Source organism: Amphiura filiformis, chromosome 5 (assembly GCF_039555335.1).
Source record: "Amphiura filiformis chromosome 5, Afil_fr2py, whole genome shotgun sequence".
Classification (NCBI taxonomy): Eukaryota; Metazoa; Echinodermata; class Ophiuroidea; order Amphilepidida; family Amphiuridae; genus Amphiura; species Amphiura filiformis.
The window spans coordinates 44,098,562-44,242,740 of record NC_092632.1 but is presented as its reverse complement, the minus strand read 5'-3'; the positions used below and the strand labels follow the sequence as shown (position 1 = coordinate 44,242,740).

General features: G+C 35.7%; 7 protein-coding genes across 8 annotated transcripts in view; all 7 read right to left on the bottom strand.

Moving 5' to 3' along the window:
* Nucleotides 1–30,070: 30,070 nt before the first annotated feature.
* LOC140153193 (short transient receptor potential channel 4-like) lies at nt 30,071–47,660 on the bottom strand. The gene is made up of 15 exons (XM_072175873.1): nt 47,352–47,660; nt 46,401–46,566; nt 45,689–45,807; nt 44,148–44,255; nt 40,430–40,867; nt 38,348–38,547; nt 37,881–38,086; nt 37,528–37,667; nt 35,409–35,500; nt 34,812–35,159; nt 33,526–33,721; nt 32,509–32,661; nt 31,974–32,081; nt 31,061–31,176; nt 30,071–30,856 (listed from the first exon to the last, which is right to left on the bottom strand). The coding sequence occupies exons 1-15, from the start codon at nt 47,358–47,360 to the stop codon at nt 30,706–30,708; spliced, it is 2,550 nt and encodes an 849-aa protein (XP_072031974.1). The 5' UTR covers nt 47,361–47,660; the 3' UTR covers nt 30,071–30,705.
* Nucleotides 47,661–50,269: 2,609 nt separating this feature from the next.
* Nucleotides 50,270–67,869, bottom strand: LOC140153192 (short transient receptor potential channel 3-like). 2 transcript variants are annotated; one of them, XM_072175871.1, is made up of 13 exons: nt 67,446–67,869; nt 65,042–65,160; nt 63,919–64,026; nt 61,867–62,280; nt 60,914–61,101; nt 60,383–60,588; nt 58,081–58,220; nt 56,802–57,073; nt 55,488–55,934; nt 54,783–54,981; nt 52,905–53,045; nt 52,709–52,762; nt 50,270–52,516 (listed from the first exon to the last, which is right to left on the bottom strand). In XM_072175871.1, exons 1-13 carry the CDS (start codon nt 67,612–67,614, stop codon nt 52,427–52,429), a joined length of 2,547 nt encoding a protein of 848 aa, XP_072031972.1. In that variant the 5' UTR covers nt 67,615–67,869; the 3' UTR covers nt 50,270–52,426. The 2 variants fall into 2 exon arrangements, with proteins under 2 accessions (XP_072031972.1, XP_072031973.1); XM_072175872.1 differs by having other exon boundaries at nt 65,095–65,160; nt 67,446–67,494.
* A 3,819-nt stretch (nt 67,870–71,688) lies between these two features.
* LOC140151877 (short transient receptor potential channel 4-like) lies at nt 71,689–80,606 on the bottom strand. Its single transcript, XM_072174193.1, has 9 exons — nt 80,424–80,606; nt 79,487–79,692; nt 77,004–77,143; nt 76,158–76,350; nt 75,268–75,701; nt 74,488–74,689; nt 73,504–73,644; nt 73,110–73,163; nt 71,689–72,299 (listed from the first exon to the last, which is right to left on the bottom strand). Exons 5-9 carry the CDS (start codon nt 75,474–75,476, stop codon nt 72,213–72,215), a joined length of 693 nt encoding a protein of 230 aa, XP_072030294.1. The 5' UTR covers nt 75,477–75,701; nt 76,158–76,350; nt 77,004–77,143; nt 79,487–79,692; nt 80,424–80,606; the 3' UTR covers nt 71,689–72,212.
* Nucleotides 75,681–89,430, bottom strand: LOC140152222 (transient receptor potential protein-like). Its single transcript, XM_072174524.1, has 7 exons — nt 89,270–89,430; nt 86,254–86,372; nt 83,966–84,073; nt 82,504–82,937; nt 79,487–79,692; nt 77,004–77,143; nt 75,681–75,701 (listed from the first exon to the last, which is right to left on the bottom strand). Exons 1-7 carry the CDS (start codon nt 89,427–89,429, stop codon nt 75,681–75,683), a joined length of 1,188 nt encoding a protein of 395 aa, XP_072030625.1. The 5' UTR covers nt 89,430.
* Nucleotides 89,431–96,438: 7,008 nt separating this feature from the next.
* LOC140152221 (uncharacterized) lies at nt 96,439–97,713 on the bottom strand. The gene has a single exon (XM_072174521.1). It carries the CDS (start codon nt 97,711–97,713, stop codon nt 96,439–96,441), a length of 1,275 nt encoding a protein of 424 aa, XP_072030622.1.
* Nucleotides 97,714–108,763: 11,050 nt separating this feature from the next.
* On the bottom strand, nt 108,764–113,719 carry LOC140151876 (short transient receptor potential channel 3-like). The gene is made up of 4 exons (XM_072174192.1): nt 113,529–113,719; nt 111,034–111,177; nt 110,421–110,474; nt 108,764–108,908 (listed from the first exon to the last, which is right to left on the bottom strand). Exons 1-4 carry the CDS (start codon nt 113,712–113,714, stop codon nt 108,801–108,803), a joined length of 492 nt encoding a protein of 163 aa, XP_072030293.1. The 5' UTR covers nt 113,715–113,719; the 3' UTR covers nt 108,764–108,800.
* Nucleotides 113,720–142,368: 28,649 nt separating this feature from the next.
* LOC140151875 (short transient receptor potential channel 3-like) overlaps nt 142,369–144,179 on the bottom strand; it is a 3,269-nt gene continuing 1,458 nt past the window's right edge. Inside the window, exons 2-4 of the mRNA XM_072174191.1 lie at nt 143,726–143,869; nt 143,112–143,165; nt 142,369–142,917 (exon numbers count right to left, since the gene is read on the bottom strand). Of these exons, the coding sequence (XP_072030292.1) occupies nt 142,810–142,917; nt 143,112–143,165; nt 143,726–143,869 (306 nt within the window). The 3' untranslated portion in view covers nt 142,369–142,809. The remainder of the gene's footprint in view (nt 142,918–143,111; nt 143,166–143,725; nt 143,870–144,179) is intronic.

Genomic DNA, 144,179 nt, shown 5'->3' with positions numbered 1-144,179 from the left:
AAACAAAAAACTCGCGTTGATTTAAAATGGACAAATGATTTTGTAATATTTCCCCAGCCTCTATAAGAGTGGGTCGCTTTCTTTTACGTCAAATGTTTTTTAAACATTAACTAAAACGTCTATGTTAAAATAGACGCTGCAGTGTTATATTAACTTTGTAGATATAAAGTAGTATCTTGATTACACAATAAAACTATTTGCGTTTGCCTCCTCGAAACTTTATTCTGTAGTAGTGCAAATTGTGCATGAGTCATCGTATAATTGCCACCCCACAAAGACTCATCAAATCTGTACTTTCTTTCAAAACTATTTATACAAAAGCATCGGTGTGGTCAATTCTTTCGGTGAGCCGTTATGTACTAAGGTTTCAAAAACATACATTTAGGTCTTACTAAATGAATTGTATCATTGTTTATATCCACGCGTGGTTCTTTAAAATGTACATGTTGATCCGCAAAGAAAACCAAAGAAACCTAAAAATGGCTGTCACAAGACTAAAAAAACCAAAAAAACAATAATTCATCATTTCACTGAAACGTGAAACAGTGTGTTATTGTTGTTGTTGCTATGGCAATCTGATACGTAATAGACAAGATACAATGTGTAGTCATCTTCATCTTCCTAACGTTTCATTAGGATGCATGCACTGTTTTATTTCATAGGGATTCACATGTACACCAGATGCATGCCATAATGTACCCGGTTTGCAGAAAACAAGAAGTCTTATGGCTTCTTACCACTATTTTTTGTATGGTTATGTTATGGGGTCACTTGTTTTTTTTAAACATATGTCAATTTCGTTTCTAGGGGATGTTATCTTCTGGTGGTACACCCCTTGCGTAGCTTATGTAAGGTTTCACTTAAATTTGTTGGTAATATTCATTTAACTATATATAATTAAGGGCAGAGAAATAAGTTGAATTATTACGACATCAGTAATCGTCATCGTTGTTCATCCACATATGTGTGTATTTTTATCTAAAGTCTGCACAAAAAGTAACTCAGCTGTTATAAATACGCCTATAGATTTAGAACAAATAATTGTTTTCACAATATTTCAACATAGAGAGAAGGATGATTTATTTACAACACAGTAGTGCCTTTACAGAAAAATACCCGAATTTAAAAGTTGCAGTTTTATACAGCGATCAATTGTTATAATACCAGCACTGTAAACACGCAAAGCCTGCAATTATCTTCGTGCTTACTTCTGCACCTTTACATTTGAAATTCAGAATTTCACTTCAGAAGAAAATTGACAATATTATACGTAAGAGAGGATTTGCTTTTGTATAATGCACATTATTGTCCAAGAGGCAACAACCTCATTCAAATTCAAAACGCATTAAGAATATTTAAAAAATCATCTCAAGATGACCTGAGAGAATATATATTTTGACGTTTATTTCAATATTTTACAGTAATTTACCTTTTCGCCAGCTAAGAGCTGGCTATCTAATTCGGAGATCGTCTTTGTTTGCTAAAGAGATTACGGGGTACTAGCATTGGTTTGAATTACTTTGCGGAACTTTTTATGGTGAAAATATATGTAAGACCTGTTATTCGATTTGTAAGAAAAAGAAAGTATGTTTTGCCGTTTCAACGAATGAAAACGAGTGAGAATTTCAAAAGTTATGGTTTGAAGGAAATATGACATTAAAAGTTATATGCCAGGCCTATAATAGTTTCCACAGCATATCAACGAAAGGCAATTATAGTATCCTTGTTATCAGGCGTTCTTAGATTTACATTTGCAGACCTCCTGGAGATCAGCAAAGCATGAGATGTGAGTGTATCGATAACATGATTAAAACCTTTATGGACGTAAAAGTCAAGTAAAAATATCCTATATCCTGTATCGTTTTATGGATAAAAATGACTCAAAATGTCATTTATGAAATATAATTGATATCTTAAACATCAGTGTTGTCTTTTCAACGGGAAAAATTCGATGCAATTTCAGGGCCTATTTTTGATATGGTATAATTTATATACATGTAGGCCTAATAATTGAGCAATATCAGTCTTTATACATTTTATAATGTGCTATATTAAGTATAAATTGCGAATTAATATAAAATTAATGTCATGTATAAGGCAAGTAGGGTTGCAGTTTTTAGCCAATTAACTAACTGCAGTGTATTTCTTTATATTAATAATGAGCTAAGGGTAGCCTAAAAGGCAGAAAAGACAAAAAGACAGAACAAGTTGGAGTAATTAATTAAAGAGTTGACAGGAAGTTATAGGAGTTAATGTTTGGTTTGCTGTTTCTGTGTGCATGTTATCATCATTGATGGTTTGGTGGACTGTCATCATGATGGATCATAAAAAAGAGTGATCCTAAAAATGCCACCACCCAAACTAATTACAAGGCCTCTTCTGCATTGAAGCTGGCTTTCCCTTTTAAAGGGAATTTTTATTTTTTTATTTTTGTGAGATTTAGTTGGCAAATTGTGGCAATTCTGCATCTAACATCCTATTCTCTAAATCCGGTCTCAATAATTATGTCAATACTCCCTAAACTAAATCTACCTTCATCAGTGGCGCTTAGCGTAATTCCAGCTTCGATGCCCTTAAGGTTATACAGGATTTTGAACTTTTGTGTAGGCAAATTGGCTGCACGTAGCCACCTAAAATATTTTGTTTTTCACAAAATAAACATGGCAGGCCTAAAAATCATACTTCATCTTAAAGTTGACACTCTAATGATTATTATTGTAATACTTTTAACGTCATAGCTCATACACAAATGTACTTTGTAAGTGTTTCAATTTGTGTTCAATTTCATGAGCATGAGGTTTTTTGGGAAAGAGGCCAGGAAAATATGGGGAGAGGGTCCGATTTCATTGCGATTTCGCATATGTGTTACAAACAAACCAATGAAATAATGTACCTATTTATTCTTTCGATAGGTCCTCCTGATTTAAAACAGTAAGCTTACATGTTCACAGAATGTCAATGAAAATGATGGGGGTAAATGTCGTCTTTTTTGCAACAACAATATTAATTTAGTGTGCCAATATATTGACACAATTATTCCCTACATTATTTCTTTGAAGTATCAGCTAACACATGCATATCAAAATTTTATGAATCAGCTACGGGAAACATTAAAAATAATTTATTTCATCTCAGCATATCAGGCCAAATGGTCCAAAATGGAGTTCTGAGATATCCACACATTTAGTTTCAAGTACTCACATTTTCTGCTATTTCAAAGTATCAATTCACAATCCCATAATATTCCAGGTGCAGTGCTCCTGTATTACTACTGATAATCCTTACTGCATGGGAAGTATCAATTGATTTTCACAAAACTTGCAGAAATTGACAAATTTCTGCCAAAACTTCCACACTATCTATTATCATGTTCAAACCATGTGCTAACTTGTTTACAATGCTAGTTAGTGTTGCCAGGGCCAAGGGGATAGTACTTATTTTATTGATTTTGTCTAGTATAGTGCTGGTTGAATACTCATGCTCCACTGTGCATATGCTTCAGTGATTTTAGCAATCAAATGAAAATGATAGGGTTGCCAGTTCATGCACTGGAATAATAATCACTGTAAGGGGGCACATCACTAAATAAATGTCCCATTGAAATACATGTGAAAATACAATAAAGTAACTAGGTGCATAATAATTATGAGTCCTGGGGGAGGGTAGAATGGGGGAGGGGGGGGGGGCAGTTTTTGGCAAACATTTACAGTGCATCTTTATAAGGCTTAGGAAACACTACAGAAACATTCAAATCTGCATCATAATATCTAGGCCATTTAAAGTTTCCACATTGGCAAAGTTAGGCTGGCTGAGAGCAGGGCCAGGGGAGGATGACAGGAAATGTTGGCATACCTTTTAAAATCTAACCCACGGGGCCCCCCATGTATATTTGGGATTCCCCTTCCAAAGAAAATGATAGCCCTCACACCTTCTCTTTCTTCCATGAGTTACACCAAATTCGGAAGGATTTAGTGTAGTGTCCCTTAAAACAAGAACTGTCTTTAAAAAGAATTAGTGCTGTGGGATATCTAGAGCAAATATTGATACACAAAAATAATTTAAAAAATACTTTGTTGATACAATTTTTTCAATCTACATCTCTGAGATGTTTAATATATACATATACTTCATAAATAAAAATTAAAAAACAAAAGACAAGTTGAGTGGAATTTTCACCCTCCGTAACCTTAAGGACTTCTCAAAACAAAATTTATTAACCCTTGATGATAATCAGCCACAGTATAAATGCCGAATAGAAAGATACGGTACTAATATAAACTTTCCAAATACCGGATGTCCACGTTCTCATGCTCCGGTAAATTCAACTTTATTAAGGAATCGGATAGCAACGTTTGCACAGTATTTTTGTGGGACCTGAGAGCACATCAAACATAATAGAAATGCATTCTGAATACCAGGAATGTCCTGATGATATCAAATAATTTAGATTTTTTGAAATTCGCGTTACAATACAAATTTTATGGCAAATTATTAAAATTTGATATTTTTTAGATTTTTGATATTTAGCAATAGTCGAAGTAAACTTTATAAATCTTATTTAGCAACCCTCGAAGTAAACTTTATAAATCTAATTATATGTCCTTAAAGTGTATGTAGCTGGGATGAAAAGTCGACCATCAATTGAAAAATTTGACCTTCCATGCTGAAGATATACATTTGTTCGGAAAAAGACCTACTTTTATTGGTGTTTTGCTGTTTCGCAAAAAGACCTACTTTTTTGGTGTTTGGAGAAAAAAATCTACATTTGAAAGGTCAAAATTTTCATTATGATGGACGGTTTTTCATCCCAGCTACATACACTTTAAGTACATATCATTAGATTTATACAATTTACTTCGAATTCCAAAAATAACAATTTGCCATAAAATGTGTGTTATATCGCGAATTCCATAAAATCTAAATTATTTGATATCAGAAGGACATTCTTCGTATTCAAAATGCAATTCCATATGAGTAATATAACACGACCGGCCGCGTAGAGACATGATGGTATCGAATGTCTCACGAATATTTATTGAGGACGTTCAACGTCCGAATTTCCGACGTTGAGCGCCCAAATTTGGGGCGCTCAGTTCGAAATGTTCGACTTTGGGACATTCGACTCGTCACGTTCAGTTTCTGGGACGTTCGATCGTTTCATCGATACTAACGACGCCGCAATGTTTTTAGCGTTATTTTATCGGTTATAGTAAAGGACCATGCAGCCTGTAGACCCCGTGACCAAATCATAAAACAAAGGATTGAAAGTCATTTTGGGTTCTTTAATTGATTCTGGATAAATTTAGCTTGGGCTCACCTCCTGAAACTTCCGGGCATTCCGGGGAGGGGTCAATCAAGGTCACATGGGGGTCAAATATTCAGAATGCTCCAATTATGTCAAGTAATATATCAAAATACTCGTATGGTTTCAATATGTATGAATCAATACTATACATTTGTGGAATTCTCATGTCCATACGAGTAATTTGATATATTACTTGACATAATTGGAGCATTCTGAAAATTTGACCCCCATGTGACCTTGATTAACCCCTCCCCGGAATGACCGGAAGTTTCAGGAGGTGAGCCCAAGCTAAATTTATTCAGAATCAATCAAAGATCCCAAAATGACTCTCAAACTTTTGTTCTATGATTTGGTCATGGAGTCTACAGGCTGGTCCTTTACTATTAATGAAATGTTTGAAACATGATTAACATGCTAGGTCAACTGGATCACGCTTTCTTTGTTACGAACCACTGATCGAAATAATCACAACACAAAGCCTATGGCATATCAAAATTCGGAACATGTGTATGAGCCCAGGCTTGGAGCAGTAACCAATGGTTACTAAGGTGCACTACGACAGCGAATTCCCAGCGCATGGTTAGGTCATCTTAGTTAAATCCTGAGTCTCAAAGCTGCCGTGCGCGTTAGTAAAATCGTGCGCGAAGTCCTCTTTGAAATCAAGATTTTTTTGCCTTTTAAAAAACAACAAATAGGCGAAAATAAACTCAAAATTCCTATTTGATTTCAAGTTTTTAACACAGAGAAGCTTGTACTGACACATAATAATAAAATAAATTTAAAAAAAACCGCATTTCGAATTAGGTTTTCAATTTCTCACAAGCTTTGAGACTCAGGATTTAATTAAGGTGACCTTACAGAATGTATGAATACAGTCTCAAATTTAATAGTAAACATGACAATAATAATGGATTTTTGAAAGGTTTACTTTATTAGAAGAATCGGTAATTTTATTGTTCGGGAAGAAATTCATTATTGCTATTATCGTATTCACTGCTTCTACTTTATAGCCGGGTTTATAACACAATGGTTCTATGGAACTCGCATGTCGTTTGACACGAATTTGCAGAAATCAAAGCTCATTAATTTTCAGATTGACATTGGATTCACAGATGTAATACATTCTCAAGGGACAATTTTTTTAACTTTTTTGAAAAGTCGTCATTATTTTTCTAATAAAAATATCTGTTGTTGGGCAGAATTTCCGATTCAGATCAAAATTCAGAAGTGTGAAACCCAGTGGCGTAGCCAGCTTTTTTGGTCGGGGGGGATAAAATTTCGGGGGCACAGACGAAGTTGGTATTTTACACTATTTTTGGAAAAGGGGCTTCTTGTCCCTTTTCTTTTCCTTTGCCCTCCTGATTTTCTCTTTCATTTTTTGTCAGAGGGCACTTTTTTCTTTCATTCTCCCTCTCCCCCCCATCCGTTGGCTACGCTACTGGTGAAACCCATTTTAAATAGCTCTCTACGATTTAAAGTTATGGCTTAAATATTGACATAGTTTCCTAGTCTAAACATGGTAAATAAGGTGGGCAATTTAATTTCTTATAGCCCAAAAATTATGGGAAATTATTGATTGGGAGGGCAGATATAATTTTAATGGCATTCACCTGCCCGTAGTTAGTGTATCAATAATGGGGTGTGTAGGAGCCGGGGTTTTCCAAATGTAGGCTTTTTGCGACAATTCAGCTTCGATTTAAGAAGAGGACATCACCTCTATAATTGACTTTTGATGGCATTTTTTTTATCATTTCTCCTCCAGAAAATGGATCTATATGATTTTCTAGCACTTTTTTCACTCATAAAACACGATTTTCATTTACGCTTGCAAACTCCATTTTCACTTTGTAAGGGATTATACACCCCCCCCAATTTGGAAAAGTATTCAAAAAGTCCCAAAATTTCAGAAATTGCGAGCGTATCGAGCAAAAAAAATTTTACGATTTTTTTTGGACAAAAAATGTCCAAATTTGAAAAAGTCCACTTTTTGAAAATCAGCACCCCCCAAATGAAATCCTGCGTACGGGCCTGATTATACCTCTTGCATTGATTTTCATTGTTTAAGAAATGACATCTTTTAATTGCACGTTTAAAGTCGATATCTGTCACTCATCTTACAAGTGCCACGTGCGGCGTATTCAGATGGATGGATCATGTGCGTGAAAATTAGTCTCGTACAAATAGGCCTACTAGGAATTGGCTGGCCCACACACGCATTGCGTTATGACACTGACCATAGATTTTAAATGCACTGACCCATACAAAAGTATTATTGTAGGCTAATATTAGCTAATATTGAAAGATAACACTAATGTTTTGCAAAAGTTCATTCTACAAATCATATTGGTCTATTATTGTTAATGAGGTATGTACGTTTTCGAAAAGTGTTGTTGTTTCAGCCCTCTTTACACAACATAACTAAAGAACCATAGAACCTTAGACTATGCCATAGTCGAATTTTATTAAAAATATGTTATTATTAGTCATAATGAACCCATTTCGTTGAACTCAAAATTATACTGATGTTTATTAAAATTAAAGTATTCAATAGTAAAATGGTCATAAAGAATTAAGAATATCATATGATTAGTGACAATAAAAGTAATTGAATGCAACATTATCTTGCATAATTATAATGGCTCACTTTAATACTGAACAATTCTGATTTTGGAATCTTCCAGTTTATTCGCTACTTGCACGGTTCCGCCATTATGCACTATGTGCGGGGAGAGCCTCGAACTGGCAGCATACATGAAAGGAAGAATTATGTAACCTTACACAGAACGTTATGACTAGTTCAATTCCCATTCATGTATGCTGCCAGTTCGAGGCTCTCCCCGCACATAGTGCATAATGGCGGAACCGTGCAAGTAGCGAATTGATAGCGAACCACGAAAATCCAACTATGGACTTTGAATTTTAAGCAGAACTTTGCCCCCCCGGGACTTTGCTCTCTAAAAACACACTGTCAAGCATACTTGTTTATCAGTCCATTAACCACAAGTACTAAGCATGGTATAGTACAAGACGCGCTAGATGTTTGATGAGAGATTAACTTTCGCGTCAACACAAAAGCGCCGCAAATACCACAGATAGTTGTGTACGGTGTAGTTAATGGTAATACGCTGGCGAAGTTACGTAATTAATCGGATTAATTACCATAGAAATAGGTGAAAACAATTTTGAACATATCGCGCTGCACTACAAGCAGGTTACACTCATCACCTGTCTATGTCTGCAATCATAGATTGAATACAATACTAGTCTTTTCAAAGATACTAATCTTACAGGTGCAAGTAATCAGCATGATATGGTTCAATGAAGAGGTACCGCGTGAACGTATCAGTGCAGCGCGGTATATTCAAAAATTGTTTTCACCTATTGCTATGGTAGTTAATCCGATTATTACGTAACTTCGCCAGCGTATGGCGCGGGCCCGGAAGATTTAAACCATAGCGAGATATGGGCGACCAATCACAAGGCAGCTCCATTTAAAGATGCATTACATCATGGCCAATTTTAGTTAGGCCAGAAATTGGCCTAACTCTCTATAGAGTCCCGTGTTAAAAATCTTAACCACAAGGCAAAGTCAGTAGTCCACTTGGGAAGCTAACAAACAGAGGGAGTGCGGTGACTGAAAAGATCAGATACAGATGTGAAAATCTATCAGTTGCACACAAATCAATATAAATCATAGTTTTATGCTTAAATGTAATAGCCAGAGTATGCAAAATGGGCAAGTGGACTACGGAGAAGTCTAATAGAACCTAAAAAGTATATCTGTGACATTTGAATTCTTCTACACACTCGCTACGAAATGATCAATGCAATTTTTGCCAAAGCTCACTACCATTCGCAAGATGCTCTGAACTACCAAATCGAAACAGTTTAAAATAGTTGCTAACCTTAAGTGCGGCAATCTATACGCTGGCGAAGTTACGTAATAATCGGATTAACTACCATAGCAATAGGTACAAACAATTTTTGATTATATCGCGCTGCACTATACTACGTTCATGCAGTACCTCTGTATTGAACCATAGATGTCAAAGAAACTTGCACCTGTAAGATTAGTTTCTTTGAAAAGAGCGGTATTGTATTCAATCTATTATATGATTGACGACAGGTGATGAGTGCAACCTGCTTGTAGTGCAGTGCAGTGCGGTATATTCAAAATTGTTTGTACCTATTGCTATGGTAGTTAATCCGATTAATTACGTAACTTCGCCAGCGTATACCGTCATTGAAAATAACACCATTGATGGCGGTACAATACCGCCCAACATAATTGCCACGTCCCCAAAATCAATATCTTTGAATTGTCGGTTCCATTTGAGCCAAATAGTAGGTCATGTAAAGCTCGTTGTATTAAAACGATCGGTACTCTTTTCCTTGTTTCCGACATTGCCGACGCTGGGTACGATTGCTCGATGATTGTCGTCGAAGTCGGCTCTAGAGGTTTGATCGACACTGACAACAAATATAGGCTGACCCGTTTGTCAAAACAACTAAACACCCACAACAAGTTCAAGGAATTGAAAGATAAAAATATCCAAATCTATGCTCATGTCATCCTAATCAATCTTTAACTACAGACATGAGCCAAAATGAAATGTCCAAGAAGACATTTAAATGTTTTCCCGCCTTGGTGTATTTCCTCAGTGTTCTATGTATGATGTGCCCCTATGTTATTTAATTTGATTATTTATTTTTGTTTACAATAATGGAAATCCCCTTGTCATGTAATAACAGTAAACAAAGTCTGAAATATTGGGTAAAAGGTGTTCTTGGCCTTCAGTCATTGACGACTCGTAACAGTATGTAATTGTGTTTTTCCTTGCCTGAGATCAGTATGGATATTGTATGTTTTTCTTAGTTTGTTAGATGATTGAATAAAACAAATGTATCGAATTAAAAAGTACTAAAACTTGAATGTAAATTGGATTAATTCTTTTGGTTTCACAACGAGCGATATATAGTTGTCATGACGAGTGGAAAATCGCTCACTAGAAACCGAGTTTGGGCGAGCGGTGACGAGCAAGAGCGAACGCTCGCCTCAAACGAAAAGGCCCGTAAAAAGTTACGTTTGAATGGGTGTATGGAACCTTAAGGTTAACAATTATTTTAAACTGTTGCGATTTGGTAGTTCTCAGCATCTTGCGAAGTGTAGTGAGCATTGGCAAAAATTGCATTGATTATTTCATAGCGAGTGTGTAGATTAAATCAAATGTCACAGATATACTTTTTAGGTCCTATGGTTCTTAAGTTATGTTGTAAAGAGGGCTGAAACAACAACACTTTTGTAAAACGTACATAACTCATTAACAACAATAAATCAAAGTATATGATTTGTAGAATGAACTATTGCAAAACATCAAGTGTTATCTTTCAATAATTTATTGATTTAGATAATGAAAATCGATTTCTTTGGCCGCTTCGACCAACAATACCTAGTCTACCTTAATATTTTTTGTGTCAGTTCCTGCACAACTGACACCTTCTCCTACAGGTTTGACGATCACGTGACAATTCGAATCATCATATCGAAATATCACGTGGGTAAAAATATCAATATCGATATCAATACTATTCGTCAATTCAGCCCCAAACCAATTCGCCCACATGCTTATTCGAACCCTGTATATTGATGTACAAAAAAAGTTGGCCAAATTTAACTATTTCGTGATTTTCTCCATAACCGTTGTTTTTACACCAAATCTGTATATTTAGATGCCTTGATGTCTTGCATTCGGTCACAAACCAATTCGTTGTACTTTGTGCACTTAACCCTCTATCTTTTAAACCAAATATCCTAAAGAGTCGTGTGATATGTCGAACTTTTCCTCTGGTCATAAAGAACAAAAAAAGACAGCGTTCGCGTATCTGTACGTAGCCGCAGTTTGTGGCCCTCACAACACGGGCTTCCGGTGAGCTGCCGGTCCTACAGTCCTAGGAAATGGAATATTACTGATAAATATATAAAGATGGCAAAATCAGTAAACCAGTTTAAGTTACAAATAAAGAAAAGTCTAATAAAAAATTACATTTAATATTTAGGCATTATTTAATGACCTCACCCATCCCCACCCCAACTATCAATTTCTTCTGTGAACTGTGGAATGTCTTTATGAAATGTCATAAATATTTATATTGGTTCTTTCTTTGCATGTTCTTCTCCTCTTTCTTTTTTCTTTTATTTGTTAGCTTTGTGTAATTGTATGTTGTAACTTAAGGCAGAGTAAGGGGGTGCTCGCTTCAGGCCTTCTGAGCATCTCCTCATTCAAATGTTGTGTCTTTTATATATATTTTGTATGTCGATTTGAATGAAAATAAAATGATGATGTATGATGTATGATGATGATGATGTACATCATTTCCTACAGAGTCGTGAGATATGTCAAACTTTTCCCTTGGTCATAAGGAACAAAAAAAAGTCAGTGGTCGCATATCTGTAGGATCATTGGTTAATAAGATATAGCCACTTTTTTTTTTCAATTTTTAACCAAATATCTTAGAGAGTCGTGCCATATGTCAAAAAGGAACAGAAAAGTCAGTGCTCGCATATCTGTAGGATCATCGGTTAATGAGATATAGTCACTGTTTTGTACGTTGTGCACTTAACCCCCTTGTTTTTTACTTCTGGATATCGTTTGGAGTCAAATGATTTTTCATTTTAAAGCTTATGATATATTTTCTAAACACGAAATAAAACAAAATTGACCGTCAGCCGACTTTACAGCTGTTTCGTGATGGACGCTCACATATATTCATTAACATATTACATCGTTTATCCCTTTTGGTCAATATCGAATTGGTTTGTGGCTGACTTAGCTTGGGCCAATGCATGAATTGGCATATGGCCAAGTCAACTGTGGACGAATTGGTTTGGGCCGAATCGACCTGCTTCCATGCTGATACCAGGAAATGGCAAAAATTACGTACTTTTACAAGGCAAAAAGCAACTTTTCTAGGCATTGTTGACATGGTGCCTTCGCTAAAGAAAGTTTCCTACTATAAAGACCTAACTTTTGAGATGGTTTGTACGGTTTGAAGGTGCAAAATTAACAATAAGCTTAAAATAAAGCGCCCGGTTTACCGCCGGGTTTAGCAAGTCATCATCAACGACTTTGACAGATGACGTCAGACGCAATCTCTGTCTTGATAATATCGACATGGCATGGACTAATATATAGAGCACGTAGTGTGATGGACTGGAAACTTGACTCATCGATCTGAGACAGCTTTCAAACATAAGTCTTGATAGTAATACGCTCTTTTACTTAGCCTATATCGGGTGGCAGCAGCATTTTTCTACAGTCACGTGATAATGGCACCGGCGGATAATACACGGGGGAAGCCGACGGTGTCCACATCTTTTTCCCCTTTTTCAGCTTTTTGTATTTTATCTGTACTTGGAGCTGGTGGGGGAGAGAAAGCATAAAATACATTCAGGAAAAAATACAACTCGAACCAAAGATCAAGGCTCCATTTCAAATTTTACCCTAAATATCACTCATTTTTGAAACCGGCCGTTGTTCGAATTCGCACCAAAACTTCACCTCTGAAATAAAATATTGGGATTTTTTCTCAGATTCCTTCATGTAGGCCTAGACACTTGCCAGAAGCAAATGAGCTGAAAACGGGCGAATTTTGACAATTATCTTTAGAAAATAAAGCCGCAACAAGCTCAAATAAGCGGTGGACTATTTTAACCGAATTTCACTGGTACATAAATCGTGGAGTGATTTGGTGGTGCGCCCTCTGAAAAGATTTGAAGAATAGAGGGTTGACGTTGCGCCAAAACATGTGGGCCTATTTAATGATATATGAACTACCACTAAATGTTCTTGTCGGTGCTACCATGGCTACAGTGCAAAACTTCTCTTTAACATTACATTCAAATAATAATTACATTGTAAATTGGAACTGACACCAATTTTTTTCAGAAATTCTTGTTTAATTGAAAAAAGACATGCTCAAGCCGGGGTCCAGGCGGCGGATGACATGATCGAGCTGGCAACTTGTGAAACCGCCCAGCCGTATGGCATTTTCCAATATACTCAGTTAGTTTTGTGGGGTTCATTATCGAACCCCAACGGTTTTAGCTTGTATTTATATTATTTATCAACATAGGCCTATTTGTTTGTGATATTTCAAGCGTTTTAAAATTTCAAAATAATCCCATTCAATTACACGGTTGACGATGAACATTTACTGAATTTAGAGAATGCAATGCGGCCACCACCTGCCGGGGTCTTATCTATCGATGACGCACGCTGACAACCGCTCACTTCAGATGCGTGGAATATGTTAATCTATGCAATTTTGAACAACGTAATCTGTTTGAATTTACAACTTTTCAATTGCACCAAATTGAAAAAATATCGATCATTCCGATTTGTTGTTATCACTGCAGCTAAGAAAATACTCTACAAGTTCATATCGAACTTATTGTTTTTAATTATCTTTGCTTAAAATTATCACCAAATAGTGGGAACTTTCTTTTCTATTGTTCAACCAAAGTATTTTGGCTTGTATCTAATATCGATGACAAAATGTCGCTGATCATTGTGAATTGATTTACAATAACTGATATTCTTGGGCCTTTTTTTGCTATGACTTGAGATTTCAATTTGACTGGTTCATCGTGAATGAAATGCACATGCAGACATGAAATTGATAGGATAAATTCATGAAACTCAATTAAGAATAGATAGACTTAAGCTTTTGATAACTCACAATTGTTGGCGTTGATGTTCACAATTTAAAAGAAATGTGACAATATCCCAATTTGTTGTCGTATCGTCAGGATAAAGTGAAAAATCAAAGTCCAATCCCCGGGTCGTCGCACTGTGATTGGTCAAATCTTTCTTCACCGTGTCGTCACAATTCATTGTCCCGCCCACATGTACACACTCGTCAAGGCCACATTCACTACGTATCTTGTATTCAATAAAGCACAATTTGCCATTCTTCTCTTTGTATTAAAGCTGGAAATCTCAGCCGGAACCCCTTACATCTTCAATGAAATACAATATTATATCTTTCATCATTTCGCGCGATAAATACTTCGAATATAGAAAAGCTCACTCTCCGAAATAAAAGTAATTATTAAGGATTCTAGAATCGGATGTCAAAGACATAACAATTAGTTATTGCTTGTTTCCAGCAATTGAAATTGAGTTGAAATCTGTTGCCGATTTTTTGTTTGTATTCTTTATCCGGTGTTTTCTTCAGCTAATGATGTCTTCTAACACGTCTATCGCACAAACTATTTGGGACGATCTTCCACCCATCTGTAATGAAGATAATAGGCCTACTGAATTTCTTCAAAATGCCACAGAAGAGGAAATTGGACCGTGGTTGCAAACCAGAACAAATCGTCTTATTGTATTCAGCATCTTTCCTATTATTCTTGCTTTTGGTGTTATGACAAATATATTGTTTTTACTTGTCCTACTACGAATAAGACACATGCGAACAGTGACCAACTATTACCTGGCGCATCTGGCATGTTGTGATATTGCCTTCATTTGCTTGTTAACGGGAGAAACTATTTATGATTATGCTTATTCTCCGATCAAACCTGTTATCTTCTACAGAACACGCGAGGCCTGTGCATTTGTAACATTACTACAGCATGTGACACTCTTCGCTTCCATCAACCTGGTTACATTAGTCGGCTTTGAACGATTCATGGCTATCTGCTACCCCATTCACCATCGCCTTGTCAGCGGCATGCAACGCACTAAATACTTTGTAATGACGGCGTGGGCAGTTTCAACTATCCTGGGTGCTGTGTCAGCTCCTTTATACGGTACAGTGCGGCAATATTGCGTGTTATGGCCGGAGAAAGATCCTTACCGCACGTTTCCGCTTATCATACATCGATGCGAGCCGGTCCATCCCATTTTTCAAGGATTCACTCGCGGTCTGCGGCTCTGCTACTTTCTTCTAGCGGTTGTAGTCAGCACGTACATGTACCATAAGATAATAGCAAAATTAAACAATCGTGTGCATCCCGGAAATGAAATCGCCGAAAACAACCAACAGAAAAATTCCAGTAACCGGATCGCGGCAATGCTTATCGCCAATGGAGTTGTATTTTTTGTTTGTCTCGCGCCTTACAGAGTGGTAGAAATCTACGTGTTGCTGCTCATACGCGGTAGGGTTGGCCATCTTGATTGGATCGATCCTTTGGCGGCTGTAGGAATCTGGTCATGGTGTGCCAACAGTGCAGTTAATCCAATCATATATGGATTAACTAATCCGAGATATCGTAAAGCGTTTTGGAAAGTGATGACATGCAGCAGTAAAGCTGAGATTGATATGAGTGTGTAACAGCAGAGAAGATGAGGTCACAGGCAACACAATCAGTTAGGCTCCATTCTGTGGTAGGATGACAAAGTTTCAGTCTTTTGTGTAAAGACTTTTATAGGCTCTTGGTATAATGTCGATTGACTTTTATCGTTTTCATATTCGTGGGTCTATTGCTGAGTCAAATAAAGATTGCCAGTACTAAAGAGCTAGAGAAAGTTACCATGTGCAACGCTCGGAATAGAGAGTAGGCTTATGGTTGGACATGAGATTTCATACTAAGTGGAAGGCAGGGGGTATGTTTTCAACTTAAATGTAAATAGATAGCAAATGATCACTTCAGGATTAATGGTGCACTTCTTTTACATACCTTTAACTTTGTTAAATTTTCAATTTCTTATGTGTTCTATTAAATTTTCTATTTAATATTTATTCTATCAAATTGTCCATTTCTTATTTGTTGTATTTAAAATTAAGAAATTAATGAGAATCGTTTTCATCACTTTGCTAAATTTTCAATTTGTTATCTATTCTATTGAATTACCTATTTTTTATGTATTCTATTGAATGACCATTTTCTTGTGTATTCCATTAAAAAATTAAGAAATTTAATAATGAGGATCGTTTTCATCACTTTGCTAAATTTTCAATTTCTTATGTATTCTATTGAATTACTTATTTCTTATGTATTCTATTGAATGACCTATTTCTTATGTATTCCAATAAAAATTAGTAAATTTATGAGTATCGTTTTTATCACTTTGGTAAATGTTAAATTTCTTATGTATTCTATTGAATTACTCATTTCTTATATTTCTATTGAATTACCTATTTTTTATGTATTATATTAAGGGCTGGGGTATGAACGTTTGGACAGTATTTATTGTGGGACATTAGAGCACATCAGACATATCGAATTGCATTCTGAATACGAAGAATGTCATTCTGATATCAAATAATTTTGATTTTTTGAAATTCGCAATTTAATACACATTTTATGGCAAATCATTAAAAATTGATATTTTTGATATTTAACAGTACTTGAAGTAAACTTTATAAATCTGATGATTTATACTTAAAGTGTATGTAGGTGGGATGAAAAGCCGACGATCAATTGAAAATTTTGACCTTTCGTATTGAAGATATGGATTTTTTCCCAAAACACCAAAAAAAATTAGGTCTTTTTGGGAAAAAATCCATATCTTCAATATGAAAGGTCAAAATTTTCAATTGACCGTCGGCTTTTCCTCCTGCTACATACACTTTAAGAATATATCATTAGATTTATATAATTTACTTCGAGGACTGTTATATATCAAAATTTGAAAAATATCAAATTTTTAAAATTTGTCATAAAATTTGTATTATATTGTGATTTTTAAAAATGAAAATTATTTGATATCAGAAAGACATGCTTCGTATTCAGAATGCAAATTCGATAGGTCTGAGGTGCTCTCATGTCCCACAAAAAATACTGTCGAAACGCAATAAACGCTCATTTTGGATCCCTTAAACATTTTGGGAATTTTATTTCATTTTGATTGATAAAACTCCTCCAACAAAAGCTCAGCAATTTTGGGAAGATCTTTTCAAAAGTGAGAGGGATAATGGAGAAATTGAGTGGAAGCAAATTCAACTTCACAAGCACGATTGAGACTCAACTCAACAGTTTCTTTTCAGAATTGGAAGAAAAGATTCCCCACTCTTTTCTTTTTTGTAATCAGAATTCAGAGAACTTTCTTCATGTTTTTTGTGAATGTTCAAAGATGAAACCAGAATTTTATTAATTCTAAACTCCACACTGGTGATAATGTTAGTAATTTTGAAATTATGTTTGGAGTGCATAATGATGATTTTCTTGGTATCATGACAAATAGGCTACACTGTTTTTGCTTGTCGTACTACGAATAAGACACATGCGGACAGTACGGTGACCAACTATTACCGGGCGCATCTCGCATGTTTCGTAGCAACGGGTGAAACTATTTATGATCATGCTTATTCCCCGGGTGCTTATTCTCCGATCAAACATATCTACTACAGAACAGGCGAGGCCTGTGCATTTATGTGACACTCTTCGCTTCCATTAACCTGGTTATATTAGTCACTTTTGAAGGATTCATGGCTATCTTCCACCCCATTCACCATCGCCTTGTCAGCGGCATGAGCTGGCATGCAACGCACTTAATACTTTGTAATGACGGCATGGGCAGTTTCAGCTATCCTGTGTGTTTCAGCTCCATTAGGCGGTACAGTGAGGCAATATTGTAATGAAATCGCGGAAAACAACCAACAGAAAAAGTCCAGTAACCGGATCGCTGCAATGCTTATCGTCAATGGAGTTGTACTCTTTGTTTGTCTCGCGCCTTACAGAGTGGTAGAAATCTACGTGTTGCTGCTCATACGCGGTAGGGTTGGCCATCTTGATTGGATCGATCCTTTGGCGGCTGTAGGAATCTGGTCATGGTGTGCCAACAGTGCAGTTAATCCAATCATATAATGATTAAATAATCCGAGATATCGTAAAGCGTTTTTGCAGCAGTAAAGCTGAGATTAATATGAGTGTGTCACAGGCAACATAATCGGTTAGGCTCCAATCTGTGGTAGGATAACGAAGTATCAGTCTTTTGTGTAAAGAATTTTATAGGCTCTTGGTATAGAAATGCTTATTAGAGCCATTCTTACGGTCACTTTCAGGTAAAACTGTCAAAAGAAATGAGAACAATGAGGAGAAAATGGGATAGGAGAAAAACAGGAAAAGACGCGTGTAATTACACGTACGTCAGTCTAATTGAGTAAGCCTATTCCTGTAAACAGGCGAGAGCTATGTGGCATTAAATTTAAGGCCAAACGGCCGGGCTAATGGACGCGTCCGTTAGGGCAAAAAAGGCCAAACGGCCGTAGGGAAATGGCCTAACGGACGCGGTAATGACCGTGGCGCTATAACCCTATTGTGACAACGGCCATCGTAATGGACGCGTCCGTTAATTCGAAAATGGCCAAACAGCCGTGCAAAAATGGTCAAACGGCCGGGCAAAATTCAAAATCCAGTCAATTGGGCCACACGCCAATTCGGCCCCTGTATAAAACCTCATTATACTCATAGGGTTTCAATGAGAAGATGTTATGTTTTATTAAAGGGCGAAATGAAAGAGGATAATATAAAAAGGGGGATATGCCATAATTGAAGGGACAATAATAGTCACATGTTTAATGTAATTTAAAGCATTTAAAGTATAATAATTTGTGGAATATATTTTCATGTTTTGTTTGTTGTTGTGAAAATCTGATTTGGCATCACCCAGCTACAGATGTGATCCACTCTGGCTTTCATGCATGTGCATAATAATAAATGGAGTATAAAAATATAATAATAATAATAATTGATAATAATAATTATTATTATCATTATTAGGCCAAGTTTTATTATTATAGAGCACTATAGCAATATTTTTATATGCCTACTGTCCACTTGATAAGATGAATAGCACATTGTCACTTTATATAAAAGCAGAATGTCGCAGTAGGTTAAATATATATATTTATAGTATATTTATTAAAAACACATTGCAGCCAAGTGGCTGAATTACATGAATTTTACTATTTGAAAAAACATCAAATAACATTAAAAAAAAAACATCAACCTAATGCACATTGGTGGGCAACGGAACCCATGCATGCATACATGTAGTCTATAAGGCACGCTGGTGGGCGCGTTCGGGGGGCCGCAGAGTACGGGATTTGTGTTTTATTTGATATCACTTCAATACGTTTGACATATGAACGGGAATAGATGATGTTTCATGCATGTATTTTCGCTATCTACTGAAAATATTATTTAAGGTCCAATAACAACAGATATTAATGCACACATTTGACAGAATGTGTGATAGGAAAAACTTGGTATTATTGTGATATTTCGTGTTTGTTTTGTTTTGTTTTTTCGTTATCTACTGAAGATAGCGTTTTGCGGCGCGGCGGCCCTATATGAACTTAATATAGAACATTGAAAAAAGTTGAAAAAGCCTACCTTTAATATTTGGCAAATTTGAAAAGTTGAAAAAGCCGAATTTTGGATTTGAAAAAGATTGATAAGACCACAAAGGTTGAACAAGCCGACTTTCAAAGATTGAAACATTCTTTTGAATCTATAACTTGGGTCTTTTGGTTGCACATGTAGAAACTTTACAACGTTCAGTTTTGAATGAAATAAAGATATGATTTAGTCTACATCATGCCTGCAGGAAAGGAAGACGAATGAATTCGATGGTGTTGCATGTGGTCATGTTTTTTGAGGTGGGCACCCAAAAAAGGTGGAGCTGTCACATTTTCCAAAATATTTTCTCTTCTTATTCGTATATTTTTGCTAAAATTCATCATGAAGAAATGGTTTTGGTCTTATTTTGAAGATAAATTATTAATTAAATGAAATAATAACAAATACAGTTGAACAAATCAATTAATTAATTTCAACAGCTTAATTAAGTTAATTAGTCAGGGGTGGAGCCGGAAGCGGAGGAGCTCTGTGTAATTCCAATGGGAAGTTGGTGTTCATTTTAAAATTTATGCACTTTGTTGCCTCAGTAGGAGTAAAAATGCATTTGCATGATGTTAATTTAACTTTCTATAACTATAATTAGCTAGTTAATCTTAATAAATTTAATAATTAAGGATTTAACAAGCTTTTAATTAATGCAGTGGAATGTGTGTCATGCAATATAATGGGCTTTAAATTTTGCATGCATTTCATCTGTCATAAATAGATCTTTTAAATTGTTTTATCTTTGAAATATCTATAAAATAAATCTTCTCAAAGGAGATTATTACAGTCAAGGATTTAATCTGATGACATATTGATCTCTGGCTATTGTTAAATAGTTTATTGATGTAGGCTAATTGTGCATGTATATGACTATTGTACATGTACCATTGTTACAAATTATTAGTCACTGTATATTGATTTTTGGAACACCCTATATGGGATTTGGATATTTATGTGATATTATAGCAATTCTTTAAACTATTTTGAATATATTTTCCAAATTAATGGCACTTAGTGAAATTTTTCATTAAATTAAACAATTTAAAATTTAACTTTTTCACACCCTGTATTACACAATGGGCTTAACAAATATAGTGCAAACTTTATATTTAATGAAAACACTAATTGTGTTCATTCCAAATATCAAGTTTATTTTCAAATTTAATATACCATGTAGAAATATTGGAGTGGTAAAGAAATGTAATTTTTTATGTATTTTTCAGTGGAATCACCCTGTATATTTTTTGGCACACCCTGTATATCCATTCAAACTTTACAGATTTGCAATCCTGACAATATACGCTTTCTAAAAATGTATAATTTTACATAGTTTGGGTGAAAACTTTTTGAAATATAATCAGAAATACAAAAAAGGAGTTGATTTTTGGCAAATTGCAAGATGTGACGCAATTGGGTCCCACCTCAAAAAACATGACCATGTATTATCTACAACAGTGCGTTGTACTGCGCAGGTGCTCCTTTGCTAGAAGGAAAATCCCTGATTGGGGAACTTCCGAAAAATATCATTTGCACGAATGTAACAAAGTATTTATATCAGTTAATACAAAATATGATGATGTAGTTTTTGAACCAATCATTATCGATCGAATTTTCACCAAAAGACTCATTATGAACATAACCATGTACATGTACATCCATAACATTTTCCTTTATTTATTTCTTGAATGCTTTACCACGCCCCCTGGGGAGTTGGAAAGTGATATTCACGTTCTAATGAAGTCATGGGGATGTCATACAAGTCACTGTCACTTGTCAAAAATAATTCCATCCTCAGTTGTTTCTATTACATGTATTATGTTTCTTTCATTTATCATGCTATGCCATGCTTTTCTGCCCATAACATCCCGGCATGCACATTGCACATCATATTTTTTTTTACTGATTTCTAGCACACACCACACCAATATTAGCTTATATTAATGTATTAATCATACGTAATGAAAAAAGGGTGTACCGTAATATGACTATTCTGTTTGTAAATGATTGACATTTATTTGATCATGCCGATGAGTATATGCTATACATGCTGCAGTGCATTGTACTGCGCTGGTGCTCCTTTGTTGAAAGGGAAATCCTAGATCGGAGACAGTCAAAGAGCTTACTTTTTTGGGGTGATTAATAGCATTTTCATGAATGAAACAGAGCACTAGCCTATACATAATAACTTTAGAATGTAATGACTATTATCATTACATGTAAAATGATTAGGGGGGCTTAAAATGTGACATGCATAATTATATGCATGTCTTCCCAATCTAGGTATATCAAACACCCAGATTTGGAAGTTTTACGAAGTGGTCCTTTACTGTTACCAAAAATAGGTAAGTGTTGTTTGAATTGGCGAAATTAAAAATACCATTGCTGTGTCCGTGTCATCATGTCAGTTGTTATTTTAACAACTTTGGATGAAACTGAGTTTCTCTTATTTTTCAGAAAATTAATTTAGAGGATGTCGTTTGCATGTATGATCAGGCTGGCCTACACATAATTAACACTTGTCTAAATTAATAATTCAATTGTTATTATTATTATTGTTATGTTTCTTTCTTTCATCTATCATGTGTATGACTATACCTTCCTGCACAGTGCACATCATATTTCTTTACTGATTTCTAACAAACGTACACCACCGTCAAATACCGAGAAAGAAAACTCACCTTCGGATTTATGCGCGCAAAAGTAACATTTTCCATTTCCGCGCTCGATTCTTCGAGGGGGTGTGTTCGTGAAGGTGTGTGTTGTGTATGGGGTGAGGTGGGTGCGTTTGGGGTGTGTTTGCGGGAGTGGATGTAGAGAGAACAAATAAACAACCCAAGGTCAATGAGAACGATTATAGAACTACAGGAGAAAGAAAACAAAACACGCGCGCAAAAGTAACATTTTCCATTTCTGCGCTCAATTCTTCGAATACAGGGTATAACAATAAAATTTATACAATTGAATTTCGACTTTTCAGGAAAAAACTAAAAGAGTTATGCCACAAATGTTATATGCAATATAATTAGTAATATCTCAGCTAAAAGAAGACGTTTAGTTGGTCTCTCTACCGGCATTGGTTCAAAAGCTATGTCCGATAAACTAAACCGTCCAGAAAACGTGTTGGGCCACTTTTGCCATATCAAGTTTGCACCGCGTAATGCTAATTGTGCATTAAACATCAAGAGCTGACACAAAAGAATCATAAGTAGTTTTTTCTTCTTATAATTAACATTAACTAAATAAAAACATGATATTTCTTTAAATGAAGTCATGATATTTCTTTCAAAATATCTTATAAATAACGTAATTTCTCACATCCCTGAGATATCATCATGGGTAAAACTAAGAACAGTTTTTGCATCCATAAGTACAAAACAAACGGTAAAAATGTTTTGAAATGAAATTCAGCTGGGCTTCTAGCTGTTCTGGGGCGACCACTATTGCTAGCATTTCTGTTGGTACTCTTACTGAATTCTACATACTTCTCATATTTAAACGTAATTGTAGGCCTATGACTTGATGGAAGATGTGATTAAACCTATACACGTGAAAATGGATGAAAACCATGATGCAATAATGATAATAGTAACAGGCACGAAAGAAACATAGGCCTAAGTATTTTATGTCAGTTATTATACTAATATTTTAGTGAATAAGCCTATATTGGCCTTAACATGCAAACGACTTAACGCCGACCCACTTGCTTCCAAATCTGGGTGTTTGATATACCTAGATATAAAAGACCTGTATAATGTGTGCTCGTTAACAGAAACGTGTTTTCAATCATTTTAAATTTAATTTACCGGGCGCAAATCATTGAGCAGAAACTATATAGGAAAATAATGAGAGACACAAAAGGCACGAAAGAAACATAGGGCTAAGTATTTTATGTCAATCATAATAAGTATTTTAGTGTCATAGGCCTAAGCCTATAGGCCTATGGCTAGCCTGAGCTGAACATGCAAACGACATAAAGCCGACCCACTTTCTACGCTTCCAAATCTGGGTGTTTGATATACCTAGATGGAAGACCTGTATGTGTGCTTGTTAACAGAAAAGTGTTTTCAATAATTTAATTTATCATGTTTGGAGGAGGCACAAATGTGATACCAGCAGAAACTATAGAAGGAAATAATGAGAGACACAAAAAGCACGAAAGAAAAAAAACACGTAATAAATATTTTTGACAAGTGCCAATTATGTAGGCCTATAGGCCTAGCCTATATCTGAACATGCAAACGACATAAAGCCGACCTACTTTCTATGCTTCCAAATCTGGGTTAATATACCTAGATATGGATGTGTGCTCGTGTATATGAAAAATAACGAACTCAGAAAAAACTAGAAGTGTTTTTAATAATTTAATTTATCATGTTTATATGAGGCACAAATGTGATATCACCAGAAACTAGAAGATAATAATGAGAGAAACAATAGGCACGAATGAAAAATGCCTATATGAAACAAGTAGTATAGGGTTAAGATGACTATTATATTGACCCGTTTAAGGTCCAAGAACAGAGAAAATGTAGAAAATTAAAACCCGATCTTAAATCAAGGTGTATGAAATAGATTTGGAAGGCTATGTCTACTAGGCCTATACATAATTATTATCATGATTTATAATAATTATTATCTATGCATGTAGCTCACTGGTTTATATGGATGAAAGAAAAACAAAAATGTGCACGAATTGAGAAAAAAACAAAGCAAAGAATGAATAGTAAGACTGATAGAATGGATGAATGAAATAATTAAATAGGCAAAATTATGGTAAGGCCTATAATACGGTAATCGTTAACTTTGCATACATGTAGTCCTACGTGAATGAAAGAAAACTAAACAAGAATGTGCACGACTATAAGAAAAAAAAACAAGCAATACTAAAGACTTATTGAATGGGTGAAATATTCCCCGTTACCCATCAACGTGCCTGCGGCCGGGATTATAATAATTATAGCTAAACTATAGGCAAATTCATCGAATGGGTAACACCGCGCCGTGCATCATGATATATAATTTTTTTTTATACGCCTGTCTTTTCTGTGCAGTTGGCACCACTAATCGTTTTTCTGTTACTAGCAAAGTAGAAAATTACGTATCTCAACTAAACAGACACAATCTTGTCAAATTTCGTTTCGGCCCAAGTCAATATAAAAATGTTAGTATGAAATAATAACTAAACTGTAAACGACTGCAAAAAAAGACTAACATGTTATAGCGCCACGGTCATTACCGCGTCCGTTAGGCCATTTCCCTACGGCCGTTTGGCCTTTTTTGCACTAACGGACGCGTCCATTACAACGTCCGTTACGGGGTTTTGAATAACTTAGATACCTCCAGGCGCGGATCCAGGTTTTTGATATTTACGACAAAGCATCAAAACAATGTGCTTTTTTATAGGAGGGCCGCCCACCTCCTCGGATTCGCTCTTGATTGCGTAAACAAACAAACAAAAACCTTATGTTAGACTTCCCTATTTTGCTCAGTAGTTTTGACGAAAATAAATCATGAACATCATGAACCGTAAAGTACAAGCCCAATTTAATAGACTACAGTAATTATTTTGCTCAATAATTGAGTGATTAAATGAATGAAAGTGAACATAATCATGATCTTGAAATGCCTTGTCAAAAGCGAAAATGGATCTCATCTATTTTCCCTAATGAAACTGCACTGCTCCTATATACATGATTATAAACATCTACCAAAAAGTAATTACCCCACTTTAATGAATGACCATTATTCCAAAACGGTTTATCGTATGCCAAATGTGGGATATGCATTCGAAGCAGAATTTCTTTCTGTGCATTATGACATATTGCAATGGTCCCAATATTGATGTCGCAGCGTACATTTAAATGAAAGTAACCCAAGTTTTGAAAGTTGCAGCAAAATCCTATTGCCTTGTATTCAGTGGAAGGAAATGTTTTCAGCTCTCATTGGATTAGTCAATATTAGTTTATAATCAATAAAAAGAAATCATTATTTACACCAGTGGTCATTGTTTACTTAATCCCATATTAAAATATGACAAGTTCAATGTTTTTGGGGACCAAGAAGACAAAAAAGAATACCACAAAAAGCAGAAGACCAAGGATTACATATATAAAAATATTGAAATCTTCATGTTACAATTCGACATTACGTGAATTATGATCACTGATATGAATAATGACCAATGTTATTGATTATCACATGTTTTGATCCATGAAAGAAAAATGATAATCCAATAGGAGCTAAACAGATTTTCTTGAATGGATACTGAATACAAGGCAATAGGATTTTACTGCAACTTTCAAATCTTGGGTTACGTTCATTTAAATGTACGTCACAACATCAATATTGGGACCATTGCAAAAAATGAGGTGTCATAATGCCCAGAAATAAATTCTGCATATCCCAAATTTGGCATACGATCAACCGTACTGGAAAAATGGTCATTCATTAAAGGGGGTAATTACTTTTTGGTAGATGTTTATAATCATGATTTAACAACATTTTACTCAAGTTAGACTATCTTTTGAACAAAGTGCTCAATCCTTTTTTTTTAAAATCATGATTTATACTTTAATTACGGGATCTCAAAGCGACCTTTATCAGTTTAGCCCCTGTTGAAAAATAAACATGACCTAAAACAACTATCATTATAGGAGTAATGCCATAGGTCAGTGTATGTCATATATATATATATTATTTGTTTACGAACATTTAAGATATCTTGGACAAATTAGGGAAATATCTGCATTTTGTATAATTATATTTCATTAAAGAGAAATGTCAAAAACAATAGATGTTGGACATTTGTTATACATACATCATTACTTTTCCATATTGTTTTAGTTCCACAGCGAGAATCACTATTTACTGTTACATTATCATTTGGTCATTTTTTTTACAATGGCATGACCAAACTTTATGTTTCATTGTCGGTCATTCTTCCAAATAATATGCTTATTAGATCTGCATTTCGTCCAAGTCACTCCTCCTGTGTATTTTTGTTGATACCAAAGTTTGCATTCAATAAGGTGTAACAATTAAAGCAAAACATCAGTTTCCGTAGCAGGTCATGTTTTCTTTTCAACAGGGGCCCATACGACATGTACGAGTATAGCGTCGACACACACGCGCTAAAGTGTGTGATATCGTGTCATATCACACGGGTAAGAACCAATAAGATTGTCGGAATGGGGGTCCTCTCGCTATTCCGAAGGTCTGCCATTCCGAAGGTCCGCTATTCCGAAGGTTCGCTTTTCCGAACGTGTAATTTTACCATTCGCTTTTCCGAATGTAATTAAAGGTTCGCTATTCCGAAAAAACGGTTCTCTATTCCGAAGGTTCTCAATTCCGAAAATTCCCAAAACACAAACAGGTTCTTTATTCAGAAATGTTCTCTATTCCGAATATGAAAAAAGGTTCTCTATTCCGAATATTCAAATATGGGTTCTCTATTCCGAAAACGAATAAAGGTTCTTTATTCCGAAACAAGTCACCGTGTTCTCTACTCCGAATATGAAAAAGGTTCTCTATTCCGAATATGTTATATGCAGTGGAATTCGTAACATCATGGCTAACCAAAAAACTTTACTTGATTCCTTTTCCTCCGTCATCAAACGCATCATTCTGTCATTTTTTCTTGAAACCTTCTATGTCAACAAAATGGAAGTCTTCCGATAGTTCCTTGAGCCACTCTTCAGTGAAGGCTCACCAGCATTGATCACCAGCAAACCTGATATTATGAAGGTAGGACTTAAAATTCTAAAATAGGTTTCACTAACTGGAGGCCATGCCTGAACCACAATGTGGTTACTTTAGTTAACTGACCCCTCTGTCGTGAATAGCAGCTTGACAAACTAAGAATAGCGTAAAGGACACAATCCGAGAACAGTCACATTCCTACCATCAACCTTCTTCACATGATGGCTTGCCTCAATTTTGCTATCAAAATTGTATGATATATGCATATGATTGTACTTTCATTTGGCAAATGATCTGTCATCAGGATCTCAGAAACAGCGATGAAGACCTTGCACTATGGTGACCGAGTGATGACCAGGTGCTTCCACTAAATGCACTCGTAATTCCAGTGAATAATGTATGTCTTATCACCTTTAGCCACATATAGATTAAACTTGCATCAGTCCTCATTCTAAGTGTATAGAAGGTGTGGACCTGAATATGTCAAATGGTATCAATTTTGTATATTAAGATTCTGGGACCCCATCTAGAAGACACTCTGGAATACCCAGTGTTAATGGATTAATGTTGAAAACACATTCATCAGAGTTGTCATATTTTGTGGCTATTTCATCTTTCTTATTTCGCTCTTTATTCATTATCAATGCCACTGTACCAGCACGTATATCATTAGTGGTGACGTCAGCAAGTATTTTGGACCTTGGATGATCTTCAAGGACGCTCGTTCCATTCTTGAACTCTAAGAACCATTTCGTTGCTGTTGAATACAAAGGACTTCATTACCATTTACAGCAACTGTACATTGTTAAATTTCATTTGAGTTATCACTGCCGTCCGGAGAAATTTCCATAATGACCCTGTATTCACTTCTGGTAGTACCTGTGAATTCATGCATGAGGTAGGCTTCCTCAAAAGAGTGTCCTGTCCACATACAGTGATGCAAAAATCTAATATCTTTGCAGTAATGTTTTGAAGGAACAAGCTTTCAAATGAGACCAAATTCAATTCTGTGCGACAAAGTAGCATACCGAGTTCTACGAACTTTTTGACCGCCCCTCGTATGTGTGTATTTTTATAGCATATAGGGTCGCATGTCGTGAACTGGGCTATCAAATATGGGGGATTTGTTACATGTGAATAGGTTTTTTATTGTTCAGTCTCAATTAATTTCAGAATTACATCCCCTAAAGAATTAAATTTGGTGTCATTTTGTTGCTATTTATCTCCCCCTTCATTTAAGACCATTTATAGCTCATTTGGATTAGTAACAAGCGAGTTGGGGGTCAAAATGTCCGAGTGGGTTGCGGGGGATCGGAGGACGTCGCATGGGAGGACGTCGCACACCATAGGAATTACACACAAAAAGCAAAAAAGGAAGCAACTTTGAAATGCTGTATTTAGAAAAGTACAAGTAGCATGAACCACACATTTCATACATAGTATTCTTGATACTAGATCTATTTCATGATATAAACAGTTTTGAATGTTATGCAACCTATTAATTAATTAATTGACTGTTAATTAACTGAATTTTGACCCATTTTCTGTGGGGGTTTTGTGTACGTTGTTCATACTTCCTTTCTAGGTTTTGGAACATTGATAACCAAATAGAGCAGAAATGATTAATATAAAACAAGATTAATATGTGTTGTTTATCACCACACAACAAAATCCAATGTATTATGAAGAAGATGGATTTTTTGGTCATTTGTTTGTTTGTTTGTTTGTTTGTTTACCCAGGTTGGTCCGTGAGGAACACATGCTAATCCATGGAAAACCATGGACCGTTCGCACAACAAAAATCATCTCCGCTTAATGGATCACCCTGTATTCTCAATACTAGCTCTACAAAGTAGAAGGAAACTTAAGCAAATGTGATTTTCTAAACTTATCTAGATGGTAAATAATCACACATCAGATAAACAGGTCTTTCAAGGGACTATATAGCTTGAAAACTTGTTTTTACCTGGTAAAAATACACAATTTTGACCACCCTGTATGTTCTAACCACAATGAAATCAGCCCTCAGATTTTTTTTTTAAAAATGAAAGGCCATGGTTACATCCTTCTAGATCAATATCTGTTTTACTTATTCATCAATGGGGAAAAAATTACCAGGGTGTAACAAATTGCATTTATTTTAAAATTATTATTATGTTACACCCTATATAAATTTTACCCACCCTGAATATTGACTTTGTTTTTGCCACATATGAGATCCTTGTAATGTAGACTTCCTAAAAATGTATACTTTCCTATACATGATATGTACAAAATAAAAAGTTATGTTCAGTTGAATACAAATCGGTGTGATTTTTGCCATTTTAGTGTGTGTAACACTTTTTATGCCCAGTTCATGACATGCGACCATAGGACAAGCAAGATCCGGTATAATATCCGAAGATTCCATCCGAAAAACTGCATGTCCTTGAACAATGTTGAACGTTGCATTTGAAATTCAGAATCTCACTAGCTTCAGAAGACAATTGACCATAAACGCACTTGTAAGAGCTGATTTGCTTTTGTATAATACACATTGTCGTCCAAGAGGCAACAACCTCATTCACATTTAAAACGCGTTGGGAATAATAATAATAAAAAAAAACCTATACTCAAGACGACCTATGTTTATTTCAATTATTACACCAATTTACTTTTTTTTATTGGTTTTTCCCATTTATTTATTCTTTGGACAACCCAACATCTTATTCTCTAAATCTGGTCTCAATATTTATGGCAACACTCCTTAAACCGGGTCCTTAACTATTCGTCAGTGGCGAATAGCCTGAATGTTGTAATTACAGCATCGATGCCCTTGAGGTGGATTTCTCAAAACCAAATTTATTGACCCTTGATGATAAGTAGCCACAACATAGAAAGATACGGTACTAATGTACACTTTCCAAATACCGGATGTCCACGTTCTCATGCTCGGTAAATTCAATTTTATTAAACAACCTGGTAATAAATTACTACATCTAAAGTTAATTTAAAAAAACTATAATTTGATCAGCTCGTAATGGGTGGGCCTTATAACATCGCGGATTTAATATATGTATATTTTAATTCGAGAATTGTCTTGAGACATCTCGCTAGAAGCATCATAAATTATCTATTATGTCCTATTATGTTGTCCCATGTTGTCTATTTTCTTTAACAAGCACAATATACATAGACCAGATAGGTCAACTGTCTCATTCTTTAACGTGGGTCTACTTTTCGGCGTAGTGGCAAAAACCTAACAATTCCCGCCGATTATGAGCTGATCAAACTTTAAGTTTCAATATGCAAACTGGTCATATGCACTGCACAAATCAGTCTAGCTAATCAACCACATAAAATATTAGGTAGATTCATCCGCGGCTGTGCGTGGGTCTTGCAGAGTTTTCACAAGTGTATCTATAGTTTGTTGTAAGTCCTTCAAATCAGAGGCCAGAGAATCGCAGGTCTTCTGTATACGGCGTATGTCCTCAGACGAATCGGGCGTTCCAGATCTGTGCAAAATACATGTAATATACAGCTTTTGAGTTGTTAGTAAATTATAATTATATCATAAGAGTAAGTTATTTATATTTTGAAGAAAAAAAACACCAACTTACCAAAAACTTAACTCATTGCATGTAAGTAAATGAATCGTAACCACATGACGTGTTTGGTTTTGCTTTTGTTTACAACGTAGTCTTTATCTGCCGTCTTACCCTGTTTCTTGTTGTTGTGCTTTAAATCGTTGAGTTTTTTCTCGAGGTGGGGCTATTTTGTGTTGGCTTTTCATTACGCTGCGTGCGTAGCGGCGCCTCACTATTCCAGAAATCATCTATATGCAGAGAAAAACAACACACAAATAAGTATATAAAGTAGACCATTATTCATTCATCCATTTCAGGTTTGTTTTAGTTTGTCAACACTTAAAAAACAATATTCCAGTAACCAGGGTGTTAAAACTAAGCTACATAAAGTGAGCTGTCGCCCTGCCCTTGTGGACGCTGGCTCCACGAATGTATCTAGCAAACACAAGAAAACGGTTAAATGTCGGGCTTTCTAAAGGCTATAAGGTTTTAATAGAATTAAATCTTTTTTTTAAATGGCTGCAAAACATTCCAATTTATTAATGTTATTTAATATAAGTGTTGACAAACTATTTTGCAAAAATGTTTGCCAGAAGCATTTTGACAATTTGTAAAATGTTAAAGTGTTTTTCGTATAAAATATTTAAAAAACGTTTTCATGACCTTCATATATATAACTCGACATTTAAATTTATTAAAACGTTTTGCCCAAAACTAAAACATGTTTATAACATTTTAAAAACATTTTTGTGTTTGCTGGGTACTCATTTCAAGTTTTTATATGAGCTGTGCCGCTGATGTTCTATATTCAATTTCAATATAGCAGGTATGTCCGGAGATGATATCCCAGGGCTCAGTTCCTTAGTCTGTACTGTCTCGTCTATTCCTTCAGCTGACTCTACTGACTGTTTGCTATTATAAGTGTATGATATAGAAGTTTTAAGCAATCAAATGAGATTATTGAAAAGAACACGGCGTACGCTTTTTTTAATATTTGCTTGAATATTTTGGTTTTATTATAATCTGGTGATTTATGAAAATTTACCTTATAGTTGTGCGTTAGTCTTATTGCTTTCTTTTGTTGTCGTTCTTCTAGCCGTATGGTTTTAGTACGTCTTCTTTCTAATTCGACTTCATCCGTCACAGTACGTCCCTTAAAAAGAAAGACTGGATGATAAATTCTGATTAAAATCTTAAAAGGCCTTTATTACATAGATTTACACCCTACCCCGATTATATTGTGTGCGGTGGCAGTATATTCTCGATTTGGTGTGAAGGGATGTGCGAGGGGTGGTTTACTTTATGACTGGGTTACTTTATGTCGGGGTGTTCATCTGTCCGTGTTTTTCTTACTATACTGTCTGTCATTAGCAGTCTGTGTTTATGAAAAATGCAGCCATAAAGATGTATGTTGTGAAATGAAAAGCATGCAATAATTTAGTCGGAGGAGGAAGCCAATATAGACACCTGTTCATGTGTTATACACTATATAATATTATCCACATTTTTTCCCTGAAAATAACAACCCAAAGAAACTTCCAAAATGGACCGATCGCTTTTTTCATAGTTACAAAAAATACCTGATCAATTGCATTTAAAATTGTTTTACAACATCTGACTATCGATGCCGTCGAAGGAACGATATTGAACGGTGGCGGGACTACGGCTGTATCCATCATGTATTCGCTGACCATCTTGGTACGGGCAAACTTCCATTCCATATCAGCATTTCGCTAAAATATAACACAAAAGAAGAAAAAAAATAATTAGTGAAGAAGGCGGCGAAGATGATGTAATTCTGAAGAAGGTTACATGATATCCGAAAGCTTTCAAATACGTAAACAAAAGTGTGGTTACCTGTAACATCATTTATTTTCTACCAATTGCATCTGCATATGCCTACAAAAAAAATCAAAATTATTTGATATCAGAAGGACATTCTTCGTATTCAGAATGCAAATCGATATGTCTGATGTGCTATCATGTCCCACAAAAAATACTGTCCAAACGTTCATACCCCACCCCTCGATAATATATTTAAACTATATATATGTGAAAGTTTTATGAATGTATGTCTTTTAGTTTGCATCATTTGAAAAAAGCACCCTGAAAACCAAGTTACATACGGATGTTCAATAGAATCATACACATTGTCTTTTCATTATGACTTTGTACAAAATTTAACTTATTCATAGGGTACTTGAATGCGATTTGTTGTTCTTTGAATAAATCAATCTTGTGGGGTCTGAGAGCAACGCAGACATATCGAACTGCATTCTGAATACAAAGAATGTCCTTCTGATATCAAATAATTTTGATTTTTTGAAATTCGCGATATAATACAAATTTTATGGCAAATTATTAAAAATTGATATTTTTGATATTTAACAGTCTGCGAAGTAAAATTCATAAATCTAATGATATTTACTTAAAGTGTATGTAGCTGGGAGGAAAAGCCGACGATAATGTGAAAATTTGGACTTTTGTATTAAAGAATTAAGGAAAAATGTGAGGGGCGCCATTATTTATCCTTAGCCCTGGGTGCCACAACCCTTAGCAACGTCACTGAGTATGATGGCAATGTGGGTTCCGTGTACCTCTATCTTGGCATAGACAGAACTCGTCAAGCCGATAAGAATCTTCATCAAGAACATGACTACAGCAATATGCCAAAGTGCATAGATCAACCATCCTATATCCTCCGTAAAACGCAAATTATGTGGTAAAGAAAAGTAATTCAAACCACCCTGACCAAACAGCATCCAGAAATAAGACGTCAAAGATATCCACAATCTGCGAAGAGAGAAAACAAACGACATTATATTGAGTAAGTGTTTGATTTAGTTTTTGGTTTTTGTAATTCCATTGAATGCAGTATACGTAAGAACTTATCGACCCTTTTCCGATTCAGAATTACAAACATTTATACGAAAGTTCCGTAATTTATGTCCTTCTTGATATCGATTTACTAATCTAGTAAAAGAGTTTTATTCGCTGATGCTAACTTTCACATAACCTCCAAAACCTTGTACGGCCATTGTACAGAAAAGTAGGCACACATTATTCTAGTTGATAGACAATGATCATATCACTACATACAAAACAATAAGTAGTGACGAAATGATTAACAGCTTACAAACACAATACGAAAAGGGTCAATTGTTCTTTGTCGGCACAAGTTGTAGATCACACATTTTAATCAAACCTCTTATATTGCACAACAATATTGTGACGTGTCATGTCAAAAGACACTTTTGGGCAGGTTATCAATTTGGAGGTTTTTACATATCTTTTAAGACATGTGTGCGTTGTGGAGCAAAATAGCTCTAGATATTGAGTTTGTAAGTTAAGGTATTATAAAATTAGAAATTGAGATATCGGCCTTTAAAAATATTATTGACAATGTTGAGAGTAGGAATTACCTTGAAAAATGTCTCAAAAAATACAAGATGCCAATTATACATGTATTCCGGTCTGAAACTATCAGACAATATTTTTAATATCAATAACAACACAAATTCGCAACAAACCCAAATTGTGAAAAAATCACCCCGGGTAGATTTGTGGCTATATCTCCATTTACGACCCTGCCCAAAGGTGTCTCCTTTTGACATGACACGTCACAATGTCTGTACATTATTATATTTTTTTATAACTCCTGTGTACTGTTTAGTTTGAGATTTGATAGACAGATCCTATAGATGAGCCCGAATGTAATTGACAGCCCAGTTTTTAAATACGAAATAGATTATCCCTGGACGTAAGTCACCAAGTGCTAAATGTGATTAATAAGCCCTATTCATGAGCCAAAATATTGTATTGAAAGCACTAATGTGGGGCCAAAAATATTTCATCAGCAAATGTATGAAAGTATTTCACCTACGTGGTAAAGTGTGGCTCGTTATCTGGACAGTCGTGAGTCTCGTCTATACGATGGTTATGTTCGCATAATTCCAACATTGCGTCTTCAAAAGATCGGTAAAGTTGCGTCGTCCCCAGAGAAAATGACAGCCAGACAAAGGAAAACAGTGCCAGAAACTTGAAAATAGGCCGAAACATCTTCTTAAAGCTGACTTGTAGGGCTCCTAAACCCGCTATGAGGACGGTAATATCGAGTAAACGGACGAAGGTAAAGACATTGGCAACTGCAAATGCGGCTTCAGCTATTAGGATGGGTTCGTGAGAATGCCAGTCAAAACGAGATTCTTCATATATGGATGTACAGTTGGAGCTGGGAAAAGGAACACGGATTGCTTTTGGTAAGTATATCTTACTCTTTCTGCTGTTGACAGGCATATGTGTTATCTTTAAAGTGATACCTTTGTTCATGTTGTTAGAATATTACTATTTGACGTTAGTGTTGTTGTTGTCGTCTTTGTTGTTAATGATGACGATGATGCATGGTAAGTGATGATGCTGATGATGGTGATGATGATGATGATAATGATAATGGCGTGGGTATAATTTAGCGTTTACTCACCTTGTCGACGGCTCCGAATCACATATCATTGTTACAGACATAGCGCTGGTCACCTTCTTGAGCCAACCTGCTTGACTTACAACTCTACCTGCCTATATTGATTAGAAAAAGGTAAGCTACAGAAATCTACAGCCATTTCTCATTACACAATGAAAGTAAATGAACGTATTCTGTATGTATGTTCCCCGCTTACGCCCAAAATGCCCAAATGAAAAATTTATACATGTCTTCATAAATGCTAGCACTAATACTAATACTACTAATGATATATAATACTAACACGACTAATAGTAATAATAATAATAATAAAATAAACAACTGCTGAAACTATAGATAATCAACAAAGCCTCCGGTCCAAATGGTCCTCAGCAATGCTACTCCTGAACTGTCTATTTCAACTCTACCTTGATAAAGAACAACATGGCAGCGACGTGGAAAGTAGTTCATTTCATCCATTGCTATATAACAAGTTAACCTTAGAACTACGAATGTTTTTCATCCGTTATAAAAAAAACACGCGTCTTTACGCCCAAACGACTTAAGCTAATCGTAGATCCATCCTTTGCGCTCACATAAGTCTGTAAGGCACACCATAGGTTTCTACTTCTATTGCAAAATCCATGATTTTCATTTCGCTCTTGTAAAATCCAAGGGATATTGACCTTTTACTTGTTTGTTAGTTTGAAATTGTCATTTTCCTTTTCTATTTAGGAGAAAACTTGAGGTGAAAATCGCATGTTCGTAGAATTTTAAGCCGAAAATCAATTTTGCCTATATACTGTACACTTTTGTACATGGCCAAAATTTCCCAAATTTGTAAGAGTACGCTCACAATATGACGTCACAGCGACATTATGTAGGGAATGTTTGTACTTATTTTGGTATTACCGAATAGAGGAGATTTCGTAGTTTGTGTTACAAAATTTGGCTCAGTAGTTTTAGGGTTAACATTCTCCTAGCATCTCTTTTCTGTTCATGCCGTCAAAGATAATGGAGCGACTCATCTATGAAGCTATGTGGCACCATCTGGACACATATGCAGCCCAAAGCCTCACTATAAACTTCAACAATAATTGAGAAGGATCAAGAATATATTATGTCCCAAATTTGTAAGAGTACGCTCACAATATGACGTCACAGCGACATTATGTAGGGAATGTTTGTACTTATTTTGGTATTACCGAATAGAGGAGACTTCGTAGTTTGTGTAACAAAATTGGGCTCAGTAGTTTTAGGGTTAACATTCTCCCAGCATCTCCTTTCTGTCCATGCCGTCAAAGATCATGGAGCGACTCATCTATGAAGCTATGTGGCACCATCTGGACACATACGCAGCCCAAAGCCTCACCAACTTCAACAATAATAGAGAAGGATCAATAATATATGTCTCGATATAAGCAAAGCGTATTAAGCTTTCTGCCATATGTTTCTCGGGCAAGCTGATGGACTGGCTACAGGACAACTTGTTGGACCGTTCCCTAAGAGTCATGCTAAATAGGAAGGCATTTAGCGAGGAATGGATAAACGCAGGAGTTGCACAGGGATATTGGCCCTATTCTGTTGATCATCTTTATAAAAGACATCACACATAGACTTCTGAATACATCCATCATCTTTGCTAATGTTACACCTGACCTCCACTAAATCAGGAGAAGATAGAGAAGCAGCTACTGCTTCTCAACATTAATATACAGGAGGGTGGTATCATGGAATGACGTTCCCAGAGCTTAACACAGTTTACGCCCGCCTTAGGCGCTTTATCAGATCTCTCACGACCTTGCCGTGAAAAATCGAAGATGCAACTTTCAGCTTTCAGGCATTATAAATGCCCTACCAGCACATGTATATAGCTTCAAGTCAGGATTTGCAGAGCTTCAAGCGGGAGATTAATAGCTATTTTGGCGTCAACCTGTCAGCATTACCTTAATCGATTTTTGCTATAAAGCCTATATATTAGCCTTGACACACTTTTTTGAATTTTATTTGTGCATGGTTTTAATCCATTAACTCATATATGTTTATTGAAACAGATACATAAAAATCTTTTTGGACCTTTGCGTACTGTCAGAGAAAACGATATGGACAAGCCCATAAGTATTTCACTAATTACAAAACTTACCTGTGTATGAGCTATCGATGCGAATATCAGATATATCCAGTACAAAAATATTTGTGGTACATCTACAAGACTGCTTCCAACATCCATGTACATCTTCGCGCCTTGATCTCGCAATCTTGTTAGTTCCCGCCAAGTCATACCTGCAAGAAATTGTTAATAGTAACCTGTGTCATATCTTGCAATGTAGTTTTTATTGGACAGAATGATCATTTACATGTAGAAAGGTAATTTGCATCAATCAACAAGGTAAAGAGTAAAACAATATTTAAAACAAATGCATTAATGATATAACAATTTTTCATACAATGTTTAAAATCATCCATGGGTAAGTATATATATACTGGTAGGCGTACCTGCTATCCAGAGAAATATCAACCCAGGAATTGTATAGGCGTGTGATTTGTAAGCTATGTAGTCTTGCCGTATAGTATCTGTTTCAGCTAAAGTATCATTCGAAATATTCAAAACAAATACTGCTGGTTGTTTCACGAAGCCTCTCAGTATGAGTATGAAAAGAAACGAGACGCGAGACGATGCGTGTAGGATGAATTTGACGTATCTGTATAAAAATATAATGGAAGATTGTCTTAGCAATTGCGGTTTAAATATTGCTTGTATTTTACTTATTAACCATGTAAAATGACAGATTATAATTTTTTGCACAAGGGGTTATCTGTGACTCGTGGGTGGTGTGCCTTATTGTAATATATACCTAGAAACAAATCGTCAAACTAAACCCATCAACAATCAACGCTTCGAGGGCCCATAAAAGTGCACAAACGAGTTTGACCTTATTTTGGAGCAAAATTGCAAAACTTACGGTGTTTTCAGTATTCGTACAAATGGTTCAAAGAATGTAAAACCAGACAGGAGAAGGTAGAGAACGCTGAAAATTGGCCAAAAAATAAAAAATAAAGTTGTCACTAAAATGCGTCGAACATGCGACCTGTCAATGTGTTGACTGAATCCATATCTCCACTGGCGCCACAACCACTCTTGTAACTTCTTATGTGCAATAAGCTGGAAAGAAATATAGCGAATTGTGTTAATTGAATAATGTAAACGATTAACTACATCATCAGTCCAGGAGAATGTCAAAATATGAAATATGAGTATTGCATAATAATACCTGGCCCTCCAAATACAATAGCTAATTTGAGTTATCTCATTATATCCCCATGTGGTCAGTTTGGCTGGACTGGAAAATCCACCGGTTCAGCCAAGGTATGAATATGTATCTAGTACATGCATCCTATCATTTACTGTGGGAGATAACTTTCTGGTTTGTTTAATATCAAGGTCAAAATGATAAAGCCGTTACCAAAAACTAACTCTAGTCATTCATGTAGATCCAACACGGTTGTTTGATGGGATAATTTATTAGTTTTTCAAACAAAACATCACGTACAACCAAATTTGAGGCTGTTTAAAAACAGCTAAAAGTGATATCATGCTATATGAATACAGATGCTTTTGAGTCATTCTCAACTTTAGTTTCCCCTCTTTTACAAAATTATTCACTTTTATAGCATGTTTTAAAGCTTTTTCGGACATAAAATGTATCTATTAATAACAAAATTGGCGGCGCTATTTATTACTGAAAATTACTCTTTCAAGCTTTTAATACAAATAATTCCATTTATTGTTTCATGAAATATGTTTATAAAATTGCTTGTTGCTTGTTTCACCTCTTCCAGCTGTTTTAATGGCAGTATTAATCATCTACCTCTTGCAAATAAAGAAATATGATATAGGATAAATAGCGCCATCTATAGTTTGCATTTAGTTCACAATGAAGCCAATTCTATGTACATCAAACAACCGTGCCAAATTATATCTACCGTTGCCTTTTTGATAGACATGCGTGATTTCTTGATGTGTACACTTTCTAACCAGAACAAAGGTCTTACTTTCCACACTTGACGTTGTTCTTAGACTGATCATAACAGCTGAGTTTGATATTGTTTGCGATATACATGTATAGTATAGAAACTTCGCCCGCATATTTCATGTAAATCCATTTGTTACGATTATTGTTAGGTACCTTTTCACCAATCGTAAGGCGTGGACAATGACTAAAGTGTGTTCCATTGGTTTAAGTTGAAAGTATAAGCCTCTATAATAGTGTATTCGACATAATTAATTAATAATGATCTTGGACACAAGGAGATATCTCTAATTCGCTCCCAGAAGTTATCACTATTAAAGCCATATTATAACATTTCTTTAAAAACAGATTAGTATTTATTTTCCATAAAATGTTAGCTTTTACTGTCAGATATGTCCCCTTTTAATTTTGAGCCGAACAAGTGAGGCAAAGCAAAGAAAATTTTTGGAATTTACTAATAGCGCCAATGCATGTTACTCCGGTGGTTGTAATACAGTACGATCCTCTGGTGTGTGTGTGTCCCACACGCCGTGTACGTAGTACTGTGTTATGAACAACACATACGCGTTCGACTAATATTTCTATCGTAATAATAAAACGACTGTTCCATCGGTTTATTCAAAATCACGGATTTTGACAAAACTACAGCACCTAAAGTCTTGATTTTTGCAGAGAATCTTTGTTTACTAAAGTACATTACAATCGGGTAAAAACCTGAAAAAAATTTGAGGGCGTTCTTCTCAGCAAATGTTATAATATGGCTTTAAAAGAAGATTGTGATAACCGATGAATCGCTTGCATGTATTTACAATCTAGAATAGAATTATAGTTATGAACAACATGACTTCTACATGTTCTCTAATCTTGAGGAAGGGAAAACTCTCACCATAAAGCGTGCTTGCGAAGGGAAACCCTTATTATGAAGCATGTCTACGCTATTGTACGTCTAAATATGCATCATTATACATCGTACCCTGGGCTTTTAAAGATTTATTTCCATAAGCCTATACCCACCTCTTTAAATCGTAATTGCAATGCTTGTGCTATTCTAATGGGCAGCTTTTGTGATTGGCCTTTTCCGCAGAACGCGGCCACCTGTGGTGCCGATCTCTCAGCATCAGTTCCTTTAAGAAGAGTCTCTAACTCTTCTGCATTCGTATAATCAACAACTTTCTCTGCCATTATGCGCAGCCTTTCTTCTAAATCAGTGTACTCATCCCTGCAGCCAAGTTTCTCCAAACTGTTCTTTTCTTCTCGTCGAATATCTTGTAACTCTTGTGTAAGACGAAAGATGTTGCTGAGAATGTCCTGGCTAGTTTGTAATAGATAGGCCTCAGATGCACGGGCTTCACATAGCTGTAATATAGCCCGTTCTCTTCCTGGACGCTTGTTAGAGAATTGACGCCGGACTTCATCCAGTGTCGGCATTATGGCGCCGTATTGCATTAGAATCTGACAATGTCAAAATAAAAGAAAGAAAGAAACCAATTAGAAATTTTAATTTGATCTTTAATTTAATCCACGACCCTCACGACTATTTTAAGAAATGTTCGTCGTGATAATGTATCGTTCAACTGAGCCATATTTTGTAACACGCACTGCGAAGGTATCTGACGGGGTATCTGATCCAGAATGTTCACTAAATTGTGTACGTTTCAACCACACCTATTGCATATTAACACTTAATGGGGAGTGACTGTTATTGATCCCTGTTTCAGATTGTTGGTTGCCAATAGAAATCACTTCCCATCAAGTGTTGATAAAGACAACAGGTGCTGTTGAAACGTGCACATATATTAATAATTATTATAAATAGCTGAACAGTATCAGTTTAGATGATGTTTTACCGCTTTCTGCACTACCTTTCTTTACAAAATATTTATAGTCATACAATTAGATCCAACATCTTGCAAAACGAACACCAACACAACAACTGTGAAAATGGTTAATGATCATAGTGGTAGCTGATATTGAATAGAGCAGCTATGAAAGTTGATTTTTCCCACTTTCCCTTATTTACAAATTCAATCATTCAAAAATATCAATATTTTTCTAATCGTTAGCACAGACACCCCACCCCGCACACACGCTCACCTCACAGTGCCAAATATTCATGGCGTTAACTGACATTAACTGTGTACAAGTTGACAAAAACACCCCCGCTCCCACACACATTGCTACATTATTTACACTGTGCTAGCTGTCTTTGTAGCATAGCACCAAACAAGTACTGTTCAGTACAAAGTAGACAACAGTGCAGGTTTTCCATCTGCTGCGCTACCTTTGCTGTCAAATTTACTCGTTCACTAACATTCAATATGGTTTACAAAAAATCCCCATAAAACCCATCCAATACAAACACAGACCAAACAAACATGCCTCAACAAACATCCCATACACCCTCACCCCAAACACACCCCTAACTCACCCCCAACACGTACCCTAATACACCCCAACGCGACAAGAAAACAAGTGTGTATCACTATTGAGGTCAATGACATGCATCAGTGCAGCAGACTATGTTGCAAAGTGACACATTGCAAAGTATCAAGGTAAGTGACATTGTAACACATCTACATGACTTTGCAATGTCATGTTGTAAACAAGTATGTATCACCGAGGTAACTGACATAAGCGTGCAGTAGGTATGCTATATTGCAAAGATGTGCGTTTGAATCTATCAAGGTCAGTGACATTGTAAAACCTGTAGATATCTTTCGAATGTTAAGTTGTAAAAATGGATGTATCACACAACCGAGGTCAATGACATCAGTGCAGTAGACTTTATGTTGCAACATGGTTGCAAACATGGTTGCAAAGCGGCGCATTATAATTGATCAAGGTCGGTGACATTATAACACCTGTTCGTGTACTTGGAATGTCAAGTTGTAAACAAGTATGTATCATTACTGAGGTCATTGACATTAGTGCAGTAGATAGACAATGTTGCAAAGTCACACAATTGCATCTGAGTGAGTGACATTGTAGTCTATATAATATTTGGAATGTCAAGTTGTAAACAGGTATGTATCACTGCCTAGCTCAATGACATCATTAAGTAGACTATTTTGCAAAGTGAGGCATTATACATCAATGTCACTGGCATTGTAACACTTGTTCATGTCTTTGGAATGTCAAAGTTGTAAACAAGAATGTATCACTACCGAGGTCGTTGACTCTAGTGCAGTAGACGATGTTGCAAAGTTACTCAATTAAATATGTGACGTGTCATGTCAAAAGGAGACACTTTTGGGCAGGTTATGAATTTTGAGGTTTTTACATATCTTAAATATAGAGATATTTTGCTCCACAACGCCGTTTTCCCAAATGAAGTTGGACATTCCTAAGCAAAGATATTGAGTTCGGAAGTTATGGTATTATAAAATTGGAAATTGAGATATCGGCCTTTAAAAATATTATTGACAATGTTGAGAGTGGGAATTAACTTGAAAAATGTCTCAAAAAATACAAGATGCCAGTTACATTCCGGTCTGAAACTATCAGACAATATTTTTAACATTAATAACATCACAAATTAGCAACAAAACCTAATTGTGAAAAAATCACCCACCAGCAGATTTTTGGCTATTTTTCCATTTACGATCCTGCCCAAAAGTGTCTCCTTTTGACATGACACGTCACATATATCAAGGTCAGTGACATTGTAACACATGTTCATGTCTTTGGATTGGAATGTCAAGTTATAAACAAGTATGTATCACTACCGAGGTCAATGACATCAGTGTAAAGTTATACATTGGTATGTATCAAAGTCGGTGACATTTTAGTACCTATACCTGTCACGGTCTCTGCGGAATGTTGTAATAGGCCAACGGTAAGCTGCTGTGCAAAATGCCTATACCGATTTGGAAGTAGTCTGGCAACAAGGTCGAAAAAACAATCGTTAATTGGTTTATGAATTTCCATATAAATGTGTTTTCAATTGACTATGGAATCACGTGACAGCAGAATTAGGACGTGAGTTGCGTTGAAGTCAGACTCAGAACAATATACCGCTCAGTTTTGTAGCTAACTTGAAAACCGCAATTCGATCACAGACACGTAATTGTGTGATATCACCATTCATACCAGAGAAACTGCAGCGCGTACTCATCGCATGGATGTCAATCAATTACGAGTGGTTGATTGACAGCCGACTAACCCACCCCATGGGTTCACTGCAGGCCAATCAGAAATGACGAACAGTCCTGTGTCTTTTGTTTTCATTTAATGTTTTTAGAACATGTTGAATTGATGTTCCTTTGTAACAGCTTGTAATAGATGTAAGTTAAAGCCATATTATAACATTTCTTTAAAAATAGATTACTATTTATTTTCCATAAAATGTTAGCTTTTACTTTTAGATATGTCCCCTTTTAATTTTGAGCCGAACAAGTGAGGTAAAGCAAAGAAAATTGGAATTTACTACTAGTGCCAATGCATGTTACTCTATTATTTCTATCGTAATAATAAAACGACGGTTCCGGCGGTTTATTCAAAATCACGGATTTTGATAAAACTACAGCACCTAAAGTCTTGATTTTTGCAGAGAATCTTTGTTTACTAAAGTACATTACAATCGTGTAAAAACCTGAATTTAAATTTTTTTTGAGGGCGTTCTTCTCAGTAAATGTTATAATAATATGGCTTTAATCGAACAAGTCACGCTTTTGATGTATTCTTACGAAATTGTAATAAATAAGAATATTCGTCAGAACAACAAAATGCCTACCTTTAGTATCTCATATCGATTCAATCTTGCAGCTAAAGTGACGGGAGTTGTTTCTGGTGGGAACTCATCATCAGAGGTACGGGAGCTGAAGATATCTTCCCGGTTACTCTATAAACATGATAAAAATACCAATATAAGAATGGGTATAGTTACTGTACCCATTAGAAAGATGAAAGGTGCCTTAAATTTTCTTTTCTGTTGCTCAGGCAGCTATATGTTTTTCACTACCAGTATGCTTCGACTATATTTATAAATACGTATTTATAAATACGCAAGTGACCACCTCCGCGCTGCCATAACAACTTTTAGATAGGAAGTCTGGAAGTAACCTTCGACACAGCGGGTGGTCTTCCTGTACATTTGAATGCAAAGGTGGTAAACAACTCCAGACTGGGCAGCAAAATTGTTTGTTTTTTTGTTTAACTTTGTGGTATTTTTTCCGTCGGCAGATACTTTCAAAATGTTGTTATTGATAACATATTACAAATTCGGAATGTGTAACAATTTTGCAATTTAATTGATAATTTTATGATATTTATTTATCTAAGGGTTCCTATCCATGTCAACGGCATGAGGATTTGGTCACGCTTGCTGGTCTTGGTATGTCGTGCCCATGGCTCACGTGCGTATTTATAAATATGTATTTATAAATATGTATTTATAAATAATAGGTACCTGACTACATATACAAGCTACATGAATTTCAAACTTGAGACGGGTCAGAGGGAGCACGATCCACATAACAACCGTATGACAAAACAGGCGAAAATAGTAACTTTTGGCACAAGATTTGCAATTTAAAGAGAATTGGCCATTGCTCATTCTAGTGACGCTAGTGTATGGACAATATAAGTGTGCTTTTTCATTTAATGACATAAAATTAGACAAATATTGTAAGGAACACTTGAGGTTTTGACTTTTAAAACCTACATTTTGGTCAAAAAATGTGCTTGGATTCAACAGATTTACCACATTCGCCTTGCTATAACATTGAATTGCGTTATCTGTTGACCTAGTGACGAAAAGTGTTTTAGGGGGAAGTGTTAGCTTTCGTTTGATATAAAAAAAATTCTGATTGGATGAAGGGAACACTTGAGGTTTCGACAAAAACCAATCAAAGAGGTCCATTTTTCAGCTAGAAGCTCCACAGCTCTCACATTGCTATGTACTCAATTGTGTAGTGTAATCAAAGACTGTGGTGGAGACATTCACTGCTTGTTGTTCTCTCCTTGGAAGCTCTTGGGCGAAAATGTGTGCTCAGGTGTATCGAGGTGGAAACTGTGCGCATGATGGTTTATAAGAGAATCGTTTTTGTATAGAAACCTTTTCATATGGTGCGTTTGCACTCAGACAAATAAAGCCGACACAAAAGAGGAATGGTATGGTTTCTATATGATAGGTAATATCTGAGACAATTTTTTGTTTTTATCAAAATCAAAGAATTTTCACATTTTTGTCCCTTGTGAAATCCAATTATTTTGAAATTTTTTTTTGGTTTTTGTGTGTGTATAATTGAAGAGCGAAAATAAAAAATTAGTCACCTTAAAGTCTTTATGTTTTTTGCATAGGTATTCCACGGCCTTAGGGTTGTCCACCTCTATCATACGGAGCAATGTTAAACCACCCTTGATTCGACGGTTGATCAGCTTGTCACCAAGTTCTACATATTGATAACAGTGAGAAAGTACAAAATGTATTTAATAAACATAAAATGGTATAAAATTACACATCGTCGCTACGCAGGAAAACCTATAATAGTATTCATTTCATATCTGTATAACATTAACACTATGCCCATAATGAATATTTTAATTATAACAGGCCAAGTGATTTATTAGTGACCATCGTTAGCATGATGAATTAATAAAGATAACTTATGTATCTGTAATAATGCAGCACCTGTGATAACATATCTAATTAAATTAAATAAGCATTCATAATTCAACATGATTAACAAGATAGTAGGCTATAAGCATGGCCTCATTGGTCTCGCGTCAAATCTCCTCCCATTGACTTCAAGACAAACTTAAAAAACAAACAAAACGGGCAAATTGTACTATTTTCGTTTAGTTGGTGACAGCTACGTCAGATTTAAAGAAAGAATACGTTTCCTGTACAGCGATTATCCACTACTGAAGCGCTGGTAGCATTTTACAATATTTTTCTGTGACTTGCTGTAACTGCTGGTATGGTACAATGTATGGACATAAATTATACCACGATATAAAAAAAAGCGATAAAGTGAGCACCTACCGTAATATTTGTGTTCCAATGCGACTTGAAGAGCTGTGCTACCGTCAGAAGCTACAGCATCGATGTCCACGGCATTCTCCCCGTCACACCCGTCCAACAATTCTTGCACTATTTCGATATCATTTTCAACGATAGCCGAAAAATATTCAGTAACCAATGTAGGTGGCTATGGAAAAATATAGAATTTTTATCTACAAGCACATATGTTTCTAAAGGAGTGGTTTGTTTTGACGAAAGAGACAAAAGGCAGACACATTCCACAAAAACGTTATTTCGAACTTGAGCAACTATATTACTGATATACAGACGGCTGTCAAACAAGTATTATTGTAATACCAATCTAATGCAATGTTTTCGTGGAGGGTGTATGTCTTTCGTCTCTTAAATAAAAAAAACCCACTCATTTGAATATAAGCAAATATGCTTGTTGACGGTATTCTACGGTAATATTTTTCCTTCAACCATTGTGATTAAATTGAATATGCTGATGTTACAACCAAATATGAAGCGCTGCACTATTGGCCGTACGTTAAGCTGTTTTGTTTTTTTGCGAGCTAATGAACATTTTTGGAACAAACAACGAAGATAACAATTCGGAAGAATTCTCTGATATTATAATTATTTAGCTTTGTGAACAAGATAAATCTGGAAACCAATTGCTGAATTCATTGCGCATCCTATGTTGACTATAGAATTAGGGATAGGGTTTGAGGTACATTTAATGTTAGGATTAGGGCGTTTTTTTGTATTTATGGCTATTGTGAGGGCTAGGATTCTAATAAAAGTCAGGAAGTAAAGTAAAAAGAATGAGTTAATGATGATTAACATGATTAAAGGATGCAACATATTAAATTCATCACAATTAGGGCATGCATGCACCCAAACACATTTTTATTTTACACATCATAACTTGAGTTCCCGTGGGATTGTATGAATCAAACATTTACTCACCATTGCCATTTTGAATAGTAAGTCCGGGAGCAAATCCTCCTCTAAAGCTAATCGAAAGTTACATTTTATACCATTAGTGATTGTAAAGATAGCCCATCAGTCTACGCCACTCAATTGACCAGCATCTCATTCCCTTCTCCTTTCCTCTCTTGGTGACCTTGGTCATCTTTTCAGATGTGTCATGTATCAATTTTAACATCTGCTATATATCTGTGTATGTTGCAAAGGGCAGATGATATAATACGTAATCCGATGATGGTGGGAGGGGTAGTGGTATAACCGTGTAACATAACATGACGTCGTCATATGAGATGCACGGAGAGCTTCTAGTGTCAACCATAATCATTCTGTTTAATGTGTTAATTGATAGCCTAGGTTGATGACCTGGATTAGCTGTTCTTCTATATCTGATTTTAAAATACATGCGTTAACAATCGTTTCACGGTTGTTTGATGGCATGTAAAAATTTTAAAGTAAAGTTGAACAATGATGGCGCTAAAATACATATTAATTCGCTAATCTAAATTAAAAATATATGTAAAAAACGCCCTCAATTTGCACACAAATGTACAATTTATAGAATAAAATAAGCACAAAGAGCACAAAAAGATGAATAATTTGATATAAAAACGATATGTGTATATTAGTGTGATATAGCTGTTGCAATTGTCCGGGTCAAGAACTGAACATTATACGTTTTGTCGAGTAGGCTAGAGAGATTCCATTGACTGGGTTTTTTCGACGAGTGTTAACTGCTTACTTTATTCTTAGTTTGCCTTCCGCAGTTATTGCAAGAGACACAAGGTTGAACAGAATTATATTTACTGCTTTGAGATTGAATTTGTAGGCAATGGGTGAGCAAAGATATCTTTGGGGTGAGACACTCAAAATACAAGGTCCGGAGGAAATCCTTCATTTTGAAATATATATCGTATAGGTACGTAGCTATTTTTTCTCTTAACCTTGCTTCTATGCTAGCAAGTCTGTCGGGCAGCTGTCCAAGAAGAGCGGTGTTCCCCAAGGGTCTGGTATTGTTATTCTAATAAGATTATGTTTCTATTACAGGAGGGTATAAAAGGGGGTTAAGGGGGGTCTGCGCAATCGAAAATTGTTTATTTACGTTTGAGCTGGCGAATTAGTAAATAAGTTCAATTTCAATGGGGTTTTCTGCAAAATGTAGCTTTGCAAATGCTTTAAATACAGTCATGTGAAAAACTGAAAATTGAATACGCCCGACCTCAGACTGATTTTGCTTCATCACACCACAAATGATTACATCAAACAATCGTTTCAAGAAGCAAAATGTTGTCATCGTTAACAGGACAATTCAAGATCCACAGCGGATTTTGTGCAGTAAATTTGACACTATAAACTGCACCAGTCGAGGTATGAATCTAACAACTGTCGTAAACCATATTCACTATAAACACGCTTAAAGGGGCATTTCGTGATCCACAGCCTCATCCCCCCACTTTTCCCAAAAAAAGTTGAGATTTTTACACCACTGGATACCTCTGGCTACATAATGTTTATATACCAAATATTTCTTGCAGATTAATTCGTTTAGCAAAAATATCGCCAAATTTGAATTTCGTTCTGGTGCACCAGAACGAAATTACAACACATTGTCTATGGAGCAGTGTAATACACATAATCATGCATAACTCGCAAACGCAAAATCGGAATCAACTGAAATTTTGGAAATAAGCTTTTTTCGTGGATATCTACTGAAAAATGTCATAAAAAGAGGATGCTAGGATCACGAAATCCTCCTTTAATGAGTATTGATGGAGCTGTATATCTTTTCATATCGCCATTTTTTAATTACAATGACAACGGCGCCACCTGAATACTTTTTTTCATTCCATATAAATGTAATACTATCTGCGATGTGGCGCATGACAAGTGTGGTTCTAGAACGGAATGTAATTCCAACCGTTCCAACAAACACATGTTTTTCAAAGGTTTAGACGTGTTTTGGTGAAAATGCTTTGATAACATTTGGATGTATAGTCTTGTATGAAAGTCATGTCACCGCGTTTTTAAAACGTTTTATGTGAAAAAACAATACAACAACATTTAACCGAGTGGTTAAGGCACAGGTCTCGTAAACCTGAGGTCCTGGGTTCGATACCCAGGCGGGATCACTTTTTCTACTTGTCTCCTTTATTATTTGCGACGGCAAACCTGATAAAAAAAATCATGTCTATTAACATTTATGCTGTCCAAATAATAATGTAAAATATTTGTTGGCAAGCAGTTGGCAAATATTATTGTAACATTTTTTTGCAAAACAGACTGTTAAATTGCAGCAAGTTTTCAAAAATTAACCTGAATGTTATCAAGGCGGGTAGGAGGGGAGCATGACTCAAATATTGAGACAAATAAAGCTGACACACAAAAGGAATGGTATTATGTTCTTAACAAGGTTTGATATGAGGGATGTCATTCCGCCCCACGTGTATGATTTCTTTGGGAGGCAGAAAACGCACAAAACCTTCGTTTTGATGTAACTTTGATTATTGGCTTCAATGACTCATTTCCAATTAAGCGCAATACGATAAATAAAGTATTAATATTAGAAATAAATTTCATTTTTTTTAGGTAAATGGCTAAAACAAACAAACATGACCTCTGTCATCCCAGTCTCCTTGAAACGTTTTATACCCTTTATATATAACCCGACATTTACGTTTTCTGTCCAACGTTTCGTGTTTGCTGGGGTGTTTAGTGACCATGCAGCCAGTCATCATCATGGTAAATCAAGGAACGGACAACGTACATGATAATGATTGGTACAAATCTCGTTGTTTCCCGTGTTTATACAATATTCTTTTGGATTTGCCACTGTATTACGTCTTGTTGTCAAGATCGTTGATCAACCAATCGGCGTGATTGTTTACGTACGCACAGCTCGTACGCACAGCTGAGACCACGGAAGAAATAAAAAATTAACTTAACATAAATTTTAAGGTTATATGTTCGATTTCATGTTATTGTTACGTTTCAGTTTACATACGACTTTCCATGAGTTGTTTTTTAATGAGGAACATTTTAATATCCCACCCCTTGGCCAGTAACTATGCAAAGTCATTTCGATGTATAGCGAACACAGAAGAAGGGCGGTATTCAATCTGGGTAAACTTGACTCGGCAATTTCAACAGATTTGACTCACCTCGTCATGCTCGTGTATCGCTATCCTTAGGAGCTCTTAGGCTATCGTGTCCGTCATACCGCAACAACAAACATCTTAAATCCTCGTCTAACGAAAGTGGGACGACTCCCTCACACGGAATTATTTCATGTCGCACCGCCAAACGACTCAAAGTACTTGTACGATCAGCTGAGCTTTGTGCTCGTTTTCATGGTTTTAGAGAAAACAATTTGACCTGGACCATACAACCTTGCCCAGTGGTGGACGGGTATGATAGGCCCTCCAATTTTAAGGATAGGGGCTAAATCCTTTTGTCCATTTTTGTAAGATATTGAAACATTATGGACACTTCGTATAATGTTATATTTCATTTGCACTGATAGATACCAGTACCTATCCATTGGTACCAAAACCATAGACATCGGACTATAGTAAAATTCCACAGGGGTTGCGACTATATATCCATTCCTTCCCTAAGGAATCGGATAGCAACGTTTGCACAGAATTTTTGTGGGACTTGAGAGCACTTCAGACATATCAAATTGCATTCTGAATACGAGGAATGTCCTGATGATATCAAATGATATTGATGTTTTTAAAAAAATCGCGATATAATACAAATTTTATTTTTGGATATTAAACAGTCCTCGAAGTAAACTTTATAAATCTAATGATATGTACTTATAGTGTATGTTTAGCCCCGATATAGAAGACCCAGTACCAACAAAAAACATCAAGGTCGCAGGGCCGACGACTCCCATAAGACGACTAAACACTCCAAGTGGGACCCAATATAAGGGCCAAGAAAACAAGAGTAACCTTAATGTAACATTGAATGACCAACAGCTGAACCCCATGGTGCGGGAACTGCTGTATATATCACCAGAGGGCGCTATTTGTAAGATATCTTAAACTGCCGTATTATGATCAGTTTAAAATCATTTGTAAACTATTTACGGCAGTTTAGTTAGGAGACCAGGTTGCTCGTGTAGACTTCTTTTATTTGGATACATGTAACAATGTATTGCTCGTTGCTTTAATTTGATTAATAGTCATACTGCAGTTACTGTCCGTTTTCCTATACACAATACACAGTGCTCTCACCATTGACGCGTGATCTCTACAAATGATGTGTGTGAAGAATGGGCACTTGCCTAGTTAACATCACTGTGTGAAAAATAACCAGCCAATATTTAACTTATTCTCCAAACTTCTAGCAAATATATTTCTCTAACATGACCTAAAATTACAGCTAGGTTAGATGTTCAGAAATAGTCGCACTTTTGTAAAATATGAGTTAGGGCAAGGCATAGCTAGCCAACTCCCCGTGTTAATTGAATGGAGATTTGACCGAAAATATTGGTATCGGACCGCTCACTTCTGAAGGATGCCAAAAAAAAAAACGGTACAAGCTACATTTAAACTATTCTCTGGCAATCATCATGATGAGTTTCTTATATAGTATGCCGAAATTGGGTACTGTAGGTGACTGACAAAGGGTCACACTTTTGTGTTTTAGGAAGGATATGTAAACGACAGATAACACCAAAAATATGAAGAAATTATTTCCAAACCGTGTTAAGTCAACAATCATTATGTTGCTCATTTTCAAGAATGCTGGTTAACAAAAAGCAGGCCATTGTCTCATTTCGTGAACAAAGGTCCACTACCATTGTTTCCTTGCGTTTCCTTTATAATCGGTTACCCAACTGAAGCTGTATTATAGCAGCTCATTGCTATATCGCACATATAAAACAGACACATGTGCACAGCCAGAGAAGATCCGATTTAATCAGTTGAGCTGTTTCAATGAGTGTTATCTTGGTTTAATAGCTTTTAATGGGGTTTAAGTCCTGCAAAGGTCGAGGTGAATTCTACTGTAGACATGACTGCATCATGTTGGTTTCAGAGTATGCATGATTATCTCTTCGTTTTCGATGCAAGACGAATGTTTGTAACTTTACGCTGTAATTCAAAGATGTACCGTTTGGTTATAGCTGCGTTCGTTTCCTGTAAGGATTAAAACAAATTAAATTAGCAAGGGTAATCTGCGATGTCGCTCAACAAAAAAAGGTGACCTTTTAAATATATTATGATTACAAAAACCATAGAAACCTTAATGTTTTGAGTACTAAAATAATTTATCCCTTTGCTAATTTTTTTGTTCAAAATAATAAAAGCAGTAAAAGTTATTTTCGTTACCTCAAAGTGATCACGACGATCCTTTACTACAGTATTTCTTTCTAGTAGTTTATGCTGTAGGAAATAAATGACATCACAATTCAATACAGTAACACATTTTTTTGTATATTTCAAATGCAAGGTGGACTCATAAAGAGTTGATATAATTTACATTTAATTTGAATTGACTAATTCATTCGCTGGTAAGAAGAAATACCTTTTTATGTGGATTCAGGCAGGACAGAAACAGCCAAATATCTGGAATTAAGTTGAACGGTGGCGGCAAAACAGCGCCCTCTAAGATATATCCTGTCATCATGATGCTACGGGAGTATTTCCATTCCATTTCAGCATTTTCCTGTGTTTCAAAAAGATCAGTTTCAAATATGTTATAATTATTCATGTAGACAAATTTTGCTCTTTTGTTGTGGTAAAAGAATGTGATCTAATCAATATTTTATATGTACATGGCAGTTTTGAGCGCTTGTTGCACTGTAAAAACAGAATAATTATTATTTGTTCAATTCAGACAATTCTGTATCGGGTGTACACTATTCCCATTTCTTTGAACAAGTTCATTTGGTTTATTGGATTCAACTGTTAACATGATTCTTTTTATACAAATCCAATAATAATGAAGGTGTTAAACTCACATTTTAACATTTTTACTGACGTTTCACCACTAACAGTAACACTAGTGGTTTAATCAGACTGGCAACTCATCATTTTGCGTTTGCGTTTATTTGAAGAGGGTTGGTGCTTTCATCTGCTACGGATATATGTGCACCACCAGCTGTACAATTCTCTCCTGAACCTTTGTTTGCATACAATACCATGAATACTTTATATGCCTCACTGCACCTTGGTTATGCTATGCTGCATATATTTCCAAACGGTTGCTTTTACCTTAATTCCTCTCGGATGCTTGTGCGTTAACTTCCTGTCATTTCCTTGCACTTATTTCAAAAACCAAACGGAGTCTTCTCAGAGCCACACCAGGCCGAATCAGCAGAAGAAGTGGCTAGACCGTGGCCAAAACGCCGACTACGCCGAAATCTTTGCTTCCACACCTGTTCCCTATTGCCCAAGTTAGCGTTACCCATCCGACACCACGTGGAGGTTTGGGTTGGGTAAGAGGGTTGCCCGCGAGCAATTACTATGCCAGCTCTGCGGGTCTTGGCGGACCGGCAACTCATCATATCTGACTGCTTCCTTTTTTAGACAACAGGAACCAATATAGAGGGCGTGATGAGGTGGTCAAAGATGTTGTTGAGTGAGTAGGTCCCGGAGTAGATGGCTGAAAGAAGCCATCTGGATACGCCGAAAGGAAAAGACGGTCTAAACTCATCACGCCCTCTATAGTGGTTCCTGTTGCCTATAAAAGGAAGTAGCAGTCAGATGTGATGAGTTGCCAGTCTGATGAAACTATTACTAGTATAGTGGTGAAAGGTCATTAAAATGTGAGTTTAACACCTTCATTATTATTGGATTTGTATACAAAGAATCATGTTGACAGATTAATATTAATTCCCTGCAGGGATGATTTGATTTAATTGCTTCACAATTGTTTCTTCGTATAACAGGGTTTTAATTTTTCGTCGCTTTAAGGGATCTGGAATGAGCGTTTTGAGCGTTTCGACAGTATTTTTTGTGGGACATGAGAGCACATCAGACATATCGAATTGCATTCTGAATACGAAGAATGTCTTTCTGATATCAAATATTTTTCATTTTTTGAAATTCACGATATAATACAAATTTTATGACAAATTATTAAAATACGAAAGGTCAAAATTTTCAATTGATCGTCGGCCTTTCATCCCACCTACATACACTTTAAGTATAAATCATCAGATTTATAAAGTTTACTTCGAGTACTGTTAAATATCAAAAATATCAATTTTAATCATTTGCCATAAAATGTGTATTACATTGCGAATTTCAAAAAATCTAAATTATTTGATATGAGAAGGACATTCTTCGTATTCAGAATGCTATTCGATATGTCTGATGTGCTCTAATGTCCCACAATAAATACTGTCCAAACGTTCATACCCCATCCCTTAAGGTGATTTCCCCTTTTTTTTATACCTACCAATACTCGTGTATATGTGCTACTCATCATCGCAATTAAGGCGTTTAGTAAAACTATAACTGCCACCAACAAGTAGAGAGCAAACATAAAGTGTCCAAGTGATTCCGTTAATCCCAATTCTCCATCTTTTATATGTAGGGAGTCCAATTCACTCAATCCAAAAAGTGACCAGAATAACATCTTCATTGACTGCCACAAGCTAACAATATGAAAACAGAAGTATTTCATTAAAATATTTTCAGCATGATGACTTTTGCATTAAGTCGTATTGAAATTTATATTAAATTAATATACTTTGTAGCGTTAAATATATCCATTTATGCATTAGCCGTACATACATCATTAGATAATTCGGCGCCACATTCAACACAGGGCCCGTGGCAAGTGTTCCCTTTGCTCCACTCTAACTCTGAATACCAGATGTGAATTCACACATTTTAACATTAATGGCCAACATATCCCAGCTACACCACTAGCTCAAATTCCAAGTTCAAATTCCAAATTCTAACATTGTTAGTCATGAGAGGTCCTTTGTTCCATCTGCAGCCCGCACATGGAATGCACTCCCGCCTCACATTCCAGGGATTGTGAAACGGACCAGCTTCAAAAGGGAGGTTAACAGCTATCTAGGCAGTTTTATCGTAACGAAACAGGTGTTAATGTCTGGCTATGTTTTGACATAAAAAATAGTGTAGGCCCACTTACTCTATAAAGGCAGGTTTTTCGCATTCTGACTCATCATAGGTATTATCCTGACACTCTAAAAGCTTCAACTCATGAAAAGGTCGATAAAGCTGTGTCATTCCAAGTGAAAACGATATCCACGTCATTGAGAACAGTATTAGAAACTTGACAATGTCTCCAACCATTCCAAACAGCGATATTGCAAGAATACCCAATCGGCGACTGATCATGATAACAGTCTGAAGTAAACCTCCAAATGTTAGGATGTTTGCTAGGGCAAAGGCTGCTTCAGCTAGTAAAACTGTGTCAAATGACGCCCAATCGTTGCGTGTCTCACCGCCAAATCTAACGGATAGTCCACCTGAACCAAGTACTGGCACTACCGGCAGCACCGGGTCTCGACCTACTCCATCACACAGAGAAATAAATTGGCTGTCATCAAAATTGTCGAAATCTCCTTTGTCTCGTCTGAAAGTACAAAATTCAATCAATCAAAAATTTAAAGTCATAATGTATGATTTCAGTCAAATGTTAATTTTGTTTACTCCTTTTCAAATATTACGACATCATATTAGTATCAAGAATGTTTTCTGGTCATTTTATGCCAAAAAATGAGATAAATATTGAAGAAAACCACTTAGCAGCTTGCGCTCTATGGAAGATTTGGCGGAGAAGCCCTGGGATCCCGGGGTTTAATAAAAACTCTTTACTTTTTTATAATAAAAAAAATCCATGTTTAGTCTTTCACAGGATAATATAAGTACACTATTGGATATCACAATAAATTGTGCCAAAATAGAAATTCGAAAAAAAAAAGCAAATCGCATATTATTGCTTTGAAAGCGATCCTTCGAATAGAGTAAAAATACACCTGTGCAAAACCGAATGCGTTCTCTGACAAATGACATAATGTACACATGCATATTGACATTAGACAGTGTCTGTGGGGTGTTCATTTGCATATGCAAAATGTGTCAAAGATTTGCATAACCGGTTGTGTTAGTGATCTGTGATTATTCGCACATTATACAGATTATGCGGAGTTGAAAATATTTTGTAATCTCTAAAACTTGAATAACCTAATACCGACTAAGTCTATTATTGAGTAGGGTTTAATCTTTCCCGTCAGAAGTCCTTTTCAGAGGGTTGAGCTTTCGGAACTCTATCGAGTGCCATCTTCAGAGCAACTTAATATACGAGATGATACGTCTCTCTAGGGGAAGTGTCAAACTGTCTAATGGTTACCGACCTACAGTACCCATTTAGTAACTTCAAATCGTAATGCTGTATAATACTGTATTTCTTTTGTTATTCCTCTATATTATACATGCATACCGGGTATCTGTATCATCTGTGGTCGAACTTCTTGTGGTAGTTTCTGTCTCGTAGTTGTCATATGACGTGTCGTTGTCATTTGACAGCGTAAAAATAGGACGAAAACCAGGTATTGACGAATAGTTACGTGATGGCGGATAATCTGGTACCGAAGAATATTCACGTGGTGGAAAGCCCCCCGATGAAGGGTAATCTCTGCAATTAATCGGGGGTGGTGGTGTTGGTCGACGATGACTACTGAGCCAGTTTTCATCTTGAATCGTATGATGTGTCTGCAACAACATTAAACCATAATGTACATTTCATCTTGTCAAAACCAATTATGCTTCACTGACCTGACATTTTTGACCATTTTGGGCAATGGCCAACTTGTGATGTTTTCGATCCAACTTCTGTACAACAGAGGGTGTACCAGATTTAAATACTGGTCTGTGTGTATAGCTTTCCGGAGCTTTCCTGTAGACCAGCAGCTTAGCCGACTGCCGAACCATCAGGTTTGCGCGCAATCAACGTCCGTTTGATTGAGATTCGTGGTGAGATTTACCCTTGATCGTCCTTAACAACTTCTAAAATGTCATCTGCGTAACGTTTCCAGAGCCGTGGGTTACAGTCTAAGGGGGATGTGACTATGGCTCGCTGCTCCAGGAATTCCAGGTACAGGTTCGCTACAACCGGAGACACCAGGGTCCCCATAGCTGCACCAACGCTGCTTACATATTGTTTCACGAAACAGAAAGTATGTGGTGGTGAGAACAAATTTCAAAAGATCAACGATGTCATCTACCGCGAGTAGATTCCGTTTATTCAGAGTCTTAGCTAGTTCTAATCTAGCTTTGATGACATTAAAAAAACATCACTCTGTAGTCTGAAGATGGCCATCGCCCAAGATGTTAGATGGTCGAAACTGTCAGGTCAGTAAGATATTATTGGTTTTGACAAGATGAAATGTATCATTATGAGTTTTTACAAACCTAATGAACCTCTTCAAGATAAACATTAAACCAATCAATTTTTGTGCAGGTATATTATCAATTGACGGACTCACTGACTCCACACTATAAAGTTAAGAAGAGATCAATAATACTTAATTCCGTTATCTATTTCGGACAATGGTTGAAGTCCAATTTAACTTTTACCCATCACCCCAATGTATTATGGAATCAATTATAAATAAACTTATTTAATATGTTTTAAGTTTAAAGGCATGGTTATAAACGTATACGAAGGAATATAAATATGTCTCTATGATCGTCATGAAGGAAAAGGTATTATGCAGTACCTGTACAATAACGACGAAGCTCAGCACAACGTAGAGCCAATAAAGAACAAGTTGCAAGATATCGGGAATACTGCATGAGATGTTCACGTACATCTTACGTCCCAATCTTCGAAAGTCATTTAGCTCCTTTACAGTCATTCCTAGGAATTGAACACATATTCAAAACCATTACATTATTTCAATCAGTAGCTGAAGTTCTGTGAAACATATCCATGTCGACGTTTCAAAACTACTTGTTTGGTTTATTAATCATGTTAATCATAAGCGATGACTTGGTCCCACGGTTGTTTGATGTATATAGAATTGGCTTCATTATTAAGAAAATGCAAACTATAGATGGCGCTATTTATCCTAAATCATATTTCATAATTTGGAAGGGGTAAGTAATCAATACTGCCAATAAAACAGATGGAATAGGTGAAACAAGTAACAAAGAAATTTTATAAACATATTTCATCAACAAAGAAAAGGAAATATTTGTATTAAAAGCTTGAAAGGGTAATTTATCAGTAACTAAATAGCGTCACCAATCTGATCATAAATAGATACATTTTATATCCGAAAAAGCTTAAAAAAATGATTTGAACGTGAATAATGTTGTAAATATGGGGAAATTAAAGTTGAAAATGACTCAAAAGCATCTGTATACATTAGCATGATACCGCTTTTAGCTGTTTAAGTCTAAAATTAGGTAGTACATGACGTTTTGCTTGAAAAACTAATAAATGATCGCATCAAACATCCACGTCCAGCTGTACTGATGGTGTTTCTGGAAGATGTAAGGTTGCTAGAATTGTTCTGAGTCGAATGCTGGCCCCTTGGTTGATCATTGCTTTTTCAACTCTCCGACGAATCCATAATGACTCTCTTATCCATCTGGGATATCCTCCACTACCTCCCAGTTGTTGTTTGTTGCGGCAACATGGTCTGATTTGTATTAATCTGATATTGTTGAAAGTCTACTTGATCAGGTTTTGATGTTCTTGATATACGTGCCAAGGAGTCTTTCTGTTTCGGCTCCATAGAGGCAAAGTCACAATTGTGCCAGCCTATTTCGTGTACACATCCATCCCGTGGTCTCTATATGTTCGCGTTTATCTTTTGGATGCACAAGACATTAATTTTTAGTGTACTGTGAGGTTTAAAGGCGGGTGGCAAATAAAGACACGCTGGTGTTTTTTCCGAAAATCCTTTTACATATGGAAGAACAACCATGCCTATCGACTATTGATCAGTCTTATTCATGATTTAGAAAGATTTGTTTCTTTGCTTTTGTTTCCGGTCAGCACCCAAGCAATAAAATTCTCCTGAATGAATAATAAATAAAGTCAAACAAAGAAAAGGAATGATCAGAACCAACAGTCGAGGCATGGTAGTACTGCTATACATGAAAGTAGTTTCGGAAAAAACCCGCTGTAGCGTGTCTTTATGAAACATAACAATGCCGAAACAGGAAGACTCCTTAGCACGCATATCCATATCAAAGAACAAAAGAAGGAAACAGAAAAAATCTCAAATAAAATAAAACCACAACAAGAAGCAAGCAAGACTTTTTTCAATATCAGATTAACACGAATGGGCTATATCAGTTCATGTCGCTGCAACAAACCACATTATAGATTGGGAGGGAGAAAAAGCTCCTTCACAGAGAAGACGTAAGATATCCCAGCTGGATAAGATAATCCACATGGATTCATTGCGGGGAAGACAAAACCAGGAACAACCATGGAGACGCAGCATTCAACCTCACTTACATTTATGTCCATTTGATCCAGAACAATTCAAGTAACATTAACTCTTATAGAACCACCGCCAGTGCTGCTGGATCAAGTTATCACTCATGACTAAGAAACCAGGCAGGTAGGTTACGAAATGTCGATTCTCCAAAAATGTGATTACTTTGTACATGGATATGTTTTATAGATCTCTAGCCCGTAATTCTAGCTACTAATTAACAAATGTTATTTCAAAATTCAAAAATATCTCCTATTCGTACCATGTAGAGACCCTTTATAATAATGCACATGAAAATGAAAAAAATACATTTTTGGTAGATAGGTCTTCCGGATATGAGATGTGGTAGTTTATGGTAGTCAAAATTTAAATGAAAATGACGCCTCAACAATTACAACTAACAACACGATTTGAGGTTCTGACAAAAGTGTTGGTATAATATCTTAATTGCAGATACGTTAGAAGCTTATATTGACTTCATAAACTGTAATTTAAGTAACGATACTTGCAGAACACGTTATAAATTGCTTAGTCTTAAACGTATTACCAGATGTTACCATCACCTTACCTAGAATCCATAGGAATATACATATACGTAGTTCGTCATGAATGTCGGCACTTCGAAACGACAGATAACCCGCTCGTATCTGATCATCGGTGACTACCGAACCATAAGTTACATCTTCCAAGTTGACAGACAAATTTAATGTTGTGAAGATCAATAGGGCGAGGAATGTTATTCGTGACACCGTATGTAGCACAAATTTAGCGAATCTAGACAGATTAAAAAAATCGAATGAAATGTACTTCCAACCTGGAAAAAACACGCTGATCTGATCATCAACCTCATTTTTTCACAAAATCAGTCGAGACTCTGACAGTTCTCATACAATTAATCAATAGTAAAACAATGCAGACCTATTTTAGCAATATAGATGGCAGTTATTCCAAATTGTTGAAAATAATGATATCGGTTTCCATCATCATTACATGTATGTGTTATGATTCTGTGAAAAAATAGTCTACTTATATTTTTCGATTATAATAATCATGATAGTCTCCGCAGTGATAGAGTCTTAGACATAAGGAAACTACTTACGGTGTTTTCATCATCCGTCGAATTGGTCCACAAGGAAACACGATGTATAAGAGGCAAAGAAGAGGGCATAAACATGTGAGTAAAGCTGCAGATGCAAACCTTTTGACGACAGATTGCTGTGCATCAGTAAAGAAACCTTCGTACCATAGATCAGTCAAAGCTGCTTGACATTTGTCATGTGCTAAAAACTGAAAAACAGGTGAATATCATCACATTTTAGGATTTTTCTATCATGACATTTGAAGTGAGGTATATATAAAAAAAATACTTTCAGTCAAACTGTTTACATGGAGACATGTGGAAAAATTTCATGTGGGTGGGTGTGTGAGGTGTTTGTACGGGTGTTTAATGTTCCGGTGCGAGCATTCTTGTGGGGTACTGAATAAGTTATAGAAATAGCTTATGGGGTACAATTTCGCAATTTCTTTATGGTGTCAAATCATGGTTCCTACAAGGAAAAATAGCTTACAGGACCCAATAAGGCCTGAAACGCGCGTAAATGCTATTTTTAGAGGTAACTCATGGGGGAGGTAGATACCTCTAAAAATTATTGGTGGAACGTTTTTTGTACCCCACAATAATGGTGTGATAAGAAATATAACCAAGAAAGAACCACTGTCCAATATACACACACAATAGCTGGACCTATAACAACTTAAGAATCCTGGTGTTAGTAGGTGTGTACCGTAAAAACTCAATACTAAGCATATGCAAACACGAAGAGCCCATCCACAAAAATGTAAAGGGCTTTTAGCAAATCATCGATACACATAGTTATATACGAACAAGTAAACCGGCAAATGTGTGTCTCATTAGCTCAATTGGTAAAGCGCCGGACTTTGGTACAATGTCATGTTTTCAAAAGCGCTCGATAGTAAGCACATATGCTAACTAACGAGTTTTTACGGTATGTGCGTAAGTAGATAATGTAAGCATTGGTATTAATCACTTACCCCTTTCACATTAAATAGCAAGGCCTTTTTAATCACACGAGGAATCGCAATGTGTTGATTGCAATGGACACACTTAGGCAGTTTAGTTGCTTTGTTCCCAGCCAGCAAGTATCGAACTTCATCCTCATTTCTAGTCAGGTCCAAAACTTTCCGCGATACAGCTTGCAAATTTTCAGTCAACATTTCAAATTCATCATTCATTCCTTTCTTTTCCCGTTTGGCCCGCTTGATATCCTTGAATAGATTGAAGATATCAGTTACAAGATTTCCGTTGGTTTGTAAGAGGTAAGCTTCAGAGCTGATGGCGTTATAATAACGGTATATGATTCGTGTAAGCTGAGTAGTTGGAAGATGACTGTATTTGGACTTCAATTCCTCGTAACTTGGCATAGCTGCACCGTGTGCAAGGAGAATCTATAATATAGCAAATACCATTATTCAATTATTCAGGATTTAGTGTTGTCAAAACATACAGTACATCAAGTATACCTGTTGGAGAAAATATTGTTACAATTAAAGAGCTTCAAACAAATTGAAAACAGGGCGTCCAAATGACACCTGGACACCGCTGGCTCCCGGGCGCTGGCTATTGCCTTGTTGTTGCTGCATCTACCAGGCATAGACCGGGGGCATAAACTGTTCCGAGCTAACTTTATTTGTCAATTTGTCAAGTTTTTAGTCTGATTTTTCAATACCGTAGAATGGGTTGAATAGGGACAGTTTTGGCACTCTCTAGATTGTAGTTTTTCCTGTAGCCCCCGAAATGGGAAGTCACTCCCATTGTGGCCTGTACACCATCCGCGATAATGAAAACGCGTAAAAGGGTCGTTTTTCGTGGGTAGGCACGATACGCGCGTATCGCGTTTAGGGTGTCAAAAACATGAAAAATTGGAAAAAAGGGTAGCAAAATTGCAATTTCTAAATACGCGGAAATGAAATTTAGGGTATGAAATTTGATGTTAGGAATGAAATTCCTGTTTAGGGTGTCGTTTTAGCCAAGGGTTAAATCCTTGTTTAGGGTGCTTTTCAAAAGTTGATTATCGCGGATGGTGTACAGGCCACAATGGGAGTGACCCCGGGCTGTAGCCCCATGAGCTAAACTTTTGAGGGCATATTATGTCCACCCATGATGCCTTTAATCCACAATTAGGCCCTTCGCACTTGATTATATTAGTTTCCTGTTAAAGATTTGACTTGTTTTTTCTCAATTTCTTATTGCTATTTGTATTCAGAGCATATAAATTATTGTCTAGACCATAACAAACAACGACAATATAGCTACGTGCTATTCCTCAGAAACCTAGAACATCCATATTTTAGCTTTATATGCAATATACTGGTGCCATAAGATCAGTTTCAAGATAGTTGCCAATGAAGTTCTAGATATATTGAAACCGCCATGAATTCATAAAGACCTGTTAACAGACGACCAATTTCGCTTTTGACGGAAGTCAGTTATTTTAAGCAGCATGCCACTTTGAACCTAGCCGATGATACCTGCTTATGGTTTATAAAACCCTTCGGGCATTAATTCAAGTCTCCTTTATCTGCAAAGTATCTCTTTTATGGCATAAACGTTTTAATTAAAAAAGTGCTCTATATTTCCTTCCATATCTTAAATATGATGATTCAAGGATATAGTAAGAGCAATATACACGTATATTTAACCCCATGATAACTATCTGCCGATTGGCCAAAATTAATATTGTGTCGAAAGCATTTGCATTGTTTTGATGAGATATCACTGGAAAATCAGTATTACTACTCTGGATGAGATCAGATATGTATGAAAGTACAAACAATTGCATAACAAATGTAATTTTAGTGGGTTAATTCTCCTTTTGGGCAATTTTGTGTGTATGCATGTCATGTCATAATTACTTTCAGTTATTTCAAATTAGTCTAATAAGAAAATGATTTATCTCAAACTAATCAACTTGTGATCTTGAATAGTCGGTCGTCAGTTATTGGTTTTGAATATATTTGAAAGTCAAGTCAGGATTTCAAATTACCAGCTTGCAATACCTTTTCTACACATACTGGCTATTTTACCTTTACTATGTAATAACTGTTCCTCTCCGCAGCCAGTAAGATAGGAGTTGTCTCCATGCTGTATTCGTCATTGTCTGCAGGACAATCCATAATGTTCGGACCATATTCCTGTTATAATTTTCACAATAATTTATTGAATATACGTGTTTATACTATCCATTTGAACGACTCACAGTTCTACCTCCACCTATTTCAGATATCCAAACATCCCAGCAAACACACAAACGTTTTTAAAACGTTTTAAATAAGTTATATTTTGGGTTTTGGTTTAGGTAAAAACATTTTAATAACATTAAAATGTCGGGTTATATAAAGGTCATGAAATCATTTTAAAACGTTTTGTATGAAAACACACTACAACAATATTTTTAAAATGTTTTCGAAATGTCATTGTAAACTGTTTTTGCAAACATTTTTGGCCAACTATTTTGTCAACACTTAAATAACATTATGTTAAAATATTTGACCCAGCAAACACAGAAATGTTCTTAAAATGTTTTTTACAAAACGTTTTAATAACATTTAAATGTCGGGTTATATAAATGTCGTGAAAACATTTGAAAAACGTTATTGTAAATATTTTGGGCAAACATTTTTTGCAAAATATTTTTTCAACCCCAAAATAACACTCTGTTTTAGAATGATTTGTACCAAGTTTTCAAAAATGTTTTTGGAATGTTATTAAAACGTTTTTATACCCTTTATATAACCCGACATTTAAATGTTTTCTGTAAAACATTTGTGTTTGCTGTGCAGTAAATTACCAACAAATGTTATTTAATGTTATGAAAACGTTTTATAATATTAATGTACCCTTTATATAACCTGACATTTAAACGTTTTCTGACAACCTTTTATAACCTTTTGCGAATGATGTCGAAAACGTTTTGTGTTTGCTGGGATAACTGTATATTATGTAAGAATTATTTCGTTCTCGGAAATACATCATGTCATCTTTACATTGTAATTGATTCCGTACAGAGAATGTTGATAATGATGGCATGATTCTAAATCATGCTGTCAACATGGTCAAAAGCCTTATGATTATCTGCGTATTTTGTGTAGACAGCAGAGTTTAGATTTAATTTCTTTGAAAATATAACATATAAATATAAATTCAAACCTGTATTTTGTCTCTATGTTCACAAATAAATGTCACTGCAGCGGGTCTCTCACCTTCAATCATCCGAAGCAGAATTGTATTCAATTTGATACCATTTTCCATCAGAACTTCGGCAATTTCTTGAATAAAATAAAATAGAACACATTAATATTATCATGATTATTGTCACTCTAATTCAAAAATATATATAATAAATTATATTCTCGTGTACAATGCTTATAAAGACTCTTAACGCGTCACGATATATCCTATAACGGTCAGCATTGATGTATATTGAAGATAAAAATTGTTCTCAAAAACACCAACAAAATTGAGGTCTTTTAGTTTTTTCATCCCAGTTACATACATTTAGTAGCAATCAGATTTTTTTTTATATCGAACGAAAGCTAACACTTCCCCCTAAAAACAATTTTTTTATTACGTCAACAGATAACGCAAATCAATGTTTATAGCAAGGCGAATGTGGTAAATCTGTTGCGAACAACCTATCCAAGCACAATTTTTGACTAAAATGTAGGTTTTAAAAGTCAAAATCTCAAGTGTTCCTTACAATACTGTTCAAATTTTATGTCATTAAATGAAAGAGCATACTTATTGTCCATAATACTAGCTTCATTTCAATGAGCAATGTCCAATTCTCTTTAAATTGCAAATCTTGTGCAAAAAGTTACTATTTTCGCCTGTTTTGTCATACGGTTGTAAATTCAATGAACTATGAATTTGCTAAAGAGCGCTTACAAATTAATATGTTACTTTGAGGACTACTAAATTTCTAAAATCTCAATTTTTAATAAAATGTGTATTTTAGCGCAAATTTATTTGATATCAGAAGGACATTCCTCGTATTCTATACCTTATACCTACGTTTCATTGTACAATTTACTTGCAAAAGGTCTACATTTGTCGTTTGGAACATACCTATAATACTCTGCATTCTTAATTTGACCTCCTTTAAACTTAATTCTCTTATTTTCCATACAATTTAATCAAACAGACGTCCGTAGTGAACGTGACACAGTAAAGGAAATCTGCAGGAGTAATAATGAAAGCAACGAACTATATCGAAGTTATAGGTCACGTTCTTAGTTACTTAGGGGCTGTGCAATAATTATGAGCCCTGGGGAACTGTAAAATGGGGGGAGGGGGAGATTTTTAACAGGAGGGGTGCAAGCAATATATGGCAGACTGAGAGGGAAGGGGCAAGGTATACATTTATGGGACACCTTTTGAAATAAGACGCTCTAAAATATGCAAAATTTCCTGCTCACTACGCTGGCATCGTGCATCTTAGACCATTTAAAATTATTTACAAATTGGGACCAAAACATTTGGCATGATTAAAGGGGTGGAAGCAATTTTTGGCACGAGGAGACGAGAGACCAAGAAAGTTTTGGCACGCCATTTGAAAATTTTACACACGGGCTCATATTGCACAACCACTTAGGACATCATTGTAGAATATAATGCCTTCATGTAGTGCTGCTTGTTTTGCTGTTTGGTGAAAGTACAATAATAATGCATTAATGTGAGCCTTTTATCGTCTAACTCGGCATGAATTATTTGATAAACCTTAAAATATAAATGATGTTTTATGTTTGATGAGCTGACATTTAATGGGACACCCAGCAAACACAAAACGTTTTCGACATCATTCGCAAAAGGTTATAAAAGGTTGTCAGAAAACGTTCAAATGTCGGGTTATATAAAGGGTATATTAAAGGTATAAAACGTTTTCATAACCTTAAAAAACATTTTTTGATAATCTACTGCTCAGCAAACAAAAATGTTTTACAAAAAATGTTTAAATGTCGGGTTATATAAAGGGTATAAAAACGTTTTAATAACATTCCAAAAACATTCTTGAAAACTTGATACAAAACATTCTAAACAGAATGTTATTTTGGGGTTGAAAAAATATTTTGCGAAAAATGTTTGCCCAAAATATTTGCAACAACGTTTTATATAACCCGACATTTAAATGTTATTAAAAGGTTTTGAAAAAACATTTTAAGAACATTTCTGTGTTTGCTGGGTTCAAATATTTTAACATAATGTTATTTAAGTATTGACAAAATATTTGGCAAAAATGTTTGTAAAAATAGTTTAAAATAACATTTTTTGAAAACATTTAAAAAATATTGTTGTAGTGTGTTTTAATACAAAACGTTTTAAAACGTTATCATGACCTTTATATAACCCGACATTTTAATGTTATTAAAACGTTTTTACCTAAACCAAAAGCCAAAATATAACTTATTTAAAACGTTTTAAAACGTGTTTGTGTTTGCTGGGCAGTCTTTGCAGAATCCCTTTAAAACAGCCGTAATGAACAAACCACCCATGAACAAACATAGGCTATAATATTATTTTAACAGTTAATGAATCGCGGCTTTTTTATTCTTACCATAGTTTTCTGTTTCCAGAGCGATTTGGAAGCCTGATTTACCTTCTTCATTTTCCATATTGATGAGATGAGAATTTTTTTCATCATCGCCAATGATCTCTACAACTTTGTTGACATCGTCAGATTTGATTGCACGGAAAAAGTCTGCGTAATGATTTCCAGCAGCCATGGTGGCAATGAACTCGGCAAATATCGTGGTAAATGAAAATACTGGTTTGCACTTGAAAATAACCGGAAAGCTACCCCGGAAAGCTACCAAACACAGGACTGCACAAGTTTACTTTCATATGTTACGAAGCTTTACAAAGTGTATACGATCAACCAGAGCTATGAAAATTCATTGATATTATCATACACAGTTGACGGTCTTAAACTCCACGCTGTGGCTTCACTTGTTTATTACCTACACGAACAACTGATATTTGACGATATTGAACTATACACAGGTCAAACTTTAAGGATACGGTTAATCTCTTGCTGGCATGTTATGCAGCTCATGCCACCAAGATATTAATCGTATCCTTAAAGTTTATTCCAAAACGTCCGAGTTGACAATCCCACCCGGGCATCGGAATACAAGTTTTAATTTATTTAAAGCAATATTTAGACGTTTACATTAAGATGTGCTGCCATTTTTAGATGATTTCTTCAGAATATTCATGGACGTTCTACAAAACAATATCCCTAGAATAACAAAGCCTGAAGTTTTCCATTTGCGGGGCTACAATATCTAAGATTTTTTACTTCTCTGTTTCTGCATTATTATCCCTATATGCTGCTGGTTTCTGGTTTTCATTTTTCTATTCCCAGATTTGATTGACATGTTCAATTGACGGATTGGATAATTAAGGGTACACGATGTATTGTTGGTCGAATTGCAACCACACAAAAAAAAAAAATCGATTTTCATTATCTAAATCAATATATTATTGAAAAATAATACTTTCATGTTTTGCAAAAGTTCATCCTGCAAATCATAGACTGAAAACGTACTTGATTTATTGTTGTTAATGAGGTATGTACGTTTTACAAAGGTGTTGTTGTTTCAGCCCTCTTTGCAACATAGCTCAAGAACCACAGGACCTACAAAAGTATCTGTGATATTTGAATTCTTCTACGCTCGCTATGAAATGATCAATGCCTTTTTTGCCAAAGCTCACTACCAATCGCAAGATGCTGTGAACTACCAAATCGCAACAGTTTAAAATAGTTGCTAACCTTAAGAACTTTGAAAACAGCTTTGTGCGCTGAGAAACCAAAACGTCTATAAATTTATAATATATTTTTCTCCGTTGAAACGCATTTCGTGTGCGATTATTCCTTATGTCAGAATACGGTCTGGTAACCAAATTAAAAAATTGATAGGATAGTATTACAGTGAAAGCCAGAGAAGCGTAAGCGTCCTTAACCATGTTAACGGTTCACCAGTTACCCATCCAGTGTAGTCACATTGCCAATGAAGTAATTATTCATTTCGACAGGACATTAAATTATATTGGGACTACCAGGCGTCTCATACCGCAGCTATATAATAGTCGTGGCAAATTGTCCTATAAGCGTGAAGTTGCGTACTACTGCAATTTTTTCTTTTAACCCTAACACTGAACCCTGCTTTTTGATATCGGAAGTCAAAGAAGATAAGAAAAAGTCAAGAAGAAGAAGAATTTTGACTTGGCACCCCCGGGATTCGAACCTTTGACCCCCCGCATGCCGACCACACGATCACGGACCGGTAGCTACACGGGTTATTGCTGCCAGGCCAACAATTCCGTGAGCATATACACGTAGGATGATTGCGTCATCGCAGACCCTGGGATTCATGCATGCGCAGAATTTTTCATCGTGGTATTTTGTGGTATTTTTGGGTGTTAGGGTTAAGAAACAACCAGGGGTTTGTAGATTCAGAATCAGCCGGGTAGTTTAGGAGCTAAATCTCACATTGGCCTTAATTAAGGATTGAGTTCAACACCCATAGTAGGGGGTAGTGGTCTCAAATTGTAGAGTCCGATTTTTTGCTAGAGGTCACGAAAGGTCACAGAAGGGTAAAATATTGAAGAAAAAAAACACGGTAGAAACAAAGATATCGAAAATGATGTCAGTCAAGAGCTTAGGCAGGATAACCACGTGACCAAAACCAAAACCCAAACTAAAACTCAATAATTATTTGAAATGACAGGTTGTAAAATGTCAACACTATAGAAAATTAAGTTACAGATAAGACAATTTTTATCACTACATATTTCTCTGACAGTGGAGTATTAAAAGATTGATTATAATACGTAAGTACCTGATCAATCAAATACACTTATCTGTCATGTACTTTTGTTCCGGTTTATACTGGAACTTCTGATGTGCCCAGTGGCGTAACTACGGGGGGGCAGAGGGGGACAACATGCCCCGGGCGCCACCCTTGGGTGGGGGGGAGGGGGTAAGGGCGCCAATTTTGTTTCTTGCCCCGGGCGCTACCAACCCAGTTACGCCACTGGATGTGCCCAGTGAATTTCGTCACTTGTTCCAGTATAATGTTGTACTGTTTTCATGACACTTCTGTGGGCTCTGGAATTGGTAATTTTTGGCCATCGAACTTTGCCTGTCTTTGTGCCTACATTTGTTGTTTGATTTATCGTGTCTGCTTATGCACAGTGATGTTCTTCCCTTGTTCCAGTGCACTTTTGTATCCCAGGTTTTGTATTCCCTTTGATCCCAGTTGTTGTTGCTGGTTTAGCACTTCTGTGGGCCTTGGGATTGCTAATTTTTGGCTATCGAACTTTACCTACTTCTGTGCCTACATTAGTTTTCTACGCACCGTCTAGTCTGTATTTAACTTGTTTCCCCACGTCAAGTTGGTATACCTTGCCCCTTTTCTTTCTTTCTAAACTGGGCTCAAAAAGAAACTTATAATATTTCACAAGGTCATATCTTAAAATTTTGTCCATAAAAATGAACCAAAATTGCACACAGGTTTACTACAATACTACAGTAACCACACATTTGTGCAACTGACACAACAGCAAAGTGCACTGACATGGAACAGTTTCCTGGACCACATTCACAGCCTAATAATTGGCACCCAACACAGGAAAGGCAGAAGCAGTCCCGTTCTACACTATTCCACTTACTCTTTGGAAATTATTCGTCAACAAGGATCTTGTACGCATTCTCACAAATTTCTTTTGATGGGTGCCAATTATTCGCCTGTGGATGTGGTCCAGAAAGCTGTTCTGTGTCAGTGCATTTTGCTGTCATGTCAATTGGACAACTGCTTGGTTAGTAACATGTGTTTAGAATAGAGTATTGAAGTAATCCTGTGTGTAATTTTGGTTCATTTTTATGGACAGGATTTTAAGATATGACCTTGTGAAAAAATATAAGTTTCTTTTTGAGGCCAGTTTAGTTGTTCGTACCATTTATTTAAGAAATAAAGGGTAATACATTATCCTTTACACAAAAATAATGTGTCCGAGGCAGTAAAAACGTAAATAATGGGTGAGGCGCAGCCGAACCCATTATTTAAACGTTTTTACTGCACCCTTTATTTCTATTCTATTACCAGAAAATAGTGCGATTCAAAGAGAAAATATCATTTTTTGGCACAAATATTTTAAGTTGTTTACTTCAAGGTGGAGCGCGTACGCGTAAGTGACAGCGCGAATCGCGGAAATATTGCACGCGTAACCAAGCGTAATGTGTTACGGCGCTTGGCCCATTATTGCAGAATAATGGCCTTTTGACGTGTTTTAACAAATCACAGTGCGCGATTTTGAATAATGGGTCGTAAGTGTAATGATCTTTGATGTGTTTTGTGTCCTCCCCATTACCCAATTCTTTTGCTACTTTCAAATTAGTTTCCCTGGTGCTGGAAAATCTGTCTTCGTTGCACTTGCTACCTTAGTTTCCTTGGTGTTCAATTATTTCAAGTTCTAATATTTACAAAGCTGCATTGATGTCTTTTGGAGAAAATTAAATTTGATTACCATGCTTATCTGGCCTCGGCCGAATTTTGCATTATTTTTGTTATTCTGTGTGCTTCAATTCAAAGGTATTTTAAGGTCGCTTCATTTGTATACCTATGCTTTCTGGTATCATGTTTTCCATAATTTTTATCTCACTTATTCAGCAGTAGAAACGATTTACAGAGACTCCAAGCAATGTACTAGAAATGAAAGCTATAATGAAACACAATTTGCGATGGTACAGCACAACGATTAAAAAAAATTAACCTATTTCAGTGAAAGCAGGTCGATTCGTTCATCTAATTATGTGGAGTGATCACTGAAAAGGCATGGGCATCTGACAATTATGGACATCCACGGAAATATCCATCCTAATTACATGGAACTATACATAGTGCTGATGCTTTCTGATAAAGTTTATAACATTAGAGTATTATGAGCTTATGTGATTATACACATGTGGATCTAGTAAACGTTTTAGAATCATTCAAGTTTTCAGAAAAAAATGTTTTTGTAAGCCAATATTCATAATGTCCACGAAAGATTTCATTTGTTTATATAGAGGTTGTGCATATGACGTATCATACCGTAAATATGGCGGACTACTCAACTGCATTCAACAAAACCGTGATTGCAATCTACCGCGACATTTAATTCGTCTCACACACATAACAAATACACTACGATCAAATAGGTTGATGACAACATTCGATTGAATGGACTGCACAGCGCCATGATTACGGTGAAGGACACTGGTTCAAATCCTTTGTTTGGAGCCAAACAATAATTTCACGCACAACCTCTATAGATTCTGTTACTTCTTCCTCGATGCCAGACGAGTCTTTGTTACCCGGCGGTGTAGCTCAAATATGTATCGTTTGGTAATGGCTTCGTTGGTTTCCTGTCATATAAACATTAAATAGCAAAATAAGAAACAAGGAACTTAATAGTTCGGTCTTTGCATAGATTCAAGAATCTTTGGTGTCAATTTAGTTCACAAACTTCAGATATAACTGAGGAGGAATACATGTATACCTAACAAGGATCGGACAAGACCGCATCTGGCAGTGTCGCCATTTAGTTCTCTATTGCCACACAATTCTCTTAGAACCCTTACTACAACCACATAGTATTGCATGGTTGCAAATTGATTTTCTGGACACACACAAAACCTTTGAGCCTGTCTTGTATTTAGTAATGTTTTGTTTGTATAAAATCAGAACTATTTAAAGATACACTGTCAAAATCTAAACATGATACAAACACGACGTATACACATGACGATTTTGGCAACTGTCAGTATAATTCCTACTTCATGGAGATTGTGTCATTAATAACCTGACAATTGCCAACAGTGAGATTTGAAACATTTTTCTCCAGTTACATCATTTATTTGTTATCAATAAATAAGCTTGTAAACAGAGAACTATTAGGAGGTACTGCATAATAATGCAACCAACGATTTGAACAAATTGAATGAAATTGTGCGGAAATAAATTTAAAGGAAATCAATTACTAGTACTAGTATGTTTCACTATTGTTTACTGCGAGGGCAGCTAAATGCGAAGTAAGCCACGCAGAGAAGTTTTTGAACGCCGCGAGAACAGTTTTTGAATAACCCTCTGAATTACATGTAAAGAAATAATGTTCCGATACAACTACTTGCCAATTAATACGAATAAACGAATGAACGCAATGATAATTACATTACCCGAAAGTGACTACGTCGGTTCTTCTCCAAGGTGCTTCTTTTGAGTAAAAGTCGCTACAATTTTATGAAGAACAAAGGAAGTTAGAAACAGTAACACAATATTAGTAAAATATATAGAGCAAATATTTACAATGATTTGCCGTTATCCAAAATAGCGTCAAAATCATAAAAAACCCAAACACAAGACCAATATTTTGATAGAATATAATAAATGAATATAGTTATTTATAATAATATAACAGAAAAAATTACCCTTCCAGATTCCTACTGAATTTGACTCGAATGAGTATTTCGTGATAGCATCCTCTTTTTTTATGGCATATGTTTCAGGATATATCAACGAAAAATGCTTTATTGAATTTATTTATTGTTAAATTAGTATTGAAAAAGATACCTTCTTGTGTGGATTTAAACAGGACAAAAATAGCCAAATATCTGGAATTAAGTTGAACGGTGGTGGCAAAACCGCACCCTCTAAAATATATTCAGTCATCATTATGCTTCGTGTGTATTTCCATTCCATTTCAGCATTTTGCTGCAAAACGAAACAAACGCAATTTGAAATTCTCATAAAACAAGCATTAAACATTAACATGCTTTTAGCATTGAGTTCGATTTTCGATAAATAGTTTTACTTTTTTGGGAACAGGCAAAACACAAATAGCAACAACAACGAAAAAGGTCTTATACTGAAACAATGTTTATGTTTTACTTTGTCTAAGATTTTTGGTTTCTTTTCCAACTAATTCATATTTTTCTGCTTTTTTGTGGTGTTTTTTATTCTATAAACTGTATATTTGTGTGAAAATTGAGGGCGCTATTTACATATATTTTTAATCTAATTTAGCCAAATAATATAAGTTGTTCCTAACATTTCATGATAAAATGCTTTTTGAAAACTTATAGTTATATCAGGTGGCACGATTTAAGATAAATAGCGCCATCAGCGTTCACTTTTTTGACGTAGTTTTATATGTTATCAAACAACCGTGCAATGCATGAAGTTAAGTTGCAGAGCTATTTCTTTTGAACGTTTGCGTCTTTTACAAAGCAGAACTAGTTAAAAACCATGCATAATTTCATTGTAAAATACGAGAGAACTTTTTTTGCTTGATAGGTTGATGACCATGCCTGTCAACACGGACTTGCCCTCTTGACAAAATTCCAGCTGCACACCTTTTGAAAACTATATCACTTTAAATGTTTCCGAGTCAAAAAATAAAACATCCTGAGGTTTACTTTAGTAACACCTACCCTTGAAATTTGACGGTTGGCCTGATAAATTTCGCTTAAATTTGCCAAATGATGGAACCGCAATTAGCCAAAGTAATTTGTCGGTTTATTCGATGACGTCATTAACAAGATCATCGCTACTTACTTCGATCCTTGCATATGTACTACTCATCATTGCAATCAAGGCATTGAGTAACACTATAACTGCTACCAACAAGTAAAGAGCATATATGAAATTTCCAAGCACTTCCGTCATTCGTGTTTCACGTACTTCGTTGATCTGTAAAACGTGCAGGTCGCTCAAACCAAACAGTGCCCAAAAGAGAGTCTTCATGGATTGTAACAAGCTGAAATTCATAACCATATACGTTAACATATATACATCAAGAGAGGTAGTTATGTCATACATATTGACAGCCTCATCAAAACTGAGAGATACAGTATAGGGCTAATTTTTGAAAGGTTATATTGACCACATTGAGAATCATCGTTTTCCAGGAAAACGGAAGACAACAGGCCAGACAACGGACAAAAAGTTATACAATTAGGGTTCTTTCACCGTGTGTTCACCTTGAAGCACCGGATAGTCTTGCAAATTCTAACTTTCCACTTGGCCATCAAATATGCAATGAATTTGTAGGACTGGTACCACCACATCTGTTTTGTCAATGTGTGGCCTTTTAAAGGTGATGCGGCCTAAATGGGTCATGCACTGATGTGTTAGGTGGGATCCCTTTGGTGACCTGACCTAATAAAATGGCGTTTTTATCGGACAAAATATTTTCTAGGATATAATTTAAGAAAATGAGCTCTAAAATTACCTTGTGCAGAACTCATCATCACAACCATAGCATACGAATACCCCTTCCTTGTTTTTGGAAGTTATTAATGAGAAAAACACTGCAGGGTCCATTATTGTACTTACTCTATAAAGGCAGGTTTTTCGCATTCTGAATCATCATATGCATGATCCTGACACTCTAAAAGCTTCAACTCATCAAAAGGACGATAAAGTTGTGTCATACCAAGTGTAAACGATATCCACGTCATTGAGAACAGTATTAGAAACTTGACTATGTCTCCGACCATTCCAGTAATTGATATTTGAAGAACGCCCAATTGGCGACTGATCATGACAACAGTCTGAAGTAAACGCCCAAAAGTTAAGATGTTTGCTAGAGCAAAGGCTGCTTCAGCTAGTAAAACTGGGTCAAATGACGCCCAATCGTTGCGTGTCTCACCGCCAAATCTAACCGATATGCCACCTGATCCTAGCACAGGGGCATTCCAATCGACAGGTGTTCACATAAAGGAGGCGAAAGCGGAGGCGGAGGAAAATCATAATCCTCCTTGCTCTTTCTAAAAAAACAAAAACAAAAAACATACAAGCAAACACAAATAAATTGATTATAGAGTTGGAGAAAAAAATTACTGCTACATGTTTTCTTATCATATTCAGAATACATAAATAAACAAACCTTAGCAGATGTGCTAGGACAAGGAAGTTTACAACAAGTAGCATCATAATTACTTCTTTTAAAATGGTCAAAATAATTTTGACTAATTCGCAAGCAAGCGAATTTTGACAGGTCGGAAGGTGGGGCATGCGATATTTTGATACAGATGTTTTGGGCACTGTTTTTATATTACGCACTAATTTGGGTTCCAAAAAATCTGGGACAAAAAAGAGGACAAAGATTTTCGGGCACGTCAACAGGCCACTACAAATTACCATCACGGGGTACATATAATAATTATTGCACCACCCCTAAAAAGATACATGCATAATGAAATTAAAGTGTCTTACGGTCATACCTTGTATCTGTATCTTCCTTTGTCCGACTACTTAGAGTGGTTTCAGTGTCATTGTCAAAAATGCTGGGAAAATGGGGAACAACGGAATAAAAGGCGGGGGCGGCTGTGTAGTAGCCGTATATATCATACAAGGAGCAGGAGTTGGCGGCCGATATTGTGTTATCCAATCTTTATCTTGAGTAGTTTGATGTGCCTGAAAAATGATTGAAAAGCATGATAAGCAAGTCTAGTAGTTTTATTCACACTAATAATGCTGGTGCATCAAGCACATTGCACATTCAGGCCATTGTGTTTGCCATTAATCGAACGGCCACGTGGCTAAATTGTACAATATCATTGCACCATGCGTACAAACTAAGTACACATCATTTATGAAACAATAATTGCTTGGGGTGCTGTTACACATTTACTTCTGTCACCTCTACATCCAAGATGGCGTCCAAACCGGTCACCACCTTCAAATATTTTTTTCAATAACAATAACTTTCAATATCAGGTGATTATGACGCGATTGGTGTCATTGAAAATATAATTAATCTCTCTACATTTTGATATCAAGGTTAAGGGAATACAAGAAATTTGACAGCAAGATTTTGAGCTACAAAGGTGCCTTTTTTTATTTATTTTTATTCAAAGACACAATTTTATAAATTTCCACCCACCCTCGTAAATATTGAACAGTCTGTTTTTTTAGCTATGGTAACGAGTGTCTTTTACCTAAATTTTTGACTATTTAATTAAACCACAAACAGATTATTTTATTAATCTTTATCTAAAACAAAAATAATAACCTCAATTCTTGTGAATTTTTATTGTTTTGTTTGACCTTGCATGACAAGCGCTTACCATTACAATAGCCACAAAACTCATGACAATGTATATCCAGTAAAGCACCAGTTGCAAGATATCAGGAATACTACATGCAATTTTGAGGTACATCTTACGTCCCAGTCGTCTAACATCATTTAGCTCCCGTACTGTCATTCCTGCCATTATAAACACAAATACATTTATCAATCATTTCAATTTATTCAAAAATCCATAGTTTTGTAGCTTGATTTGTTCTGAATTCATGGATGTCTTATTTATTTTTTAAAGAGATAATTGTAAAGCTAGTTAAAATTAAAAGCTAGTTTTTAGAGAATTTATACACTCTTATATAGCGAGAAACAATCAGAGCAAACATATTTAGAAAAATGCGAATCATGCATTGCACGGGCGTGCACTCCGCGTCTGCGTTCGGACGCGTTCATTTTTCTTGCAGGTTGAATTGCTCATAGACAGTGGCGTAACTTTGGGTCAGGGTGCCCGGGGGCGAAAGTAGTTCGGGTGCCCCTGACCAACATGGTGCAGAGCTAATCAATTTTAGTATTGAAAGCCATAGACCTACCAAATAACTTACGAAGTGTTTCAGATTAAATTTATATCATGTTTCAATGCAGTTCATGTTAATAAAACAAAATGTTTTCATATTCTCTAATGTCTTTACTTTGGAGACTCGTCACTAGCTGCAGTGACGTAGCATGTGGCACCCAGGGGCAAGAATACAAAATACCCCCTCTTCCTAAAACAATTGCGTGCGGGCGCGCGAAAATGTGCATAAATACCACTAATTTGGTATTTAATCAAGTTGAATTTATGTCTTTAAAATGACAATTTATATGTTGGAATGCGCGCGAAGCGCGCGAAAATTTTTGTGTTGAAGGGGCACCCAAATGAAGAGTAATTCAATGCATGGTGGGTAAAGGTTTCCACTTCTTTCCTATAACAAAGTACTATCGTGTCAAAGGCTATCCAGGCTTGGGTGCCCCTTAGCCCGGGTGCCCGGGGGCACGCCCCCCCCAGAGCCCATAGGAGTTACGCCACTGCTCATAGACATACCACCTAGACCTGTAACTGCCCATCCCTAACCATGGCAGTAGGTGAAGCCACGTATCCAAGGTGATTTTGGTCGGGTGGTCGGACGCGGAGAAATAAGCGTTCATGTCTGGAACGAAAAACGCGATCGCTGCGCCGTTATCACCCGTTCTGTAGACGCAAACATGTCTGCTTGTTTGTGTCCGGGTTGCGTCCTTGTCAAAATCGTTGCTAAGCAGTGTTGACTTCACTACGCGAACCAAAGTCATAGGTCTAGGTACTTGTTTGTCTGGGGAATTGCTTGTATTTTCCAACTTTTTTTCCGACAATTTTAGTATTAAAAAAGCAAAAATCGGGAAATTGTTTTCTTGTGTATGAAATAAGTTAATAAATACTTAAACAATTATACAAAATAAAGCATTTGTACTGAGATGTTGATGCTTCCACTTCCCACTGATGGGTTCGTGCATTAGACGCATCAACATCTCGCATTTATTAACCTGTGACCCGTTCTGACAAAACCAGGAACAAGTCGCATTTTTGACATTTCATGATTTGAATAAAAATGTAAGCACTAGACAATAAGCTTTAAAATGATACCACAGGATTGAATAGGGATTATCATAGTTCAACTGTTATTAATTAAACCTCTTTATAATCAGTACTTTCAAGGATTTGAAAGTCCACTTAAGGGATCTAAAATGAGCGTTTATTGCGTTTCGACAGTATTTTTTGGGACATGAGAGCACCTCGGACCTATCGAATTGCATTCTGAATACGAAGCATGTCTTTCTGATATCAAATAATTTTCATTTTTGAAAATCACAATATAATACAAATTTTATGACAAATTATAAAAATTTGATATTTTTCAAATTTTTGATATATAACAGTCCTCGAAGTAAATTATATAAATCTAATGGTATATTCTTAAAGTGTATGTAACAGGAGAGGAAAAGCCGACGGTCAATTGAAAATTTTGACCTTTCATATTGAAGATATGGATTTTTTCCCAAAAGACCTAATTTTTTTGGTGTTTTGGGAAAAAAATCCATATCTTCAATACGAAAGGTCAAAATTTTCAATTGATCGTCGGCTTTTCATCCCACCTACATAGACTTTAAGTATAAATCATCAGATTTATAAAGTTTACTTCAAGTACTGTTAAATATCAAAAATATCAATTTTAATGATTTGCCATAAAATGTGTATTAAATTGCGAATTTCAAAAATCAAAATTATTTGATATCAGAATGACATTCTTCGTATTCAGAATGCAATTCGATATGTCTGATGTGCTCTGATGTCCCAAAATAAATACTGTCCAAACGTTCATACCCCAGCCCTTAATCCCACAATCAAAAACCAGTGACAATGTAATCTTTAAAGGCCTGTAACTCAAAAACATGTCTGGCGACTTGTTCCGGGTTTTGTTGGAGCTGGTCACTTATAATTATTGCATTAATTCATACCTAAGATCCACAGGAATATACACACTCTTGGGATGTTGTGTATATCTGCATCACGATACGACAAGTAACCCGCTCGTATATCTTCGTCTGTTACTGTTCGATCGTCAGTTACATCTTCCTTGTTAACAGTCAATCTGATTGTACTGAAGATCAATAGGCCGAGAAATGTATTTTGTGACGCCGTATTTAAGACAAACTTAACAAACCTATAACCAAATGCAGTAAACAAGTTTTTATAATTAATCTTTTCCATTTTCATACTCTCATATTCTTCGTTGTATCGGACATTTTTGTGTGTGTGTGTTCCTCGTAAATCTAAACCTTAATGTTTTACAATTTGTTGCAAAAACAAATTTACTTGGAAGTATTAGGAAACACAATACGATAAAAACATTATTATTAGTCGAAGCAACCAAAAAAATCGATCTTCATTATCTAAATCAATACTAGTACTAGTATATTATTGAAAAATAACACTTTGACGTTTTTCAAAAGTTTATTCTACAAATTATATACTACTTTGAAACTTTGATTTATATTGTTGTTAATGAGTTACGTTCGTTTTACAAAAGTATTGTTGTTTCAGCCCTCTTTGCAACATAACTCAAGAGCCACAAGACCTCCAAAAGTATATTTGTGATATTTGAATTCTTCTACACACTCGCTATGAAATGATCAATGCAATTTTTGCCAAAGCTCACTACCATGTGCAAGATGCTGTGAACTACCAAATCGCAACAGTTTAAAATAGTTGCTAAACTTAACAATACATCGTAAGCAGTCAACATGGTCAACTATGCACCCTGGGAGTAATTCGCAAAATCAACGTCAAAATAACTTTTGAAAATAAGCCTTTTCGTGGATATCTATTAAACCATAACCTAAACATAACGCTAGAATCATTAATTACGAAATATCCCTTTATATCAATACTTACGGTACTTTCAACATTCGTCGCACTGGTCCACAAGGAAAGACAATATATAAGATACTTAAAAGTGGGTACAATATCGCAAGCAAGGTTGCAGATACGAGTCTTTTGACGACGGAGTTTTTCGCGTTAATATGGAAATCATCATACCAGAGATCGGTCAAAGCTGCCTGGCATTTGTCGTGTGCCAAAAACTGTAAGAAAAGAACCAATTCGTTATATTTCATTCATGTATACATGGTATATAATCAAAATAAGAAATGGTATTCTGGACGTTTTAGTTGAATTGCTCCTACACATTTAGGAAAAGGTATAAGTGTAAAGGTAAGGTAAAGGTTCATGCCTGTATTTTATAAGCTCATCTCTCTTTCGAATTGACTTGGGCCAGACTCTTAGTGGATAATGTTGTTGCAAGTGTCCGCCATCACCACCAATCCTCACCCACAACGAGTATGTTTACCTTCCTAGCATAAGCCGGTACCCATTTATACACCGAGGTAGAGAGAGGCGATAGATATTAAGAGCCTTCTCTAAGGGCACAACACGAAAGCACCACAGTCGGGGTTCGAGCCCGCAACCCTCCGAATATGAGTCAGAGCCCGTACCATACCCTAGGCCACCGTGCCCCTGGTAGAACTTATTCGACACACATTCTTCATCGGATTTCCTGCTGACAGGATAGTTCTCACAGTGTGTCAATTAAGGAGTCGGCAGCGGAAATTTTGACCTTTCGTATTGAAGATACATGTAGTTTCCCCAAAGAAAAAGATTTATATCTTCAATATAATACGAAATGTCAAAAATATAAATTCTTAACAATTTGACATAAATTTTGTATCCAAAGTTCATTCCGCGTATTCAAAATGCGATTTGGTGTGTTTGATATGCTCTCAGGTCCCACAAAAATTCTGTGCAAACGTCGCTATCTTATCTTAAAAAGGCGGGTAAAGAATGCGCATCTCTTTCTTTACATACTATAGTTTGTCGTTTCTGTTGTGAATTTATACAAATTGACAGTTGCCGAAAATACCATTTCAATTCAATTAGAACTTTTTTGGAAAATTATACCGTTAAAATTACACAAAAATAAGGTTTCCGTAATTTTGTTCTTGGTTTACATGGCCAAACGACTACTTTGGGTATTCATATATCATTCAAGAGTTCAAGTTTGGTCAAATCTATGACTGATGATTGAAGTTGCTCACTTACTAATTAGTGTACTTCGCTTATATCTATAAATGCGCTTTTATAAATACGCATGTGACCCATGGGCACGGCATACCAAGACCAGCAAGCGTGACCAATCCTCATGCATTGATCACTATACAGAAAGGGATAGGAACTCCGTAGATAAATATCATCAGATTTAAGTATTAATTGAATTGCAAAATTATTACACATTGTGCAATTCCGAATTTGTAATATGTTATCAAAAACAACATTTTGAAAGTATTTGACAACGGAAAAAAAATTCAACGACGGAAATGTTTACAATATAATCAAAAAGTGGAACAAAATAGATAATTTTGCTGCACAACAGTCTCATGTTGTTCCGCCTTTGCATTCAAATGTATAGAAAGACCACTCGCTATGTAGAAGGTCACTTCGAGACTTACTGTCTATAAGCTGTTATGGCAGCGCGGAGGTGGTCACGTGCGCATATATAAAAGCCCATTTATATATACAATCGAAGTACACTGCTAGTGTAATTCAGAATATTGAAAAAGTATTTTGAAATTGTGTTCCAAAAGGTAGCTGTTGATAGCTCTGACCGAGCACATTATTATACCGTAACTAAAACGTAAAAGCAAAATGAGTGATATACCTACATAGGTATATATCTGTATAGAGCATAGCAGATTGGGCTAATACAATGACATCAAAATTACATTACAAAATGAAAGCTATTTTGGATGTTGATACATTAGCGGTAAGTGCATGAAGTGATTATGGCAATTAGTCTGTGGATGTCTATAATAAAGTACCCCATTATTTGACATTCTTTTATATAAAGGTATTATATTATTACCAGGGAATAAATTATTACCATTAATAAGTTAAACAAAACAAATTTAATAAAGCATACCAAATTCCATGGTTAGTTACCCCTTTAACGTTGAACAACAAAGCTTCCTTGATAACCGGAGGAATGGCGATATGTTGGCTACATTGGATACACCTCGAAGATGAAGGAATTTGATCCCCTGTAAGTAAGTACCGAACTTCATCCTCATTTCGAGTCAAGTCCAAAACCGTCCGGGAAACAGCCTCAAGATTGTCCGTCAAAGTTTCAAATTCATCATTCATTCCTTTCTTTTCTCGTTTGGCCCGCTTGATATCCTTGAATAGATTGAAGATATCAGTTACAAGATTTCCGTTGGTTTGTAAGAGGTAAGCTTCTGAGCTGATGGCGTTATAATAACGGTATATGATTCGTGTAAGCTGAGTAGTTGGAAGGTGACTGTATTTGGACTTCAATTCTTCATAACTTGGCATAGTTGCACCATATGTAAGGAGAATCTGTTTCGGTGAAAATATAAATAACAATACCCATTATACATAACTTGGTGTTTAACGATGATTTCTTTTCAATAATTATATAAATGTATAATTGTTGAAAGAAATTTGATCATCAAAAATTAATACGATTTACAAATCAGGAAATAAAGAACAGGATGGATATTGAAATAAAACGAAAATGTGTAAATTTAAAATTAAATTAAATCATTTTTTAACATTGTAGTTTACGTATGTGCTTTTAAGACATTCTGGCGTAAGTTTCAACTTTTAATTTTTGTATTTTAACGTATATTATGTTATTGATATTAATGTGTTTTGTGATAAATGTTGTACTGGAAGGACCGAAAGACAACAACAACAACAACAACAACAACAACAACAACAGAACTACAAAGTAATGTAACAATGTAGACTAAATGTAACGCATATAGTTTACGTTATGGTCAAATCCTGATCATGAGCTAATTAATTGTTGAGATAGTGTATCAGACCGATATAACATTGATTGACCTATATTTCAAAATTTCGGGTAATTAAGTTTGAAGTATCAGTTGAATTTTAATTCAAAAAGTGACAATCTTATTAATAATTTAAGCTTTAATGGATGAGAGGTGAACATCTCATTAAAATGGTTGTTTCGATAAATTAGAAGTGTTAGAAATGACAGTCATTTATCAAAAAAGGTCTAGCATTATTATAAAGACCATCGCATATCTTATTAACAGTCTTATTAAAAATTTAAGCACAGGTGAACATCTCATTAAAACGGTTGCTGCAATGAATTGGAAGTGTTAGAAGTGACAGTTAATTATCACTATCTAGCATTTATTAGGGAGGCCGTCACACACAGTCATGTGAGTTAACGTTTGGTGAGTGTTTGACGTTTAATCTGTAGCACTACAAAGGTATTTGGAATTATTTTACATTCAATGGAAATTTCAAAACTTTATTGCCTTAGATAAGGCTTCGTAATTTATCGTAGCTAGAAAAGCGCAATGCCCACAAAATTATACAAATGACATATTTACCTTAACTATATGATAATTGTTCTTCTCGGCAGCCAATATGATAGGAGTGGTTTCCATGCTATACTCGTGACTTTCTGACGGGCTGTCCATAATATTCTGACCAAATTCCTGTTAATAACATAATCAAATCCTGAATTTTCATTGTATAACTACATAACTCATTCGCATTTGGTTACTTAGGTAAAACACACACAGCGAAATGAGGCAGTACCGCAGAATTAGATAATTTTGTGGGTAGTACCCATTCAGTCCTATTGATGGTGATATATTTGCTGTGTTTCCTTGGTAGCAAAATGTCATTCAAAGCGCAAACGTTTCTTTTTTTGTTTTTTTACATCAAGAGAAACAATTTGAGACCATTTACATCAAATTCGGAGGGTTTTGACCCGTGTGGGAGCCCAGATTTTGACCACCGACCTTTTCGCTAATAACTCAGACTATAGATGTAGATAGGTAAATACTTTGGAATTGGTGTCAACACAATTTGAGCAATTTTGAATTTGACCCTTGATATCTCGAAACACCCAAAGGTGCCCACTGGTCAAATTCTTTTATCTACATACCTAAAACTATCACTTAAAACAAAACTATAGCTATACACAAGTTTACACTTTACGCGATATTTTAGGGTTATTTACTAGACTAATAGGCTACAATATGGGGAATAAGAGAGAAGATCGTTTGTGAGCGGCCTTTTAGCCATTTGTACAAATACAAAAACACTGTAGCCGGACTAAACTATTCACACTCAACAAGTTGATGAAGAGTGTACGACCTGTCGATCAACGTCCGCCACCCCAACCTTCTCCAACCCCCTCACATACCAATGCCCCATATACACCCGCACAAAAGCACACGATAATGTAAATTATTAACCAGCTAAACATAAATGAGCGAAGTAAGAATTTTGGGCATCATCAGTAGTGATGATGTTAAAATACGCTGAATGTTTCTCATTTTTTTCTTCAAAAATTCCACGCCTCACCCAAATTTGAATGTGTGATATGTTTATAGCGTGATGTTGCCACTACCTTGTGTAGAAATTTGTTGGCAATTGGATACTGTAATCCTATTTTGCCATAGTTTTAGTCGTTGCAACTGCAACTGCCAGATGTTATTCTTAAGACTCACGCATCGCACTACACATAAGGGGGATGTTTTTTATTCATACACTCTTAGATAGTGAGAACCAATCAAGCCACACGTTAGTAAATTACTAGCCGTGCATAAATGTTGTACAATTGCACGGGCGTAGTACGCGTAGTACTTTCGGACGAGTTTATTTTACTTGCAGGTTGATGCATTTATATTGGCTTGCATTTTCCAACATTTTTAGTGACAATTTTGTTATAAAAATGGCAAAAATCACGGGATTTTTTTTCTCGTTTATGAAATAGGTTAATAAATTCGTATCACTTATTGCTCGAGAAATTGTACAAAATAATGCACCTGTACTGTGATGTTGATGTGTCTAATGCACTCCCCCCCTTTGGGGCTCGTGCATTAGACGCATCAACATCTTTTTATTTTGTACAATTTCACTCCCAACAAGTGAAACGCGTTTATTAACCTATAATTCAATCATACTTGATATTACTGTAAACGTAGTTTGCCATAGTTTTCACTTGTGGCAGTAAAAATCCAAAATATTGTGAAATTTTAATATAATTTTGATCACTAAAAATCACGACAGGAAATAGTATGTATGTGCTTGTTGATCAAACATATTGTGTGATTTCTTTGTTATAAGTGATTGATTTTATGGGGTAATAACTTGAAAGGTGTCACACAATATTCAATGACTAAGTCATGGGCAACATTTTGCCTGATTTCGCTTTTAATTAGCCACACATAAACATATACAGGCCGGGTTAGTAGTTCCATGAATCACTGAGGCTTTAAGTGAGTGATTAGATATTAGTATAGCGGGTTGCAAAGAAGCATGACCTAGTGGTGTTTGAACTCAAATATTGAGACAAATAAAGCTGACACACAAGAGAAAAGGAAAAGTATGGTTTCTATAAAGGGGATCCCAAGGCTTGATATTAAGGGTGTCATTTCCGGCAATTACCGTTTTTATACATCATTGGTCTTAACTCAGGAACCAAATGATCTATGGAAACATAAATGTGATTATTGGCTTCCTTGACTCATTTACTGGAAGATCACGGCATTAAGACATTGCATTTTTTAAAGTTAAATTGATAAAACTGGAACAATATGGCTCCTGCCACCCGACTCGTCTTAAAGTGCTTTGGCTTTGATACATTTTGATTACCAGCACTAACCTCGATTTTATCTTTGTTCTCACAAATGAATGTCACTGCAGCGGGTATGTCACCTTCTATCATCCGTAGTAAGATGGTATTCAACTGTATTCCATTTTCCATCAGAATCCTGGCAATTTCTTAATATGTAAATTATGCAGATTAATAAATGTATTTTAAATAACTAACATCAAGTATTCACAATTACACAAGCGGATACAGGGTGACAGGTAACCTCGGTATTTTCTTGTCAACCTAACCCCAACCCTAACCCCCCAATTAGATGTCGATTGACAGGATAGCGGTCAACGGATACTGCTTACTGCGTGACAACAATAGGTTACCTGTCGCCCTGTAGCCACTTCTACAATTACGACGTATTTTTTAACATGTTGAAATCTATTTGACAACGTGCAATTTTCTATAAAAGGCTACTAGACCTAGACAATACCAACAGCTATCAGACTAATACACATATATTTCAAAGCTACTTTAAAGATAGATTTTCGTTTCTATATCAAATTATTAATTTTTTTGCTCTTTTGTGGTAATGTTTGTTCTATAAACTGTACATTTGTGTTGAAATTGAGGGCGCTATTTACATATATTTTAAATATAAAATAGCCAAATAATATGGCTTATTCATTACATTTCAAAGTTTTTTGAAAATGTCCTTGCCATCTGTTGGTATTTTTTCTGATGTTCTAGTGTCTACCCCTTGTAAAGATGCAAACAAGATTTAAGATCAATAGCGCCATCATTGATCAACTTTACTTAAAATGACACAGTTTTACATTACATCAAACAACAGTATTATAAGCTTTCCCGAATTCGGATATCGTTGTAAAATCATATTGCAATTATCCAAAGGTCTTCATCACCGTTTGGTAAAATGCAAATTTTATTTCGGGTTATAAAACGTAGCTTATGGCATAAATCACCTGAATCAAAACCCCACAATTAATTTCTTATTATGAATAACAAGATGATGATGATGATGATTATAATAATGCGAACCCATTAATTTTTTACTGTAATGGAACAACGACTGTTACCGCAATCATGATTTGTGACGTGTCATGTCAAAACAGACACTTTTGGGCAAGTTATCAATTTTTAGGTTTTAAATATAGAGATGTTTTGCCACACAACGCCGTTTTCTCCAATGAAATCGGGCATTCCTAAGCGAAGATATTGAGTTCGTAAGTTATGGTATTATAAAATTGGAAATTGAGATATCGGCCTTTAAAAATATTATTGACAATGTTGAGAGTAGGAACTACCTTGAAAAATGTCTCAAAAAATACAAGATGCCAGTTATATTCCGGTCTGAAACTATCAAACAATATTTTAAACATTAATAACATCACAAATTCGCAACAAACCCAAATTGTGAAAAAATCACCCCGGGCAGATATTTGGCTATATTTCTCCATTTACGATCCTGTCCAAAAGCTTTCGATATACCACATCACATTTATCTCGACGGCTGTGATATAATGGATGTAATATAGACGATAAGAACAGGATAAATATAATGCGAACTCTCTTAACTTGAATGATACGTGTTTCCAATTAAACTTCCATTATGCCTTAGGTTGAAGATAATAGGTTAAAGAGATTTCATTTCATATGTACTACAATCGTGCAAAACGTGATAATTTAGTTGTCTTATTTAGCAGAGTAATATATATCACAACATTTATTGAGCGCTATTTCAAAATATTACCACAGGGTTGTGCGCATTTAACATGGTTAAATTACACAATAATATAAAATTATACAAAATAATAAAGTATCAGTTGGATAATGCTAGTGGAACACATTTTATTGTTGTTTTTAACCAAGTCCGAGCAATTTTGAACTTGACCACTGTGTAAAAGTTCAATGACCTTTCCCCACCAAATATTGGGGCTGTTCAAATGGCTTCATAACGTATAATGATCAGCTAAAGTACTGAAGTATCGCTGCCAAATATGGCAAATTTAACATGATTTGCAAGATAGTTACTGAAATCTATTGGACTAACCATAACCAGGTTATACTAGTATTTATATGATTGATAATTGTTGAGCTCAAAATGATGAGAAGATGATGATAAAGACGTCAGACGACGACGACGATGATGATGATGATGATGATATGGTATAAAAACGTTTCAACAACTCTTCCTATACCTTTGTACAGGAGCCAACCGTTGTTAATTCGTGATGAATCCACACTTTTACTGTAGCGTATACGCGAACGCGAGCGAGACGACGCGTTACGCGAGTGCGCGTAAAATTCGTCATGCCTGGAACCTTTGTGCGTATACAAGCTTACAAGTTGAATTCAGTATTTTCAGATAGCGGCCGTTTTATTCTGTAGTTTTATTGATGATATTAACAGAGAAATCATCGAAGTTTTTGTAAGGCTTAGTGACAATGATTAACTGACATTTCCTCGTGAAATAATTGTGAATTATACGATCTTTAGCTTCTTTTCGTTGTTGAAAGGATTCAATCATGTTTCACCGTTGTTCATCACCGTTTAACAACTCGCGTCCAGCGCGTCTGCGTGGTTTACTTCGCTCGGGCAGCTAAAGCTGCCCTCGCGAAGTAAACCACGCAGACGACGCGACCGCATCGTTGTTAAACGGTGATGAACAACGGTGAAACATGATTGAATCCCTAATTTAATAACATTCAAAAGACAATTTTGAAAACTTGATATACATGATGTAAAACATTCTAAACAGAATGTTATTTTAGTGTTGACAAAATATTTGTCAAAAATGTTGGCCCACAATATTTTACACTTTCATGGCCTTTACCCAACATTTAAATGAACATTTTTGTGTTTGCTGGGTTCTGCTGCTACTACCAGTAGGTATCAAATTACAACATGCATAGAAGTCAGCAGGGTAAACCTACATAACCATGATTACTAGCCTTTTAGTATATGGAACGCAACTCCTTTAACATTGATGGGAACATCATAAATTTATGTACTATATTGGCTTAAGCTTATATATAATATAAAACAAATATTTGCTTACCGTATTTCTCAGTTTCCAGAGCTACTTGAAAGGCTGTTTTTCCTTCTTCATTCTCCAAGTTGATGACGTTTAGACATTTTTCATCGCCTATAAGCTGCACAAATCTTTCAACATCGCCGGATTTGATTACACGGAATAATTCTATACACTCTTCCTTCATCGCAAAAACAATTATATGTTACAGCATAGAACAACAAAAAATCATTGAATCCTCTTTTGAATGAAGTTCATGTTTAAAGCACACGTTTATGGCCGAGTGTCCAATAATTTTGGATTTTCGATCGAAAATCTTGGATTTTTGACACTTATCTTCACTACGATAGCGGGGCGACGCAGTTCGTAACACAAATTACTGGTAACTACCACACAAGCGTGTCTCACCGTCAATAACCACTGATCTGTGCTGGACCATTTTTTTAAGGCTTCGCCTTTAAATAAGCTATTATGAACGCATATTATTTATTTACATATTTAACTATTTATTAATAATTAATTAGCCAGTAAGTTATTTATTTAGTAATAAATGAATGAATGAACGAATGAATGAACGAATGAATGAATTAATGAATGAATTAATTAATTAGTAATCGAATGAATGAATGAATGAATGAATTATTAATTAATTAATTAAAATTAATTAATTAATTAAATTAACTAATTAATGAATTAACTAATTAATTAATTCATTCTTTCATTCATTTCATTGCAGAAATTGTGGAGTTACAGTCAAAAATGAGGGAAAACCAATATTTGATCAATAAATCAAAAACTACTTACCTTGAGTTGCTGAATTTTCAGTGCAGTAGATGTAGTCCTTGCCCCTATAATATACATATCTTACTTGTCACCAATGCGCTATACTTTTTGAGAAAAATGCAAAAATAGGCACAAAATTAGGCAGGGTGTAGTACCCCCTTAACGATACTTTTATCCATCATGGCGGTAATCACGTTAATGTCTAATAGCATTAGTATTACAGCGTATTTATGAGCATGGATAAGTACCTTATTTGCTCTTACTAATCCAGGCACTTTAGGAAATATAAATGTGTTAAAGTTAGTACTGCTAATTAATACTAAGTTGATGTAAATTAAGATTAGTAAGTGTCGCTATGTAAGAAAATAAAATAAAGGCACCTGTCCAAAAAAGTAAATGTTTGACCGAGACATAATTGCAAAAGAAAGATAATTGGTTGCAAGTATCTCTACAAACCCTCATGAACAACTTATTAAAAAGGGAAAATTTACGGTTAGCAACTATTTTAAACTGTTGCAATTTGGTAGTTAACAGCATCTTGCGAATGGTAGTGAGCTTATTGCATTGATCATTTCATAGCAAGCGTGTAGAATAATTCAAATATCACAGATATATTTTTGTAGGTCTTGTGGTTCTTGAGTTATGTTGTAAAGAGGGCTGAAACAACAACAATTTTGTAAAATAACCCATTAACAACAATAAATTAAACAAGTTTTCAAAGTATATGATTTTTAGAATGGACTTTTGCAAAACATCAAAGTGTTATTTTTCAATAATATAATTGATTTAGATAATGAAAATCGATTTTCTGGCTGCTTCGACCAATAATACCTAATAATTGGAATATTATAATAATTTGCATGAACTAAAATGACCCCATATGTAGGCCTTATTTTGTTTTCAATGACCAACGTATAATATCCATAGCGATCCTTTAATCCAAATGCAATGACATGTACTTTTAATATTAGTAGAGTAGGGAAGCATGATGCGTTTTCAAAGAAGCGTGTTATAAATAGTAATATACGGCACGATTTAGGGCAAGAAAAAAAAGTACATCATCATCCTTTAACGGGTGAGGAATTTGCAATGTTTAATATGAGCAGGATATGTATTTTGCCTAGAAAGATTTATCACAGGTAAAAAAATTGTAAACCATGTGAAAGAGGAATGTCTACAGATTAATATTTTAGCATGATCATTTTTGTAAGCTCATACAAAATTCTTAAAATATGCTTGTACTTTTAATCTTGCATTTTGGTTCACGCTCTCTCTTTTTGAGACATTTCACGACATATGGAAAGGTTTGGCTACAAAAAACGATTCTCTTATAAACCATCTATGCACAGTTTCCACCTCGATACACCTGAGCACACAAGTTCGTCCAAGCTAGCAGTGAATTGCCTCTACACAGTCTTTCATTACATTACATGGTTGAGTGCATAGCATCTTAAAAGAGCTGTGTGAACTTCAAGCTGGAAAATATGCCTCTTTGATTGGTTTTTCTCAAAACCTCAAGTGTTCCCTTCATCCAATCAGAAATATTTTTATATCGAACGAAAGCTAACACTTCCCGCTGAAAACATTTTTCCCCATTAGGTCAACAGATAACGCAATTCAATGTTTATAGCAAGGCGAATGTGATAAATCTGTTGAAAACTACCTATCCAAGCATTTTTGACCAAAAAGTTAGGTTTTAAATGTCAAAACCTCAAGTGTTCCTTACAATATTTTTCAAATTTTATGTCATTATTGTCCATATACTAACCTCATTTTAATGAGCAATGGCCAGTTCTCTTTAAATTGCAAATTTTGTGCAAAAAGTTATTATTTTCGCCTGTTTTGTCATACGGTTGTAAATTCAACGAACTATGACTCTGCTAAAGAGCGCTTACAAATTGATATGGGACTCATTTTCCTATAAATTTGGTTTTGTGTAGATGTGTCATAATTATGCTATTTATTTCTTGTTTTGGAGGGCAATTTAGGTCTTGTAGAATCTTATCAATGCAGACAATTCAACGAGATTTTACACGCTCGGAATCGTCTAATTCCATTTATTTATTTTGTCAATATAAAATCCACAAATTGGCCCGCTTTTTTTTTAACGGAAAAGAATATTCCACTAACCATGTACACCAAATGTGTGTGGATAGATTACATGTCAAAATGATTAAGGGAGGTGTAAAGAGCGAACCGTGGTTTGGATTCCAGAGGGAGGGTGTCTGTATTAAAGAGGCACAGCCATCAGAAAACGAATAACTGAGATCGTGCGCCAAATAATCCTACTGCAGTAATTTTCCAAGTCTGTAAAAAATTTGGCATAGGTGGGAATCGAACCCGGCACATTTCGGTTCTGAAGCAACGGATAGTACCACTAAACCAACTTCCTGTCTGCACTAAAACCTGTGATATTAATTCTTGATAATGCTTAACGGAAAAAATCAATACTAATGTACGATGTCATTCAAAATCAAATAGAAGTCCCACAAGTAAAGTAGCAATCGCTAAATCTGCTCACTCAATCATCAAATAATCAATCGTGCACTTTTTTGAGTCTACGGCTATTCCGAAAACAGCCTCGAACCCTGAATTCAGAGGTAAATTTTGGGTTGTTACATGGAATTCAAACTAATTATATCATGAAAAAAACAGCGAGAGGACTACGATACTTATTCAGAGCCAATCTACATTCTGTTATTTACAAAAGCCGACGATCAAAGTAAAATTATAAAAGGAGCAGGACCAGATATCCGGTAAGGGAGGACAGTTTTTATGGTCTACTTAGCTCAGCAATGCTTTGCTGTCTTCAATAATGGTTCATGTACGCTAGAGCGTTCGATAGGAACAAGCGAATAGTATTCGGGTTTGCTGATATCTATCGGAGCGTTCAGCAGAGCAGCAGGATTATAAACACGGTCGATGGTAAAACCATAATCAATTTCCTTTGTCTTCAGTAAGTACATAATGACCCACTTAAATCAACTACTCAAGTGGTCATTAAATAAGCATGTCTGGGGTCGTGTTTTGTGGTCAATAGAAAGTCAATAATGTGTGTAAGTTTAATTTTGTTTGTGCCTGACCAATACATAAAAATTAAATGTTTACATAAAGTGGTGCAATTAGCTTTCAAGGGGTTGTTAATTCAAGCAGGGTCGTAAAATAGATTCGATTGATATTTGGTCAACGTGTCGTATCGGAGCGGGGTGGACAATTGAGCGGAGCCTGACAGAGTTGGCTACATGCTTTTATGGTTTTGGGCTTTGATAAAAGCCATGTACCGCTCCGATACAATGCGCTATCGAAGACAGCAACGAATTGTTGAGCTAAGTAGACCATAAAAACTGTCCTCCCTAAGCCTAAAATCGCATCGAAAACGCCAAAATGCAGTCACAAAATTTATAATATTACTAAATCACCAAAACGAATGGTAACGTAGGTATGCAGAGAAGTGTTGTATTAGCAATAACAAAGTATGTGCAAAAAGATTTTTAGGCATGTCACCTTTTTTAAATATCACAAATATATCAAAAACGCCCCAAATTTTAAAACAAACATGAACCTTCCAAAATAAATGCACATTTGCACTTGGTGACCCGGTCATTACCTGATTTGGGATTCCTCGTCGCTTTCTCTCTCTAATTACCAGTACTTTTAGTTTGCCCTTACCCCAGCCCTTAAGGAAATGGGTTGCTGAATTTTGCATCAATTAAGCGAATAGTGCAGAATATTTTAGTATTAAGTGATTGATTATATACTTTTCTGTTAATGTGTCGAAATGCAATTTAGCACGTGAAGTACATAAATTATTTTTTATTGGAAAACAAATAAAGTGGTAGCTCCATATTATGCAATATGCAGTAATACCGTACCATGAATATCTTTTGTCCTCTGTTTACCCATATAGCAGCGACAAAGAGCGCGGAAAAAAAAAAACCTTTGGAAATCTTGTTTATTATATGTATTGGTAAAAGAAGGTTTTTGTACCCAGAATTAGTAAATCCATAAATTAAACTTCGAAGGTGTTGATACACTTTACATAAACGAAAACTTACTTCACTAATCCCATCGTCAATGCTACATTCCTTAATCATCACTTTGTAAGTTTATGAAATATTATTGTTCAAAGGGATTCAGGATTTGCCCTTAACAGGGTCTACAGTAATATAGGATAAGATATGTAAATACCAAAAGGTTCCTTCTCCTTTAGGACTAGTCTCCATGGCTAGACCAGGTCTGACGTTAGAACTGGTCTAACTTGGTTTTGATGTTGTTATTTTGCCAAAAAAAGGCCGTTTGTATCAGAAGACACTATGTATACGTTCTCGAAAAAATTCAGTTTCTATGTTATTGAACAATAGAATAAAGCAGCTATGCACTAAAAGTAGTAACCATAAATGCACTAAAAATTGGAAATAATAGTATTTTAAAAAAACATACGACTAAGCATTGTTTAGACAACTTTGTATATCTGAATATGACCACTCACCATATCTGAATTCTCCAAATGACCCACAAACACTTCGAAGTTTAAGCATCTCATACAACACCACATACCAACTTGTGTCAAACATAATTCTTCCAATATTTTACTAATAACTCAACATAATTGAACCCTCCAAATGACCCTCTTCAAAGTATAAACATCACATCACACAATTCTTTCACCATATTAGAACCCTTCAATCAACCTCCCATTTTATCACCAATAGATCAACATAACTCCACGTCACATTCCAATTTGCCAAATATAAGTTTTCAAGTATACCAACTCTTTGTAATAACAAATATTTTGCAAAAATGTTTACCCAAAACGTTTTTGTTTGATAGCATGTAAAACTACGTCATTTTAAAGAACAGGTGAACACTGATGGCGCTATTTATCTTAAATCGTGGTTTTGTCTTTACAAGCAATAGACACTGGTATAATGGCATTAAAACATCAGAAAAAGAGTAACAAATAGCAACGCAATTTTCAAAAACCTTTTTATCATTAACTCAATAACTTAATAAATTAAATTAAAAATATATGTAAATAGCGCCCTCAATTTGCACACAAATATACAGTTGATAGAATAACAAATACCACAAAAATGCAGAAACAGATGAATAAGAAAAAAAAACCAAACTCTATGATAAAAAGAGCTGGAAATACAATGTACATATAAAGCGATAGTTGTTGGTATTGTACAGGTCTAGAATTTAACATTTTGTTTTGTTAGACAATTTAATAAATGATCACATCAAACAATAGTGAATTTTACAATAAGGTTTTAAAAACGTATTCATGATCTTTATATAAGCCGACATTTAAATGTTCTTTTTTAGGGATCGGATAGCAACGTTTGTGGGACATGAGAGCACTTCAGACACATCAAATTGCATTCTGAATACGAGGAATATCCTTTTGAGATAAAATAATTTTGATTGTTTGAAATTCGCTATATGATACAAATTTTATGGCAAATTATTGAAAATTGCTATTTTTGACATTTAACAGTCTTCGGAGTAAACGTTATGAACCTAATGATATGTACCTAAAGGGTATGTAGGTGAAAAGAAAAGCCGTCCATCATTTGAATATTGGAGATACAGGAATATCTTCAATATGAATGTCAAAATGTTCAAATAATGGAGGGCTTTTCCTCCCAGCTACATATACTTTAAGTACATATAATTAGATTTCTAAAGTTTACTTCGAGGACTGTGAATTATGAAAGATATAAAAAATGTCAATTTTTAATAATTTGTCATAAAATTTGTATTGTATCTCGAATTTCGTTTTTTGAATAAATGTATTTAAAGACCATTTTTGTGTTTGCTGGGTTAACGTGTTAATGCAAAGGTTCGCAAAAAGCTTTAGAACGTTCCATCATCTTTTAAAGTTCAGCTTAGTTCGAACAAATTGATTGTCTTTTCGTCTGCTACAGCTAACATGCCATCTGGTGTGATGCACATACTTTGTGGCCCACGTAGTCCTTCTGCAATGCACCCGACGAACCTCCCAGATGTGGCACAATATTGCTCAATACTCCCGTATTCCCTATCACATTCGTCTGACGAATCTGGGTGTAAATCAATCCCCAGTCTTCCAACCAATAAGCAGTCGGAAGGCTCATGGTAGCATAACGCATGCGCACGTGGTATATCAAGTATTGCAATCTCCGTGCCTGATTCTATGTCAATCAAATCCACCTTCCCGTCCCGCGCACAACTTACTGCCACCATACCATTTGACATAACACCAATACGCACTGGTCTAATCGTGGTCATTATTGAGCGCAGAATTTTCCCATATTTGGACATAATAATCAGCATGTGCATCTCTTCATCCACAATGATTATTCTATCGTCCGGTAATACTGTGATTCTAGAAGCGTAACTTTTTTCATAGACCTTGCCTTTATTATGTCTTATGTCAAGAGTTCCCTCATATTTTCCAGAAGGATCATAGATCTCAATACAAGACTGTCGAGCCACCAGGTATTTACCTTCTGAAGTAACAGCAACACCTGATGTATCGCATGAGCCTTCTTTAAGTAACAATCGACTGACCCCATCGTATCCAAAAAGTTATCAAATGCCACATCCAGCTTATTAAGGCGAGCTACCCAAATATAGACTTTCCTTTTCTTATGATCATGAACTAAAAACCTACCATCCGGTGTTCCTGCCACATCATTGACATATTTGAATGTATGGCGAGCCATACTGAGAGGCAAACATTTCAATGTTCTTATCGGAAATACGCAATGCAGAATAGCGTTCATATCAACTGTTTTGCTACATTCATTCTTTCTTAGACCTAATAATGGATTCCCATATTTATATATTGCGCTATCTTTGTTCACAACACAGTTTACGTCATGCATAATATCATTGTGTATCGTAACTGATTCTTTTGCTGATTCACTTGTTTGTTCAGTCTCCTTTGCTAACACAACGGCATCAGTACATTCCTCGATTCTCATCTCCAGAAGTCCTCTTTCTTGATTGATGCGGTCAAGCCTTGACCTTGCTTTCTGCTCTATAAGATGAATCATGTGCCCTTTAACTTCCTTCATGACATTGTCAACCTGATCTTCAATATTTTTACGGCGATCAATAATAGTGAATTCTATTTCGGACTCAAGAATTTTGAGTTCATCAGCACCTTTCTGAAGCTCCTCAATCTTAACTGAAGCAGCCTCTAAGACTTTCTCCATTTGTTCCTTTTGACAGCGTCGTACAACATGGATGTTATTTGTTTCATGATTTGGTCCAATGTGACTCTTCATACATAAATGACAACCTGTAATATTGCAACTTCGACAGTAGATATCATTATCAGCATTGTGTGCAAGACATACATCTGTGTATATTTCAGTCTTTTTATCTTCACTGTTATCACAATCTTGATATACACTGTTCAATTTCATACCTGTAATTTCTTTATGTTTTTCAGCGAGGTTACGCACTCGTAGAATTGTCCTCATAGCATCAACCCCTCCATTTGGAATTCGCGTATGAAACTTACACTCAGGACATTCTACTTCTTGCTTGCCATCTAGTCTCAGTTTCTGGATACACAGGGCGCAATATAGATGAGGGCAATCCATAAGCTTAGGTGTATTAGGATCCGTAAACAATTCTAAACACACAGGGCACGTGAGATCTTCTTGAGCAACTGCAGAAAACGAAGTCGCCATTTTACTTAGTCAACGACGAGCCCGCCACAGTAGTTCTTGATAGGGTATTAAATTTGAACAATGTCACAGTACTACTAATATAACTGAATGTTGCAGGCTATACGTGTATTTTGAAGCTGCTCAACAAGTCAAATGACACCTGCCGGAATGAAATGAAAATGGTGCACTATTATACAAAATATTGAATGTTTATGAGTTGCATGAGGTGAAATATGGACTGTTCCATTCAACGAGGCTTTGCCGAGTTGAATGGAACAGTTCATATTTCACCGAATGGAAATATTCTTTCCATTGAACGAATAAAAATATTCAATATTTGTTTTATATAACTCATAATTATATGAGTTCCTTTCTTCCACTTAGAACTAACTAAAGGCTTAGGATTTAACTATGTTGCAATTGGTAAAACAAGATAATATTTTTTAATTCCAAAAAATCAGTGCTGTATATTTCTGGAATCAGAAGAAGATAATGCTATTTTTGATATTTTTAGGGCAACAGAGTAATTGAGTCCCCCATCTATCTTCACGCTAAATACCCAAAATAGCCAACGAAGTTTCTTTCACTTTACTATCAAAATAATATTTTTTTTAAATTAGATTGTTAACCTTTAATTCACTGGGTGCCCAATTTTCACCAGACACTAATGTTGTATTTCTAATACCCGGATTCCCATTTATAATTATCTAACGTCGGAGACTAATGTCTGGGTGCCCAATATTGTGTGTAGCATCAGGGACTAATGATGTTTTTTCAATACCCGCTTGCCCAATTATGTAACATCAGAGACTAACTATATTGGTGTTTTTCTAACAGTTGGTTGTCCAATTATGTGTAACATCACAGGCTAATGTTGTATTTCCAATACCCAGGTGTCCAGTTATACTTGGGTACCATCAGAGATTAATGTTGTTTTTTCTAATGCCCAAGAATATAAACTTTTATTTAATGAATATTTTATGTATCAGAATGATAATAAATGACCATTTGCGGGTTGGTTAAAATTGATTTGTAATTGATGTTAAAATTGATCAACTCATTTTGTTGACATGGTTTTTCGCACATTTCGGGTGTAAGTTAAGTTTTTCACAAATATTTATATAAATAAGATACGGTAATGTAATGTTATATTATATCTTTAAAGGATTATTTAATACCGATAATTTTCTTTTAAGAAAGTCAGTCTCCACTGCTGGACTTCATGCATCTTATAGGTTAAACTTCTTTCTAGCTGCCCTTTGTAATTCATAGCCGCACTGATGACCAGGAAATTCCTTCACAAAGTAAGACTGGTCGAGTCAAAAAATCCTGTGCAAAAAGGTTTAGTTTGTGGTATTATTTATTAATGCCTTACAACGCCCTTTCTCTCCAACTCGATTACTCACGGGGAAAGCCTTTAGGACGAGCGGATCTTGACATTAGTGAACCTAGTGTGTACTTTCATTAAGCCGCAAAAGTCAATTAAAGGGATTTACATTTAAAATGAAAACCTACCCTTCTAAATAACCCTTTCTTTTCTGATTAAATCTTTACAGAAATTATAATTTTATGAAATTGTAGACACCTGTGTGCATTATGCAACTTTGCAGACTTTTTATGCGTTATTGCATTCTAATTAACATTTTTTAAATACAAAAATCTTAGCTTGTGTACGTTCACTAAGTAAAAATAATAACTAGTCAATTAAAGGGATTTACATTTTAAATGAAACCTACCCTTCTAAATAACTCTAAGCATTATCTTTTCTGATTACAATTTTACAGAGATTGTAATTTTATGAAAGTGTAGGCACCTATGTACATTTTATGCAACTGTACAGAGTATTTATTCGTTTTTGCATTCTGATTAACATTTTTTTAAGCAACAACAAAAAAATAACACGTTTATTATTTGAAATATTCTTAATCGTGTGACTAATCGTGAAAAGTATTCATAGAAACAACAAGTTGTCCTTACGATGATATTACGCGAATATTTGGACAAATTGTAAATGATAATATTAAATTGTGTTAATTTTAAACCTTGAATTTTAGAATACAAGTTGTGGTATACCCCAAGGGTTAATTCGAAGAGCCCTATTATTTATATTATATATAAACGTTAATAAATACAAGGTGTCCCATAAAAAGGTTACATGTAGAAAATTAACCGCATTTTGTGATGGTACAACAGATCAATATCATTAATTTTTTTCGGATATTATTTATTAATCCTTCTTGTAACTGTCTGCTAAGTTATAACTTAAAGGTACCTTAACTTATGAGCGCAAGATAACAGGGTATCAAGAGTGGCTAACCATCGCAAAACGAAAGTTGAAAATTTTTCGTATTTTTTATCTTACTTTTCATTTTTCTCTTATTTTTTCATGGTTGAACTTATTGCACAAAAGTAACGTACGGAAAAATTAAATATTATACACTGAATAAAACTAATGTAGCAGGGTCATCTAAGTGTTATCATGTACACTGAATATTAATAAGTTTTAGAGCTTCTTCTTTAGAGCTCTTGGTGGTAACAAAATAAATGAAGATGTTCATTTTATAGAGAAGAACACGTTTTTGGTGAGGGCATTTCTGACAGCTGTATATCTCCTGTCATCAACACAGTGAAATTAATAACAATCTTTTGCATTAAGGCAGTGTTGCATTATGTCACATAAACAGCTTGTTCAGGAATGTGTGGAATGCGGTCCAATTACACAAGCTGTGAACTTAGGGGTAGTCACAGTCGTTGTACTGATGGACCCTGCGCCACTTGTAGGCTGCAAACGTGGTTCCGACATATTCTAATGACGGCGGAATAAATGTAAAGCGCTTTGAGGCTGTTTACGTTACGGCATAAAGCGCTATATAAATATCTATCTACATTTTTAACTTGACATTCATAGGGGTACTAGTGGAGGTTACATAGATTATGTCATTAAAAAGGGCATTTCTATTTGTTAACATTAACTTAGATTATTTTAAAAATTTCTACATGTATAGGATGATCACCCGCTATGTCGCTAAGGTCACTTCGAAACTTACTGTCTAAAAGCTGTTATGGCAGGGCGGAGGTGGTCACGTGCGTATTTATAAAAACGCATAAATAAATATAGTCGAAGCATACTGTTTGAGCGGTTTAATTGCATCGGGAAATATCTATTACTTGGGTTGACAACCGCCCTCTAGGAAGACGAGGGTTATTACCATATATCAACGGATATTAAGGGTGGCGTGAGTGAAAAGTGTACACACTCTATATTCAAAACGAGTTTTTTACAGGAATCTGAGGTGTTGTGTGAGGAAACTTTTAGTATACATTTAATTATTGAATTTGAGAGAACCAAACTGGGTATGTTTGTGCCAGAATTAAATGTTATTTAAATAGTATGTGTACAATCAATGAAAACATGATTATAGTGATTGTTGCAAAACGGGGCCGGGGTAGAAAACTTGTTGTGTCTCAACAGGGGGTCCAAAAAGTTTACCGGTCCATAAAGAGGGATCAAAAAAGTTTCGAGCAAACCATTCGAGAATGACAAGTCCCCTCAAAGTATACGAAGTATACTTTGAGGGAAATAGTTTTTTATTTGGTATTTTTTTATTTGAAATACAGTGTTTTTTTATTCATATTGTTTTTATTGGTATAACCCAAGAACTACGAAGGGGTGTACCCTAAGATTTTTATGCGTCATATAAAAATACCCAAACGACCTAAGCTAATTGTAGATCCATCCTTTGCGCTCATTTTAGTGATATTATTTTTACCCCAGCATCTTAGGTAGGTCCGGCCATCAAAAATCATAATAGAGGGAGGTGGGCCCGCCATTGGTTTCTACAGTAAAATCCATGATTTCCATTTCGCTCTTGTAAAACTATTCCAAAACCTACTGACTTTGTATTTTTAGCTATGTTGTAATAGTCATTTCTTTTTTATATAGGAAAAAAATCGGTGAAAATCGCATGTTCTTTTGTTCAGTTTTTAGCAGAAAATCGATTTTGCCTATACTTTTGTACATTTTCTACTCGCTACGCTCGCATCATAATCTACATATATCTTGGGAACCCAAACATTTGGCATGTGCAAAAGGGGGCAAATATTGTTTTGGCAGACCAGGGGGGGGAGGGGGCAAGTAACTTTTGGCAAGCGAAAATGGGGGCAAGCCAATTGAACATTTATCCGACTCATAATTATCGCACAGCACTAAAACATATGATAGTCGCCATGATCATCATATTATCAGCTTTATCTAAAAACATGACAGCCCTGCTGACCTTATAGCGATATGAAAATCACCAGACCATTAGAAAATGTATTATGCTGTGCAGGTCTGTGACACGTGACACATCTGCAATATTAATCCAATAAATTGGCATTGAAATTAAGGGCGCTCAATCATATTTGTATTTGGTGTGTCCAGGCCCATATATGGCACACAGGCCCCGAATTTGGAAAACACTTCTTCAGTCCGACACTGCTCTAGTCCGAAACTGAAAACCATGGCGCTAGTCCGAAACTGAAAACTACAGGGCTAGTCCCAATCTGCGCTAGTCCGAATATCAGACTAGCGCAATGTTTCCCTCAATTCAAATTCGGACTAGCGCAGTGCTTTTCAAATTCGGACTAGCGCAATGGTTTTCAGTTTCGGACTAGCGCAGTGGTTTTTAGATTCGGATTAGCGCAGTGTCGGACTGAAGGAGTGTTTTCCAGATTCGGACTAGCGCAGTGGTTTTCAATTTCGTACTTATAGCGCAGTGGTTTTTATTTTCGGACTAGTGGCGTGTCGGACTGGCAGAGTGTATTTAAGATTCGGACTAGCGGCGTGTCGGACTGGTGCAGTGCATTTCAGATTCGGACTAGCGGCGCGTAGGACCAGCGGAGTGTCGGACTAGCGGCGTGTCGGACTAACGCCTTCTACCCGAAGTCAAATCTAGGGTATCAATTTAAATCATACGATTTGGTAGATCAGTCAACACTTATTATATTTGAACTTGAGTGGACCAGATTCTTTTAAGCTTCAAGTTCACCTGTCAACATCCGTATTGAAACATTATCATCCCTAAAGATTAAAAAAAAGAAGAAGAAAAAAAGAAAAAAAAGAAAGAGAAATCACCATAATATAGGCTAGTGAACACAGCTCATGAAGAATTGTCATGGGGAATGAGGTTACTATTCCATCCATCATGTCCATTCCCTGGGAAAAAGTCAAAGATTTTACTGGTGAATATAATAATTATAGTTTTATGAATTTTGTCATTGGGGAGTGAGGTTACTTTAGTAGCCTGTCAACCCATTGCTTAAATACTATACATTATCCTGTAAAATCATTTTAATGAGGAAGCAAATGCATTGGCCTACTTCGTTTCAAAGTAGCCTATTTCGGTTTAAAGGGCAAGGTCTGGACTGAATGTAATATCACCCAGGAAAAACAGAGGCTTGATCAGTCGGTCTATTAACAAATGTTTTTAGACATGTCGGACAATGCTGGTCATTTATTTCTAGATCGCGAAATAATCTGAATATTAGGTAGCTCTGCAAATTATCGCCGCACAATTTCGTGGTGACCACGACGGTTCTCCGCTAGAATTTAACGGCCACCGACTGACAATACAATGGCGACTAAAAATGCATGAATTAGCACTCACACCATTCATCACCGCGAAGAATGGTGGTGGACATTACGATGAATCACTTGGTTTCAAGTAAAAAGGAATAAAGCTCAGCTAGGTTATATCATGCGGGAGGTTGTCGGAGCAGAATTATATTATTCAGAATATAGCTTTACATATTTAATTCTTATTGATTGTTTTTCAAACAGGGATATTTATATTTATTTCTTACTAGCAGTCACCCGTCTTTCGCGGTCACTGTCTTTTGTGGTACTTTAATGTTCTATTTAAGAAGACAACAATAAACAATCCAAACAAGTGTTATTTAGTGACATTGAAAAAAACTTTGTTTTTTTGGCATTTTGTAATGTTTACACATGTCCCAACTTGCACCTACATGGAATCAGCCAAATTTGTTGTGTTAATAGGTCAACAGAACAAAGTTCGACGTCCTCCTAAAGAACTACGTGTTAAGGTTACACAAAGAGACGTATAAAAAACGTATAAAAGACGTATAAAGCATACTGCAGTTACTGTCCGTTTTCCTATACACAATACACAGTGCTCTCACCATTGAGCTGTGACCTCTACAAATCGTGCCACGTTAAAAGGATAGGCATTTGCCTAGTTAACGTCAATGTGTGAAAAATAACCGGCCAATATTAAAAGTACTCTCAAAAACTTCTAGCAAATATATTTCTCTAACATGACCTAAAATTACAGCTAGGTTAGATGTTCAGAAATATTCGTACTTTGGTAAAACAGTGAGTGAGGGCAAGGCATAGCTAGCCAAATCCCGTGTTAATTGAATGGAGATTTGACCGAAAATTTTGGTAAACGGACCGCTCACTTCTGAAGAATGCCACACGAAAACGGTACAAGCTACATTTAAAGTACTCTCTGTTCGATCATCATGATGAGTTTTTTATATAGTATGCCGAAATTTGGTACTGTAGGTAATTGACAAAGGGTCGTACTTCGCTGATGAGTAAGTGACAGTGAACATGAAAATCAGGGCCCATAACCCAAGTTAGTAGCTAGTTATGGAGGCCGTCACGGGACTGATTATTGATTATTGAAGTGCCTTATAAATAGATACGCACGATTTAGGGCAAGAAAAAAAAACCGGGACACTTTTGGAGACATCATCATCATCATCATCATCATCATCATCATCATCATCATCATCATCATCATCATCATCATCATCGACATCATCATCATCACTTTCTACATTTTTTCTAAACAACATAGGGCCTACCGTTTTAATAAGATTTTTTTCTTGAAATGCATGTAACTATAATTATTGTTTAGAGCGTGATGAAATAAAACATCACGATTTTCATCACAAAACAAATATAATGCACAAGAAATCGTTTGTTTTAGAGCGTGATGATGAAATAAAACATCACGGTTTTCATCACGAAACAAAGTAATACATAAGAAATCGTTTGTTTTAAAGCGTGATGAAATAAAACATTTTTCGAGAGTAATTAAATAAAACATCACGATTTTCATCACGGAACAAAGTAATACATAAGACATCGTTTGTTTGATTGCAATCAACCGCGACAGTTCGTCTCACACACATAACAATGCACTGCGATCAAATAGGTTGATGACAACATTTGATTGAATGGACTGCACTGCGCCATGATTACGTGCACCGGTTCAAATCCTTTGTTTGGAGCCAATCAATAATTTCACGTACAGCCTCTATGCAAATTAGAGTTTACACACGCTGCAGCTGGGGTAATCGACCGAAGCTGGTTGCCGTTAGTGATCGAATGCATGAGCTTATTTGCTTTATTGAATCGATTTACTGGATTAATTTCCTGTTAACTGGGTTTAATGCCACAAAGGTCGAATCGGGCTTACCATGGACCATAAGTGCATCATGGTTGTTCTCTAAAACAGAGTTTTCTCAGTAATCAAATATCGCAGCGAGTGAAATGTTGGTGCATTGGATGTAGCTTAACATTTTTGTGTGTGTTATATACAAATTATTAGAATAAATTTGAAAATCCTTCGTTTAAAGCATTTTTACCCACCATGTTCACAAGATCAAAAACACGTTCCATGAGGTTTTTTTCAAATGTGCGCTCCGTATAAATCCACACCGAGCGATTGTTTTCTTCTTTTGCGTATTGTATTACAAATCGATCAAAGAAATAATGTTGCCATGGGGAAGAACCAAATACAGTACCGATTAAATTTTAAAAGCCCGTTTTGGGGGAAAATTTTGGAGAATTTGCTTGAGAAAAAGCTGGTTTGTGAAATTATCGATATCTTGATTACGAGACGTTAATTTAGACATCTGAATACCTACATTATTTCTCAACATTCTGCCAATTGCTATTCCATTTGATTTTCACTCCAACTTGAAGCTAGTTTTGCAAAAAACGAGGTTTTCCTCCATCAGTTCGTTCAAAATTTCAGCGCCGACATGCGTGTTTATTCTAAGAGCCATAATGCGGACGCGATTGTAATCATGTAATTGCATCCAATTATAAAAAATATCATCCGCTTTGAGAACAGTCAATTGCGTAAGCTGATCTATGGCCGAGTGGATAGAGCGTTGGACTGGGAATCTAATATGAACTATTTTTGTGGGTTCGAGTCTCCGTGTGGCTGAATTTTTTTTTTTTCTCTTTTCTCATTTTTACTTCCTTTCTTTCCTCTTTTCTTTCTCCCTTTCTTTTTTCACTTTTTTTTTTCATTTCTTTCTTTCTTTTCGTTCATTTTCTTTCTCTCTCTTTCTTTCTCTTTTCACTATTTCTTTATTCTTTCTTGCTCCTTTCTTTTTAGTTTTATTTGATTGATTCGCTGAGTGCAGTGAATCGTGATTGATTGTTTTTCACTTTATATAATTCAGAAATTTGTAGGCCTGCTAAGTCTGTCTTGATTTTCATCCCAAATTCGATTTACAAATAATTGCTTTTTGATATTGTTGTTGTTGCCTACCCTTTATACATTGTAATCAGGGGAATAGCAGCATTGATTTCATCAAAGATATCAAGGCTATAAATTCAAAATCAACACATTTTCCAGGGCGTAGCTTGACGAAGTGCCCCCAATCAATTTTAAAATTTATAAAATCCTTGTGAAAATTGCCGAAAACGGCTTGTGCCACACCCCCCCCCAGCATCCGAGCTCCGGGCACGAGCTAAGCCAAGTTTCATAGCCTTTTCATGTCTTGACCGTGGATCGATATTCTATTGTAAGTAGGCCTACGTCCCGGTACGCTTACAGTTCATTTTCTGCATGGCTGTTTCTGTTATGAACTTACGCCCCTCTGAAATCAAGCGCATGAAAAACTCTCGGCTAACCTTAAACAGCCGGGTTTCTTTCACTTTACCTTGATCGATCATGATCTTTAGCATTTTGAGTAAATTCAATGGTTAAAATGACATTATGCGATTTATGGTTATGCGATCAGGTGTTTATGTCAGAGAAGATACACTCTGGATCATTATTTATTATAGCATATTATCATCACCATTGTGAGCTATTTTGCTTTAATAAATATTGCAGTTAAAATGCTAACAATCAGTTAATGTAGTCCAGGTCTTTTATTACACTTTTAACAAGAATGTTATAGTAAATAGAAAACGTAGACTAATTTATTTGCTTTCCTGTTAGTGTTCACAATTTATAATAGACCATATTAATTAGCAGCTGCATAATCACCGGTGCCATCACTCATTGTACTCAGATAATGTTTCGGCATGGTAACTGTTTCTATATGGTTTACATTATCGTTAATGATTTAAAGCTATCATAGTGCACATACAATGAAATAGGCAAATTTATTCGCTTTCTTTTCAACTTTTCAAGTACAATAGGCGCCTATAATTCAGCAGCTACATAAGCACCAATGTCATTAAAACTAGTTTTAAAATTAAAATTAGTTAAGTTTTAAAACTATAGTTCCTATTATAGTTACTATCAACGTTAATACATCCAAAAATGTCTCATTGGCCGTGAGACATTTACGAGATAATAAAATCATTACATGTTCAATTCGCCGGCAGATCCGCCATGAGCTGTTGTGGCGTGTGGTGGTGAGCTGTACGACATGTAATCGTCAGTGCGCGCTGGTTCGAATCCGAACGGTTCTGATTTTTTCTCTCCTTTATTATAATGCCAGTTTGTCTGAGCTCCATTTCTTTAATTATTTTATGTTTTCTCAGGCATGTATCCTCTTGATCCTCGCATTTAATATTTAATGTCTCATATTGATTGATGTTCTGCTAGGACACAGCAGATAGGCCGCCCTTAGACCACTTGACATGTGACGTCATTGCCCGGCAGTATGCGCGCGAATTATGGCAATTGCCATTGTTTTTTGCCCTGCAGTATGCGTACGCATCGTAGTTTGCCCACCACATTTCTTAGTACGAGAAAGTCATTGAACAATGTAGAGGTCCCTCGCATTTTTGATAAACAATGATGTCAAGTAGTCTATACATTCTTCATTTTGCTTGGCAAAACAAAGAGAATTTTTTACTTCACAGGTGTGACTGATCCTCTTTCACGGGAAAATGGTTTCCGGTACTTCTTAATCTCTTTTCCAGTCTTTAAAAGAGGCTTAGAAAATGTGGCTGCAAATATAAGTTTTGATAAAAATTGTTTATTTCAACAACTTTCGGAGAATAAAATCTTGAGATTTGGTTGAGTGATGAGTTAAAAATGACGGTTATGAATTCGGTTAATAACTTTGCATCAGTTATATGTCGGGCATTGTGAAAAATCTAATCATTTTGCTTTGGACCTCGGAATATCCCTCGGAGCTGCGCCCCTCGGGATATTCCTCGGTTCCAAAGGCAAATTGTTTAGAATTTTCACAATACCCTCCAAATAACCGATGAGCAGTTATTAACCTCTAATTAATTTGTCTATGCATGTCATTTTTGTAAATTTATGTTTAAATGTGCTAGTGTGTGATGCGTAATTCTTCTTTCCCCTGTATATTGATATATTAAGAATAACGATTAAGCATCATTAATTTGATCTCGTGTGCTAGTTTGTAATGTTTCCATGTTCCAGTCTATGTTGCGTAAGCCTCTTCCCTTGTTTGTATTCATATCAATTCTTTTGTACAAATGATGCTTCAGTTTTACATAAAATATTTCATTACCCCCACCCCACCACCACACACACACTTGGCTATTTCTAAAAGAAAATCAGGTTTCCTTAGCATGTTCAAGAAATTTGCATTTAATACATTCTAAAAACACTTTTAAAAACTATTTCATTTCGGCATATACTGCTGAACTATTATATTACACATTTGATTTTGAAAGACAAAGGTACAAGTTTGTATTTATCCTACTAGTAAGTAAATTTCATCAAAGTTATACTTGAGTGGAGATACATAATAGTAGCGGGAACTTATCGTCAGTGCCCCTCGTATGTACAATATGCGAGGTTTAGATGGATGCATACATTATATTTATAAGTATTCTCTCTTCGATGAAGTTCAACACCGATATTTCAGAAGTCTCCACTCCTGCTGCACTTCATGCATCGTTGATTAAACATCTTTCTGACTGTCCTTTGTAATTCATAGATGTACCGGTTCTTCACAGCATTGTTCGTTTCCTAGGAAGAAAAGAAATAAGTTTACTTTAATATTGTTGTAATGGCTAAGCAAATTTGAGACGTTTTTATCTGTTTATTTTATATTATTGAAACCTCGTTTTTATTATTATACAGGGTGTCTCAATAAAAATAGGCCCTGTGGATTGAGAGACGTAACTTAAAATGTCGGCAGTAAAATCAAAACTTTTTTAAAGATTCAAAAAACCATGACGTTTCTTCTTTAAAATGGTGCACAAAACATCAAATCCGTTCACGCGTCACAGAGATAATTGGGATTTTACAAATAGACCCATTTTTGGACCGTTCCAATGGGGCAATACACATTAAACACTAATGTGCTGCATTGTAGTTTATAATGGACAAAAAGAAATGAAGTCGCTGGGTACGAATTGAAAAAATTCACCAATCAATTTTAAATCTCTCAAAGAATGTTTTTCGCACCTTTCTGTTTGGGTTAACATATTGTTCAAACATTTCTCAAGCAACTAAAGGGCCAAGCGGTCACTTTAAAGTTTCATAGTATACACATAAATGACCAGAAAAACACGAAATATGTTTTTTTTTCATAAGAATGAATCTCAATAATGGCATTAAGTGGCCCAAAAAACTCTAGTTTATGCGCGACCAGTGATTTTCAAAACCAAAAACATCCCTATACAGGAATTTGAAGCAAGGTAGCACCAATACAAGATTTAAACAGAATACACACTTTATATGATTTCTTTATCATGATGATGGTGATGGTCCTGGTGCAAATCAGTTAAAGGCTTAATGTACGATTTCCTTCCAATTTTAAATTTGTCAATATACTCAAAATGCTGAAATAATAGTAGTAATAATTATCGGGAATGGTTTCTGTCCATTTTGAGCTGAAATAACGAGGTAATGTGAAAGAAACACTGCTTGTTATTTTGACCGTTTAACACACAGTTCTATGGGAGGACATTAAGTCATAATTTCTTGAATTATGACTTTATGTCGAACTTTGCTCTGTTTACCTACAAACACAACAAATTTGGCTGATTCAGGTTTGAAAAAAATTAACCAAATTCATATTATAAGATCGTACATTATGACTTTAAGGAAGCACGCTTTGCGAATTATCGGGATCAATAAATGACTCCTAAACCATGTAAAACTATGTTATCGCATCACTATAGCGGATCGCAATTCTCCCGATTCATTATCTGAAAAAAAATTGGAACGGTCAAAAATGGGTCTATTTGTTCAATCCCAATTATCTCAGTGACGCGTGAACAGATTTTGCTGATTTGCGCACCATCTTAAAAACGACACATCATGGTTTTTGAATCTACAAAAAAAATTAAATTTTACTGCTATGCCTAAATTTTAAGTTACGTCCCCTAATCCACAGGGCCTATTTTTATTAAGACACCCTGTATAATTTATACTCAAATTAGTTTTTAGGTAGCAATTGTTAGGTAAAATAGGCTAAAGTAAAAACATGTGCCATCTTTTAATCTTCGGCAAAAGCACATGTCATAAGCTTACCTCATAGTGATTATCATGGTTCTTTAGAACGCAATTCTCAGTGCAAGGTTTGTTCTGGGTTTCAAAGGAAAAAGATCCATATTCGGAATAAGTAGCATTGCAAGAGAAAGTGAACTGTCACGTGTTCGCAGATGCAATGGTTATTGGTTAATATAGGACAATCGAGCCAAGCCATCGGCTTTTGCAAGAGGCGGTAGCTCGAGTTTCCTATTAACTAATACAGAGTCATGAGTTAACAGTTTGGCCTTTTCTAAACTGATGTACAGATATGACTCTCTGTACAGTACACGGGACCGAACGGTTTGGTTTGTTTATAAATATATGCTACTCATAATTTAATCCCGAGGCCACCCCTCCATTTCCAGTGATTGAACCCGGGACATCATGCACGAAAGGCGAGTCCCCTTTGTTCAATGAAGAGCCATCGTGGACCTCGCCAACATTGTTGTATGAAAAACGCCTGAGAGGTTTATAAGGTCTTTACAGATTTTAAAGACATCCTTTCTGTAAAAAGTAAATGTGGATCCGTTACCTTGACTCTTGACTAATTATGATTGCATACATTGCACATAACATAACAAAACGCTTTTAAGTAGAGTTCTTGATATATTACCTGTTGTTTCTTTGGAATGAAATATGATAAACACAACCACACATCAGGAATTAAGTTAAATGGCGGCGGTAAAACAGCGCCGTCTAATATGTACTCGGTCATCATTGTGCTTCGACAGTATTTCCACTCCTTTTCAGCGTTTTCCTAAAAATACAGTTTGAAATTGAGCAATATAATGTATGATTATCATAATGACGATAAGAATATTATATATGTTATATATTATACTATAATTCTTCATTGCATCCAGGAAAGCTGTATAACAGTAGAAATTCAAGGAAAATTCTGTGTCACTATAAAATTATAAAATTCTTTTACAAGTTTCTAATTAGTAATTCAAAACTTTGTTTGTTGCAATAGACTGAAGTATGCCATATAAGTCGTCAAAATAAAGTTATAAGATATTTTATTTTAATTTCAATGCTAGAAAAAAAACTCGACCACCGGTTCTGAGTGTTGGAGCCGGTTTATATTTAGAGAATAAAGGTATTGTTTTTACCCCTGGAGCCCAGACAAACAAGAACCTAGACCTATGACTTTGGTTTGCGTAGTGAAGTCAACACTGCTTAGCAACGATTTTGACAAGGACGCAACCCGGACGCAAACAAGCAGGCATATTCGCGTCTACAGAACATGTTGCGTTTGACGCGGGCGATAACGGCGCAGCAATCACGCAAACGATCGCGTTTTTCGTTCCAGACATGAACGCTTATTTCTCCGCGTCCGACCACCCGACCAAAATCACCTTGGATACGTGGCTTCACCTACTGCCATGGTTAGGGATGGGCAGTTACAGGTCTAGGTGGTATGTCTATGCCCTGGAGTGCATCTATCGTCTCATATAACACGAGCGACATCATTATTTTAAGTAAAACAACGAGGCGAAGCCGAGTTGTTTTACGCCAAAAATAATGATGCCGCCCGTGTTATATGAGACGATAGATGCACGACAGCAACTAAAAAAAACAATACCTTTATTCTCATTCTTAAACACTTCAATTCAAATAAAGATATCATACACATTTTAATCAAATTAAATCTACATTTTGCAAGGAATTACCTAGGGTTTAAAATCGATCAGTCTCGTTGTTGCTGTGCGCCTCCGATTGGTCCAAATAGCGAGTACGCGTATCGCGTTGACGCACACGCGCTGACCCGTGTGATATTGTGTCATATCACACGGGTAAAGCTGGGTAAGAACTAGTCTCGGTACCAGCCGGTTTGTGCTCCTCCGTCACTAGTGACGGAGGAGCACAAACCGGCTGGTACTGAGACTAGGTAAAAGAACCAATAAGATTGCAGGAACGTTTCAAGTGTTTAAGAATGTTCTAAACAATGGAACGCGGTTTAACCACCGGTAACACTTACTGGTCAAACGGAGGTCGAGTTTTGAAGTCGCCCCTATTTTATATCACACTAAACAATTAATGTTGATATATAGAAATGTTTGACTCTTTACGAAACTCAGAACGGTGGTCAACCGATATCTATTGTTGTGCAAGGCCCACTCAGTCATTTAATGAGGCAATACAGAACGATCGAATTTGGCGTTGAAATGAGCAAAATTTTGAGTTACACCTTTTAATGTAAAATTAATTTTCTCGGCCAAATGAAAAGCATTAATTTTCATTTTTTCAGTAAATGTCAGAAGAAAACTATAATGTTTGGTACTGTATATTTTTTTCAAACCCTGGTGTTAAACTTAGTTGTGAAATTTAGCCTTCTATTGTAAGATTTTCGATTTTTACAGGCTTCAAGTTGTCCCGCGAGCATTTTGGGGGGTCAACGTTTCTGCTTTTCAAATGTAACATAATTCGCTAACGTAAGATATTTCCCAACTTTCTAAAGCACATCATAATTTATAAAGCTATATGTCATAGTTTTGTCAGTATTTCGGTTTTGATTGCACCATTTTCAATTCCGACTACCAATTTACGAATGTACCCATGGGTGGATGATTTTGCAAGCCACAATAGAAATATCGATTACTTCTGCTGGTTATATTAGAAATGAAGTACGTACGTAAACATTTTGGCAGTCACAAGTGAAAAAAGGTGAAATCAAAACGGAAATTCTGACCAAACTATAATATGTAGACCCACACGATGTGCCTTACAGAGGTGGGAAATATCTTTCTTTAGCAAACTATATCAGTTTGAAGCGTTAAAAATGAATTCCTAAAAAAGCTCCCGGGCGAACTTAAGGCGTATAAAAATAAAAAAATATCATACTAAAAGACACAATTTCATGCCTAATTTTAACACCAGGAATTTAAAAAAAAAAGTATATTCAAGCACTATATTCGTACGTGAAGGAAAAAAAATGCTTTAATTAATTTCATAGCAAAAAGGTGTATCTCTGAATTGTGCTGATTTTAACATGTATCGATCGACTTTTAGCGCGACTATGCATAACAAAAGAACTGGTGACCACGGTTCTGACGGTGACCGCTTTCCTAAAATTTTATTTGCTTGTCCACCTTAGGATAATCTTACCTGGACTTTTGCGTATGTGCTACTCATCATTGCAATTAAGGCGTTAAGTAAGACTATAACTGCCACCAACAGATAAAGAGAATATATAAAATGTCCTAAAGATTCTGTCAGTTTCAGATTTCCTTTCGGGATTTGTAAAACTTCGAGGTCACTTAGGCCAAATAATGCCCAAAATAGTGTCTTCATGGACTCAACTAAGCTGTAAAATATAACGTGATAAATTTTAACATAATATGATTGAGTACAGACATGGAAGTCTTATTTTTACATCTTTTGCAAACTCTTAATAGACTCTAAACAATTCCCACGGGTTCCCCATCGAGTACTTGAAAGCAAATATTGAAATCATTAACGATGTACGAAAGGAATATATTATAGGTTGAGTGAAGCATGGGTAAAACTTAGTTTCAAACTTAACTAACTATTGAGACCCCCGCAAATGTAGGGACCATCATATCCTATAAGTATAACTTCATTAAGTCATCATTTTGTTGTTGTCAAACTTTCTCAGAAAATTGTTTCAAATCATTTTTCCAAGTATTCAACAATGTATCATTCCGGGAAAGGGGGGGGGGGCACATCAAAACCTTTTGGTGGGTATGCTCCCCCGGAATTTTGAGGTGGTGGGTCTTTGGGAGCTGACAGCGTACCGGTAACAGAAGGTCTTTTGGAGCTCCGAACAAGTAAAATCCCCTTTTGGAGCTGCGAACAGTCAAAATCAAGGGTCTTTCTTGGCTTCTGGTTGAAAATCGCCTGAAAACACCTTTTAGAGCTGAAACTATCAAAATCAAGGGTCTTTCGGAGCTGTATTTTGGTCATATATAGGTGGTCTTTCGAAGCTGCGAAATCCAAAAAGGGGGGTCTTTCCTGGGGAGCATACCCGTATGGTCATTTGTGTGAAGTGATACCATCGGGGTATCATTACCCTCGGGGTATCATTGTAGATGTCGCGCATTCTCAAACTCCGTACGTGCGTTTGAACGCAGCGTATGGAATTTAACATTCGAACGCGAACACGAGAGTTAACGCCGATAGAAGTTCCCCTAGGAAATTGCATTATACGATACATGAAAAGGTATTTTTTTTTCTGTTTGAGCATCTTTCCCCAGAACCTGACTTATTTGCATCCATATCGCTTTCTTTCTCCTGATCAAGCAAGTCAAATGATTGCTCTGAAAAGAGCTGTTTAATCAATAAGTTAATGAACAGCAACCGATCCAATAGTTAGGCTACACTTGCATAACAAACGCAAGACCGTAAACTGTACTTGCTGCTGGTGGAGTGGACTATAATATAAAGTATATGTATAAAGATTTTCCTCTGGTGTAATTTGTAAATAATCACACTATAACCAATTAATATGTGTTTGTTTAACAAACTTAATTATCATATTGAACAATTTAGGGTCATACTGAAGAAGTTCTCATATGATGAAATATTACATGTTGACTAAATATACCTTATAAACGCTGTGTTTGGGCAATCCTCCTCATCTTCACAAAATTCCAGTTTTAAGGCATCAAATGGACGATAAAGCTGCGTCATTCCTAGTGCGAAAGATACCAATGTCATTGTAAACAATATCAGGAACTTGACTATGTCTCCAACCATTCCAAACAATGATATTGCAAGGACGCCCAATCGACCACTGATCATTACGACAGTTTGAAGTAAACGCCCAAAAGTTAATATGTTTGCCAGTGCAAAGGCTGCTTCAGCGATCAAGAGTTCGTCATATGGTGACCAGCTGTACCTACTTTCACCAGCAAACATCACTGTTATTGATTCTACAACCATGATTTCACGGGTGAACTCACGTCCTATCGGTGTTTCTCGCGTTTCTGTTTGTAGTTCATGGCAAATTTGAACTCCATCCGCAGTATCATTGGTGATATTTCTTGTAAAGCAAATGATAAACAAACAGGAATTACTATTACACATTATACATAGGTTTAATTGCAATCTTGAATTGTTTTATTCTAATGTGCGAGAAAAACAGCCATATATTACTTATCCAGTCACATATTTTTGTAAGTCTAATGCGCACAACGTGTCTTCCATTACACAAATGTCAACATTTAATAATCAGATGACACATTGTGCAGCTAAATTAGTAGGTAATAAAAATAATACACACGTATTTTTTTAATTGTTCCCAAAAAGTTTCAAAATTACCTTACCCACTTCATATTCCAAATATCGTTCTTTCCATTTTCCTTCACATGAACCCATTTTCAAGCTACGTGACGTGAGCTTAACAACCCAGGGGCCACTCAAGTATGATAGTGTACGCATGTGTGACCAATTTTTTTTAAATACCCCCTAAACGAGTTTTACCCTACCAGCAAATTTAGATCCTTAATAAGGTAATTTAATATATAATTTACCCCCTAATGAGTGTTTGGCTAGTAAAAATGAAAAAAATGTACCCTTTGGACTCGTAATTACAGAAAATTTCTTTTTTAGACCCTAAATGCGTCACACCCGTAACTTGCCTTGCCTAAAAAACACCCCTTTTTACTTGTTTTTTTTTGGTCAAGCATGCGTACAGACCATTTATGTGAGTGGCCCCCCGGGCTTAACAAGAAGAAACTTTGTATAGTTTGACCGAAATTTCACAGCCCTCTCCCTTTCTCTTCATCTTGACAAGATTAGCAAATATTCTAATGTAGGGCTCTTCCCAAAGCGTCATTGCAAACATTACTATAATAACGGTAATTGCCCAAATCCTTTGCAAACAACTACGTCATCACATCGACGTCAAAATGACCAAATGTGCGAATTGACGATGACGCGGTCTGGGTTTCTTAGCAAGGAATTTCGGGAACTACCTAATTGTTCAAGTACGAAACGCATCCTACCTAAAAACTATTCTGTTGCTGAATGTTGTGCTGTTTATTGTCACATTGATTATTGTCATATTCAATATGGGTACCGCTGTCTCATCAGTATCGTTATTTACAGGTGGAACAGGATATAGTGTAAAACACACAACAGACGGTTCAGTAGTATGAGCCGTAGTTGCTTCCAAAAATGACGAATCATTTGTTTCTGAATAACTGTCTGTTGTACCACCTCCTGGATAAGCCTCTAGAGGGCTTGCCAAGTCAATATCTGGACCAGTAGCAGTAGCAATCCCAAGCACTGAGTCATATTCGAAGGTGCCAGTCATGTCTGAATGATATTCTGAACTACTTGAATCATATTCTGGAAACTGGACTACAGATTGCGGCTGGACTACAGATTGCAGCGGTCGATATTTATCAAGAAATTCCTTTTCTTGAACAGTCTGATGTGCCTGGAAAATATAATCAAAAGTAAATTACTATTAAAAAGTAGATAACAAGTTAAAACACATGTAAAATAATAACAAAGTAGATACATTGAGCATTGACTTGAGTGTTCTAATTCACCGTAGAAGTGTGATGTAACAGGATTCATTACCATAGCAATATGTGAAAATGTATTGCCCTGCACTATACGTAGGCTGCACTCATCACCTGTCATGTCCGTGTATATGTGCAATCATAATATTGAATACAATACCGCTCTTTTCAAAGACACTAATCATACAGGTGCGAGTGAAACGTACACGGACTCTGCATGATGTGAAATTTCCATAGAATTACGATCCGGGTTTTATGGCTATTCTTTGATAATCAAATGTGCGATTACAGCGTACGTCTAGTGCAGGGCAGTACATTCAAAAATTATTTTTAACTTATCGCTATGGTAAGTAACATACATAGCCGATCCTGCCTTGGTAGATGTCTAGTGTTTGGAAATAAAATTACAATATCTATAAAATCAAAATTACATACAACAAGCCTTTATAAAACCTGACCATAATGTGAAGTTGTTGAATTTCACGTAGAAATTGTAGAAATGTCCACAGTGCTGTAGGACTGGGACTCGAGTTCTAATTTTCAAGGACTCCTCATGTTTCAGGGATTCGAACTGGGACTCGGTTATGCAGGCCTCGGACATGGGCAACAGTGAAACTTGGTTAGGTACGTTTTAAGCAAGATGATTTATATATGTGATGCGATCAAGCAAAATCAGTCGGAACTCGGAAATATTAAATTTTCAGTTTCTTATAGGATAGTAACATACATTTACAAAGCTGCATTTTGCAGAAAACCCTATTGAATGTGAACAACCAGTTCCAAAGATACGGACAATTAAAGAGGAAACAAAAGGAAATATTTACTTTGTTTAGCTATATCTCAAAATCAATATTTCCGAGTTCCGACTGATTTTGTTTGATCGCATCACATAATTAGCCTTTATTAGCTTATTTTGCATTTTATTCCTCGATATTTCGATATACCTTAATTATAGCAACAATACTCAGTGCAATATATATCCAATAAAACACAAGCTGAAGAATATCAGTCTTACTGCAGCCAATCTTCAGGTACATCGTACGTCCCATACGACGGATATCGTTAATCTCCCGAAGCGTCATTCCTGGAGAAAACAGTTTACAATAGCAAATAATTCCAAAAGGTACGTTTTACAGCTTATGATAAATCATGTTAATGCATTCGTTCCAATGATAGTAACTGTCAGACACTTCAGAATATTTACGGTTAACTGCAATATATTATGGATATTTATTTCAACGATGAAAATTCAATCAAGTCTTTAGTCCTTATTTGTGTTGCATGTTCTGCACATAAACTTAACATGCTTAATTGCAGCATTCTACTTTTAAACTCCGATATATATTTAAAGCAAGTGGTGTTCAACTTTTCTTCAAAATAATAAGAACAGGGCGATGCAGGAGACGTTGGGTCAACTCGTGACATAGGTTTTGCATTCTTTAAAGGACAGTTGCCAATTTTAGCCCCTGGGGTCTCCAGTTTTCAAATACCGGATCCACAATTGATATTGCAAATCCCAAAGAACAGTTTATATTCTCGTAGAAATGTCTTCCCTTTTGAATTGCCTTTGCTTTGTCATATAAGCTGCGCCGTATCATTAGTAACTATGTCGCGAATACGTGATTTAGGTTTCTCTACCGGAAGTCAATTTGTGCCAAAATTCCTTCCCACAATGCAATAAGCGTTTTGCATAACAATAGATACATTTCGGAGGTTAATCAATATTCTTTGTTATGCAATACGCATATTGCATTGTGGGAAGGAATTTTGGCACAAATTGACTTCCGGTAGAGAAACCCTAAATCCACGTATTGTTCTTACCTGCTATAAAAATGAAAATAACAACTTTTCCAAATTGATCTAATTTGGCACCTCTATAATGCAGGTAACCATCTCGTAACTCTTCATCAGAAGCTTCCTCGCGCACATCAGAGTCACCAAATTGATCTTCTGAACTGACTATGCCTTGGACTGTAGCGTAGATGAGAAATCCCAGGAACATCATCCGTGATGCTGTGTGCATGTGAAACTTAACAAATCTGGTGATTGGAAATAAATATTAGGAAAATATGTTGTTAGTAACTTTTGCGGATTTCAAACTTGATTATTCTTGAGACTGTTTTTTCATGTGTACGTTATCTTTCGCAACGTGGCGTGGTTTTACACGCGTCAAACGGCACTCTTGAATGGCACCGAATCGATATTACGCATTAAAGGCCCATTCAGCGATGTTCTCATTTGGAGGGTCGTAAACATCAAAATTAAGGTTTTCGTACATTTCATGATTTAGTTTTATACTTACGGCACTTTCATTACTCGCCTAATTGGCCCACAAGGTACAAGAATGTAGAGGATGCAAAGAAGTGGATAAAGGCAGGTAAGTAAGGCCACAAATGCGATTCGTTTCAAGTCAGATTGCCGGACGTCAAAATTTAAACCTTGGTACCAAAGATCTGTCAACGATGCTTGGCATTTATCGTGAGCTAAAAACTGAAAAAAAAAAAAAACAAACGATACACGTTAATGTTGCACAGTAATATTTTAATAATGTACTAGATGAAAATCAATAGGGTAAGTAAACATGAGATTTGAATTAGGTGTTGAATGTTGAATAACATGAATGATGAAACCAACAGTGGGCTGTAAAACACTTAACAATAGTTTGAGGTCAAATAAATGATGCTTTTAGAAATACAATCTTACATTTCCATGGTTACGATAGAAAAGCTATATAATGTATAAAGATTAAAATGTGAATAGCTGTTTCAATACTAGTCTCAATAAGCATTTAAATATTGGTACTAAAGATTAGTCAAAGTCATTTATCGTGAGCTAAAAAGACAAAGGGACGTTACACATTCAAGAAATAAATGGTAATCCTTAACATCCAGACAATGTGTCCGAGGCAGGAACGTTTTTCCTGTCGAGGACACATTTTTTGGGTGTAGAGGATAAGGAAGCAACCTTCCTTTCTATTTTTTACCTTATAAGTAGTGTGATTGAAAGAAAAATCTCACTTTTTTCCCAAATACTTTAAGATGTGTACATTAATGTTAACGACAATGTAACGACAGCGGAATAAATGTAAAGCGCTTCGGTACATGTGCAAATGTGAAAGGAGCTGTATAAATACCAACATTTATTTCATATGGAAAGGTTTCTATACAAAAACGATTCTCTTATAATCCATCATCCACACAGTTTCCACCTCGATACACCTTTCCAAGAGCTCTTTGATTACACTACACGGTTGAGTGCATAGCAATGTAAGAGCTGTGGAGCTTCGAGCTGAAAATGGGCCTCTTTGATTGGTTTTTGTCGAAACCTCAAGTGTTCCCTTCATCCAATCAGAATTTTGCTATATCAAACGAAAGCTAACACTAATAAAAACACTTTTCGTCACTAGGTCAACAGATAACGCAATTCAATGTTACAGCAAGGCGAATGTGGAAAATCTGTTGAAAACTACCTATCCAAGCACATTTTTTGACCAAAATGTAGGTTATAAAAGTCAAAACCTCAAGTGTTCCTTACAATATTTTCCAAATTTTATGTCATTAAATGGAAAAGCACACTTATATTGTCCATATACTAGCGTCACTAGAATGAGTAATGGCCAATTCTCTTTAAATTACAAATCTTGTGCAAAAAGTTACTATTTTCCTGTTTTGTCATACGGTTGTAAATTCAATGAACTATGACTTTGCTAAAAAGCGCTTACAAATTGATATATGTTTTAACATTTTAAGAGAGTGAGCGTATCTACAGCGCATGTGACAGCGAGTATCGCTGAAAATTAAATTGTGTAATGCTCTGTATAATGTGCACCCTTTTATTGCTTTACGCTAGTAAATGCTAGTCCAATAAAAATGTGTAAAATATAGCCTATATTCAATAGCCTGCCTACCCTACGAAACGACTCAGTTCTTGAAAGTAACGTTTTCTTTAAAGAACAAACAAACAAGTCAACAAATATAGAGAAATATTATAAAGTTTGTTCACCCCATTTTCAGAATAGCAAAACTCGAATTTGAACAACAAACAGACAGGTTAAGAAATACATACCAAATTTGAATAAAAACCTAAAATCTTTCTTATTCGTGGCAGGTGCATAGATTAAAGCCTGGCATTTTTCACAGCATTTGCCCAATATTTTAGGGTTTTTTTTGCGACATTGTTGGTAATATTGAACCTACAGCGTTCCTGACGCAATCAGGGCACATTATTCCAAATAATTACACGACGGCCACGTGACGCGTTTGGACAAATCACAATGCGCACATTTGACTAATGGATGGTGGAGGTAATATATTACATATTAATGGTTAATGTTCTATTAATGTCTTATGCCGGTTGCATATTTTCCTGCCGCTTGCCGTTTCCCGCTCTGAACATTGATTTTGCTTCACTGCACAGTCATGACAGTCGCACCAGAAACGCTAGCGGTGACCAGCGGCAAGCCGATACATCGATCATTCCACCGCTTTGCCCAAAACGGCAGCATTGCCAGGAGTTGAATTCAACTCAATTTGGACCTGTGCCGCTCTGACGTATGAGAACAAAATACGATTTTGGAGCGGTGCAGATCGGCAACATTGGCTTTCAGACGCGTGAAAATCAGTAATAACGCAATTAAGATTGTTTGTTATCACACTTAAAGCCATATTATAACATTTGCTGGGGAGGACGCCCTCACTGAATTTTTCAAATTCTTTATTAAACCAATATACCCTGCAAAAATCAAGACTCTAGGTGCTGTAGTTTTGTCAAAATCCGGGATTTTGAATAAAACGCCGGATTCGGCGTTTTATTATTACGATGGAATTATTAGTCGAACGCATACACGATGTTCATAACGCACAGTACGTACACGGCGTGCGGGACGGTGATATACACAACAAAGGGTCGTACCATAACATGACCGAAGGAGTGGTACGTATTGGCGACATGTGCGCTGGAAGTAAATTCCAATTTTCTTTGCTTTGCCGTAGATGTTCGGCTCAAAAATAACAAGGGATATATCTGACAGTAAAAGCTAACATTTTATGGCAAAGAAATGCTAATCTATTTTGTTTGAAAATGTTATAATATGGTTTTAATGTCATACTCACGGGTCTGATACTTGTGGAAATAAGATATTACATTTCCATTGTTACGAGGCTATAAAAACAGCTACAAATGTAAACAATGTGTGAGGCATAGCCGAACCCATTATTTAAACATTATACTACCTTATTTGGGTGTAACTGAGAAGGCCGAAACCTTTACTTCTATTCTACTACTTTCAAATTAGTGAGATTTAGAGAGAAAGTATCACTTTTTTGACCAAATGTTGTAAGTTACTGTTGTTAAACGGTGGCGGAACGATTTTGAAAGTGGGGGGGGGGCAGTTTAAAGAAATTTCAGTTTAAAGAAATTAGAAATAATGGTAAAATGGTAAAACACGTACCCCTTTAACCTTCAGCAAAAGAGCATCTTTGATTACCGTTGGAATCGTGTGATGTCGTGTACACTTTATTACACACGTTGTTTGTCCACTTGTTTCCTCACCAGAAAGTAGGTAACGTACTTCATCATCAGTTCGAGTCAAATCCAGAACTTTCCTGGAAACATTTTCCAAATTTTCAGTCAACGTTTCAAATTCATCATTCATTCCTTTCTTTTCTCGTTTGGCCCGTTTTAAATCCTTGAATAGATTGAAGATATCAGTTACAAGATTTCCTTTGGTTTGTAACAGGTAAGCTTCAGAGCTGATGGCGTTATAATAACGGTATATGATTCGTGTAAGCTGAGTAGCTGGAAGATGACTAAACCGTTTCTTCATTTCATTATAACTCAACATCCTTGAACCGTATTTCATCAGAATCTAAAAGGTAAAGATCAAAATATTTTAATCTGACAGCAGTCTGTCTGATAAAGCGTTAGTACGGTGTCAGGTTAGTTACCGATTTAATGGCGGAACCCTTTTGTGCTGAAAAAAGGTACCTCTCGATGAATAGCTTGTCGGTAAATCAAATCGGCACAAAGGAACAATGCGTTACTTCCATGGATATGATAGCTCCATGGTAGCCATGTCTCGAAAAAAGAGTGTCTCCGAGTGTGCTTTACACCTAACTGTCATCTGGGCCATTTGTGAAACACCAATTGGCTGTCATAAGTGCCACACTAGACTTATGATGACACATTTGTGCATCGCATGTTGCAAGATAACAAGTACAATTTCGACGACTTTATCAATCATCGCCAACGTTCTATTGTTGAGCACAAAACAATTTTTTCGAGACATGGCTACCATGGAGCTATCATATCCATGGAGGTAACGCATTGTTCCTTTGTGCCGATTTGATTTACCGACAAGCTATTCATCGAGAGGTACCTTTTTTCAGCACAAAAGGGTTCCGCCATTAAATCGGTAACTAACCTGACACCGTACTAACGCTTTATCAGACAGACTGCTGTCAGCAAGTGATCAAAAGAATCTCATGTGAAAGCGCCCACTTGAGTGACAGGTACCTTTTATTCTCATACAACCCACGGGTGTGACTGAGTCTTCGCCAGCACACAAAAGGGCATTTTACCGTCGATGTGCAATTATTTACCACCCACCTAATTTAGGCGCCTCATTTGAATAAATTCAATTGAGTCGCTGATCGAATACCCGTAACAAGGTGGTGTGGATGCCAGGTATATAGGTCTATCTGTTTCACTTTCTATAATTAAATGGTCAAATGTCAAATGGGTTTCTTAATATCACGAATATCCATTTTAAAAGCCAGGGGCAAGTGAGGGAGTGAAGGAGGGTCAAGGATGAAAAGAGGAGAAGCGGATGGGTAACCGAGATTGGAGGGGGGAGGCAAAAGAAAAAAAATATTGGCCAGCCCATCCATTATGACACGATATTGGATAGGCAAAAGACAAAATCCTATCTTTTATTCTCATTCTTCTTCAGTTTATTATAATTTTCATAAAAGTAAAACTGCTTTTTTTCAGAAAAAAGTAAAGTCACTTTTGTCAAAACATCCCCGTTGTTTTAAATGAACGAAACCGTCACGAACATGTAAGTCGCCGAACCGCGTTTTTAATTGTCGCGCGTGTATTACGCGAACACATTATCGCGCGTTCATTGAGGATCTAAAAGCTTGCCGCCGTTGCGTGTCGGCGCGCTCACTGTCTTATGACTATCCACTATCGTGTCATAATAGATGGGTGAAAACCAATCAAATTGTGTGTATTCTTGACAAGACGCACCAACTGAATTGGAATGATAAATCGAATTTTGTTTTCTTTCAATAGAACATACTCAACACAGATACAGATAGAAGCCTGTTAATTAAATCTTTTTATAAAAAGAGAGCGTTACATTAATGTTACCTTAACTATTACATAGTTGTTATTCTCAGCTGCTAATAGAATAGGAGTTGTTTCTACGGTGTATTCTTCATTTTCTGCAGCACTCTCCATAATGTACTGGCCATGTTCCTATAAACATTTAGATTAATTGAGATTCATTTATTTTGGTTCCATACATGATAATAATAATAATAATGATGATAATTGATAATGAAATTGATAATAATATTAATAATAATAATAATAATAATAATAATAATAATAATAATAATAATAATAATAATAATAATAATAATAATAATAATAATAATAATACGAGGGCTGGTCAATAAGTTCCCGCAACTATGGTGTATCTCCGCTCATGCATGACTTGGATGGCTGTTACTTACGCTAAATTCAAGTTTGTACTTTTTTCTTTCAAAACGAATATGTATTAGCGATGCTGAATGCTTAATTACGTAATGACATTAGCATAAACACAATAGCGTATGGGCACTGCCTGATTTATGGTGAAAAGTAGTCAAGAAAATCTCGCGCCAAATTGAGGTATTGTTACATAATTCCAAATATCTCGAGAATAAAAGTATAGAATCTGGCACGGTTTTTGCAGCTTTATAGACCGATAACATAGGCATGGACTCTTTTTAGACATATACAATTTTTATTAAAGAAAAGAAATTGTGTTAAATATCTCCAATTTTGAGTAGGCTTTATCACCCATTGTTCTTTACATAATAAGAGATAGAAAGATTAATCGATGACAAAATTTAACCAATGGTACCTGGTTTGATTGGGTATCTATCTTAATGAACCCTTAATTCCAAAAGGTCTTGTTTTTGTAATTAAAGTAGCACACCATAGAGAGGCTCTGGATTGAATAAGAAATTTGATTTTCAAAAGGTATGTCTAATTCTAGCATAAGACTCGGTATAGCAATTCACTCACACAGCTACTGTTCCGCAAACCTTGTATTAGTCATATTTTTAGCGCGTTTTTGATGAATTTTTACTTTTTCATACATTTTTGGTACTTTCAATCATGCATACCATCAACGCATGCGCATATTTCTATTTTTGTTGCAACAAATTCTATTGTCCTGACTATGATCTCTAATACCATACCAATAATCATATTTGTTTTTGTTTCATTTTGGGGTCAATCCTTCATGTAATTATTTCGTGTAATCTAATCCTAACTCTAACCCTAATCCTAACCCTAAGCCTAATCCTAATCATAACCCTAATCCTAACCCTAACCCTAACCCTAATCCTAACCCTAATCCTAACCCTAAACTAACCCTAACCTTAACCCTAACCCTAACCCTAATTTCGTGTAAAATTACATGAAGGAATAACCCATTTTGGAGATAATTTGGATTCTTTCTTCTGCCGTGTGGGCTCTTTTTCGTGATTTTCACACCATTTTTGCTTGTTGTTATAGGCCTATTTTTGGTGAAGTTCAAAGACGGTCCCTTTCCTCATCTGTTGACGGATACATTTCTTCTTTCACAATTATCAATTGAATATACTCAGACTACCTCATACCAAAAATAAGGCTTGTAAACTGCTTTGGTCCTTACTTCTGCTTCTTTTTATTACACGTTCCTCAAAGCCAATTCAAAATTCTCGCCAATGTTGACAATTGTCAGTGTACATATAGCAATGACTTTATGCAAATGAGATTACATAATTAAAGGTACTCTGATACTAATTGCTGTGCGTTTTCAAAGACAAAGGTACAAACTTTATTGATCGTAAGTATTAACAGTCATCTAAGTCATGCATGAGCGGAGATAAGTAATGGTTGCGGGATATTATTGACCAACCCTCGTAATAATAGTGATAGGAAGTGAATTGAATATCATATGAAAGAGACGAGGATGCCAGTCTAGAACGGATAGCGTGAGTTAGGTGGCACCCGTGACGTAGTTTACGTCAAAAAAAAAAGGGGGGGCAAAGATATTTTGGCACGGCCAAAGGGGGGGGACTAGGGGCAAGCGATTTTGGCAGACCACTTTGAGAATTGACCAACCCGGGGGTACACATAATTATTGCACAACCCCTTAGGAGGTTGGTACTCCTTCGTATTTCTAAGGGTTAATACAAATGTAATTTAATTTAATCTCGAAATCATGCATTAAATCACACATATTTTGTTACATTTTAGTTGTCCCCAATTATCCAATCTTGGTTGCCATCTCTCTCCTCCTTTGTTACCTCCATGTTTGCGAACTCTCAAATCTAATACCCCTCCGCTGCCAGTTAATATTCCTTGTTAATTTTTCCTTGGTTTAAGAAGTTAAAGTTACATTAATATTAAAATTAATATATAATAATACTTGCCTGTAACATATCCTTGTGTTTGCAAATGAAAGTAACAGCTGCCGGGTTGTTACACTCTACCATACGTAGTAACGTAGTGTTTAATTCGATCCCGTTATCTATCAGCAGCTCGGCTATTTCTTAAAGGAAAAACGAAACAAAAGAGATGACATAACATTTTGCTAATGGTTTAGTACTGTGAGAGGGCTTGGGTCATGCTTTGTCCAGCTTTAGCCATTTGAATAAACAACTATAGTGTACTTCTTACATTAATCTTATTGGAAATGAGGGGAGAACTTACGGTGTACCATGAGGGACATGCAAACTTCTAAATATAGGTACTAAGAGTAGTAGGTATATCCCGGGAGGTACATGCACAACTTGCTTTCTCTCTCTGGTGCTCTGGTTATATGTACCCTGTGATGTAACACTGTGAGGAGTCTGCCTCAAGCAGCCTTGACCTAGCTGCTATCATTGCTGTGTATGTTAGGCTGAGACATTGAACAATGTTGGTCCACCAGCCCACCACAGAACTTTAAGCTACCAAGCATATCTCATGGGACCTATCAGTTTTTGTAAACTTCAATCAGTTTTTGCAAACTTCAATCAGTTTTTGCAAACTTCAACCAGTTTTTGTAAACTTCAACTAGTTTTTGCAAACTTCAACCAGTTTTTGCAAAATTCAACCTGTTTTTGCAAACTTCAATCAGTTTTTGCAAACTTCAATCACTTTTTCAAACCCTGTTTATGCTAACTTCAAGCCCTGTTTTTGCTAACTTCAAACCCTGTTTTTGTTAACTTCAAACCCTTTAGAAGACAAGCGGTACGGTGTACCATGAGGGACATGCAAACTTCTGTAATTATAAAACCCCAGTACAATTTTCACCGGGAATTTTCGTTGACATGATACTATAGGTAAGTGGTGCCAGTGGCGGCGCCATGAAATTTTTTTTTTCGGGGGGACCAAGTGAATTTCGGGGAGGGGGCAAAGTGAATTTCGGGGGGTGCAAAATTGCAGCAAAAAGTGCTGTACACCATCCGCGATAATCAACTTTTGAAAAGCACCCTAAACAAGGATTTAACCCTTGGCTAAAATGATACCCTAAACAGATAACATCACGCGCCTGTTTTCACACGGTACCCTAAACAGGGATTTTATTCCTTGCATCAAATTCCTTGCAGCAATTGCAATTTTGCTACAATTTTTTCCAATTTTTCATGTTTTTGACACCCTAAACGATATGCGTGTATCGTGCCTACCCCACATCACCCTTCCCCTTCCAACACCACTGGACCCTAGAGCCGGCAGTGGCAACAACCAGAAAGGGGCATTTACACTCAGAAGCCATGCCCCCTGAGGCCTTCACCAAAGTAAGTAACTTCAATGTAGCTTATGTAGTTCCACCCCATCCATGTCAGTACTCCTGCCCCTGCATACCCCTACCCCCATGAAACTGTCTGGTTACGACATTGAGAACCCCAGGGGCACTCACATACCATTATGTGTTGTCATCCTCAAACATCCCCTCAGATTCCCAACCCTAAACACCGCCCTTTATTGTGTGAAAAATGAACCCTTATTACTGATCTTGGAGCAAAGTAGGAACCCTTTTCACTGATCAACTCAAAATATGTACACCCTTTTCACTGATACATTATACTCGGGCTCCCGTACAGGCTTTGATGTTTATTGCTGTGTATGTAAAATACCAGTTGGAAAACGGCTTCCAACAAAACATGAAGTGGCTAAAAAGGCTACCCTTTTTTTGCAAAAAGCTTGAAATTGATACTCTTATCGCGGCCCGCTCGCTCGGGTGATTGAAGTTAGCAAAAACAATTGAAGTTAGCGAAAAGTGTTTGAAGTTAGCGAAAACAATTGAAGTTAGCAAAAACTAATTGAAGTTTGCAAAAACTGATTGAAGTTTGCAAAAACAATTGAAGTTTGCAAAAACTGATTGAAGTTTGCAAAAACTGATTGAAGTTTGCAAAAAATGATTGAAGTTTACAGAAACTGATTGAAGTTTGCAAAAACTGATTGAAGTTTGCAAAAACTGATTGAAGTTTACAAAATCTGATTGAAGTTTGCAAAAACTGATTGAAGTTTGCAAAAACTGATTGAAGTTTGCAAAAACTGATTGAAGTTTGCAAAAACTGATTGAAGTTTGCAAAAACTGATTGAAGTTTGCAAAAACTGATTGAAGTTTGCAAAACTGATTGAAGTTTGCAAAACTGATTGAAGTTTGCAAAACTGATTGAAGTTTGCAAAAACTGATTGAAGTTTGCAAAAACTGATTGAAGTTTGCAAAAACTGATTGAAGTTTGCAAAAACTGATTGAAGTTTGCAAAAAAGTGTAGCGAAAAGTGTTTGAAGTTAGCGAAAACAATTGAAGTTAGCAAAACTAATTGAAGTTTGCAAAACTGATTGAAGTTTGCAAAAACTGATTGAAGTTTGCAAAAACTGATTGAAGTTTGCAAAAACTGATTGAAGTTTGCAAAAACTGATTGAAGTTTGCAAAAAATGATTGAAGTTTACAGAAACTGATTGAAGTTTGCAAAAACAATTAAAGTTTGCAAAAACTGATTGAAGTTTGCAAAAACTGATTGAAGTTTACAAAAGCTGATTGAAGTTTGCAAAAACTGATTGAAGTTTGCAAAAACTGATTGAAGTTTGCAAAAACTGATTGAAGTTTGCAAAAACTGATTGAAGTTTGCAGAAACTGATTGAAGTTTGCAGAAACTGATTGAAGTTTGCAGAAACTGATTGAAGTTTGCAGAAACTGATTGAAGTTTGCAGAAACTGATTGAAGTTTGCAGAAACGGATTGAAGTTTGCAAAAACCGATTGAAGATTGCAAAAACCGATTGAAGATTGCAAAAACCGATTGAAGTTTGCAAAAACCGATTGAAGTTTGCAAAAACCGATTGAAGTTTGCAAAAACCGATTGAAGTTTGCAAAAACCGATTGAAGATTGCAAAAACCGATTGAAGTTTGCAAAAACCGATTGAAGTTTGCAAAAACCGATTGAAGTTTGCAAAAACCGATTGAAGTTTGCAAAAACCGATTGAAGTTTGCAAAAACCGATTGAAGTTTGCAAAAACCTGATTGAAGTTTTCATGTCCCTCGTGGTACACCGTAAGAACTCCAATAAACGCATTTCCAGTTCTTGAGATAAGGCTAATAATAAATCGCAACGAAAGTTATCTTTTTTGCCTTTTTCCCTTCCGAGAAAATCTTGCACATGGGCAATTGTGGTAACCACACCGGAAGTGTATGTACCATCCTATGGGGCATAGTTATGCACGTGTTAGCTTCTCATATCAAAACTGCTGATGAGCAATACAATTCTGAATTTTAAAACATATTGTAACTCTTCAAAATCTCAGTTTTGATGAAGGAAAATAGGGATAAAGCTGTCGATCGGGTAAAGGACCTTTAACACTCATTTCAATGTTAAGAGCTCTTGAACATAATTTTTTAGAAGTGGCTCTATACCTCAAAAAATAGATTTTTCTGATATTTTGTGCAATGATGCATGTTAGGGTGTTGACTACTTGTGTGACTAAAAAATTCAAAAATCGGCTCGTTGCCATGGAAACGGCCAAAACCCAGATTCTGTCATTTTGGGCCAAATTGGCAGTGAAATTAGTTAAAAAACATGTTATTTCAAGTGTTCGCTGCAACTAAGCCATATAATGCTGGTACATTACATTAAGTTCTTGTGAAAGGACGTCTATTCATCTGATGATCAGCATATTTAGAGGTCAATAAGTTATTCTTAAGGGTACGTGCAGAGCCCATCTGCCAGGTGTATTTTCACTTTTTCATAAAATGTCATTTTAGCACCTAAAATATCATCATGAAAATCAACAACCCGGCGTTGCCAGGATTTTGTCCATTCTAGTGTGGGTAGTACAAGCTAGGTACTTTACATTTTAGTAAAAATCAGCTTGGGCAAATGTTACTTCTAAATACAGTGTTGCCAGAAAAACCGGTATTTTTGCAAATTGACATTTTGTCAAATTACGCCTTTTTGTCACAATTTTGTGCATTTTGACAAATTTCCTTCAAGGTGAATCCAAACAACACTTTTTCGTCTTTGTAAATATCTAAATACTGAAAATTCAAAATTAGTGTTGCCAGAATTCTTGATAAAACACCCAATATTAGCATTTTAGTGATTTTGTGTTGATGGTTTGGTTAGGAAATGCTTATTTCTAATTTTCATACATCAAATGTACATAGTATAGATTGTTATATGAATGTTTAAACACCTGAGCACAAAGTAAGTGTTGCCAGAATTCTTGATAAAACACCCAAAATCATATATATATTTATATGTGCCATGATCCAACATCAATTTTTTTTACTATCATCAATATTAATAATAATATCAATGTAGGCCTATTAACATCATTATCAATACTAATCAAAACTATTAATATCGATATAAATAATAATCAAAAGTATTAACATCAATTTGGTTTACTATCATCAATAATATTAATATTATATTTAATCACACAAGTAGTCAACACCCTAACATGCATCATTGCACAAAATATCAGAAAAATCTATTTTTTGAGGTATAGAGCCACTTCTAAAAAATTATGTTCAAGAGCTCTTAAATAGTTCAAATGCGTGAGAGGGTGTGTGAGGTGGGGTGGGTAGTAGTGTGTGGGGGTGCGGGTGTATAAAGATGGGTGTGTGTCGGGTGGGGTAGGACCGTGTTCCTTTTTGTGTATTTTAATTGGCTGTTTGTTTATCTGTCTGTTAGCTGAATGTTCTTTATTAGTTTCAGCTGCAAATCCATTATTCGTTGGTAATCCGCATAATGATAGAACTACAATACTCATTATGCTTGTATGTGGACTGCTGTGTGATATGTTTGTGGGGGAGTGTGTGTGGGATGGATAGTATACAGATACAACATGTTTTGAGGGGAAGTAGTTAAAACTACTGGTCCCAAGGTGTTGGATGATTTGACTACTCAAATCATCCAACACCGAGGGACCAGTAGTTTTAAATACTTCCCCGAAGTGAAACATGTTGTATTTGTTTTACTATACCTCATAAATATTTTCACTATAACGGTAAAATCGTATAAACAAAAGTCAATACCCACCGGTAGGCCTATTTAGTCAGCGTGCCTGCCAGCATGGTAAAATTAAGCTTAATATTTTGCTTACCTGGGGATTTCTGATCAATCAACATGATCAATTTACATTCAGGCCTATATTATTCCAATTTTATTTTTAACACTCTATACATTTTGTTTCATAAAACGTCAAATTCGTGTGTTATTTTGTTATCCATCGGTAATCTCGGCAAAAATAATTGCAGCATTTGGCGATAAACGCATCTGCAGAATCGCGGTTATGTAGCATAATGCTACGTCAAAAGGAACGGTGACGCGAGGGGGTCGATACACCGAGTGGTAGTAGGGTGCTACTTCCCCGCGTGCGCGTAATTGCACCGGCGCAGGGAAGTAGTCAAAATACCGTTATAGCGTTATTAACCAATAAGATGTATGGATTACCTAATAAATATTTATGAGGTATAGTAATTGGGTGTGTGGGGAAGTGTGTTGTATGGTGGTTGTTTGCTTTTGTATCGAAATTGGACGTGTGTTTGTGTGTACATAAAAGCCAGTATGCTACTTGTTCTTTCTTAGTTTCACCTGTAAATCTGATCTATTATTCGGTGGCAGTCCGCGAAATGGTACATTGCTAATATAAGTGGGTGGTGTAATTTATGTATGTCTGCGTGTGGGTGGGGTGTGTATGATATGTTGGTTGGTATGTAACTATGTGTTTATGGGTAGAATGGGGTGTGTGGTTTTGCGATGATGGAGTGGAGTGGGGGTGTGTGGTTGGATGTATATATTGTGTGGTGTATTGTAGGGTAGGTATGGCGTTTGTGGGGGTGGGTAGGTGTGGGGGTGGTTATGTGTGGGGGTGAGATTGAGGATCAGGAGGTGGGGTGTGTTTGTATGGGTGTATGGGTGGCGTTTAATATGTTGGGATGGACAGGGGATGTATCGGGTGGGTAAGTGTTTGTGTTTGGGTGTTTCATTTGCGTTTAATCTGTATGTAATGAGACAATACTGAAGACATGCATTTAGACTTCTCCGTAGTTCATTTGCCCACCGTGCATACTTCATATCACTTTTATCATAAAACACCGATTTGTATAAATTTGTGCAAAATTGATAAATTTTCCACATCTGATATTTGCAGTCACCGTACTGCCTCTGCTTGCTAGCTAATCAAATGGATTTTTAAAAATCGTTGTTCGACAATAATAATTAATATGCCAAGATATGTTGCATTCGATAACTTACGCATACATTGTGACTAATTATATAAACATTCATGACTATTTATTGAATACATTAGGTCTACTTGTCCTAAACATCTGTATAATTCTGAGTTCAACCGAATGCGTTCATCATGATTAATAACAAATCTTTTATTTGTCAAAAATCAATTACGGCATCGTCTATCATGCATCATGAATGATTACCAAAATAAAGGGTGAGTAAAAAAAGTGCAATAGAGAAAAGAATCCATTTTTATTTAAGAACCGAGTTGAACCTTTTAGGTTTTAAAACATCTTGTGTGAAAAAAATTAAGGAATTAGCATTTACCGTTTTGTTTTTATGACACATTTTATAGCGCTACCCAATTTTAATGTTTGTCCAAGAGACATCAGCCCACTCTGTGTATAAAGGTAGATTTGGAACAACTGCCATTTTCATAACCTCATTGGCATTGAAATAAAATGGAGCACCAAAAATTGTTATTGCCCTTGGTCTTGTTTAAGGAGAAGAAACATTATTTGTTGTTATTTTCATTTTACCTTTACTTTAAAGATGTTTATTCTCTATCAAAAACATACAAATTTGTAGGCGGGTTTTTTCAAATGTCAAAATGAAATGCGCGCATATTGAAGTGGAGTGAATTACAAAATATCCAGTAATTTGGACATATTGGGATTAAAAAAACTGGAGTTGGAGTCGAGTGAGGTATGAAGGACTTAAAGGTAATGTTAGAAAGTTTATTTGAACAGAAAAAAAGAAATTAAAATAACGCAAAAATCAACCTTATTTAAAGCCATATTATAACATTTGCTGAGGAGACCGCCCTCAAATTTTTTTTAAATTCAGGTTATTACACGATTGTAATGTACTTTAGTAAATAAAGATTCTCTGCAAAAATCAAGACTTTTTAGGTGCTGTAGTTTTGTCAAAATCCGAGATTTTGAATAAACCGCCGGAACCGTCGTTTTATTATTACGATAGAAATATTAGTCGAACGCGTATGCGATGTCAACACACCCCTACGTACACGGCGTGCGGAACACACATACACACGCAAGAGGATCGTACCATATTACAACCGTCGGAGTAACATGCATTGGCGCTAGTAGTAAATTCCAATTTACTTTGCTTTACCTCACTTGTTCGGCTAAAAATTAAAAGGGGACATATCTGACAGTAAATGCTAACATTTTATTGAAAATGAATACGAATCTATTTTTAAAGAAATGTTATAATATAGCTTTAAGTTAAAGTCAGTTTCAGATCTGGTGCCTTTACCGTGCACTGTGTGCTCTCATTCAAAATACATGGTACCTCGTGGACAAATAACGAAATTGGGTATTTGGGCAAAAGACTCATAAAAATTAAACGATGGTCGCGATTCACTTCATATTTTCACAGAAAGTGGCCATTGAGTGTGGCATTTATATAAATTTTCAATATTGGGAAAGTTCGACTTGGTTGTTACATAAATATCGATTCTTTGCTCTCTTGCAGTTTTTTTACTCACCCTGTATAATAACTGTAAGCATATTTAAAAAAGCAAGCAATTAAAAAAGAAAATGTTGGCGTCGTGATGTGATTTATACCACGATTAACATACTATTATATCAGCATATTAATATCAAATTAAAACATGAAATTCATACTGTTCTTATATCAAATTTAAGTATTAAAATTACCAGACCATTATATGCGGTGCATGTCAATGACACATCTGCAATATGTAATAGATAAAAGTTGTTTTCCGTAAAGTGTCGGATGCGAGCCGTTAGACCAACAGGCCTATAAAATAAACGCCGTGTCGGACAAATGTCGTTGCACATGACAAAGGTGACTTTTTTGTTGGAAATCCAGACTTTTTAGGTGTTCAAAGGCGAAAATATCCAACAGAAAAATAGTTTAATTTAGTGAGTCACTTAATTGCAATTTTGTGAGTCACTTAATTGCATTTTAAAGCTTTTTCTAGTAACACTGGCAACTGGAATTATATAAAATATATATTTTTTTAATTAATTACAAAACTTATTTTCTGTAATAGCCCATCATCGATTCATTTTGTCATATTCAAATGTTCGAAATCTCCTAAATCAAACTGCTGTATTACTATATAATTCATAAAGTATTTAATTATGACCAACTTTTCTGTCAAAAAAACAAAAAACAACCCCCCCCAAAAAAAACCCCATCAAGGCCACAGGGCCGGCGACTCCCATACGACGACTAAACACTCCAAGTGAGACCCCAATATAAGGGGCCCCGCAGGGAAAGAAAGCAAAAGTAACCCTAAGGGTGACGTGCTGTCGATAACGAAAATGACATTTTACTCAGCAGAAACAACCAGTCACTCATTTCATACTTTTTAGTACTTTTTACCCCATAATTTTCCTCTTTCTTCAGGCCATGCCCTCTATCGGGGGCTAATTCATAGTAATTCAAGCTTGTTGGATATCCACATTTCACGGTTAGTGATTTGATTTGATCAAATCACTTGTATTTGTCACTAGACTCGAACACAGGACATAATGGGAAGAATATTACACTGTCTCAAGGTGTTTTTATTTTCGGGAAAATCCTCAACTCATTTACAAGATAATACATTAGCTTTTCCATTTTGGAAAATGAATAAACCATTACAACAATGAACAAATTCTCGTGGTTACATAAACGATTGAAAACAGACAATTATCAGAAATAATCGGTGTTAGGGTTCGGGTAAGGGTTAGGTAAAAGATAGAGTTAGGGTAAGGGTTTTGGTTTCGGTATGGGTTACAGTTAGAGTTAGGGTTAGTATACTAGCAAACCTTTCGGATTATACGCACCTTATATATGTATAGTGGCCCTGTATAGGACTAATGAACCTTAGGACTAGCGCATGCAAACACTTTGACCTGCCATAAATGTTGGAAATAATATGTGATTGAGGGGGTCATTAGCCCTATAACCCACTAACTTTTATCACAACCACAACTTCAAACTTACAGCCAGCACTTTAATTTCGTACTATTCGTTTTCTTGAATAGAATCCCAACTCATTTATTTTTGATCCCCTAACTACCATGACTACTCGTTTTGATGAGATATACTGTTCATTTTGATTAGGTTTATTAACACTTTGAACCGACAATCTTATCAAAATGAATAGTTTTCGTTTTATCTACAACTCATTATTTGAAAAAATTATCAATTATAATTTGGCAAGATTCTGTTAAGACAAGACACACTACTCAAATTTGTTAAAGGGGCATTTCGTGATCCACAGCCTCATCCCCCCACGTTTCTCAAAAAGAGTTGAGATTTTTATATCGCTGGAAACCTCTGGCTACATAATGTTTATGTACAAAATATCTCTTGCAGATTAATTCGTTTAGCTAAGATATCGTAAAATTTGAATTTCGTTCTGGTGCACCAGAACGAAATTACAACACATTGTCTAGGGAGCAGTGTAATACACATAATCATGCATAACTCGCAAACGCAAAATCGGAATCAACTGAAATTTTCGGAATAGGCTTTTTTCGTGGATATGTACTGAAACATGTCATAAAAAGAGGATGCTAGGATCACGAAATACTCCTTTAAGTAGCTATAGGTTGGGTCATATTTATGAGAATCTATTCATTTCTTAAATGACAAGGCAATAATATCAAATTTGATGCGTTTCTTGAAATATTGATGAGAATATCCGATTAATTTGGAAGAGAAATCTGTTATGTCCCCAGGTTATGTCCCCATGTGAATAAGCTTTCCTCGTTAAAATTGACAATTTCTATTTAAAAATGTAGATCGTTTTAAGAGTGTAACCCTAATGCTAACCCTAAACATAACCATGACTCTAATTCTAACTCCGAACTGTAGCATAACCATATTCCTAACACAACCCTTACCCTAATGCTAACCATATCCCTAATCCTGAAACCTAAATGCACGGAACCCTAACTTTCCATATGGGAAGGTTTGGCTACAAAACGATTCTCTTATAAATGCATAATGCACAGTTTCAACATCAATACACCTGAGCACACAATTTCGTCAAACAGCTTCCAAGCAGTCAGTAAATTGTTTCTACATAGTCTTTGGTTACACTAAACGGTTGAGTGCAAAATCAATGGTGTGGTAAATCTGTTGAAAACGACCTATTCAAGCTAAATTTTTGATCAAAATGTAGATTTTAAAAGTCAAAACCCCGAGTGATCCTTACAATATCTTTCAGATTTTATATCATTAAATGAAAGGGCGCACTTCATTTCAACGAGCAATGACCAATTCTTTTTAAATTGCAAATCTTGTGCGAAAAGTTATTAGTTTCGCCTGTTTTGTCATACTGTTGCAAATTCAATGCAAAAATGGTTTTGCTTAAAGAGCGCTTACTAATTGATATGACCCTTTTCGGACTTATGACCATTCGGTCTAATAATGGACTTATCCCTAAACATAAATGCCCGAAACCTAACTTTTGCCAGAAACTCTAACTTTCACTACTTCATATTTTCTTACTTGGTTTCTGAATTTTTAAAGCTATGCGCGGTCTACTAAGATAATATTAATGACGACGATGACGACGACGACGACGACGACGACGACGACGATGATGATGATGATGATGATGATAATGATATTTAAAATCATGATATTTAAAATACTTACCATAATGTTTGATTATGATGATGATGATGATGTTGTTGTTGTTGTTGTTGTTGTTGTTGATGATGATGATGATGATGATGATGATGATGATGATGATGATGATGATGATGATGATGATAATGATATTTAAAATCATGATACTTAAAATACTTACCATAATGTTTGATTTCCAGCGCTAGTTGGAACGGTGTTTTACCTTCCTCGTTTTCCGTATTGACAGCGCTGTAATTTTCTTCATTGGTTAAAAGCTGTACGATTTTGATGGTATCCCCCCTCTCAATGGCGGAGAAAAACAATGAACAATTATCTTCCATGGTTCAACATGTAGTCACAACCTAATCATATTAATAGTGAATTTCAATCCCTTCTTCGAACATTCGTTGTTTAGCGTAGTTATGTATATTCCTGCGGAACACAATTAACTGGCTGACAAGAAGTACAAGTCTCTGACGACATAATACTCGTCACTAAAACATTATAATGTAACCACGATGTCATTAGCTCTGCATGTTCAGCTATATACATTGCCTTTTGGGCTGGAAACCAGCCAACGTAGCCACGTGATCATCATAATAATAGAGTTAGAATTAATCGAAAAGAAAACGTCTACAATTTGTCTGCATATTTAGCTATATTTCATCTAGTAAAAGCATTATATTTAGAGTAAAAGCAATGGAATGGCTCAGGGAATGGAAAACTAATTTACCATTAGATCTCGATAACGTCAGTCGATGCATTAAAAAAGTTAATAAAGCTGCATAAAAGCGCTAAAATTATTCATGACATGGACATCTTCGTGTATTCGATATACTTATTACAAGAATTATGATATAGATTTTTGTTGAGATGCATCACACCATATCATACCATATGGTTGAAATTTCAGTTGAAACAGGCCATTAAACTTTAACGCTGCATAAAAACGCTAAAATGATTCATGACATGTACATCTTTGTGTATTCGATATACTTATTACGAGAATTATGATATAACTTCTTGTTGATATGCATCACGCCATATGTGGCCGTAAACCACGAAAGTTGGCATATTGTATTCTGAGTTACTATGTAAAATGTGGTCATATTCATAGGTACTTATTTTTAAACCAATCAATAATTCTATTGCTGAAGAGGATAATAAACTTCTACCTATGTCTATAGAATTCTTAAATAGCTCTAGTCTTTGTTTGCGTTGGCTAAATCCTGTTCAAGTGATGGGCTACAAAGCATTGTATTTTGTCTAGGTATGTATAACCAACAATTAACAATGAGAGGACATTCCTGAGTCTCGTTGACTTGGGGATGATTTGAAATGACCGCCAATTATGACTGTTTGATATTTATTACCAGCAATGTGGATAAAGAGACACATGTAGAACCGAAAAAAGATACCATTTTGTTGAAGGAGCAGAGTTCAACAAACCATAACCTAGACTACCCCGTAGTCCACTTGCCCATTGTGCATACTCTGGATATTGTATTTAAGCTTAAAACTCTGATTTAATTAATGTGTGCACAATTGATAGATTTTCACATCTGATCTTTTCAGTCACCCTACTCCCTCTGTTTGTTAGCTTCCCAATTTTAACCTGGAATGTCGCGATTAATAAACTGGCAGATTCTAAAATCAGAATTGTTCAGTACTGAAGTGCCAATACAATTATGACATTATGATATGTTGCATTCAATAATATAAGCCACTTTACTTTTACTGTCACTAATATAATTATATTAACTTTTTCATAACAATTTTATACTAGTATTTTGATGTATTAAAATCAGTATAATTTCGAGTTCAACTGAATGCTTTCATCATGATTAACATGCTTTTATTTATCAAAAATAGACTATGGCATAGTCTAACCATAACCGCGCTTCTGGATAAGTCAAATGATTTAAAGCTTATAATGAATTTTTAAACATGAAATGGATTGACCGGGCCGACTTCGTGGTGTACGGTCACATATATGGTTGAAATGGCCAATAAACTTGATCAGCGATGATTGATAACCGGGAGCAAATGATTTGGGAGAATGTCATCCTTGTGTATAATTAAACTCATCATAATTTACTACAAGTTTGTGCTGTGAATTTAAATATAACTAACAGATCACCCGTCTTTCGCGGTTCGTAAGTGCAAAGAGTTTGGACTTGATCGTTAGTAAGTTTTACTTGAAATCTTTGCACGTTGTGGCCATTGGAAGATGCACAGTTAAAAAAAAATAAGGCAACTGTAAGTAAAATCACCTCACCGGAGGTCAATATCATTGTCATCATTGGACAAAATGAATGAGAAATACTAATCAATCATCAACCTGTCACAATATTTTAAATAAGAAAATTGAACCCGTTAATTAATATTTCTCATTCATTTGGATGAAAAAAGTTTCAATTCTCATAGTTTAGTCCAATTCTCTTCGGTTTAAAAGAATTCTCATTTCAAATTTCCACTAGTGATAGGCCTTATTGGATTTTGTTGCAATTAGTGGTAACCCCTTATTTTCCATAGTTAGACTGAGCTAATTATAATATCCCTCTGCTACTAAATTTAGACCCAAGATTCAGAATGGACGCCAAAATTGGCAAGTTCTTTAATATTTACCCATTGCAAAGACTGTTTACAGGGTTGTCAAGCCCGTAGTCAGGTGGGTGCGGGGGGTTACAACCCCGTCTAAAGACAATTAAGTCCACTGAAAACAGGGTAAAACATTTTTGTTTTTTGTTTTTTTCAGTCTGACATCAACTTATTTTAAACGTTATTAAAGTGTTATAAATGAGTTTTGATTTTGGTCAAAACGTTTCAACCGTCTTTGAAAGATAGGTATTAAAGACAAACAAAATGTTTATTTTTTAAATATGATGATTGCTCTCTTAAACGTAAAGATTCACTTTTAATGATTAAGTACAAGGTGTCCCATAAAAAGGTTACATGTAGAAAGTGAACCGCATTTTGCGATGGTACGGCAAAACACTGTCATTTTTCAGGTATTATTTATTAATCCTTCTTGTAATTGGCTGCTAAGTTTCAGCTCCGTATCTGAAAAGCAACTTAACTTATGAGCGCAAGAAGACAGGGGTATCAACAGTCACCAATCATCAAAATATCGCACAATGAAAGTTAAACTCAGGCACATCTTTGTTTTCTATTTTTACTTATTACTTTTTATTTTCTCGTATTTCTTTTTATTGCACTAAAGAACCATATTGAGAATTAAATATTGCATATCTTTTGTAGAACCTCGTCACTCTTGGTGGTAAAAGGAAGATGGTCATTAGAGAAGAACACGTTTTTTGGTGAAGGCATTTCTACACGCTGTATCTCCTACCATCAATTAACATAATGAAATTAATAACAATTTGCATTTAGCGAAGTTGAAATCACTGCTGTGTTTTATACTCTAAGAATATTGTCCATTTGTTGACTGAATTCTCGAAATAAAACTGAACAAAATTAATAATCTATTCTACAGAATAATATACTGCGCCTGTCATGCTATGACTGGACCTACTTAAATGGCCCACCAAATGCACTGTGCGCCGTATGCGGGCAGCGCCAACCTCTTGTTGCATTATATCCAGGTGGTGGCCGCATTGCATTCTCTAAATTCAGTAAATTTTCATCGTCAACCGTGTAATTGAATGGGATTATTTTGAAATTTTAAAACGCTTGAAATATCACAAACAAATGGGCCTATGTTAATAAGTAATATAAATACAAGCTAAAACCGTTGGGGTTCGATAATGATAATAACCCAAGTATATTGAAAATGCCATACGGCCGGGCGGTTTCACAAGTTGCCGGCTCGATCATGTCATCCACCACCTGATTATATCCTGTAAACATGGTGGTAAACAGCTTGCTCAGGAATTCGTAGAATGCGGGCTAAATACGCACGTTGTGGACTTGACATTCACAGGGGTTGTGCAGTAGAGGGTACATAGATTATGTCATGAAAAGGACATTTATATTTGTTAACATTAACTTAGATTATTTTCAGAAATCTACATGTAACCTTTTTTTGGGACACATGTGGTGAGTGCACAATTGGAAAAAAATTTAATATTCTATCTTTTTGATTGTGCACTCACATGAGTCACCACAGACTTTATAGCGTAGGAGCTGAATCCTATACGGGCCCCTACGGGCCTTGATTAAAGATTGAGTTCAACATTCAGCCTACCAATATTTGTTACCATGAGTTGTTAGGATACACCCTCTGGATCACTGGTAGAGGGTAGTGGACTCAAATTGTACGGTACGTTTTTGCTAGAGGTCACACAAGGGTAAACAATTAAAATGCTTTAATCTTGTTGACCGATATATCACATTACTCGTCTGATGACAAGGATTATGAAAATGCATTTTAATCGATTATAATAAACAGTTAATATTTATAATTCTTTTATACATAGGATGCTTCAGTTTGTACATAAAATATATTTCATTGGCAACCCTCCGACTCGGCTATTACAAAAAGGTAATCAAGTTTCCTAGCAATGTGCAATAAATAAAGTATACTGCTGTGCTATTCGTCATAGAAGTAATGATGTAAAAGGATTACCATAGCGATATATGCTGTAAATTTGCATCGCGCCATTAATTATCAAAGAATATGCATAAAGACCTTAATCGTAATTCTATAGAAATTTCAAATTATACTGACGTCACTCACACCTGCACGATTAGTGTCTTAGAAAAGAGTTGTATTGTATTTAATCTATAATTGCACACATACACAGAAATGACAGCCTACTTGTAGTGAAGAGCAAAACATTCAAAAATATATTCATCTATTGCTATGGTAATTAATCCTATTACATCACTACTTCTACGGCGATTTATATGACACATTTGTTTCGAAAGACAAAGGTACAAGCTTGTATTTTTCATAAGTGAATGTCATCAAATTAATTATGCTTGAGTGGAGATATATAATAGTAGTGGGAACTTATTGTCTGCCCCTAGTATGTATATACTATACTGCGCCAAGAAAGTATCCTTACACTTGGAAAAAATAATCACAATTTCACAACGGTACCATATTGGGGTAAATTTGTTTTTGTAATAGATGCACTATCTAATTCTGCACATTATGACACCACATTGAATCCAATGTGACCTCAAGAAGTAAAGTTACAAGCAATTTAATAGACGAAGGTCCAGTTTTAAAAGTGACAATATGTGGGGTTTAGATGGATGCATACAAATTTCATATATTTATAAGTATTCTCTCTTCGGTGAAGTTCATCACCGATACTTCATAAGTCTCCACTCCTGCTGCACTTCATGCATCGTTGATTAAACATCTTCCTGGCTGTCCTTTGTAATTCATAGATGTACCGGTTCTTAACAGCATTGTTCGTTTCCTAGGAAGAAAAGAAATACATTTACTTTAATATTTAATGACTAAGCAAATTTGAGGCGTTTATTTAACTATCATATAATTTATACTCAAATTAGTTTTTTTAGATAGCAAGTATTTGACAGAATAGGCTAAAGTAGAAACATATACATGCAGCATATTTTACCTTTGGCAATTAAGCACATGTCATAAGCTTACCTCATAATGATTATCATGGTTCTTCAGAACGCCATTTTCAATGCAAGGTTTGTTCTAGGTTTCAAAGGAAAAAAATCCATATTGGTTTTGGAATGAGTAGAATTAGAAGAGCAAGAGAACTGTCACATGTGCGCATATGCAATGGTTATTGGTTAATATAGGACAATCGAGCCAAGCCACCGGCTCTTGCTTAAGGTGGCAGATCGAGTTTGCAGTTTCCTAAACTACATGTACATATATAACACACACGGGACCAACGGTTTTGTACGTCCCCTCCGAAGGACGGGTACTTTCATGGTTCATTCCTAAATATGTCATGTGAAGAGTGAAATTCAGGGTTTAATCTACATTATGTTATTCGTTAAATTTAATCCTATGACCAATACCTCAGCACCCCTCCATTCCCAGTGATTGAACCTGAGACATCATGCACTGAAGGCGAGCCCCCTTTGTTCTATGAAGATCCATTGTTGTATGAAAAACGCCAGAGGTTTTATACCTAACCTAACATATTTTTAGGTCTCTACATACAGATTTTAATGAAAGACTGTCTGTGAAAAGATACATGCACATAACATAACAAGCACTTTAAAGTAGATTTCTTGATATATTACCTGTTGTTTCTTTGGAATGAAATATGATAAAAACAACCACACATCAGGAATTAAGTTAAATGGCGGCGGTAAAACAGCGCCCTCTAATATGTACTCTGTCATCATTGTGCTTCGGCAGTATTTCCATTCCTTTTCAGCGTTTTCCTGCAATATATTTAAGTGACAGTAATCAAGAAATCGAGCAATATATGTATGCTTATCATAATGACGATAAGAATATTGTATATGTTGTGAATACTCTCAATCATCTGGGAATCGTAAACGAGAGATAACATTAAATCTAGTCAACCAGATAACATAACTTGGAGCAACCAACATGCAGCTGAACGTCAGTGGTACTGGTCGCAACGTTGCTTGCTAAAGGTATGTTATCTGGTTGACTAGATTTAATCTTATACAGTATCTCAATATTGTATTATGCTATTATAATTTATTATATTCTTCTCTATTGCTT

Excerpts from the sequence above, each read along its gene's own strand:
- LOC140153193 (XM_072175873.1), bottom strand. Across the intron at positions 35,501-37,527 it reads CATCGATAGCTCATACACAG|GCAGGTAGAGTTGTAAGTCA; the intron begins GTAAGTTTTGTA and ends TAATCAATATAG. Across the intron at positions 32,662-33,525 it reads CTGTCTATGCCAAGATAGAG|CGAAATGCTGATATGGAATG; the intron begins GTACACGGAACC and ends GTTATATTTTAG.
- LOC140153192 (XM_072175871.1), bottom strand. The coding sequence starts at position 67,614 with ATGGCTGCTGGAAATCATTACGCAGACTTTTTCCGTGCAATCAAATCT. Across the intron at positions 60,589-60,913 it reads CGACGGATGATGAAAACACC|ATTCGCTAAATTTGTGCTAC; the intron begins GTAAGTAGTTTC and ends TAATCTGTCTAG. Across the intron at positions 58,221-60,382 it reads TATATTCCTATGGATTCTAG|GAATGACTGTAAAGGAGCTA; the intron begins GTAAGGTGATGG and ends TTCAATTCCTAG.
- LOC140151877 (XM_072174193.1), bottom strand. The coding sequence starts at position 75,476 with ATGATCAGTCGCCAATTGGGCGTTCTTCAAATATCAATTACTGGAATG. Across the intron at positions 73,164-73,503 it reads GTTTAAATCCACACAAGAAG|CGACTTTTACTCAAAAGAAG; the intron begins GTATCTTTTTCA and ends ATAAAATTGTAG. Across the intron at positions 72,300-73,109 it reads ACCGACGTAGTCACTTTCGG|GAAACCAACGAAGCCATTAC; the intron begins GTAATGTAATTA and ends TTTATATGACAG.
- LOC140152222 (XM_072174524.1), bottom strand. The coding sequence starts at position 89,429 with ATGAAGGAAGAGTGTATAGAATTATTCCGTGTAATCAAATCCGGCGAT. Across the intron at positions 79,693-82,503 it reads GTAACTAACCATGGAATTTG|GTTTGTTAAGTTTGTCTTAA; the intron begins GTATGCTTTATT and ends ATTTGGTTATAG. Across the intron at positions 75,702-77,003 it reads GTTTTGTGGCTATTGTAATG|AAAGAGCAAGGAGGATTATG; the intron begins GTAAGCGCTTGT and ends TTGTTTTTTTAG.
- LOC140152221 (XM_072174521.1), bottom strand. The coding sequence starts at position 97,713 with ATGGCGACTTCGTTTTCTGCAGTTGCTCAAGAAGATCTCACGTGCCCT.
- LOC140151876 (XM_072174192.1), bottom strand. The coding sequence starts at position 113,714 with ATGAAGACACTATTTTGGGCATTATTTGGCCTAAGTGACCTCGAAGTT. Across the intron at positions 111,178-113,528 it reads GCACATACGCAAAAGTCCAG|GAAAACGCTGAAAAGGAGTG; the intron begins GTAAGATTATCC and ends CTGTATTTTTAG. Across the intron at positions 110,475-111,033 it reads TCATTCCAAAGAAACAACAG|AACAAACCTTGCACTGAGAA; the intron begins GTAATATATCAA and ends TTTGAAACCCAG.